Source organism: Schistocerca cancellata, chromosome 6, assembly GCF_023864275.1.
Source record: "Schistocerca cancellata isolate TAMUIC-IGC-003103 chromosome 6, iqSchCanc2.1, whole genome shotgun sequence".
Lineage (NCBI taxonomy): Eukaryota > Metazoa > Arthropoda > Insecta > Orthoptera > Acrididae > Schistocerca > Schistocerca cancellata.
The window spans coordinates 248,156,714-248,300,892 of NC_064631.1; positions in this window are offsets into that span (position 1 = coordinate 248,156,714).

Below are 144,179 nucleotides of genomic sequence, written 5' to 3' on the forward strand. Positions count from 1 at the left end.
AGGTGTGCGGGACCGTAGCCCAGCTTCATGGAGACGGTTGCGAATGGTCCTCGCCGATACCCCAGGAGCAACAGTGTCCCTAATTTGCTGGGAAGTGGCGGTGCGGTCCCCTACGGCACTGCGTAGGATCCTACGGTCTTGGCGTGCATCCGTGCGTCGCTGCGGTCCGGTCCCAGGTCGACGGGCACGTGCACCTTCCGCCGACCACTGGCGACAACATCGATGTACTGTGGAGATCTCACGCCCCACGTGTTGAGCAATTCGGCGGTACGTCCACCCGGCCTCCCGCATGCCCACTATACGCCCTCGCTCAAAGTCCGTCAACTGCACATACGGTTCACGTCCACGCTGTCGCGGCATGCTACCAGTGTTAAAGACTGCGATGGAGCTCCGTATGCCACGGCAAACTGGCTGACACTGACGGCGGCAGTGCACAAATGCTGCGCAGCTAGCGCCATTCGACGGCCAACACCGCGGTTCCTGGTGTGTCCGCTGTGCCGTGCGTGTGATCATTGCTTGTACAGCCCTCTCGCAGTGCCCGGAGCAAGTATGGTGGGTCTGACACACCGGTGTCAATGTGTTCTTTTTTCCATTTCCAGGAGAGTATAATCTTAAAGTTATAGAAACACGCCTACCAACTTTCGTTTATGTCGCAAAACTCCTTCTTGGTGTTCCAATTCTTTGCCGCCAGTGTGTTACACTCAACGCAGAATCGACACACTGCGATAGCCATAAATGTTGCAGAAGACACCACAAACCGATCTTGGAAGCAACTCAGCCCTGTGCATTCCAGAAAACTATCTGCAACCATTCGTGACAGCAATATTCTGTTATGGCGTCAGCGCTGCACAGAGCGACGGGTATATGTACGGATAATAATTCACCGATGGACCTAGACCCACTGAACAAGTTCGATTCAATTGGCTATAGGATGGAAGATATCGATAAGGCTTTAAGGCCTTTTTGGTTTACCGACATGATAGAAGAGAAGCTTCCTACCTTATGTGGGAGTGCTTACGCTAGAATCAGCCTAGGATTGACTTGCAATATCAATGTACAATATCAAGAGGGTTCATCCGATATCACAAGACTATATTTAGTGTTTGAATAAAGGTAGAAGTTTGAGACGAATCGAAACTAAAGTTTAATCTGTCGCCAGTTGTAAGTTGGAGGTTTGTGTTATTACCTGTAGGGGAGCTCTCTCGCTGGCTCATTCATTACCGAATTGCGTAAACGTGCCCTATATTTCTTAACAATGAGCAGTCGCAACGATGGTTCGCCCGTAAAGGGCTTGCGGTTCTCACATTGGCCATTTGCCTCCAAGGCAGCATGATCTAGCAGCATGGGTATTTTCTTGTTGGGGCTTGTGAGACACTCACTCCACGTACCTTCCCATCCGACAATTTTGGGTGCGCTGGTACACCGCATAGCAATAGCGAACATAGGAACTTCAGAGAAGATTTTGCGTTATTGGACGAGTCTAACTTTAGTCAGGATGTTGGTCATGGTCCAGTGGGGTGGGGGGTTGGAGGGGGGGGGGGGGAGGGACACATCTAACGTTTATGAAAGATAAAAGAAAACCTTGTTGTGAAATCGAATTTTAAAAAGTACCCCGATATACTCATATAAAACTGGATGGTTTTGAAAATGCGTGAGTTAAAATTTGCACCAAGTTCACATCTTGTGAAATGGTCTGAACCATTTCGAAGCACACCTTCCTTTCGTCTGCAAGAATAAGACACATTCTGGACAGCGTAAACGTTTAATTGGTGTTTCCTATCGTGTAACTAGAGCATGGTCGTAGCCAGAGGGGGAGGAGCTTCAAACACCTCTAGACAGAAATGTTGACGAAGCAAAAAAATTGTCCAAGTGCAAGAATTTCTCGCGCACTGAGGGTTCCGTAAAAACTGGAATATAAGTATAGACAATTCATCCCTATCGGGAATCGAGAATGCCGACCATTTTTATCTGTTATCGACACTGATGCTGTCAAGATATCGGCCCCAGGAAATACAAGATTTTGGAGAATGTTTTTAGTTTCAATAAGATAAATATGACACGAACTCTTTCAGGAGACAGGCGACCATTATTACGATAATCAGCAGTTCTCCATTCAGACTGACTGGGTCGCAATGGTAAAACTCAAACATCAGGCGAGGAATGATATCTAGGAGCGATTACTGCACGTAGATACGACGTGTCAAGTGAAACAAACATTCGCCGTCTACTAATTGTTTTAATTTCAAGTTTGACGTTGGATAACAAATGAAAAAAGAAATACTTTTTCGTATGAGATAGTAATAGAGCTGACGGTTTTCGGATAGTCTCCATCGGTTCTTCTGTGAAACATTGCTTCTTGCCATATTACACGACTCTAGGCCAACTGCAAGTACCTTATAGCTTATGATGATTGAGTTTGCGAATATCAAAATATACGACCTAAATGGACGTATCTTTTGATTGCAATGACTTAGAAGATCCAATTTTTTATACCACGGAAGTCATTCCCTCATGTCTTAGCAGATGTCCTATCATCCTGTCCCTTCTCCTTATCAGTGTTTTCCACATATTCCTTTCCTCTCCGATTCTGCGTAGAACCTCCTCATTCCTTACCTTATCAGTCCACCTAATTTTCGACATTCGTCTATAGCATCACATCTCAAATTCTTCGATTCTCTTCTGTTCCGGTTTTCCCACAGTCCATGTTTCACTACCATACAATGCTGTACTCCAGACTTACATCCTCAGAAATTTCTTCCTCAAATTAAGGCCGGTATTTGATATTAGTAGACTTCTTTTGGCCAGAAATGCCTTTTTTGCCATAGCGAGTCTGCTTTTGATGTCCTCCTTGCTCCGTCCGTCATTGGTTATTTTACTGCCTAGGTAGCAGAATTCCTTAACTTCATTGACTTCGTGACCATCAGTCCTGATGTTAAGTTTCTCGCTGTTCTCATTTCTACTACTTCTCATTGCCTTCGTCTTTCTCCGATTTACTCTCAAACCATACTGTGTACTCATTAGATTGTTCATCCCGTTCAGCAGATCATTTAATTCTTCTTCACTTTCACTCAGGATAGCAATGTCGTCAGCGAATCGTATCATTGATATCCTTTCACCTTGTAATTTAATTCCACTCCTGAACCTTTCTTTTATTTCCATCATTGCTTTCTCGATGTACAGATTGAAGAGTAGGGGCGAAAGGCTACAGCTTTGTCTTACACCCTTCTTAATACGAGCACTTCGTTCTTGATCGTCCACTCTTATTATTCCCTCTTGGTTGCTCTACATATTGTATACGACCCGTCTCTCCCTATAGCTTACCCCTACTTTTTCAGAATCTCGAACAGCTTGCACCATTTTATATTGTCGAACGCTTTTTCCAGGTCGACAAATCTCATGAAAGTGTCTTGATTTTTCTTTAGCCTTGCTTCCATTATTAGCCGTAACGTCAGAATTGCCTCTCTCGTCCCTTTACTTTTCCTAAAGCCAAACTGATCGTCACCTAGCGCATTCTCAATTTTCTTTTCCATTCTTCTGTATATTATTCTTGTAAGCAGCTTCGATGCATGAGCTGTTAAGCTGATTGTGCGATAATTCTCGCACTTGTCAACTCTTGCCGTCTTCGGAATTGTGTGGATGATGCTTTTCCGAAAGTCAGATGGTATATCGCCAGACTCATATATTCTACACACCAGCGTGAATGGTCGTTTTGTTGCCACTTCCCCCATTGATTTTAGAAATTCTGATGGAATATTATCTATCCCTTCTGCCTTATTTGACCGTAAGTCCTCCAAAGCTCTTCTAAATTCCGATTCTAATTCTGGATCCCCTATCTCTTCTAAATCGACTCCTGTTTCTTCTTCTATCACATCAGACAAATCTTCACCCTCATAGAGGCTTTCAATGTATTCTTTCCACCTATCTGCTCTCTCCTCTGCATTTAACATTGGAATTCCCGTTGCACTCTTAATGTTACCACCGTTGCTTTTAATGTCACCAAAGGTTGTTTTGACTTTCCTGTATGCTGAGTCTGTCCTTCCGACAATCATATCTTTTTCGATGTCTTCACATTTTTCCTGCAGCCATTTCGTCTTAGCTTCCCTGCACTTCCTATTCATTTCATTCCTCAGCGACTTGTATTTCTGTATTCCTGATTTTCCCGGAACATGTTTGTACTTCCTCTTTCCATCAATCAACTGAAGTATTTCTTCTGTTACCCATGGTTTCTTCGCAGCTACTTTCTTTGTACCAATGTTTTCCTTCCCAACTTCTGTGATGGCCCTTTTTAGAGATGTCCATTCCTCTTCAACTGTACTGCCTACTGCACTATTCCTTATTGCTGTATCTATAACGTTAGAGAACTTCAAACGTATCTCGTCATTCCTTAGTACTTCCGTATCCCACTTCTTTGCGTATTGATTCTTCCTGACTAATGTCTTGAACTTCAGCCTACTCTTATTGTGATCTTAATCTACATCTGCTCCTGGGTACGCCTTACAATTCAGTATCTGATTTCGGAATCTCTGTCTGGCCATGATGTAATCTAATTGAAATCTTCCCGTATCTCCCGGCCTTTTCCAAGTATACCTCCTCCTCTTGTGATTCTTGAACAGGGTATTCGCTATTACTAGCTGAAACTTGTTACAGAACTCAATTAGTCTTTCTCTTCTTTCATTCGTCGTCCCAAGCCCATATTCTCCTGTAACCTTTTCTTCTACACCTTCCCCTGCAACTGCATTCCAGTCGCCCATGACTATTAGATTTTCGTCCCCCTTTACATACTGCATTACCCTTTCAATATCCTCATACACTTTCTCTATCTGTTCATCTTCAGCTTGCGACGTCGGCATGTATACCTGAACTATCGTTGTCGGTGTTGGTCTGCTGTCGATTCTGATTAGAACAACCCGGTCACTGAACTGTTCACAGTAACACACCCTCTGCCCTACCTTCCTATTCATAACGAATCCTACACCTGTTATACCATTTTCTATTGCTGTTGATATTACCCGATACTCATCTGACGAGAAATCCTTGTCTTCCTTCCACTTCACTTCACTGACTCTTACTATATCTAGATTGAGCCTTTGCATTTCCCTTTTCAGATTTTCTAGTTTCCCTACCACGTTCAAGCTTCTGACATTCCACGCCCCGACTCGTAGAACGTTATCCTTTCGTTGATTATTCAATCTTTTTCTCATGGTAACCTCCCCCTTGGCAGTCCCCACCCGGAGATCCGAATGGGGGACTATTCCGGAATCTTTTGCCAATGGAGAGATCATCATGACACTTCTTCAAATACAGGCCACATGTCCTGTGGATACACGTTACGTGTCTTTAATGCAGTGGTTTTCATTGCCTTCTGCATCCTCATGTCGTTGATCATTGCTGATTCTTCCGCCTTTAGGGGCAATTTCCCAACCCTAGGACAAGAGAGTGCCCTGAACTTCTATCCGTTCCTCCGCCCTCTTTGACAAGGCCGATGGCAGAATGAGGCTGACTTTTTATGCCGGAAGTCTTCGGCCGCCAATGCTGCATTGACTTAGAAGCTTCAATGTTTTACATCGCCAAGGGGCCATAGAACCCAGTATGTGACATAAATTTCAACCGGTACCTGAGAAAAAATATTTTTAACTGGCGGACCGGCAGACAGATAGACAGAGACTATTTTAAAATCGAATGCAGTGTAGTCTTTACTTCAAAATCACCGGAGTTTTCAAACCGCTGCTCTTACCAGCCTGGCAGTGTGCACAAGAGCATTACGGTAGGGGTGATCCAGCGTTGGTAACAATATTGGCAAGAATGTTTGGACTGAGCGTGAAAGGAATGTGGTTTGTTTGGAGTCCTGGAAAGTCCAGACAGCGCTCTCCCTGTATGAGGGCTACCCTGATTGTCAAAGTTGCTGATGCTAGCCGCAGTGGGCAGACATCTGGTCACACGGCATCACCTTAGAACTACCGTCGACCTCACGCTTCCTGGAAACAGCTGAAATTGTTGTTATTATCGTGATGAGTATTTTTTAAATGCTTATTTTAAGTAATGTTATGTAGGAGAAAGCAGCAGCTAGCGACCAATATGATAATTTCTGCTTTTTTTACGTTCGATTTTCTACATTTACATTTGTATAGTTCTACTTCACAAATCACAATATGGTACGTACTGTTACTATGGTATCAGTATCACCTGCATCCTTGCGGTTCCATTCACGGACAGTATTTGAAAGAAAAGATTGCTTTTACGACTCAGTATTTCCCCTGATTTCACCAATCTGACTCGATAAATATATTGATGTATCACATATCCTTCCACTATTTGTATTCAGAACTCCTCTGTTCATATTCAGTGTGCTTACTGTTTATTAAACTGTTCATTGTTAACATTAAAAATTCTTGTACTCAAAATCCAGCACTCCTCCACACCCACAGTCCATTTCGGATGCGTCCTAGCTGTGTGATTAGAGAATCTTCTGGCATGACGTCCATTGCATCACAAAGTATGTATCTTATTTCCTTATGTTAACGCAAGAGCCAGTCCTGACAAAACTCTACCATATGGTGAGCAAGATGTATGAGACAGGTGAAATACCCTCAGATTTCAAGAAGAATATAATAATTCCAATCCCAAAGAAAGCAGGTGTGGACAGATGTGAAAATTACGGAACTATCAGTTTAATAAGTCACAGCTGCAAAATACCAACACGAATTCATTACAGACGAATGGAAAAACTGGTAGAAGCCGACCTCGGGGACGATCAGTTTGGATTCCGTAGAAATATTGGAACACGTGAGGCAATACTGACCTTACGACTTATCTTAGAAGAAAGATTAAGGAATGGCAAACCTACGTATCTAGCATTTGTAGACTTAGAGAAAGCTTTTGACAATGTTGACTGGAATACTCTCAAATTATGAAGTTGGCAGGGGTAAAATACAGGGAGCGAAAGGCTATTTGCAATTTGTACAGAGACTAGATGGCAATTATAAGAGTCGAGGGGCATGAAAGGGAAGCAGTGGTTGGGAAGGGAGTGAGACAGGGTTGTAGCCTCTCCCCGATGTTATTCAATCTGTATATTGACCAAGCAGTAAAGGAAACAAAAGAAAAATTTGGAGTAGGTATTAAAATCCATGGAGAAGAAATAAAAACTTTGAGGTTCACTGATGACATTGATATTCTGTCAGAGACAGAAAGGACTTGGAAGAGCAGTTGTACGGAATGGACAGTGTCTTGAAAGGAGGATGTAAGATGAACATCAACAACAAAAGCAAAACGAGGATAATGGAATGTAGTCGAATTAAGTCGTGTGATGCTGAGGGAATTAGATTAGGAACTGAGACACTTAAAGTAGTAAATGAGTTTTGCTATTTGGGGAGCAAAATAACTGATGATGGTCGAAGTAGAGAAGATATAAAACGTAGACTGGCAATGGCAAGGAAAGCGTTCCTGAAGAAGAGAAGTTTGTTAACATCGAGTGTAGATTTAATTGTCAGGAAGTCGTTTCTGAAAGTATTTGTATGGAATGTAGCCATGTATGGAAGTGAAACATGGACGATAAATAGTTTGGACAGTAAGAGAATAGAAGTTTTCGAAATGTGGTGCTACAGAAGAATGCTGAAGATTAGATCGATAGATCATATAACTAATGAGGAGGTATTGAATAGAATTGGGGAGAGGAGGAGTTTGTGGCACAACTTGACAAGAAGAAGGGACCGGTTGGTAGGACATGTTCTGAGGCATCAAGGGATCACAAATTTAGCATTGGAGGGTAAAAATCGTAGAGGGAGACCAAGAGATGAATACACTAAGCAGATTCAGAATGATGTAGGTTGCAGTAAGTATTGTGAGATGAAGAAGCTTGCACAGGATAGGGTAGCATGGAGAGCTGCAGCAAACCAGTCTCAGGACTGAAGACCATATAAACAACAACAACAACAACGCAAGTTTGAGGGAATCAGGTATGAAACTGTTTCACCCTCATTTTCCTTGTAAATTAGCACACTTATTTTTAGATACCATAGATTTTTAGTAGTTGCAAGCAGTAGAAAAATACTGCAAGTTCCATCTATAAGCTGCGATCAGAATTTGGGTACAAAGGGATAGAGAGAAATCGAAGAAACCATAACAGCGGCAGTCTGTTTCGGCAATAATCAACGACAAAAACAAATGAATTACGCTAAGGATATACTCTTGTATTTCGACTATAGTACCTTACTAATAAAAAAAGTAGTTATTGAACCTAATTTGGCTATCAAAATATTCACGAAGTATAGAGTGGTCATAAACTCTGAAAAGCTTGTAAGGATAATGCAGGGTTGACTGTGCTGAGAAATAACTGTAATGAAAAAAATCGATACTCTGCTCCGTTTTCGAGTTAATTAGCATTGAAGTTAGCCAATTGGATAGTTGCGTGCGCAAATTCAAGCTGCCCGCCATATACAATTAGTGTCATTTGTTCTCGTAGCGTAGATGATTACGCATGTGACTGCTCAGCTTTTAGCTCGGGTCCCAGGTTTTATTTTTGAATCTCTCTCTTGTTCAGTTATAGGAAACCGAACGAAGATCGCGTTTGGCTATCCCGCCTCTGGAGGGAGGGGGGGGTTGATTCAGTTTCTGAACTTCTGACTGTGGCGTGGTATCTACCTCGTCTGTGTCATGCAAAATTAAGACTAGTGTGTTGTTTTCTCCGATACGGTTTTTGCATACATAGCGATAATTAAATGGTAAAAATAGCAAAAACTGTTTTTTTTGTTCAGTGGGCATTCAGTTGTTCGTACTGCGTAACTAGTGATGATTTGTATCAGTTACCAAGAACTACCTCTCTGCTACGAAACCAATTTGTTCCTGGAAGCTTCTGAATGGTCGGTATCGATCTTCCTCTGAGGGCGAGAGGGTAACATGTTTTTAATTCAGGAAATGTGCCGCCGTGGCCGCTTGACAGTGTTTGTCGCTATTGATCTTGCGTCAGCAGTCCGTACGTCGCTTGTTACTCCTAGAGTCACCAAAACAGGTTTGGAGTATAAGTGCGTCCTTGCTGTCCACGAGCTCTTTGCTTCCTTTAGAGACTGAAGGTTGCAACTTAAATTTTCACTTTTAGTTCATAATTGCGTGCTGTTAGCCGAATTACAGACTCAGCCTAGTTTAAAGACTTCATTGCATTTTAGTGACTAATTTCTAAGGGGAAAAAAATTATATCGAAAATACTATCAAACACAAATATAAATGTAGGACTCTTATTGCTACCTCAGGTTCTCTACATGCGTTTTGAATCATTAATATACATATAAGAGATTGTAGTTAGAGTATTTTTTCCAGTTATGATGTTTTTGACAGAGACTTTTTATTCGTTTTAGCACATCACAAAATTAACAGGACTTAATGGCAATGAATTTGTGATATTTGATGTAATCGATGCAGTCTGAAAATGGACGGGTGTTACGCAAATCCGCTGGTGTCGTCTCAGCAATCTGAAAAGGCACTAAGTCTGAATGTGTTGCGATTTCTAGAAGTACGAAAATAGTTTAGCTTTGAGTAGCATGCAAAAGTTCTCTGGCAGCTTAATAATTCGCCTTTTGGAACAAGAAGAGTGGAAGGCAGGCGTTTGTGAGAAGCGAAACTAAATTCACATTTCACTCGCGAGTCTTCATTTTGCAGAATTCTCGCAACTTCGCTTTCTGAAGAAGCAAATTCAAGGGAAAAACAATTACGTCAGTCTACAGCTTTAGTCGTCTCTTGCTTGTAAACGTATTTTAAAATGTAGCATTAACTCGCATTTGAGCTACAAAATCTAACTGGCACGAGACGAAGAGAGCCAGCTGGGAGAAGCATTACGACTACGCACTTAAAGATTGTATTAATCGATGTATTTTTCAGCGAACCTTTCCCTAGATCTATATCTCCAATTTAGGCAGAGCGTTACAGCGAAGAATATAGACTCCTTAGCGAACAAAGTGCTATGCCCTGAACGAAAACAAGAAATGAACTGTGTTTGAAGTGAAGTATTGGAAAAAAATCCATTTCCATGTATTTGTGAAAATACCTCAAATTATGGAACAGTGGAACAAAGAAATATGCATAATGTACAAATGTATAAGTACAGTATCCAAATTAAGGAGCACGATCCCGGACAGTTTCTGTATGCTGGACGCATACAACGCGAATTTGAAAATCTACAACGTGAATTTGAAAATCTGTGGCAACGCCTCTTCATAGCTCTCTATAGATGCATACTGTTTTCGCCTACAGCCGTTTGCGCTTCGCAGTTCAAAGCTGTCAAAAGCGCTGCCAGGTGCTATGGAGTTCCTTAATCTGAGTCTACTGTACGCGTGTCTTAGTAGTAAATAATAAATGTATTAAAACTTCGTGCATGATGCCGCAATTTTTCACGTATCTCACTGTTTATGACCTCATATCTCTTGAACTATGTGCTATGTGTCGTACAATGATGTGTTCGTGTAGGTACATTCAGCGACAACATGGATACTGTCTGCGAAATGCAAATGGAGGTAGTAGCAAAGGAGTAATAAATTTAAACGTCAAGCATGATGCAGCAGTTTGTCACGTATCTCAGTGTTTATGACGTCGTATCTCCTGAACTATATGTGGTACCGTGATATACTTTTGTAGGTGCATTTAGCGGCATGTGTGGGTACTTCCTGCGAAATGTATTGCGAAGACAGTTAGTAGCACTGAAATAATACATTTAAACGTTGTGCATGATGGGGTCGTTTTCCAAATGTCTCAGTGTTTACAACGTCGTGTCTCCTGCAGTACACTACGTGATCAAAAGTATCCGGACACCTGGCTGAAAATGACTTACAAGTTCTTGGTGCCCTCCATCGGTAATTCTGGAATTCAATATGGTGTTGACCCACCCTTAGCCTAGAAGAAAGCTTCCACTCTCGTAGGTATACGTTCAATCAGGTACTGGAAGGTTTCTTGGGGAATGGCAGCCCATTCTCATGGAGTGCTGCACTGAGGAGAGTTATCGATGTCGGTCGGTGAGGCCTGGCACGAATTCGGAGTTCCAAAACATCCCAGAGGTATTCTATAGGATTCAGGTCAGGACTGTAAGCAGGCCAGTCCATTACAGGGATGTGATTGTCGTGTAACCACTCCGCCACAGGCAGTGCATTTTGAAAAGGTCCTCGATCGTGTTGAAAGATGCAATCGCCATCCCCGAAATGCTCTTCAACAGTGGGAAGCAAGAAGGTGCTTAAAACATCAGTGTAGGCCTGCGCTGTGATAATGTCACGCGAAACAAAAAGAGGTGCAGGCCCTCTCCATGAGAAACACGGCCACACTATAACACCACCGCCTCCGAATTTTACTGTTGGCACTAGACACGCTGGCAGATGACGTTCACGGGGAATTCGCCATTCCCACACCGTGTCATCGGATCGCCACACTGTGTACCGTGATTCGTTACTCCACATAACGTTTTTCCACTCTTCAGTCGTCCAATTTTTTACCTCCTTACACCAAGCGAGGCGTCGTTTAGCATTTATCGGCGTGATGTGTGGCTTATGAGCAGCCGCTCGACCATGAATTCCAAGTTTTCTCACCTGCCGCCTAACTGTCATAGTATTTGGAGTGGCTGCTGATGCAGTTTGGAATTCCTGTGTGATGATCTGGGTCGAAGTCTGCGAGTTACATATTACGACCCTCTTCGGCGGTCTCTGTCAGTCAACAGACGAGGTCGGCCTGTACACTTTTGTGCTGTACGTGTCCCTTCACGTTTCCACTTCACTATCACATCGAAAGCAGTGGACCTAGGGATGTTTAGGAGTGTAGAAATCTCGCGTACAGACGCATGACACAAGTGACACCCAATCACCTGACCATGTTCGAAGTCCGTGAGTTTCGCAGAGCGCCCCATTCTGCACTCTCACGATGTCTAATGAGTACTGAGATCGTTGATAAAGAGTACCTGGCAATAGATGGCAGCACAATACACCTAATATGAAAAATGTATGTTTTTGGGGGTGTCCGGACGCTTTTTATCACATAGTGTATGTTAGATAGGTGGGTTTTATCCCACAGCGATATGTGTGCCAAATCGCTCCGTTGAATTAGGAGCAGACGTGGAACACACACACAAACATACGTACATCCATTTCGCAATGTGTACGGATTTAAGAAATTTGATTCTCCGTTGTCTCAGCACTAGGACCCTAAAATATACGAAGAACGCAAGGCAATTTGCAGACTTCTTATGGATTTCAAAATTACACCTGCTGTCTATAGCAATTCTTTAGCCAACCTACGGACAGCGATATATATCTCAATTTACCTAAATAATATCTAAACCGCTAACGTTCTTCTTTCGCTGGTCAGAATAATCAAGGGGTCTCTAAAGCCAAGATTTTAATTGTCTTATGCCGTACCTAGGATGCCATTTATTTGATATAGTAGGCTATACTGATGTAGTTGCTCTGCCTCTACTCAACTCAAGCAACTAGAGGACAATTTCTATACCACCAAAATAGCTCAGGCGAAAAAAAAGGTTGCTGCCGTCCCCTTAACACAATGTGTGGTCACCGTCAACCGTCAAATGTGATTCGGGCCTGACTAGGATAGATTCAGTTAGATTATGGAAGAGCTCATTAGGGACACTGCAAAAGTTACCGACGTACGGTGACCTTTAATTACATTCCTTTGATTATATTTTTATCTTTGCGCCTTATTGCTAAGCTCTGTTAATGACAGGCATAGTACACACTGGGGACATGAAGACCCGCGTTCCCTCCAGCACAAGAACAGACAGTGAGAACCTGACGTCGCCCGAGAACGACATTCCGTGCTGGATGACGCTTGCCGATGGTGCATGCCGTAACGCAGCCCACACACATGACGTAATCCCACGGTGTGAAGGCCAGAATCGTGGAGAGTTCACGAAAGTGTGGCAGTACGCCACAAAAACTATGAGCTATCTGCAAAACAAATTTAGAAACTTTTCAGATGAAGTTTGACGCCAGCCCTTGCATCTGAATTGTCCAGCTGTAGATGAATAAATAATAATGAAAGTCAGCGGTAAACAGCCGGCAGTACGAGTGTTTAGAACGAGTAGGTGTGGTTGAAGCCAGATGTTAGCTAGCGATTGCAGAATATAGATCGCATTCGGGAGGACGACGGTTCAATCCCACGTCCGGCCATCCTGATTTAGGTTTTCCGTGATTTCCCTAAATCGCTCCAGGCAAAGGCCAGGATGGATCCTTTGAAAGGGCACGGCCGACTTCCTTCCCTAATCCGATGAGACCGATGACCTCCCTGTTTGGTCTCTTCCCCCAAACAATCCAATCCAATCCAAATCCAGAATATAGACCTGTCACGCTTGCTTGACAGTTGTCCGAGTCGGATTTGTGTTAGAACTGTGTCCTGCTTATGTCCGAAAAGGAGTAACTAAGTCACCGCAATATCATGTGTGAAAGGGTACTGTTTTGACTGGAAGTCAGTCAGTCAGAAAATGAACCCATTTTATGAACTCGCTATGCAGTACGACACTAAACTTGGATTAGGAGAACAAGATTAAGTTTTGATCAGAATTAGCAGGAGACAAGCTTTGCAACAACACTAAATCAGCTATCGACATGATTATTGCGATTCGCAGAACATAAAAATGATGCATTATACATGTATCTACACGGTATTTGTTATTGAAGGTTTCGTGTTATAAAGAGGGAGGAAAAGAAACGGAAAAAACTTATAGAACTTCTGCAAGAAACTTCTCCCTCATCTAAAATCGCTGAAATAGATATTCGTAAAGTAAACGAAAAGAAAAAAATATGCGTATAAGGGGTGATCAGAAAGTTTCCGTTTGTGGGCTTTCTTGCAGCGTATATACGATGTAGAGCTATTCCGATCGAGAATATAAGCACTGACATGTAGGCAAGGCGGAGGATTCAAATTTTGTATGTGCTCAACTCTTCAACTGTCATTCACTATCACTAGCTGTTATCTGGAGAACATCATCTTTCTATCTTGGTCGATATATTAAAAATTTTTCGAAGACGTATAGTTTATTATTGCCCCCCCCCCCCCCCCCCGTCCCCCAATCAACCATGGACCTTGCCGTTGGTGGAGAGACTTGCGTGCCGTACCGTAGGTGCAACCATAACGCAGGAATATCTGTTGAGAGGCAAAACAAACGTGTGGTCCGTGGATCCTGAAGAGGGGCAGCAGCCTATTCAGTAGTTGCAGGGGCAACAGTCTGGATAATTTACTGATCAGGCCTTGTAACATAAACCAAAACGGCTTTGCTGTGCTGGTACTGCGAACGGTTGAAAGCAAGGGGAAACTACAGCCGTAATTTTTCCCGAGGGCATGCAGCTTTACTGTATGGTTAAATGATGATGTCGTCCCCTTGGGTAAAATATTCCGGAGGTAAAATAGTCCCCCATTCGGATCTCTGGGCGGGGATCTCAGGAGGACGTCGTTATCAGGAGAAAGAAAATAGGCATGGATCGGAGTATGGAATGTCAGAGTCCTTAATCTTGCAGATAGGCTAGAAAATTTAAAAAGGGAAATGAATAGGTTAAAGTTAGATATAGTGGGAATTAGTGAAGTTTGGTGGCAGGAGGAACAAGACTTTTGGTCAGGTGAATACAGGGTTACAAATACCAAATCAAATATGGGTAATGCAGGAGTAGGTTTAATAATGAGTAAAAAAAGTAGGAGTGCGGGTAAGCTACTGCAGACAGCATAGTGACCGCATTATTGTGGCCAAGATAGACACGAAGCCCACGCCTACCACAGTAGTACAAGTTTATATGCCAACTAGCTCCGAAGATGACGAAGAGATTGATGAAATGTATGACGAGATCGGGCAGGTAGGTTAGAAAATTTAAAAAGGGAAATGGATAGGTTAAAGTTAGATATAGTGGGAATTAGTGAAGTTCGGTGGCAGGAGGAACAAGACTTTTGGTCAGGTGACTACAGGGTTATAAACACAAAGTCAAATAGGGGTAATGCAGGAGTAGGTTTAATAATGTATAGGAAAATAGGAATGCGGGTAAGCTACTACAAACAGCATAATGAACGCATTATTGTGGCCAAGATACAAACGAAGCCCACACCTACTACAGTAGTACAAGTTTATATGCCAACTAGCTCTGCAGATGACGAAGAAATTGAAGAAATGTATGATGAAATAAAAGAAATTATTCAGATAGTGAAGGGAGACGAAAATTTAATAGTCATGGGTGACTGGAATTCGAGTGTAGAAAAAGGGAGAGAAGGAAACGTAGTAAGTGAATATGGATTGGGGCTAAGAAATGAAAGAGGAAGCCGCCTGGTAGAATTTTGCACAGAGCACAACTTAATCATAGCTAACACTTGGTTTAAGAATCATGATAGAAGGTTGTATACATGGAAGAACCCTGGAGATACTAAAAGATATCAGATAGATTATATAATGGTAAGACAGAGATTTAGGAACCAGGTTTTAAATTGTAAGACATTTCCAGGGGCAGATGTGGACTCTGACCACAATCTATTGGTTGTGACCTGTAGATTAAAACTGAAGAAACTGCAAAAAGGTGGGATTTAAGGAGATGGGACCTGGATAAACTGAAAAAACCAGAGGTTGTACAGAGTTTCAGGGAGAGCATAAGGGAACAATTGACAGGAATGGGGGAAAGAAATACAATAGAAGAGGAATGGGTAGCTTTGAGGGATGAAGTAGTGAAGGCGACAGAGGATCAAGTAAGTAAAAAGACGAGGGCTAGTAGAAATCCTTGGGTAACAGAAGAAATATTGAATTTAATTGATGAAAGGAGAAAATACAAAAATGCAGTAAATGAAGCAGGCAAAAAGGAATACAAACGTCTCAAAAATGAGATCGACAGGAAGTGCAAAATGGCTAAGCAGGGGTGGCTAGAGGACAAATGTAAGGATGAAGAGGCTTATCTCACTAGGGGTAAGATGATTACTGCCTACAGGAAAATTAAAGAGACCTTTGGAGATAAGAGAACCACTTGTATGAACATCAAGAGCTCAGATGGAAACCCAGTTCTAAGCAAAGAAGGGAAAGCAGAAAGGTGGAAGGAGAATATAAAGGGCGATGTACTTGAGGACAATATTATGGAAATGGAAGAGGATGTAGATGAAGATGAAATGGGAATATGATACTGCGTGAAGAGTTTGGAAGGGCACTGAAAGACCTGAGTCGAAACAAGGCCCCCGGAGTAGACAACATTCCATTGGAACTACTGACGGCCTTGGGAGAGCCAGTCCTGACAAAACTCTACCATCTGATGAGCAAGATGTATGAAACAGGTGAAATACCCTCAGACCTGCAAAATACTAACACGAATTATTCACAGACGAATGGAAAAACTAGTAGAAGCCGACCTCGGGGAAGATCAGTTTGGATTCCGTAGAAATACTGGAACACGTGAGGCAATACTGACCTTACGACTTATCTTAGAAGAAAGATTAAGGAAAGGCAAACCTACGTTTCTAGCATTTGTAGACTTGCAGAAAGCTTTTGACAATGTAGACTGGAATACTGTCTTTCAAATTCTAAAGGTGGCAGGGGTAAAATACTGGGAGCGAAAGGCTATTTACAATTTGTACAGAAACCAGATGGCAGTTATAAGAGTCGAGGGACATGAAAGGGAAGCAGTGGTTGAGAAGGGAGTAAGACATGGTTGTAGCCTCTCCCCGATGTTATTCAATCTGTATATTGACCAAGCAGTAAAGGAAACAAAAGAAAAATTCGGAGTAGGTATTAAAATCCATGGGGAAGAAATAAAAACTTTGAGGTTCGCCGATGACATTGTAATTCTGTCAGAGACAGCAAAGGACGTGGAAGAGCAGTTGAGCGGAATGGATGGTGTCTTGCAGGAAGGATATAAGATGAACGTCAACAAAGCAAAACGAGGATAATGGAATGTAGTCGAATTAAGTCGGGTGATGTTGAGGATATTAGATTAGGAAATGAGATACTTAAAGTAGTAAAGGAGTTTTGCTATTTGGGGAGCAAAATAACTGATGATGGTCGAAGTAGAGAGGATATAAAATGTAGAATGGCAATGGCAAGGAAAGCGTTTCTGAAGAAGAGAAATTTGTTAACATCGAGTATAGATTTAAGTGTCAGGAAGTCATTTCTGAAAGTATTTGTATTGAGTGTAGCCATGTATGGAAGTGAGACATGGACGGTAAATAGTTTGGACAAGAAGAGAATAGAAGCTTTCGAAATGTGGTGCTACAGAAGAATGCTGAAGATTAGATTGGTAGATCACATAACTAATGAGGAAGTATTGAATAGAATTGGGGAGAAGAGAAGTTTGTGGCACAACTTGACCAGAAGAAGGGGTTGGATGGTAGGACATGTTCTGAAGCATCAAGGGATCACCAATTTAGCACTGGAGGGCAGCGTGGAGGGTAAAAATCGTAGGGGGAGACCAAGAGATGAATACACTAAGCAGATTCAGAAGGATGTAGGTTGCAGTAGGTACTGGGAGATGAAGAAGCTTGCACAGGATAGAGTAGCATGGAGAGCTGCATCAAACCAGTCTCAGGACTGAAGACCACAACAACAACAACATGATGAGATAAAAGAAATTATTCAAATAGTGAAGGGAGACAAAAATTTAATAGTCATGGGTGACTGTAGTTCGATAGTAGGAAAAGGAAGAGAAGGAAACATAGTAGGTGAATATGGAATGGGGGTAAGAAATGAAAGAGGAAACCGCCTGGTAGAATTTTGCACAGAGTATAACTTAATCATAGCCTGGAGATACTGGAAGGTTTCAGATAGATTATATAATGATAAGACAGAGATTTAGGAACCAGGTTTTTGAAAGACATAAGTCGAAAGAAGGCCCCGGTAGTAGACAACATTCCATTAGAGCTACTGACAGCCTTGGGAGAGCCAGTCCTGACAAAACTGTACCATCTGGTGAGCAAGATGTATGAGACAGGTGAAATACCCTCAGACTTCAAGAAGAATATAGTAATTCCAACCCCAAAGAAAGCAGGTGTTGACAGATGTGAATATTACCGAACTGTCAGTTTAAGCCACGGCTGCAAAATACTAACGCGAATTCCTTACAGACGAATGGAAAAACTGGTAGAAGCCGACTTCGGGAAAGATCAGTTTGGATTCCGTAGAAATATTGGAACACGTGAGGCAATACTGACCCTACCACTTATCTTAGAAGATAGATTATGAACAGGCAAACCTACGTTTCTAGCAGTTGTAGACTTAGAGAAAGCTTTTGACAATGTTTACTGGAATACCCTCTTTCAAATTCTGAAGGTGGCAGGGTAAAATACAGGGAGCGAAAGGCTATTTACAATTTGTAAAGAAACCAGATGGCAGTTATAAGAGCCGAGGGGCATGAAAGGGAAGCAGTGGTTGGGAAGGGAGTGAGACAGGGTAGTAGTCTCTCCCCGATGTTATTCAATCTATATATTGAGCAAGCAGTAAAGGAATATAAAAGAAAATTTGGAGTAGGAATTAAAATTCATGGAGAAGAAATAAAAACCTTGAGGTTGGCCTATGAAATTGTAATTCTATCAGAGATACCAAAGGACCTGGAAGAGCAGTTGAACGGAATGGACAGTGTCTTGAAAGGAGGATATAAGGTGAATATCAACAAAGACAAAACGAGGATAATGGAATGTAGTCAAATTAAGTCGGGTAATACTGCGGGAATTAGATAAGGAAATCAGACACTTAAAGTAGTAGATGAGTTTTGCTGTTTGGGGAGCAAAATAACTGATGATGGTCAATGCAGAGAGGATATGAAATGCAGACTAGCAATGGCAAGGAAAGCGTTTCTGAAGAAGAGAAATTTGTTAACATCGAGTATAGATTTAAGTGCCAGTAAGTCGTTTCTGAAAGTATTTGTATTGAGTGTAGCCATGTATGGAAGTGAAACATGGACGATAAATAGTTCAGACAAAAAGAGAATAGAAACTTTCGAAATGTGGAGCCACAGAAGAATGCTGAAGATTAGAGGGTAGATCACATAACTGATGAGGAGATATTGAATAGAATTGGGGAGAAAAGGAATTTCTGGCACAACTTGACTAGTATAAGGGATCGGTTGGTAGGACATGTTCTGAGGCATCAAGAGATCACCAATTTAGTATTGGAGAGCAGCGTGGAGGGTAAATATCGTAGAGGGAGACCATAGAGGAACACAGTAAGCAGATTCAGAAGGATGTAGGATGCAGTAGGTACTAAGAGATGTAAAAGCTTGCACAGGATAGAGTAGCATGGAGAGCTGCATCACACTAGTCTCTCGACTGAAGACCACAACAACAGCAACAACAACAACATAGTTTATACCAGCTCTCTGGCGAACTGATTCTGTCTCTTGTTATATGACTACGCACTCAGTGAATAAAAATTTTGAGGGTAGTGCAAGATTTTTTAAATTGTGTTCGTGGAGTGTTTTAACTTTCTTTGGCTTGTAATGTGACCAGTATCAAAATTTAATGTAGGTGGAGACAGAGAGTTTTTTTTTCGAAAGCATCTGTTGGTATTACGTTCTTCATGCGTTTATTACCCTCTGTGTTTATGAGAGCGATGTGGATTGATATTTCCATATACATCGAGGTGGCATAAGTCATGGGATAGCGATATGCACATATGCAGTTGGCGACAATATCATGTACACGAGACATAAAAGGTCAGTGCATGGCGGAGCTATCATACGTGTTCAGGTGATTCATGTGAAAAGTTTTCCGGCGTGATTGTGGTCGCACGACGAGAAGTAACAGACTTTGAACGCGGAATGGTAGCTGGAACTACAGGCATGGGACATTCCGTTTCGGAAATCGTTAGGGAACTCAGTATTTCGGGAGCCACAATGTCAAGAGTGTGCTGAGAACTCCAATTTCAGGCATTAGCTGTCATCACGAACAACGCAGTGGCCGACGGATTTCACTTAGCGACCGAGAGCAGCGGCGTCTGCGTAGTCCTCAGTGTTAGCAGACAAGTAACACTGCGCGAAGCAACGCGGGACGTATGACGAATGTATCCGTTAGGAGAGTGCGGCGAAATTTGGCTTAACGGTCTGCGGCAGCAGACGATCGACGCGAGTGCCTTTGCTAGAAGCACAACATCGCCTACAGTTGCTCTCCTGGGCTCGTGGCCATGTCGGTTGGGCCCCAGACGACTGGGAAACGCTGGCCTGCTCAGATGAGTCCCGGCTTCATTTAGTAAGATCTGATGGTAGGTTTCGAGTGCAATGCACACTCCACGAAGGCATGGATCCAAGCTGTCAACAAGGCACTGTCAGAGCTGATGGTGGCTCCTTAATGGTGCGGGCTGCGTTTACATGGAATGGGCTGCGTCCCCTGGTCCAACTGAACCGATCATTGACCGTAATTGGTTTTGTTCCACCAATTAAAGACAATAATAAATGAAAAGCACCAGTTTGCTTTTGTTCTACAATATTATTTTTATTGCTAACCGGTTTTCGGCTTACAAGGCCATCTTCAGGCATTTACTGAGTATTATCACCAAAGAGTAACACATCTAGAGTGAAGTAGAAACATACAGTGAGTAACATCTTTGCAATGAAATAGGAAAAACTGAACAGTACATAAATAAGAATGGAGTTGACAGGAAAACCTTTAGCACAAAATAAGAATAGCATGCCTACTTAACAGTTTCTATTGATAAACAAAACTATTGAAATAAGATAAAATTAGTACTAGGCAAGGCTGCATCAAGAGGTATGAAACATGGAGAGTGATACACAACCAATTAAAAAAGAAGAGACAGTTGTCAATGTAAATACAGAATACACGAGGAACTTAAGCAATATCAATACGATAAACAGAAATTAATAAATGCAGGAAAATTGAGGTGTTTGAGTGAACCTACAGTTTGAGAGTGCGGTGGTACTGCATTTTAACATTAACATTATAATCAAAGCAGTGGCTGTATACCAGTTTACATTAAATAAATGAGCAAAGTGAAATATGAACAGTATTTGATGAGACAACTACAAGGGGAGTTAAACATGGACAGTAATTCAAGTACAAGTTAAAAGCAAACCCTTAACTATTGAAACTACAGCATATGTGGAATACAAAGACAACTGCAACAAATAAAACAACTTAATGACTACAGGAAAACGGGAATATGTAGGAAGAGAGAGTGTGGGAAGTAATGAACAACAAAGATGATTATATGAAGTTTAGGAGAGGGGAAGTGTTGAGTTGTGTCTGGTCATTTAGGATGAGATCTGGACTGTGAGCAAGATGTTTGTTAATTTCCAGGGCTTCCAGCAGGTTGACTTTATGGCCTTTGTTTGCTAAGTGAAGTACATGGGACACTGGCTGGTAGTTGTGACCCTCACTCAGTACATGCTCAGCAAATGCAGAGTCTGAATTCTGCAACCTCCAGCTACGTTCATGTTCAGCCAGCCTAGTTGATATGTCTCTGCCTGACTGACCAATGTAAAATTTGTCACAATCAGAACAGGTGATTTTGTATACCCCACTGTTGGCTAATAACTGGATCTTATCTTTGCTATTGAAAACACACTGGGCTGTAGTGTTCCTGAAATAGTAGGAATCCCTATATTTGCAGGATTTCAGTGCTTTGGGTATAGTCTGTGATACCTGACCTAGAAATGGTAGAGTACACCATTTCTTGCAGACAGTGGATGGGGAAGCAGGTGGGGCATAGAGGAGAGGTATAATTTTCCGTTTTTGTTTCCTGTGCAAGATGTGGTCAATAAGAACTGGATTGTAGCCATTGGCTGAGGCAATAAATTTTATTGTATCTAACTCTGCTTTAAAATCATCTCTGGACATGGGGATGGATATGAGACGGTGTAACATTGAGTGGAAAGCTGCATGTTTGTGAGCTGTGGGGTTCCGAGGTTCCGAGAGGGTGCGTTTCTGGATGAGGTATGGAATATATTGCTTCCCCCTACTTATACCTCCCGAGGAGATCACGAATGTAAAATTAAAGAGATTCGAGCGCGCACGGAGGCTTTCCGGCAGTCGTTCTTCCCGCGAACCATACGCGACTGGAACAGGAAAGGGAGGTAATGATAGTGGCACGTAAAGTGCCCTCCGCCACACAGCGTTGGGTGGCTTGCGGAGTATAAATGTAGGTGTAGATGTACCAGGGTTGAATTAACTGCAATGGTCATTGATTTCTCTTATTTTATTGCACCGATCATTTCCCTCTGTGTCTGTGAGCGCTAACAAAATATTTTCGCTTTCGGAGGAGAAATATAGTGATTGTAATTTCGTGAAGATATCCTTCCGCAACGAAAAGCGCCTTTGTTTTAATCTGAATGTAAGATCTCAGTCGTGAAAGTAGGTGTTCCTCGCATCTGGACGTTAGGACCAATTGCGGCCTGCGTGCGAGTCGCCACGCCCGTGTTTCGAGAAACGTCGTTGCTAAGAGATGGCTTGCCGGTACTGAAGGGAATACTAGCAGCTTGCACTGACGATTCCTGGAACGGGGCCTCGCGCCGTTCCAGCCTTCTGAGCTGTGTACTGCGACCGGCGACGCGATTCCGCTTCGGCGCCCAGACGAGGGGCAGACGCAGCATCTACGGCGGCGTAGCCGCTGCCAGCCAGCCGTGTCGAGGCGCCTCACAGACGTTCATACGGGCACGCTCGCACAGGCACTTCAAAAGACCTCTGCCGGCGGCCGTTCGGAGATTCTGGAAGGACGGCTAGGACGCAAGAACACTTGCCGACTCTCACACGTGTCAGAGCTGAGCACCTCCAGAAATAGCTCGGATTCTTCGCTGTCTAAAAACTCGCCTGAAACGGAACGAATTTGACGTTCCTGGATTCTCTGAAAGAACTATCACAGATTCAGGAAAAGGCATCCGCGTCAAACACAGCTCTCTTTGTTCATTCACATCTTGCAGCCAAGAGAAGCACTGTATTATTGTTATTGTATTATTGTCTTTTCGACCTGCTGCACAGATCATCTTCAACTCAGAAGTTGTCGAAAAGGGTATTGCGCTATCCTCAGCACCTTAGACAATCTGTGCTTTGCAGCACTCTTTTTAATAAACGATTTATTGCAGCAAAATAGCTATTACAGTTATACATTAGATTACAATCATTTGAGAGTGAATTACAAGGATGTATTGAGTGTCTGCATAATTCTTAGTAGTAGATTACACTCAGTGCAGGTATTATAACAGATTATCATTTGAACCATTTATTGCATAGTCTCTAATTGATCTGGTCCTCTTGTTGCATATTTCTATATGGTATCTCTCACAAGACTGTCCACATGGTGTACACTTGCAAAGGTTGGACGGTTCGTGGTATGTTGTATTTGCACAAATTTCATGGTAGAATCCGTGTACTGCGAGTCTTGTAAGTACGTGTCTCATCTCAAAGTTTGCTGCTGTCCAAGTGCGGTCGATCATGGCCCCGGATCCATAGAATTCCGTTGGTACTTCCTGTCTTTTCTTGAGTAGTGATCTTAGTAGGTTCTCCGATGCTGATGTGTTGGGAAGTACGAACCTTGTCCTTAGATCCTCTATGAGGAAAGATTCTCGGGCGAGAAGGTAGACTAACCTTGATCTTGTGGTTTTTGCTACCCCTAATGCTCTTTTGATATAGATTGCTTTTACTCTTTCCATTGTTTCTAAGTTCTTTTCATTTAGGTGTATCCATATGATTTCTATCCCATAAGCCAGTATCGGTATGTAACCAGAATAAAGTAATATAGTGAGCGGCCCAGACGGTGTTTATTCGTTACACCAACAGTGCTCATGGTTTACCTAACGCTAGCATAGCGCTTGCTGCTTCGCACGCGTTGACTGTATGGTCTGCCCGGACTTTTTTGTTTTCCTTTAATCGAATTTTTGAGTTGTTCACAAACTGCAACATCTTATAAACATTGCACGCTACGTAAGGACATAGAAGCGTGGTCCTTTCCAAATTTACTTCTGACCAAAAAGCGATTCCGGCAGCTAGAGTCGGAAATCTTTGTTAAACCTGATTTTTGAGTTCTTGTAGTGACATTTCCATAGGAACTTTCATATATATTTATTTGGAAATCAAATACAAATTTTCATAGACTTAGCTTTAAAAATGTCGTAATATAACGAAATATTTTCATAAAAATTTTCATCTTTTATTTCATATCCTTAAGGGTTGAATTTCCAAAAACACTAAACACGCATTTTTCTCCTATTCAAGAAGCCAAATAGGAATTTTCTTAGATCTAGCTTCAAAAATTCTTTCATAATGAAATGTTTCCACAAAAATTTCCAACCCCTATTTCACCCCCTTAGGGGTATTTCCAAAAACAATAAGTCAAATAACAATTTTCGTAGAGATAGTTTTAAAAACCCCAAGTTTCATGCCATTATCTTTGTTTTTATGTTAGTACTCCAGTGTCATCATTAACACGGCAGTCCGTCCCCGGTAGCTGAATGGTCAGCGTGACGGATTGTCAATCCTCTAGGCCCGGGTTCGATTCCCGGCTGGGTCGGGGAATTTTCTCCGCCCACGGACTGGGTGTTGGTGCTGTCCTCAGCATCATCCTATCATCCTCAGCGACTGCAGGTCGCCGAAGTGGAGTTAAATTGAAAGACTGGTACCCGGCGAACGGCCTGCCCGACCAGGGCCCTTGCCATACGATTAAATAAATTAACACCGCTTCTTAATGTAGAATAGCATATTAGATTAACAAATTTCGTAGTAAGTAGTAGGAAATAACATTTGTTTTTCAAAATGGAATACCTACTATCTGAGGGACATAGAAAAGCACAGAGAAACCCTTTGCCTTCAAAATATTTTTTATCATGTTTCACGTTTTCCCTATAAAACGCTATGTGCATCATTCTTTTTCCAGTTTGTCCGAGTTTTCCATTTGAGACAGTAGGAACCTGGCTTCATCTTTTTACCTAGAATTTTGTCGATGATGTTGGGGTCAGATCCATTATTTCAGGCTATTATTTTTATTGTATTAAGTTCCTCGTCAAAGTCTTCTTGGACCACAGGGGTAGAAAGGAGACGATGGAGCATGTGATGGAATGCTGCATGTTTATAGGCTGTAGGATGTTGGGAAGAAGTCGGGATGAATCTGCCAGTTAATGAGCCTTTTCAAAATGGTTCAAATGGCTCTGAGAACTATGGGGCTCAACATCTTAGGTCATAAGTCCCCTAGAACTTAGAACTACTTAAACCTAACTAACCTAAGGACATCACACACACCCATGCCCGAGGCAGGATTCGAACCTGCGACCGTAGCAGTCCCGCGGTTCCGGACTGCAGCGCCAGAACCGCACGGCCACCACGGCCGGCTGAGCCTTATCGATGAAATTTAAATTTATGGTGGCTGATTTCTCTCTTTAAGCTAATGTCCAGGAAATTTATACTGTCCCCCTCCCCCTCCCCTCCTTCAACTCCATGCTGATCTTTATATTAGTGTGCCACTGGTTCAAATTTTCCACAAATTTGTGGAGTTGTCTGTTACAAACAATCCACATACAAAGAATATCAACATATCTGTATCAATACACAATATGTTTTGTCAATAGCTCCCTCTTAAGAAAATCAATCTCCCACTTGTCCGTGAACATTCATGCTAGTAAGGGGGATAAAAGTGAACCCATTGCCAGACCACCTGCTTGCTGATAATAGCTCCTTTGAAAACAGTAATAATTTTGATTTAAACAACATTTCACTGTACTAACAATGCTCACCTGTTCTTCTGGATTAATGTTGTTTGAATACAATGATTGTGACGCAATATCTACATAGTCTTTTACTGGAATACTTGTGAACAAGCTATGCACGTCGAAAGATTACTGTAATTTTGAAATGCGTTACTAAATTTTAAATGATGTTTTGTATACCTTTCGTGTTTGAGCTGGCAGTGGCTTGCGGTCATCCTATACAGCTTCTTTATTCTTTTGTCAGCACTGTGGATCTTCATTTGTACGTCGACTGAATATCAACGTTCCGTAAAGAACCAAGCTAGCTCCTTTCCGTAAAGAATCAAGGTAGCTCCTGCTTGATCCACTGATGTTGCCTCGCAGTCTTCGTGCGGTGCGCTCCGTAACAATGGTGGTTTAGGCAGCTCGCTACACTGTGGCCAACAATAGAGCTTCATTGCACAATATTGACTCAAAAAGGGCGAACATGATAAGGCAAAGGAAATACTTGGCAGATGCGCTTTACTGAAAAAGAAAATAAAGGCATCATTGATAAATAATGGCAAGAAATATGGGACAGAGCAGAAACAGGGACAAGAACCTACCATTAGCTTCCTAACAAAAGAAAGATTAAGAATGTCATACTTCCTTGCAATCAAGGGAGCTGTCCACTACCTGTCGGGAAATACACTACTGGCCATTAAAATTGCTACATCAAGAAGAAATGCAGATGATAAACGGGTATTCATTGGACAAATATATTATACTAGAACTGACATGCGATTACATTTTCACGCAATTTGGGTGCATAGATCCTAAGAAATCAGTACCCAGAACAACCACCTCTGGCCGTAATAACGGCCTTGATACGCCTGGGCTTTGAGTCAAACAGAAAGGCCCGTGCAGGACCTGCGACATGTGGTCGTGCACTATCCTGCTGAAATGTAGGGTTTCGCAGGGTTGAATGAAGGGTAGAGCCACGGGCCGTAACACATCTGAAATGTAACGTCCACTGTTCAAAGTGCCGTCAATGCGAACAAGAGTGAACGAGACCAATAGCACCCCATACCATCACGCCGGGTGATACGCCAGTATGGCGATGACGAATACACGCTTCCGATGTGCGTTCACCGCGATGCCGCCAAACACGGATGCGACCATCATGATGCTGTAAGATTCATCCGAAAAAATGACGTTTTGCCATTCGTGCGCCCAGGTTCGTCGTTGCGTACACCATCGCAGGCGCTCCTGTCTGTGATGCAGTGTCAAGGGTAACCGCAACCATGGTCTCCATAGTCCATGCGGCTGCAAACGAAGTCGAACTGTTCGTGCAGGTGGTTGTTGTCTTGCAAACGTCCCCATCTGTTGACTCAGGGATCGAGACGTGGCTGCACGATCCGTTACAGCCATGCGGATAAGGTGCCTGTCATCTAGGCTGCTAGTTATACGAGGCCGTTGGATTCCAGTACGGCGTTCCGTATTACCCTTCTGAACCCACCGATTCCATATTCTGCTAACAGTCATTGGATCTCGACCAACTCGATACGATAAACCGCAATAGCGATAGGCTACAATCCAACCTTTATCAAAGACGGAAAAGTGATGGTACGCATTTCTCCTCCTTACACGAGGCATGACAACAACGTTTCACCAGGCAACGCCGGTCAACTGCTGTTTGTGTATGAGAAATCGGTTGGAAACTTTCCTCATGTCAGCACGTTGTAGGTGTCGCCACCGGCGCCAACCTTGTGTGAATGTTCTGAAAAGTTAATCATTTGCATATCGCAGCATCTTCTTCCTGTCGGTTAAATTTCGCGTCTATAGCTCGTCATCTTCGTGGTGTAGCAATTTTAATGACCAATAGTGTAGTATATATATCCCAGTCACTTCCGAAAGTACGACAATGCACCGCAGACACTTCTGAACGTGCAGCAATCGACTCTCCAGAGCACGTCTCGGAATGTGCCATTAGACAGGATGTTAAAGACCAGAATAGGTAATACATCAGTCCATAACACACACAGAAGTTTTACGTCACTCTGATATAGACTGTAGGTGTTTTGCTATGGTGACTGCTCCAATAGAGATTGGAAGATCACACCTAACATTGTTTGTAAACATACACATACCTGCCATGAGCTCTACCTACGGGTAAAATGCAGCACTGGAATAGATTGCAACATCACAGTTGAAAGCAAAGCACCAGTAGGGACGCATTAGAGACGTCTGAGAACAGTAGAGTGAACATCCATTATCCCACGAAGGACAATTGCGATCAGAGGTCGGGTCTGCATCGTTACATTAGATTCAGAAGGCTTGTGAGCTAAGTAAAGTCGTGCAGACATGGAATCGATTCCTGTTGACAGGTAGTGTTGACGACTTACACCGCACAGGTCGTCCCTATTCGATAGCTGCACATGATGATCGAATATAGAACTATTGAGTCAAAGAAAATGTGGTCTGAGTGCTATAGAACTGAAAGCGGTGTTTGAACAGGCTATAGGACGTTGTCTACCGCCTCATATTGTTAGGAGACGATTGCATGATGCGTATCTCCACTCCCGATGACCTTGGCAAGCATCACGTCCTACAGAACAACACCACGCTCTTCGTTACAGATACATAAGAAATCATGCAGAATGGACGCCCCGGGATTGGCGTCGGGTGTTGTTTATGGGCGAAACTCGGATCTGTTTGTACCCTGACAATCACAGACAACGTGTCTGGGGACAGCACAGTAATATCACATGCTTCTTAGTCAGTACTCCACATGTGCAAGGAAGTGGGGGCGGAGTGATGTTCTGGGGTGGGTTACAAGGAGCCACCCTACACCACTCGTGGTTGTTGAGGGCAGTCTCATTGCTTTACAGTTACAAGAATGAAATTCCATAACAAATAGTGGGTCCGTATGGTCAACATTTTGATAGCAATTTCTTCTGGGATGTATGATAACATGCGTGCTCAAAGAGGAATTCTTGTGAACATGTTCCTTCAGCATGGTCGAATCACCAAAATGGTTGGCTCTGAGCACTAAGGTCATCAGTCCCCTAGAACTTAGAACTACTTAAACCTAAGTAACCTAAGGACATCACACACATCCATGCCCGAGGCAGGATTCGAACCTGCGACCGTAGTGGTCGCTCGGCTCCAGACTGTAGCGCCTAGAACCGCACGGCCACTCCGGCCGGCGATCGATTCAAAATGGCTCTGAGCACTATGGGACTTAACATCTATGGTCATCAGTCCCCTAGAACTTAGAACTACTTAAACCTAACTAACCTAAGGACAGCACTCAACACCCAGCCATCACGAGGCAGAGAAAATCCCTGACCCCGCCGGGAATCGAACCCGGGAACCCGGGCGTGGGAAGCGAGAACGCTACCGCACGACCACGAGATGCGGGCGGCGATCGATTAAAGCTAACTGTTTTTCGACGTCGAGAACGGCCACATACTCTGCGCGATTTACGGAGAATCACTGTTGAAGATCGGGATAAATTGCCCCAGGACTGGCATGGCCGTCTCATGGATGGTATGCAACCACGGCAAGCCTACGTCCGAGCAAGGTGTCGTTAACCATGTGCTGACATTACTCAGGAGTGCTGAGAAAAAAAAATACCAATGGAAACAGACGATTTTTTCGCTCCACAATTTATTTATTTATTAGGTGATCTGAACACCTTGCAAATGAATATGTGCAAGTTACTCAGAACCCATTTTTTCTGTGTCATAATATTCGAACTAAAAGGGTGATACAAAATTTTTATTGATGTTTGTATAATAAGGAATGGGGAGCTGTGGTACGAGATGAACTTGCTGGCAGCCAAAATATCAGCTTACGAACTGTCAGCCAACTTGGCCGAGAGACAAACAAGACGAGACCATAAATCATGACAAGACACACCATTGCAGAATATCTAATCACAAGAACCTTACTAAAGCAGGAAGCTGACGAGACTCTTGGAGGACCAAGAAGGATTTCCTGAGACTCTGACAACCATGTCCCAATCTTTTCACCTTGGGTGGCACAGCGGGGCAGCACAGCAGCTGTGAATCCTGAGTTGTGCGCCAGCCCACCGGGGTTAAGCTATCTAGACAATGTGGGGAAATCTAATTTGAAGTTGAGAAAATGTACAGCTAATAATCTGCTTATCGCAGATCAGACTACAAGGTGGTTATAATTAAACTTTCACTACTTGGGAACGCCTCTATGAAAAACGAGTGATCGTAGATCAATGAAACTTTGTTTAAGTATTTGTAAGGACACGTGGAAGAGAACATAATGCTCCAGAAATTATAGCACTACAGTTCTGGCTCCGAGATACGGGCAGTTATACTGCTGAAAGATGATATCGCCGTCGGGGAAGACATCAAACATGAAGGGACGCAGGTGGTTTTTATTTCCACATGAGAAGGTAAGATTTGTTAACTGCGTAGAATATCTTTCTCCCAGGTCAGAAACGCATGAATATATGGAGATGGTATCTGTTCTTTCGGACATGTCCGAAAGAACAAAGACCATCTTCATATAGTGAAGGTTAACCGGCCCTTCACCTTCTTCTTCTGTCCGGATGCACACGCATTGCCCGAACTCTTACGGGACTCGGTAAGATTGTCTGCGGCGAGTAATGAGTGTAATGGGCAGGGGCACTACGAATGTAGTGTGTGGACATTAAGTTGGGAATGTGGGTCTCACGGGGAGCGTGCAAGGGATAAGTGCCTGCAGTCGCATTCGCCTCTGTGCCCTCGGTGGCTCAGATGGATAGAGTCGAGTAGCAGGAGATCCCGGGTTCGAGTCCCGATCGTGGAAAAAAACTTATAGAACTTCTGCAAGAAACTTCTCCCTCATCTAAAATCGCTGAAATAGATATTCGTAAAGTAAACGAAAAGAAAAAATATGCGTATAAGGGGTGATCAGAAAGTTTCCGTTTGTGGGCTTTCTTGCAGCGTATATACGATGTAGAGCTATTCCGATCGAGAATACAAGCACCGACATGTAGGCAAGGCGGAGGATTCAAATTTTGTATGTGCTCAACTCTTCAACTGTCATTCACTATCACTAGCTGTTATCTGGAGAATATCATCTTTCTATCTTGGTCGATATTTTAAAAATTTTTCGAAGACGTATAGTTTATTATTGCCCCCCCCCCCCAACCAACCATGGACCTTGCCGTTGGTGGAGAGACTTGCGTGCCGTACCGTAGGTGCAACCATAACGGAAGAATATCTGTTGAGAGGCAAAACAAACGTGTGGTTCGTGGATCCTGAAGAGGGGCAGCAGCCTATTCAGTAGTTGCAGGGGCAACAGTCTGGATAATTTACTGATCAGGCCTTGTAACATAAACCAAAACGGCTTTGCTGTGCTGGTACTGCGAACGATTGAAAGCAAGGGGAAACTACAGCTGTAATTTTTCCCGAGGGCATGCAGCTTTACTGTATGGTTAAATGATGATGTCGTCCCCTTGGGTAAAATATTCCGGAGGTAAAATAGTCCCCCATTCGGATCTCCGGGCGGGGATCTCAGGAGGACGTCGTTATCAGGAGAAAGAAAATAGGCATGGATCGGAGTATGGAATGTCAGAGTCCTTAATCTTGCAGATAGGCTAGAAAATTTAAAAAGGGAAATGAATAGGTTAAAGTTAGATATAGTGGGAATTAGTGAAGTTTGGTGGCAGGAGGAACAAGACTTTTGGTCAGGTGAATACAGGGTAACAAATACCAAATCAAATATAAAAAATAATGCAGGAGTAGGTTTAATAATGAGTAAAAAAGTAGGAGTGCGGGTAAGCTACTGCAAACAGCATAGTGACCGCATTATTGTGGCCAAGATAGACACGAAGCCCACGCCTACCACAGTAGTACAAGTTTATATGCCAACTAGCTCCGAAGATGACGAAGAGATTGATGAAATGTATGACGAGATCGGGCAGGTAGGTTAGAAAATTTAAAAAGGGAAATGGATAGGTTAAAGTTAGATATAGTGGGAATTAGTAAAGTTCGGTGGCAGGAGGAACAAGACTTTTGGTCAGGTGACTACAGGGTTATAAACACAAAGTCAAATAGGGGTAATGCAGGAGTAGGTTTAATAATGTATAGGAAAATAGGAATGCGGGTAAGCTACTACAAACAGCATAATGAACGCATTATTGTGGCCAAGATACATACGAAGCCCACACCTACTACAGTAGTACAAGTTTATATGCCAACTAGCTCTGCAGATGACGAAGAAATTGAAGAAATGTATGATGAAATAAAAGAAATTATTCAGATAGTGAAGGGAGACGAAAATTTAATAGTCATGGGTGACTGGAATTCGAGTGTAGGAAAAGGGAGAGAAGGAAACGTAGTAGGTGAATATGGATTGGGGCTAAGAAATGAAAGAGGAAGCCGCCTGGTAGAATTTTGCACAGAGCACAACTTAATCATAGCTAACACTTGGTTTAAGAATCATGATAGAAGGTTGTATACATGGAAGAACCCTGGAGATACTAAAAGGTATCAGATAGATTATATAATGGTAAGACAGAGATTTAGGAACCAGGTTTTAAATTGTAAGACATTTCCAGGTACTGATGTGGACTCTGACCACAATCTATTGGTTATGACCTGTAGATTAAAACTGAAGAAACTGCAAAAAGGTGGGATTTAAGGAGATGGGACCTGGATAAACTGAAAGAACCAGAGGTTGTACAGAGTTTCAGGGAGAGCATAAGGGAACAATTGACAGGAATGGGGGAAAGAAATACGGTAGAAGAGGAATGGGTAGCTTTGAGGGATGAAGTAGTGAAGGCGACAGAGGATCAAGTAGGTAAAAAGACGAGGGCTAGTAGAAATCCTTGGTTAACAGAAGAAATATTGAATTTAATTGAAAAAGGAGAAAATACAAAAATGCAGTAAATGAAGCAGGCAAAAAGGAATACAAACGTCTCAAAAATGAGATCGATAGGAAGTGCAAAATGGCTAAGCAGGGATGGCTAGAGGACAAATGTAAGGATGAAGAGGCTTATCTCACTAGGGGTAAGATGATTACTGCCTGCAGGAAAATTAAAGAGACCTTTGGAGATAAGAGAACCACTTGTATGAACATCAAGAGCTCAGATGGAAACCCAGTTCTAAGCAAAGAAGGGAAAGCAGAAAGGTGGAAGGAGAATATAGAGGGTCTATACAAGGGCGATGTACTTGAGGACAATATTATGGAAATGGAAGAGGATGTAGATGAAGATGAAATGGGAGATATGATACTGCGTGAAGAGTTTGAAAGGGCACTGAAAGACCTGAGTCGAAACAAGGCCCCCGGAGTAGACAACATTCCATTGGAACTACTGACGGCCTTGGGAGAGCCAGTCCTGACAAAACTCTACCATCTGATGAGCAAGATGTATGAAACAGGTAAAACACCCTCAGACTTCAAGAAGAATATAATAATTCCAATCCCAAAGAAAGCAGATGTTGACAGATGTGGAAATTACCGAACAATCAGTTTAATAAGCCACAGCTGCAACATACTAACACGAATTATTCACAGACGAATGGAAAAACTAGTAGAAGCCGACCTCGGGGAAGATCAGTTTGGATTCCGTAGAAATACTGGAACACGTGAGGCAATACTGACCTTACGACTTATCTTAGAAGAAAGATTAAGGAAAGGCAAACCTACGTTTCTAGCATTTGTAGACTTACAGAAAGCTTTTGACAATGTAGACTGGAATACTCTCTTTCAAATTCTAAAGGTGGCAGGGGTAAAATACAGGGAGCGAAAGGCTATTTACAATTTGTACAGAAACCAGATGGCAGTTATAAGAGTCGAGGGACATGAAAGGGAAGCAGTGGTTGGGAAGGGAGTAAGACAGGGTTGGAGCCTCTCCCCGATGTTATTCAATCTGTATATTGACCAAGCAGTAAAGGAAACAAAAGAAAAATTCGGAGTAGGTATTAAAATCCATGGGGAAGAAATAAAAACTTTGAGGTTCGCCGATGACATTGTAATTCTGTCAGAGACAGCAAAGGGCTTGGAAGAGCAGTTGAGCGGAATGGATGGTGTCTTGCAGGAAGGATATAAGATGAACATCAACAAAGCAAAACGAGGATAATGGAATGTAGTCGAATTAAGTCGGGTGATGTTGAGGATATTAGATTAGGAAATGAGACAGTTAAAGTAGTAAAGGAGTTTTGCTATTTGGGGAGCAAAATAACTGATGATGGTCGAAGTAGAGAGGATATAAAATGTAGACTGGCAATGGCAAGGAAAGCGTTTCTGAAGAAGAGAAATTTGTTAACGTCGAGTATAGATTTAAGTGTCAGGAAGTCATTTCTGAAAGTATTTGTATGGAGTGTAGCCATGTATGGAAGTGAAACATGGACGGTAAATAGTTTGGACAAGAAGAGAATAGAAGCTTTCGAAATGTGGTGCTACAGAAGAATGCTGAAGATTAGATGGGTAGATCACATAACTAATGAGGAAGTATTGAATAGGATTGGGGAGAAGAGAAGTTTGTGGCACAACTTGACCAGAAGAAGGGATCGGTTGGTAGGACATGTTCTGAAGCATCAAGGGATCACCAATTTAGTACTGGAGGGCAGCGTGGAGGGTAAAAATCGTAGAGGGAGACCAAGAGATGAATACACTAAGCAGATTCAGAAGGATGTAGGTTGCATTAGGTACTGGGAGATGAAGCAGCTTGCACAGCATAGAGTAGCATGGAGAGCTGCATCAAACCAGTCTCAGGACTGAAGACCACAACAACAACAACATGATGAGATACAAGAAATTGAATGACGAAGAAATTGAAGAAATGTATGATGAAATAAAAGAAATTATTCAGATAGTGAAGGGAGACAAAAATTTAATAGTCATGGGTGACTGAAGTTCGATAGTAGGAAAAGGAAGAGAAGGAAACATAGTAGGTGAATATGGAATGGGGGTAAGAAATGAAAGAGGAAACCGCCTGGTAGAATTTTGCACAGAGTATAACTTAATCATAGCCTGGAGATACTGGAAGGTTTCAGATAGATTATGTAATGGTAAGACAGAGATTTAGGAACCAGGTTTTTGAAAGACATAAGTCGAAAGAAGGCCCCGGTAGTAGACAACATTCCATTAGAGCTACTGACAGCCTTTGGAGAGCCAGTCCTGACAAAACTGTACCATCTGGTGAGCAAGATGTATGAGACAGGCGAAATACCCTGAGACTTCAAGAAGAATATAATAATTCCAACCCCAAAGAAAGCAGGTGTTGACAGATGTGAAAATTACCGAACTGTCAGTTTAAGCCACGGCTGCAAAATACTAACGCGAATTCCTTACAGACGAATGGAAAAACTGGTAGAAGCCGACTTTAGGAAAGATCAGTTTGGATTCCGTAGAAATATTGGAACACGTGAGGCAATACTGACCCTACCACTTATCTTAGAAGATAGATTATGAACAGGCAAACCTACGTTTCTAGCAGTTGTAGACTTAGAGAAAGCTTTTGACAATGTTTACTGGAATACCCTCTTTCAAATTCTGAAGGTGGCAGGGTAAAATACAGGGAGCGAAAGGCTATTTACAATTTGTACAGAAACCAGATGGCAGTTATAAGAGTCGAGGGGCATGAAAGGGAAGCAGTGGTTGGGAAGGGAGTGAGACAGGGTAGTAGCCTCTCCCCGATGTTATTCAATCTATATATTGAGCAAGCAGTAAAGGAAATAAAAGAAAAATTTGGAGTAGGAATTAAAATTCATGGAGAAGAAATAAAAACCTTGAGGTTGGCCTATGAAATTGTAATTCTATCAGAGATACCAAAGGACCTGGAAGAGCAGTTGAACGGAATGGACAGTGTCTTGAAAGGTGGATATAAGGTGAATATCAACAAAGACAAAACGAGGATAATGGAATGTAGTCAAATTAAGTCGGGTAATTCTGCGGGAATTAGATAAGGAAATCAGACACTTAAAGTAGTAGATGAGTTTTGCTGTTTGGGGAGCAAAATAACTGATGATGGTCAATGCAGAGAGGATATGAAATGCAGACTAGCAATGGCAAGGAAAGCGTTTCTGAAGAAGAGAAATTTGTTAACATCGAGTATAGATTTAAGTGCCAGTAAGTCGTTTCTGAAAGTATTTGTATTGAGTGTAGCCATGTATGGAAGTGAAACATGGACGATAAATAGTTCAGACAAAAAGAGAATAGAAACTTTCGAAATGTGGAGCCACAGAAGAATGCTGAAGATTAGAGGGTAGATCACATAACTGATGAGGAGATATTGAATAGAATTGGGGAGAAAAGGAATTTCTGGCACAACTTGACTGGTTTAAGGGATCGGTTGGTAGGACATGTTCTGAGGTATCAAGAGATCACCAATTTAGTATTGGAGAGCAGCGTGGAGGGTAAATATAGTAGAGGGAGACCATAGAGGAACACAGTAAGCAGATTCAGAAGGATGTAGGATGCAGTAGGTACTAAGAGATGCAAAAGCTTGCACAGGATAGAGTAGCGTGGAGAGCTGCATCACACTAGTCTCTCGACTGAAGACCACAACAACAGCAACAACAACAACATAGTTTATACCAGCTCTCTGGCGAACTGATTCTGTCTCTTGTTATATGACTACGTACTCAGTGAATAAAAATTTTGAGGGTAGTGCAAGATTTTTTAAATTGTGTTCGTGGAGTGTTTTAACTTCCCTTGGCTTGTAATGTGACCAGTATCAAAATTTAATGTAGGTGGAGACAGAGAGCTTTTTTTTTTTCGAAAGCATCTGTTGGTATTACGTTCTTCATGCGTTTATTACCCTCTGTGTTTATGAGAGCGATGTGGATTGATATTTCCATATACATCGAGGTGGCATAAGTCATGGGATAGCGATATGCACATATGCAGTTTGCGAAAATATCGTGTACACGAGACATAAAAGGTCAGTGCATGGCGGAGCTATCATACGTGCTCAGGTGATTCATGTGAAAAGTTTTCCGGCGTGATTATGGTCGCACGACGAGAAGTAACAGACTTTGAACGCGGAATGGTAGCTGGAACTACAGGCATGGGACATTCCGTTTCGGAAATCGTTAGGGAACTCAGTATTTCGGGAGCCACAATGTCAAGAGTGTGCTGAGAACTCCAATTTCAGGCATTAGCTGTCATCACGAACAACGCAGTGGCCGACGGATTTCACTTAGCGACCGAGAGCAGCGGCGTCTGCGTAGTCCTCAGTGTTAACAGACAAGTAACACTGCGCGAAGCAACGCGGGACGTATGACGAATGTATCCGTTAGGAGAGTGCGGCGAAATTTGGCTTAACGGTCTGCGGCAGCAGACGACCGACGCGAGTGCCTTTGCTAGAAGCACAACATCGCCTACAGTTGCTCTCCTGGGCTCGTGGCCATGTCGGTTGGGCCCCAGACGACTGGGAAACGCTGGCCTGCTCAGATGAGTCCCGCCTTCATTTAGTAAGATCTGATGGTAGGTTTCGAGTGCAGTGCACACTCCACGAAGGCATGGATCCAAGCTGTCAACAAGGCACTGTCCGAGCTGATGGTGGCTCCTTAATGGTGCGGGCTGCGTTTACATGGAATAGCCCATTCCCCTGGTCCAACTGAACCGGAATTGGTTTTGTTCCACCAATTAAAGACAATAATAAATGAAAAGCACCAGTTTGCTTTTGTTCTACAATATTATTTTTATTGCTAAATAAATTTTATTGTATCTAACTCTGCTTTAAAATCATCTCTGGACATGCGGATGGATATGAGACGGTGTACCATTGAGTGGAAAGCTGCATGTTTGTGAGCTGTGGGATGTTGTGAGCAAGAAGGTATTACTGTGTCTCTAGTTGTTGGTTTTCTGTAAATTTTGAAACAATGTGTGTGTGTAGTGATGTCAATGGTGAGATCTAAGAAGTTTATGGATTTGTTGCCAATTTCCATAGTGAACTGGATATTTTTATGTTGACCGTTTAGGTATTTCAAGAATGTGTTGGGTTGTCTTGTAGTACCAGTCCACATACACAGGACATCATCTACATATCTAAACCAGTATTTGATGTTTGCACTCAAAGGTTCTGTTTTTAGAAAATTTTATTCAAAATGGTCCATAAATATTTCAGCCAACAGTGGACTAAGAGGGGAACCCATAGCTAAGCCATCTAATTGTTTATAAAGAGTGCCTTGGAACTGGAAATAGTTCTGTGCAAGGCAGGTCTGTGTGGCCAGTCTCAAGTCATTCAATTCCACAGGATTGACATTAGACTTGTGCATCAGCTCTGTCAGAATGTCAATACATTCTACTACTGGTATGTTAGAAAACAAACTGCTGACATCAAAGGATACTAATTTATCACTGTGTGAGACAGATATACCTTTTAATTTGTTTACTAGGTCCACAGAGTTTGAAATACCATGCTTTGGTTTAAATTTAGTCTTGCTCTTAATTAGGACATCAAGTTTACTGGCTAGTTTGTAAGATGGAGCAGTGAATGATGATACAACTGGACGAATAGGAATATCTTGTTTATGCAGTTTAGGAAGGCCGTGCATTCTAGGAGGCAATGGGTTCATATTAGTTAACGGTTTTATTTCAAATTCAGAGAATATGCTTTTGCATGAAATGATTGCATATTTAACATCCTCTTTGAACAATTTAGTAGGGTCTTTAGGAAGGACTTGGAAGCCTGTGGTATTCAGAAAATCATTAACTTTATCCACATAATCACATTTATTCAAAAGCACAATACTGTTGCCTTTATCAGATTTTGTGGCAACGATACCTTGGTGTTGTAATTTCTGTTTTAAGGACTTGAGGGTGTGAAAGTCAATAGACCGTGGGATGCTACACACGAATTTGGTTTCGTTCTTTAGTGCATTGGCAACTATATATTTTGCAGTGGTGTCTTTCGTTAAGGCATATTCAATATCAACTTTCATAACATCCAGTTGTTTTTCTGATGGAGGGTGGGGAGGAGCATATTTAAAACCTTTTTCAAGCACTTTTTGTTCCTTTGGCGACAGAACCAAGTTCGATAAGTTAATTACACGTTGCGAAAAATTTTGTTTACAGTTTGAGGTTAGAGGTTCAATCACCTTCCTAATCATAGATAATTTCTTGTTCTGACGCAAAAATACGTCGTGAATAAGATCACTTACACTTTGACGAACTTCTCGATCGAAAACATCGAACTCACACGGGTGTAACTTAGATGTGATTGCCATATGTACCACTTTTAGATGTGTACTCACGTTGTCACGAACACGATACCATTTCTTCATTTCTTCCTTTATCCACGTGTATCTTGCGACGTCAACGGCTTTGTTTGCTGCGGCGGATGTTCCTCTTGACTTTATGGAGACGTATTTTGGCGTAATTTTGCGTTGCAAACACTGTTTGTTAAACCAAATGTGTTGTGTTGATTTAGCTCTTTGTCTCAGTAATCTACTGTAAAAGACGGATAATTGTGCTGTTGTGGCACATTTGATCATATTAACAGAATCTTCCGTCGGTTCTTGGTAGAACAACATTATAATAATAAATGAAAAGCACCAGTTTGCTTTTGTTCTACAATATTATTTTTATTGCTAACCGGTTTTCGGCTTACAAGGCCATCTTCAGGCATTTACTGAGTATTATCACCAAAGAAGTAACTCATCTAGAGTGAAGTAGAAACATACAGTGAGTAACATCTTTGCAATGAAATAGTAAAAACTGAACAGTACATAAATAACAATGGAGTTGACAGGAAAACCTTTAGCACAAAATAAGAATAGCATGCCTACATAACAGTTTCTATTGATAAACAAAACTATTGAAATAAGATAAAATTAGTACTTGGCAAGGCTGCATCAAGAGGTATGAAACATGGAGAGTGATACACAACCAATTAAAAAAGAAGAGACAGTTGTCAATGTAAATACAGAATACATGAGGAACTTAAGCAATATCAATACAATAAACAGAAATTAATAAATGCAGGAAAATTGAGGTGTTTGAGGGAACCTACAGCTTGAGAGTGTGGTGGTACTGAATTTTAACATTAACATTATAATCAAAGCAGTGGATGTATACCAGTTTACATTAAATAAATGAGCAAAGTAAAATATGAACAGCATTTGATGAGACAACTACAAGGGGAGTTAAACATGGAGAGTAATTCAAGTACAAGTTAAAAGCAAACCCTTAACTATTGAAACTACAGCATATGTGGAATACAAAGACAACTGCAACAAATAAAACAACTTAATGACTACAGGAAAACGGGAATATGTAGGAAGAGAGAGTGTGGGAAGTAATGAACAACAAAGATGATTATATGAAATTTAGGAGAGGGGAAGTGTTGAGTTGTGTCTGGTCATTTAGGATGAGATCTGGACTGTGAGCAAGATGTTTGTTAATTTCCAGGGCTTCCAGCAGGTTGAGTTTATGGCCTTTGTTTGCTAAGTGAAGTACATGGGACACTGGCTGGTAGTTGTGACCCTCACTCAGTACATGCTCAGCAAATGCAGAGTCTGAATTCTGCAACCTCCAGCTACGTTCATGTTCAGCCAGCCTAGTTGATATGTCTCTGCCTGACTGACCAATGTAAAATTTGTCACAATCAGAACAGGTGATTTTGTATACCCCACTGTTGGCTAATAACTGGATCTTATCTTTGCTATTAAAAACACACTGGGCTGTAGTGTTCCTGACATAGTAGGAAACCCTATACTTGCAGGATTTCAGTGCTTTGGGTATAGTCTGTGATACCTGACCTAGAAATGGTAGAGTACACCATTTCTTGCAGACAGTGGATGGGGAAGCAGGTGGGGCATAGAGGAGGGGTATAATTTTCCGTTTTTGTTTCCTGTCGAAGATGTGGTCAATAAGAACTGGATTGTAGCCATTGGCTGAGGCAATAAATTTTATTGTATCTAACTCTGCTTTAAAATCATCTCTGGACATGGGGATGGATATGAGACGGTGTACCATTGAGTGGAAAGCTGCATGTTTGTGAGCTGTGGGATGTTGTGAGCAAGAAGGTATTACTGTGTCTCTAGTTGTTGGTTTTCTGTAAATTTTGAAACAATGTGTGTGTGTAGTGATGTCAATGGTGAGATCTAAGAAGTTTATGGATTTGTTGCCAATTTCCATAGTGAACTGGATATTTTTATGTTGACCGTTTAGGTGTTTCAAGAATGTGTTGAGTTGTCTTGTAGTACCAGTCCACATACACAGGACATCATCTACATATCTAAACCAGTATTTGATGTTTGCACTCAAAGGTTCTGTTTTTAGAAAATTTTATTCAAAATGGTCCATAAATATTTCAGCCAACAGTGGACTAAGAGGGGAACCCATAGCTAAGCCATCTAATTGTTTATAAAGAGTGCCTTGGAACTGGAAATAGTTCTGTGCAAGGCAGGTCTGTGTGGCCAGTCTCAAGTCATTCAATTCCACAGGATTGACATTAGACTTGTGCATCAGCTCTGTCAGAATGTCAATACATTCTACTACTGGTATGTTAGAAAACAAACTGCTGACATCAAAGGATACTAATTTATCACTGTGTGAGACAGATATACCTTTTAATTTGTTTACTAGGTCCACAGAGTTTGAAATACCATGCTTTGGTTTAAATTTAGTCTTGCTCTTAATTAGGACATCAAGTTTACTGGCTAGTTTGTAAGATGGAGCAGTGAATGATGATACAACTGGACGAATAGGAATATCTTGTTTATGCAGTTTAGGAAGGCCGTGCATTCTAGGAGGCAATGGGTTCATATTAGTTAACGGTTTTATTTCAAATTCAGAGAATATGCTTTTGCATGAAATGATTGCATATTTAACATCCTCTTTGAACAATTTAGTAGGGTCTTTAGGAAGGACTTGGAAGCCTGTGGTATTCAGAAAATCATTAACTTTATCCACATAATCACATTTATTCAAAAGCACAATACTGTTGCCTTTATCAGATTTTGTGGCAACGATACCTTGGTGTTGTAATTTCTGTTTTAAGGACTTGAGGGTGTGAAAGTCAATAGACCGTGGGATGCTACACACGAATTTGGTTTCGTTCTTTAGTGCATTGGCAACTATATATTTTGCAGTGGTGTCTTTCGTTAAGGCATATTCAATATCAACTTTCATAACATCCAGTTGTTTTTCTGATGGAGGGTGGGGAGGAGCATATTTAAAACCTTTTTCAAGCACTTTTTGTTCCTTTGGCGACAGAACCAAGTTCGATAAGTTAATTACACGTTGCGAAAAATTTTGTTTACAGTTTGAGGTTAGAGGTTCAATCACCTTCCTAATCATAGATAATTTCTTGTTCTGACGCAAAAATACGTCGTGAATAAGATCACTTACACTTTGACGAACTTCTCGATCGAAAACATCGAACTCACACGGGTGTAACTTAGATGTGATTGCCATATGTACCACTTTTAGATGTGTACTCACGTTGTCACGAACACGATACCATTTCTTCATTTCTTCCTTTATCCACGTGTATCTTGCGACGTCAACGGCTTTGTTTGCTGCGGCGGATGTTCCTCTTGACTTTATGGAGACGTATTTTGGCGTAATTTTGCGTTGCAAACACTGTTTGTTAAACCAAATGTGTTGTGTTGATTTAGCTTTTTGTCTCAGTAATCTACTGTAAAAGACGGATAATTGTGCTGTTGTGGCACATTTGATCATATTAACAGAATCTTCCGTCGGTTCTTGGTAGAACAACATTATAATAATAAATAAAAAGCACCAGTTTGCTTTTGTTCTACAATATTATTTTTATTGCTAACCGGTTTTCGGCTTACAAGGCCATCTTCAGGCATTTACTGAGTATTATCACCAAAGAAGTAACTCATCTAGAGTGAAGTAGAAACATACAGTGAGTAACATCTTTGCAATGAAATAGTAAAAACTGAACAGTACATAAATAACAATGGAGTTGACAGGAAAACCTTTAGCACAAAATAAGAATAGCATGCCTACATAACAGTTTCTATTGATAAACAAAACTATTGAAATAAGATAAAATTAGTACTAGGCAAGGCTGCATCAAGAGGTATGAAACATGGAGAGTGATACACAACCAATTAAATAAGAAGAGACAGTTGTCAATGTAAATACAGAATACATGAGGAACTTAAGCAATATCAATACGATAAACAGAAATTAATAAATGCAGGAAAATTGAGGTGTTTGAGGGAACCTACACTTTGAGAGTGCGGTAGTACTGAATTTTAACATTAACATTATAATCAAAGCAGTGGATGTATACCAGTTTACATTAAATAAATGAGCAAAATAAAATATGAACAGCATTTGATGTGACAACTACAAGGGGAGTTAAACATGGACAGTAATTCAAGTACAAGTTAGAAGCAAACCCTTAACTATTGAAACTACAGCATATGTGGAATACAAAGACAACTGCAACAAATAAAACAACTTAATGACTACAGGAAAACGGGAATATGTAGGAAGAGAGAGTGTGGGAAGTAATGAACAACAAAGACGATTATATGAAGTTTAGGAGAGGGGAAGTGTTGAGTTGTGTCTGGTCATTTAGGATGAGATCTGGAGTGTGAGCAAGATGTTTGTTAATTTCCAGGGCTTCCAGCAGGTTGAGTTTATGGCCTTTGTTTGCTAAGTGAAGTACATGGGACACTGGCTGGTAGTTGTGACCCTCACTCAGTACACGCTCAGCAAATGCAGAGTCTGAATTCTGCAACCTCCAGCTACGTTCATGTTCAGCCAGCCTAGTTGATATGTCTCTGCCTGACTGACCAATGTAAAATTTGTCACAATCAGAACAGGTGATTTTGTATACCCCACTGTTGGCTAATAACTGGATCTTATCTTTGCTATTAAAAACACACTGGGCTGTAGTGTTCCTGACATAGTAGGAAACCCTATACTTGCAGGATTTCAGTGCTTTGGGTATAGTCTGTGATACCTGACCTAGAAATGGTAGAGTACACCATTTCTTGCAGACAGTGGATGGGGAAGCAGGTGGGGCATAGAGGAGGGGTATAATTTTCCGTTTTTGTTTCCTGTCGAAGATGTGGTCAATAAGAACTGGATTGTAGCCATTGGCTGAGGCAATAAATTTTATTGTATCTAACTCTGCTTTAAAATCATCTCTGGACATGGGGATGGATATGAGACGGTGTACCATTGAGTGGAAAGCTGCATGTTTGTGAGCTGTGGGGTGTTGTGAGCAAGAAGGTATTACTGTGTCAGTAGTTGTTGTTTTTCTGTAAATTTTGAAACAATGTGTGTGTGTAGTGATGTCAATGGTGAGATCTAAGAAGTTTATGGATTTGTTGCCAATTTCCATAGTGAACTGGATATTTTTATGTTGACCGTTTAGGTTTTTCAAGAATGTGTTGAGTTGTCTTGTAGTACCAGTCCACATACACAGGACATCGTCTACATATCTAAACCAGTATTTGATGTTTGCACTCAATGGTTCTGTTTTTAGAAAATTTTGTTCCAAATGGTCCACAAATATTTCAACCAACAATGGACTAAGAGGGGAACTCAAAGCGAAGCCATCTAATTGTTTATAAAGAGTGCCTTGGAACTGGAAATAGTTCTGTGCAAGGCAGGTCTGTGTGGCCAGTCTCAGCAAACAAAGCCGTTGACGTCGCAAGATACACGTGGATAAAGGAAGAAATGAAGAAATGGTATCGTGTTCGTGACAACGTGTGTACACATCTAAAAGTGGTACATATGGCAATCACATCTAAGTTACAGGCAAGTCCAGTTCCAAGGCACTCTTTATAAACAATTAGATGGCTTAGCTATGGGTTCCCCTCTTAATCCACTGTTGGCTGAAATATGTATGGACCATTTTGAATAAAATTTTCTAAAAACAGAACCTTTGAGTGCAAACATCAAATACTGGTTTAGATATGTAGATGATGTCCTGTGTATGTGGACTGGTACTACAAGACAACTCAACACATTCTTGAAAAACCTAAACGGTCAACATAAAAATATCCAGTTCACTATGGAAATTGGCAACAAATCCATAAACTTCTTAGATCTCACCATTGACATCAGTATACACACACATTGTTTCAAAATTTACAGAAAAACAACAACTACTGACACAGTAATACCTTCTTGCTCACAACACCCCACAGCTCACAAACATGCCGCTTTCCACTCAATGGTACACCGTCTCATATCCATCCCCATGTCCAGAGATGATTTTAAAGCAGAGTTAGATACAATAAAATTTATTGCCTCAGCCAATGGCTACAATCCAGTTCTTATTGACCACATCTTCGACAGGAAACAAAAACGGAAAATTATACCCCTCCTCTATGCCCCACCTGCTTCCCCATCCACTGTCTGCAAGAAATGGTGTTCTCTACCATTTCTAGGTCAGGTATCACAGACTATACCCAAAGCACTGAAATCCTGCAAGTATAGGGATTCCTACTATGTCAGGAACACTACAGCCCAGTGTGTTTTTAATAGCAAAGATAAGATCCAGTTATTAGCCAACAGTGGGGTATACAAAATCACCTGTTCTGATTGTGACAAATTTTACATTGGTCAGTCAGGCAGAGACATATCAACTAGGCTGGCTGAACATGAACGTAGCTGGAGGTTGCAGAATTCAGACTCTGCATTTGCTGAGCATGTACTGAGTGAGGGTCACAACTACCAGCCAGTGTCCCATGTACTTCACTTAGCAAACAAAGGCCATAAACTCAACCTGCTGGAAGCCCTGGAAATTAACAAACATCTTGCTCACAGTCCAGATCTCATCCTAAATGACCAGACACAACTCAACACTTCCCCTCTCCTAAACTTCATATAATCATCTTTGTTGTTCATTACTTCCCACACTCTCTCTTCCTACATATTCCCGTTTTCCTGTAGTCATTAAGTTGTTTTATTTGTTGCAGTTGTCTTTGTATTCCACATATGCTGTAGTTTCAATAGTTAAGGGTTTGCTTTTAACTTGTACTTGTATTACTGTCCATGTTTAACTCCCCTTGTAGTTGTCTCATCAAATACTGTTCATATTTTACTTTGCTCATTTATTTAATGTAAAATGGTATACAGCCACTGCTTTGATTATAATGTTAATGTTAAAATGCAGTACCACCTCACTCTCAAGCTGTAGGTTCCCTCAAACACCTCAATTTTCCTGCATTTATTAACTTCTGTTTATCGTATTGATATTGCTTAAGTTCCTCTTGTATTCTGTATTTACATTGACAACTGTCTCTTCTTTTTTAATTGGTTGTGTATCACTCTCCATGTTTCATACCTCTTGATGCAGCCTTGCCTAGTACTAATTTTATCTTATTTCAATAGTTTTGTTTATAAATAGAAACTGTTATGTAGGCATGCTATTCTTATTTTGTGCTAAAGGTTTTCCTGTCAGCTCCATTGTTATTTATGTACTGTTCAGTTTTTACTATTTCATTGCAAAGATGTTACTCACTGTATGTTTCTACTTCACTCTAGATGTGTTACTTCTTTGGTGATAATACTCAGTAAATGCCTGAAGATGGCCTTGTAAGCCGAAAACCGGTTAGCAATAAAAATAATATTGTAGAACAAAAGCAAACTGGTGCTTTTCATTTATTATTATAATATTGTTCTACCAATAACCGACGGAAGATTCTGTTAATATGAATTAAAGACAATTTGCAGCCACTCATAGTCTTCATGTTCCTAATCAACAATGTCATGTCACTGGGACACAACTGTTCAAGATTGGTTGAAGAACATTCTGGACAGTTCGAGCGAATGATTTAGCCACCCAGATTACCCGACATCAGTTCCATCGAACATTTATGGGAGATAATCTAGAGGTCAGTTCGTGCAAAAAACCATGCCCGACAGCACTTTCGCAGTTATGAATTGCTACAGAGGCAGCACGGCTCAATATTTCTGCAGCGGACTTCCAACGAAAGAGTGCATGCCACGTCTAGTTGCTGCATTACTCCTAGCAAAAGAAGTTTCAAAACGGTATTAGGCGATATCTCACGACTTTTGTCACCTGTGTGTAGTTTCTATTTGCAACGCAGCTGCTTTTTAGTACGTACTATGACGAGATGAGAGCAGCCAGTTACCACGGCGTATCATCTCATTTCTGGAAACCCAGCATCTACTCTGTAGGAAGCAACATGGATTCCGGAAACAGCGATCGTGTGAGACCCAGTTCGCTTTATTTGTTCATGAGACCCAGAAAATATTAGATACAGGCTCCCAGGTAGGTTGCCATTTTCGTTGACTTACGGAAGGCGTTCGATACAGTTCCGCACTGTCGCCTGATAAACAAAGTAAGAGCCTACGGAATCAGACCAGCTATGTGGCTGGACTGAAGAGTTTTTAGCAAACAGAACACAGCGTGTTGTTCTCAATGAAGAGACGTCTACAGACGTTAAAGTAACCTCTGGCGTGCCACGGGGGAGCGTTATGCGACCATTACTTTTCACAATATATATAAATGACCTAGTAGATAGTGTCGGAAGTTCCATGCGGCTTTTCGCGGATGATGCTGTAGTATACAGAGAAGTTGCAGCATTAGAAAATTGCAGCGAAATGCAGGAAGATTTGCAGCGGATAGGCACTTGGTGCAGGGAATGGCAACTGAACCTTAACATAGACGAATGTAATGTATTGCAAATACATAGAAAGAAGGATCCTTTATTGTGTGATTATATGATAGCGGAACAAACACTGGTAGGAGTTACTTCTGTAAAATATCTGGGAGTATGCGTACGGGATTATTTGAAGTGGAATGATCATATAAAATTAATTGTTGGTAAGGCGGGTGCCAGGTTGAGATTCATTGGGAGAGTCCTTAGAAAATGTAGTCCATCAACAAAGGAAGTGGCTTACGAAACACTGGTTCGACCTATACTTGAGTATTGCTCATCAGTGTGGAATCCGTACCAGGTCGGGTTGACGGAGGAGATAGAGAAGATCCAAAGAAGAGCGGCGCGTTTCGTCACAGGGTTATTTGGTAAGCGTGATAGCGTTACGGAGATGTTTAGCAAACTCAAGTGGCAGACTCTGCAAGAGAGGCGCTCTGCATCGCGGTGTAGCTTGCTGTCGAGGTTCCGAGAGGGTGCGTTTCTGGATGAGGTATGGAATATATTGCTTCCCCCTACTTATACCTCCCGAGGAGATCACGAATGTAAAATTAAAGAGATTCGAGCGCGCACGGAGGCTTTCCGGCAGTCGTTCTTCCCGCGAACCATACGCGACTGGAACAGGAAAGGGAGGTAATGATAGTGGCACGTAAAGTGCCCTCCGCCACACACCGTTGGGTGGCTTGCGGAGTATAAATGTAGGTGTAGATGTACCAGGGTTGAATTAACTGCAATGGTCATTGATGTCTCTTATTTTATTGCACCGATCATTTCCCTCTGTGTCTGTGAGCGCTAACAAAATATTTTCGCTTTCGGAGGAGAAATATAGTGATTGTAATTTCGTGAAGATATCCTTCCGCAACGAAAAGCGCCTTTGTTTTAATCTGAATGTAAGATCTCAGTCGTGAAAGTAGGTGTTCCTCGCATCTGGACGTTAGGACCAATTGCGGCCTGCGTGCGAGTCTCCACGCCCGTGTTTCGAGAAACGTCGTTGCTAAGAGATGGCATGCCGGTACTGAAGAGAATACTAGCAGCTTGCACTGACGATTCCTGGAACGGGGCCTCGCGCCGTTCCAGCCTTCTGAGCTGTATACTGCGACCGGCGACGCGATTCCGCTTCGGCGCCCAGACGAGGGGCAGACGCAGCATCTGCGGCGGCGTAGCCGCTGCCAGCCAGCCGTGTCGAGGCGTCTCACAGACGTTCATACGGGCACGCTCGCACAGGCACTTCAAAAGACCTCTGGCGGCGGCCGTTCGGAGATTTCTGGAAGGACGGCTAGGACGCAAGAACACTTGCCGACTCTCACACGTGTCAGAGCTGAGCACCTCCAGAAACAGCTCGGATTCTTCGCTGTCTAAAAACTCGCCTGAAACGGAACGAATTTGACGTTCCTGGATTCTCTGAAAGAACTATCACAGATTCAGGAAAAGGCATCCGCGTCAAACACAGCTCTCTTTGTTCATTCACATCTTGCAGCCAAGAGAAGCACTGTATTATTGTTATTGTGTTATTGTCTTTTCGACCTGCTGCACAGATCATCTTCAACTCAGAAGTTGTCGAAAAGGGTATTGCGCTATCCTCAGCACCTTAGACAATCTTTTTTAATAAACGATTTATTGCAGCAAAATAGCTATTGCAGTTCTACATTAGATTACAATCATTTGCGAGTGAATTACAAGGATGTATTGAGTGTCTGCATAATTCTTAGTAGTAGATTACACTCAGTGCAGGTATTATAACAGATTATCATTTGAACCATTTATTGCATAGTCTCTAATTGATCTGGTCCTCTCGTTGTATATTTCTATATGGTATCTCTTACAAGACTGTCCACATAGTGTACACTTGCAAAGGTTTGACGGTTCGTTGTATTTGCACAAATTTCATGGTGGAATCCGTGTACTGCGAGTCTTGTAAGTACGTGTCTCATCTCAAAGTTTGCTGCTGTCCAAGTGCGGTCGATCATGGCCCCGGATCCATAGAATTCCGTTGGTACTTCCTGTCTTTTCTTGAGTAGTGATCTTAGTAGGTTCTCCGATGCTGATGTGTTGGGAAGTACGAACCTTGTCCTTAGATCCTCTATGAGGAAAGATTCTCGGGCGAGAAGGTAGACTAACCTTGATCTTGTGGTTTTTGCTACCCCTAATGCTCTTTTGATATAGATTGCTTTTACTCTTTCCATTGTTTCTAAGTTCTTTTCATTTAGGTGTATCCATATGATTTTTATCCCATAAGCCAGTATCGGTATGTAACCAGAATAAAGTAATATAGTGAGCGGCCCAGACGGTGTTTATTCGTTACACCAACAGTGCTCATGGTTTACCTAACGCTAGCATAGCGCTTGCTGCTTCGCACGCGTTGACTGTATGGTCTGCCCGGACTTTTTTGTTTTCCTTTAATCGAATTTTTGAGTTGTTCACAAACTGCAACATCTTATAAACATTGCACGCTACGTAAGGACATAGAAGCGTGGTCCTTTCCAAATTTACTTCTGACCAAAAAGCGATTCCGGCAGCTAGAGTCGGAAATCTTTGTTAAACCTGATTTTTGAGTTCTTGTAGTGACATTTCCATAGGAACTTTCATATATATTTATTTGGAAATCAAATACAAATTTTCATAGACTTAGCTTTAAAAATGTCGTAATATAACGAAATATTTTCATAAAAATTTTCATCTTTTATTTCATATCCTTAAGGGTTGAATTTCCAAAAACACTAAACACGCATTTTTCTCCTATTCAAGAAGCCAAATAGGAATTTTCTTAGATCTAGCTTCAAAAATTCTTTCATAATGAAATGTTTCCACAAAAATTTCCAACCCCTATTTCACCCCCTTAGGGGTATTTCCAAAAACAATAAGTCAAATAACAATTTTCGTAGAGATAGTTTTAAAAACCCCAAGTTTCATGCCATTATCTTTGTTTTTATGTTAGTACTCCAGTGTCATCATTAACACGGCAGTCCGTCCCCGGTAGCTGAATGGTCAGCGTGACGGATTGTCAATCCTCTAGGCCCGGGTTCGATTCCCGGCTGGGTCGGGGAATTTTCTCCGCCCACGGACTGGGTGTTGGTGCTGTCCTCAGCATCATCCTATCATCCTCAGCGACTGCAGGTCGCCGAAGTGGAGTTAAATTGAAAGACTGGTACCCGGCGAACGGCCTGCCCGACCAGGGCCCTTGCCATACGATTAAATAAATTAACACCGCTTCTTAATGTAGAATAGCATATTAGATTAACAAATTTCGTAGTAAGTAGTAGGAAATAACATTTGTTTTTCAAAATGGAATACCTACTATCTGAGGGACATAGAAAAGCACAGAGAAACCCTTTGCCTTCAAAATATTTTTTATCATGTTTCACGTTTTCCCTATAAAACGCTATGTGCATCATTCTTTTTCCAGTTTGTCCGAGTTTTCCATTTGAGACAGTAGGAACCTGGCTTCATCTTTTTACCTAGAATTTTGTCGATGATGTTGGGGTCAGATCCATTATTTCAGGCTATTATTTTTATTGTATTAAGTTCCTCGTCAAAGTCTTCTTGGACCACAGGGGTAGAAAGGAGACGATGGAGCATGTGATGGAATGCTGCATGTTTATAGGCTGTAGGATGTTGGGAAGAAGTCGGGATGAATCTGCCAGTTAATGAGCCTTTTCAAAATGGTTCAAATGGCTCTGAGAACTATGGGGCTCAACATCTTAGGTCATAAGTCCCCTAGAACTTAGAACTACTTAAACCTAACTAACCTAAGGACATCACACACACCCATGCCCGAGGCAGGATTCGAACCTGCGACCGTAGCAGTCCCGCGGTTCCGGACTGCAGCGCCAGAACCGCACGGCCACCACGGCCGGCTGAGCCTTATCGATGAAATTTAAATTTATGGTGGCTGATTTCTCTCTTTAAGCTAATGTCCAGGAAATTTATACTGTCCCCCTCCCCCTCCCCTCCTTCAACTCCATGCTGATCTTTATATTAGTGTGCCACTGGTTCAAATTTTCCACAAATTTGTGGAGTTGTCTGTTACAAACAATCCACATACAAAGAATATCAACATATCTGTATCAATACACAATATGTTTTGTCAATAGCTCCCTCTTAAGAAAATCAATCTCCCACTTGTCCGTGAACATTCATGCTAGTAAGGGGGATAAAAGTGAACCCATTGCCAGACCACCTGCTTGCTGATAATAGCTCCTTTGAAAACAGTAATAATTTTGATTTAAACAACATTTCACTGTACTAACAATGCTCACCTGTTCTTCTGGATTAATGTTGTTTGAATACAATGATTGTGACGCAATATCTACATAGTCTTTTACTGGAATACTTGTGAACAAGCTATGCACGTCGAAAGATTACTGTAATTTTGAAATGCGTTACTAAATTTTAAATGATGTTTTGTATACCTTTCGTGTTTGAGCTGGCAGTGGCTTGCGGTCATCCTATACAGCTTCTTTATTCTTTTGTCAGCACTGTGGATCTTCATTTGTACGTCGACTGAATATCAACGTTCCGTAAAGAACCAAGCTAGCTCCTTTCCGTAAAGAATCAAGGTAGCTCCTGCTTGATCCACTGATGTTGCCTCGCAGTCTTCGTGCGGTGCGCTCCGTAACAATGGTGGTTTAGGCAGCTCGCTACACTGTGGCCAACAATAGAGCTTCATTGCACAATATTGACTCAAAAAGGGCGAACATGATAAGGCAAAGGAAATACTTGGCAGATGCGCTTTACTGAAAAAGAAAATAAAGGCATCATTGATAAATAATGGCAAGAAATATGGGACAGAGCAGAAACAGGGACAAGAACCTACCATTAGCTTCCTAACAAAAGAAAGATTAAGAATGTCATACTTCCTTGCAATCAAGGGAGCTGTCCACTACCTGTCGGGAAATACACTACTGGCCATTAAAATTGCTACATCAAGAAGAAATGCAGATGATAAACGGGTATTCATTGGACAAATATATTATACTAGAACTGACATGCGATTACATTTTCACGCAATTTGGGTGCATAGATCCTAAGAAATCAGTACCCAGAACAACCACCTCTGGCCGTAATAACGGCCTTGATACGCCTGGGCTTTGAGTCAAACAGAAAGGCCCGTGCAGGACCTGCGACATGTGGTCGTGCACTATCCTGCTGAAATGTAGGGTTTCGCAGGGTTGAATGAAGGGTAGAGCCACGGGCCGTAACACATCTGAAATGTAACGTCCACTGTTCAAAGTGCCGTCAATGCGAACAAGAGTGAACGAGACCAATAGCACCCCATACCATCACGCCGGGTGATACGCCAGTATGGCGATGACGAATACACGCTTCCGATGTGCGTTCACCGCGATGCCGCCAAACACGGATGCGACCATCATGATGCTGTAAGATTCATCCGAAAAAATGACGTTTTGCCATTCGTGCGCCCAGGTTCGTCGTTGCGTACACCATCGCAGGCGCTCCTGTCTGTGATGCAGTGTCAAGGGTAACCGCAACCATGGTCTCCATAGTCCATGCGGCTGCAAACGAAGTCGAACTGTTCGTGCAGGTGGTTGTTGTCTTGCAAACGTCCCCATCTGTTGACTCAGGGATCGAGACGTGGCTGCACGATCCGTTACAGCCATGCGGATAAGGTGCCTGTCATCTAGGCTGCTAGTTATACGAGGCCGTTGGATTCCAGTACGGCGTTCCGTATTACCCTTCTGAACCCACCGATTCCATATTCTGCTAACAGTCATTGGATCTCGACCAACTCGATACGATAAACCGCAATAGCGATAGGCTACAATCCAACCTTTATCAAAGACGGAAAAGTGATGGTACGCATTTCTCCTCCTTACACGAGGCATGACAACAACGTTTCACCAGGCAACGCCGGTCAACTGCTGTTTGTGTATGAGAAATCGGTTGGAAACTTTCCTCATGTCAGCACGTTGTAGGTGTCGCCACCGGCGCCAACCTTGTGTGAATGTTCTGAAAAGTTAATCATTTGCATATCGCAGCATCTTCTTCCTGTCGGTTAAATTTCGCGTCTATAGCTCGTCATCTTCGTGGTGTAGCAATTTTAATGACCAATAGTGTAGTATATATATCCCAGTCACTTCCGAAAGTACGACAATGCACCGCAGACACTTCTGAACGTGCAGCAATCGACTCTCCAGAGCACGTCTCGGAATGTGCCATTAGACAGGATGTTAAAGACCAGAATAGGTAATACATCAGTCCATAACACACACAGAAGTTTTACGTCACTCTGATATAGACTGTAGGTGTTTTGCTATGGTGACTGCTCCAATAGAGATTGGAAGATCACACCTAACATTGTTTGTAAACATACACATACCTGCCATGAGCTCTACCTACGGGTAAAATGCAGCACTGGAATAGATTGCAACATCACAGTTGAAAGCAAAGCACCAGTAGGGACGCATTAGAGACGTCTGAGAACAGTAGAGTGAACATCCATTATCCCACGAAGGACAATTGCGATCAGAGGTCGGGTCTGCATCGTTACATTAGATTCAGAAGGCTTGTGAGCTAAGTAAAGTCGTGCAGACATGGAATCGATTCCTGTTGACAGGTAGTGTTGACGACTTACACCGCACAGGTCGTCCCTATTCGATAGCTGCACATGATGATCGAATATAGAACTATTGAGTCAAAGAAAATGTGGTCTGAGTGCTATAGAACTGAAAGCGGTGTTTGAACAGGCTATAGGACGTTGTCTACCGCCTCATATTGTTAGGAGACGATTGCATGATGCGTATCTCCACTCCCGATGACCTTGGCAAGCATCACGTCCTACAGAACAACACCACGCTCTTCGTTACAGATACATAAGAAATCATGCAGAATGGACGCCCCGGGATTGGCGTCGGGTGTTGTTTATGGGCGAAACTCGGATCTGTTTGTACCCTGACAATCACAGACAACGTGTCTGGGGACAGCACAGTAATATCACATGCTTCTTAGTCAGTACTCCACATGTGCAAGGAAGTGGGGGCGGAGTGATGTTCTGGGGTGGGTTACAAGGAGCCACCCTACACCACTCGTGGTTGTTGAGGGCAGTCTCATTGCTTTACAGTTACAAGAATGAAATTCCATAACAAATAGTGGGTCCGTATGGTCAACATTTTGATAGCAATTTCTTCTGGGATGTATGATAACATGCGTGCTCAAAGAGGAATTCTTGTGAACATGTTCCTTCAGCATGGTCGAATCACCAAAATGGTTGGCTCTGAGCACTAAGGTCATCAGTCCCCTAGAACTTAGAACTACTTAAACCTAAGTAACCTAAGGACATCACACACATCCATGCCCGAGGCAGGATTCGAACCTGCGACCGTAGTGGTCGCTCGGCTCCAGACTGTAGCGCCTAGAACCGCACGGCCACTCCGGCCGGCGATCGATTCAAAATGGCTCTGAGCACTATGGGACTTAACATCTATGGTCATCAGTCCCCTAGAACTTAGAACTACTTAAACCTAACTAACCTAAGGACAGCACTCAACACCCAGCCATCACGAGGCAGAGAAAATCCCTGACCCCGCCGGGAATCGAACCCGGGAACCCGGGCGTGGGAAGCGAGAACGCTACCGCACGACCACGAGATGCGGGCGGCGATCGATTAAAGCTAACTGTTTTTCGACGTCGAGAACGGCCACATACTCTGCGCGATTTACGGAGAATCACTGTTGAAGATCGGGATAAATTGCCCCAGGACTGGCATGGCCGTCTCATGGATGGTATGCAACCACGGCAAGCCTACGTCCGAGCAAGGTGTCGTTAACCATGTGCTGACATTACTCAGGAGTGCTGAGAAAAAAAAATACCAATGGAAACAGACGATTTTTTCGCTCCACAATTTATTTATTTATTAGGTGATCTGAACACCTTGCAAATGAATATGTGCAAGTTACTCAGAACCCATTTTTTCTGTGTCATAATATTCGAACTAAAAGGGTGATACAAAATTTTTATTGATGTTTGTATAATAAGGAATGGGGAGCTGTGGTACGAGATGAACTTGCTGGCAGCCAAAATATCAGCTTACGAACTGTCAGCCAACTTGGCCGAGAGACAAACAAGACGAGACCATAAATCATGACAAGACACACCATTGCAGAATATCTAATCACAAGAACCTTACTAAAGCAGGAAGCTGACGAGACTCTTGGAGGACCAAGAAGGATTTCCTGAGACTCTGACAACCATGTCCCAATCTTTTCACCTTGGGTGGCACAGCGGGGCAGCACAGCAGCTGTGAATCCTGAGTTGTGCGCCAGCCCACCGGGGTTAAGCTATCTAGACAATGTGGGGAAATCTAATTTGAAGTTGAGAAAATGTACAGCTAATAATCTGCTTATCGCAGATCAGACTACAAGGTGGTTATAATTAAACTTTCACTACTTGGGAACGCCTCTATGAAAAACGAGTGATCGTAGATCAATGAAACTTTGTTTAAGTATTTGTAAGGACACGTGGAAGAGAACATAATGCTCCAGAAATTATAGCACTACAGTTCTGGCTCCGAGATACGGGCAGTTATACTGCTGAAAGATGATATCGCCGTCGGGGAAGACATCAAACATGAAGGGACGCAGGTGGTTTTTATTTCCACATGAGAAGGTAAGATTTGTTAACTGCGTAGAATATCTTTCTCCCAGGTCAGAAACGCATGAATATATGGAGATGGTATCTGTTCTTTCGGACATGTCCGAAAGAACAAAGACCATCTTCATATAGTGAAGGTTAACCGGCCCTTCACCTTCTTCTTCTGTCCGGATGCACACGCATTGCCCGAACTCTTACGGGACTCGGTAAGATTGTCTGCGGCGAGTAATGAGTGTAATGGGCAGGGGCACTACGAATGTAGTGTGTGGACATTAAGTTGGGAATGTGGGTCTCACGGGGAGCGTGCAAGGGATAAGTGCCTGCAGTCGCATTCGCCTCTGTGCCCTCGGTGGCTCAGATGGATAGAGTCGAGTAGCAGGAGATCCCGGGTTCGAGTCCCGATCGGGGCACACATTTCAATTGTCCACATTGATATTTATCAACGCCTGTCGACAGCTTAAGATCTTGATTTAATTATCATTTCAGGTTAGAAACGTGACACCCCATATGAAGTCGGTGTGCGTCAACGACAGCCTGGAACCGCACTAGAGATACCGTTCCACAATTGTTCAAAAATGGTTCAAATGGCTCTGAGCACTATGGGACTTAACATCTGAGGTCATCAGTCCCCTAGAACTCAAAACTACCTAAACCAAACTAACCTAAGGACATCACACACATCCATGCCCGAGGCAGGATTCGAACCTGCGACTGTAGCGGTCACTCGGTTCCAGACTGAAGCGCCTAGAGCCGCTCGGCCACTCAAGCCGGCGCACAATTGTTCGCAGAACTTTTACAACGGTGGACCATGAAACATTCAGCTGTCGTGACACAGCTCGTCCACTCACTGGACATAGCACATTGTGTCCAACATTCTCAGCCGTGACAACACTAATTTCTCAAAAAATTTGTAACACCATCGGCCGTCGGCCTATTGCAGGAGCAATTCCCAAATCGCCAGGTAATCTGAACTTTCGAATCATGTTCTCCACACCGGTGCGGAAAGAGAACTTCTCCGTATTTCTTTAATGCGCCGATGCTCGTGAAGAGTAGCAGCGCTAATGCTGTTGTTTTGATAAAACAGCTGTACAAGTAACGCCCTAATCACCTTGTCCTGGCCCATGTTGACTGTCTGTAACTGTAATGCACATTCATGCTTGTGTTTGAACACTATGTCGCGGTTCCAGATCCGAGTCTAATAGGAAGTCATGACACTAACAACGCAAATCCTGCAGCGCTCAGTCTGAACATCATTCCTACGAAGTTGGGTATCCACACGGTGAATAGTTTTCCCGTCTACACTGGCTCAAGTAGCGAAAGTTTAATTATAACCACCCTGCATATGTAGATACATCTGTCTCGTGAATAGACTTAGTAATAAAGAAGTAATTAATAAAAGCGACCTGCCTGATGCTGAAATTTTATTGCCCAGCATATCTCCTGAACTATATGTCGTACAATGATGTAATTTTCCAGTTACGTTCAATGGTATCTGTGGATAAAATATACAAACTGTGTTGCGAATAGTATTCATAGTCAAGAAATATTAAACTAAAACGTCGTGTCTGATGCCGAAATTTTACTACATGAACAGCGAAAATGTAGTAAGCGATAAATTTATTCCTTTCATCATTTTGTGTGTGTGTGAGAGGGAGGGATTGGGGGGGGGGAAGGGGAGGAAGTCTGAAGTTTGTTAGAAGTCACTAAGTGCTCTCATTCTCAAATATTGGATGATAAAGTCCGGGTATTTGCGCACCATCAGTTGCACTGCCTCAAGAGTGTAATACTTGTCTCTTATATTAAACTTTGAACTTAGGGTTATACCACTTAAATACTCTTTAAATTTTTAAATTCGGTCAATAGTTATGCGAAATACATAACAAATTTTTGGTGCCCCTGCAAGCTGCAAGGCAACTTGCAACTGGTAGCGATTCTGGTCTCTAAAATAATCGCTTTATGAGCCGAAACATTATGATCACCTATTTAATAGCTTGTTTGTCCGTCTCTGGAACCAAATATATCACTGACTCTGCATATCAGGGATGCGATAGCTTTGTGGAGCTATGTAATATTAGATGTCTCTGCACAGATCATGTAATTCGCATAAATAACAGTCCGCTGATTTGTGTATACGGTGATGGCGCCCGATAGCGACCCAGATTTACATCAGGCGAATTTGGTCGCCCAGACATCAACGCGAGTTCACCATAATGCTCCAGAAACTATAGCACTACAGTTCTGGCTCCGAGATACGGACAGTTATACTGCTGAAAGATGATCGCCGTCGGGGAAGACATCAAACATGAAGGGACGCAGGTGGTTACCAACTGTAAGCGCGTCCTCGATTACTACTGACTACTGCTGTGTCGGCTGCTGTGGGAGTCAGCACGGCCACAGACAGGGAAGGCTCTGAGCACTATGGCTCTGAGCATCTATGGTCATCAGTCTCCTAGAACTTAGAACTACTTAAACCTAACTAACCTAAGGACATCACACAACCATTGTGGTCTAGCGGTTCTGGCGCTGCAGTCCGGAACCGCGGGACTGCTACGGTCGCAGGTTCGAATCCTGCCTCGGGCATTGGTGTGTGTGATGTCCTTAGGTTAGTTAGGTTTAAGTAGTTCTAAGTTCTAGGGGACTTATGACCTAAGATGTTGAGTCCCATAGTGCTCAGAGCCATTTGAGCCATCACACAACACCCAGTCATCACGAGGCAGAGAAAATCCCTGACCCCGCCGGGAATCGAACCCGGGAACCCGGGCGCGGGAAGCGAGAACGCTACCGCACGACCACGAGCTGCGGACAGACAAGGAAGGAGAGAAGTTGCTATAGCCGCTGGCAGACGTCCAAAATGATATGTACATAACACATCGAGATTAATTTCTGCTTGATTTCTAAAGAGAAATTAAACATAACTTGCGTTTCCATCGCTGTACAACTTCTACTGGTTCCAAGCAAGCGCAGGAGAATGTCTCCCATAGCACAATTCTGCTCCCATCAGTCTGCGTCCATGGCGCGCTGCACATATAGAGCCGCCGTTCACCTCAATGACGGTGTGGGTAGCAAAGAGCCGACACGTTTTCATCGATCGACGGTCGAATCTCGATGGTCCCGTATCCACTGCAACCCTAATTGACGATGTCGTTGGGCTCAAATGGCTCTAAGCACTATGGGACTTAACATCTGAGGTCATCAGTCCTCTAGACTTAGAACTACTTAAACCTAACTAATCTAAGGACATCACACACGTCCGTGCCCGAGGCGGGATTCGAACCTGCGACCGTAGCAGCCGCGTGGTTCCGGGCTGGAGCGCCTAGAACCACTCGAGGTGAATACGTAGGGATGGTCTGCTGCAGAGCTCCATATTCAACAATTTACCATGAACGGTGTGCTCCGGAACACTTGTGCTGCCGCAAGCATAGTGCTCTTTCGTCAGAGACGCCACAGGCTACCATCTGTCCTAACTTACAGAGCAGGCAAGCTTCCGAGTCCCACATTGTATGAATAGAAGTGGATATCCAATTATTTAGCGCCTAGTAGTATTTTCACCGCCCTCCTACCTCTTTCTGTAGATGCTCACGACAGTAGCACGTGAACACTCGACGAGTTTCGCCTTTTTCGAGATACTCGTTCACAGACTCTGCGTGATAAGAATAATCAGCCTTTTGTCAAAGTCGCTTATCTCAGTGGATTTCCCCATTTGCGACCCATATCTTAGCTAGGGCGATCTCCATCCGTGTATGTTACTGCGTCACGCGCCCGCAACGTCACCTGGCGGCATCCAACGTGGCAATGGTCAGTGGTTATAACGTTTAGGCTTATCGGTGCAGATGTGTCACATACAGGAAGATGAATAGAAACTGTCCCTTTAAACTGACATTCACAGAACTTTTGTCAGCATTCAAAGCTGAAAGACGCGTCAAAGATACAATCGCGACGTGTTTTAACAGCAGACATTCGACTTCATCGGAGCAGATGAGTACAACGAGAGGCAAAGCGCGGCGGCAGTGGTGCCGGAAGGCAAATTAATTGCGCGTCTGCGGTAGTCTGATGACTCCATTATGCCGAGGCCTGCCTCTGACAGCGTATAATTTGCTGTCTGGCGCCCAACTCGCGGTCACACGACTCGACTGTTCACTCCTCTGCAGTGGCGTCACAAACTAAATCCCGCCATCATGCTGCACTTCGTCTGGAATAACCAAATCCATACCAGTCGCCACCTCGGCGGGTAAAAAGGAACACCGCAACGAAAAAAAAAAAAGCAAGCGAATAAATTCGTAATACAAGTAAAACAAACTTCTGCTTTAGGTGTCAATGTTTTGACGCCTAGTGTATGGGTGTTGGTGGAGTCGTCAGTACTAAGTAAACAAATACGGATAGCCGGCCTGTGTGGCCACGCGGTTAAAGGCGCTACAGTCTGGAACCGCGCGACCGCTCCGGTCGCAGGTTCGAATCCTGCCTCGGGCATGGATGTGTGTGATGTCCTTAGGTTAGTTAGGTTTAAGTAGTTCTAAGTTCTAGGGGACTGATGACCACAGATGTTAAGTCCCATAGTGCTCAGAGCCATTTTTGAAACAGACGGTTTATTCATTAAAAAGTATCTTTGACTCAGTTATCAATTCTTTATTACGAAATACAACGAAAATCTTGTGATTTCACACCTTTCACATTATTCTCAATTGCGGCCTTTTGTCAGTAAATTAAAAATGAGAAGTGATGTACACATGGGCTCTTTGAAACTCGTTTTTAAGAAAAATTTTAAAATACTTCACCGGGTGACGAGAAATAGTTATTCAAAACGCTACACGTAAATGCCAGTGGGTAACATTAACGTTAAATTCATACTAACGTTAGTTTCCACCAGTCTCCACTGCCTTTTAAGCGGTGTATTCGTCCATAATAAAAGCATGACAACTACCTCCTATGTGCACGACCATTTTAACAAAGAGTTGGATTACACCTAAAATATAATCGAAATAGTATTGTTAATGATTTATTATTCGATAAGCCGAAAGCATAAATCGTTGCAAATGCACAAAACTGAGACCGATATTTTCTCCTTATAACTTAACAGCCCTAGATCATCGCTTCGTCCTTGGTCCGTTGTTTTTCTCGTTGTGCTTCACTGATATTTCATCTGTGTGTCACTCTTGTAACCACCATTTATATGCTGATGATATCCCATGCTATGCAAGTGCCAACCCTAAGAACATTCCTGCTACTGCCGTATTAGGTGCCGGCCGGGGTGGCCGAGTGGTTCTAGGCGCTACAGTCTGGAACCGCGCGACCGCTACGGTCGCATGTTCGAATCCTGCCTCGGGCATGGATGTGTGTGATGTCCTTAGGTTAGTTAGGTTTAAGTAGTTCTAAGTTCTAGGGGACTGATGACCTCAGCAATTAAGTCCTATAATGCTCAGAGCCATTTCTGAACCGCAAGCCACTGCCAGCACAAACACGAAAGGTACACAAAACATCATTAAAATTTAGTAACACATTTCAAATTCTCATTAATTGTATTACAGTTATCTTTTGACGTGCATAGCTTTTTCACAAGTATTCCACTGAAAGACTGTGGATACTGTGTCACAATCATTGTATTCACAAAACATTTGAACCGTAGTAGGTGTGAATAGCGATCTTTGTGCAGCATCACAGTACGGACGAAACCTCGGCCCCAAACTAAACAATGAGAACTCACAGGTCATCCTCATCTCTCACCGAAAATAGATAATCGGTCATTTTCGTGAAACAGTCCCTCCAATACTTCTCAATTGTATCCAATTATCGTTTCAAAAAAGAGTAAAAGACTTTGGCATTATCTTGGATGAGCGTCTAAATTAGACAGACCAAACTGTAGCAGCTTGCAGGAAACCTCTCTCCTGCCTACATGCAATCCAAAAATGTAGAAGAACATTTTCCACCACAAATTAAACACAATTTAGACCAGTATTTAGTTCGTCAAAACTTTACTGCCGCGATGTTGTTCAACACGCACAAATAGTGAACACTTTAGATGACTCGAGCTAGCGTTGACCGTTTGCCTAAGGTATGTGTGCAACATCCATATCAGTCCTTCCTATACTCAGGTGGATCGGATGCGAGTAGACACGCGGCGTGATTTTCACACGCTCTCTGTCACTGCTGTGCTCAACACCTTTCCTCATATATGAGCTACCTGTCATTATTCCACAACTGCAACACGAGATCGGCTACGTCCAGCATCCAGTCTGTACCTAACACTAAATCCTTCTCCATCCAACTTATTCTCCACATTAATTCGTTCTGGAATGCTGTCATACGTTTCTGTCAGATGTGCTACTAATATTTAATAAGAACTTAATGAGGAAATTTCGTAAACAGATTAAGATGTTTTGAATTGCCTACCTTCATTACTATGCACATTGTCATTGTTATTACACTTAAGAGCCAAAGAAACTGGTACACGTGCCTAATATTGTAGGACACGATGTGACATGGACTCGAGTAATGTCTAAAGTGGTGCTGGAGGAAACTGGCACCTGAATCCTGCAGGACTGTCCCTGAAATCTGTAAGAGTACAACAGGGTGGAGATCTCTTCTCAACAGCACGTTGCAGGGCATCCCAGATATGCTCAATAGTGCTCGTGTCTGGGGAGTTTGGTGGCCAGTGGAAGTGTTTAAACTCAGAAGAGTGTTCCTGGAGCCACTCTGCAGCAATTCTGGAATTGCCCAAGTCCGTCGGAAAGCACAAAGGACACGAATGGATGCAAGTGATCAGACGGGATGCTGACGTACGTGTCACCTGTCAGAGTCACATCTAGGCGTATCATGGATCCCGTACCCCTCCAACTGCACACGCCCCACACCATTACAGAGCCTCCCACCAGCTTGAACAGTCCCCTGCTGACATGCAGGGTCCACGGATTCATGAGGTTTTCTCCATAGCCGTACACGTCCATCCTATCGATACAATTTTAAATCAAACTCGTCCGACTAGGCAACATGTTTTCAGTCATCAACAGTCCAATGTCGGTGTTGACGGCCCAGCCGATGCGTAAAGCTTTGTGTCGTGCAGTCATCAAGGGTACACGAGTGGGCCTTCGGATCCGAAAGCCCATATCGATGATGTTTCGTTGAATGGTTCGCACGCTGACACTTGTTGACGGCCAAGCATTGAAATCTGCTGCAATCTGCGGAAGGGCTGCACTGCTGTCACTGCTCTCGTCGTTGGTCCCGTTCTTACAGGATATTTTTCCGGCCTCAGCCATGTCGGAGATTTGATGTTTTACTGGGTTCCTGATATTCACGGTAAGCTCGTGAAATGTTGTTACGGGAAAATCCCCACTTCATTGCTACCTCGGAGATGCTGTGTTCCCTCGCTCGCGCGCCTACTATAACACTACGTTCAAATTCACTTAAATATTGATAACCTGCCATTGTAGCAGCAGTAACCCATCTAACAACTCCGACAGATACTTGTTTTCTTATATAGGCGTTGCCGACTGCAGCACCGTATTCTGCCTGTTTACATATCTCTGTATTTGAATACACACGCCTATATCAGTTTCTTTGGCGCTTCAGTGTATTATTATTATTATTATTATTATTATTATTATTATTATTATTATTATTGTAATTATTCACTGCAAGAAAAATTGCAGTACTCTAAAGGACAAGATCATTTTATTGATAAGTGAGGTGACATGTAGGTCATCACAGTAGAAGTATGTAATAACATATCCAGACCAAATCACAGTAAAGGGTGCCTAAACAGTTGCATCAGTACACAGAGAACCCCTCGGGCTGCAAAGCAGACATGTATTTGCACATGCAAACGATCATAAACGTACCGAGTGGCATTCTGCGATGGACTATCTGAAGCGTCTTGCGCCTTTTGTTGCAATTCTGCTATGGTTCTTACAGGCCCTGGGGAACGTGTAAGTTCCCGCTTCATCGTATCCGGTAAGTGTTTAGTTGGCGGGAGATATGCTGATGTTGACGCCCAAGACAGTTGTTGTATACCTAGAAGAGCATATTACGTCGCAACAGCAGTATGTGGACGTGCATCGTTCTCCTCAAAAGCACGCCACCTTTATGTAGAACAAATGGCACTAGCACGGTGATACAGACTGTAAAATGTAGCGAGCATTGGTTACTTTACGCTGAAGAAACATTAAATGTGAGCGCGGGTGTAACTAATGATCCCCCACTCCATGAAACCTGGGATGGGACCTGCTTGTTGCCGGCGAATGCACTCTGAAACAGGCTGCTCACCAGGTCTGCGCCATGCACCGTATACGGCCATCATTCGTACTCCGACAGAACCTGCTCTCATCACTAAAAGACAACAGAGCACCATTCCACTCACCAGTCAACTGTTTCACGACAGCAGCGTTGCCGTGCTTGGTTGTCTTGGTGTCCGTTGTAACCCGGCCAGCGGTACACATGATCTTCATCCTGCTGCTAGCAGACGGTTCCCAATGGTCTTTGATGACACAGGAGGTGCAACATAGCACGGATTTCGTCCCTGGATGATGTTTGGTCGGCCACCACTTCTCGCACAATGCACTGACCTTGACGTGCGTCTGTACTACGCGGGGCTCTAGAACATGGACACGTGTGGAAATGTCCCACAGACCACTGTTGAAAGCAGCAGCACACCACCGATACAATGAGCCAACATTTGCTACAGTCCATCGACACTTCCATTCAGCTTACCGCAGGTCCGCAAAGCGACCTCGTTAAAATGGCTGAAACTGGCCGACAGGAGTATGTACTCGTCAGTGGGACATGGTTGTACCCTAGAATAAATGTCGAAAACACTGTACATCTACAAACTTAGCACAGTCACAGAATGCAGAGTCAAAACAAAGGGTGCCAGACAGGCCTCCTGAGTGTCATCTGATAGCCGAGGACCGTGACGAATGATTCACGAACACTACAACCCCTCAGTATGCACGTATTATGCCTTGGTGTCACTGAACACAGTCATTGAGGGTGGGGCACTTCTTTCTGTTAATGTGCATTGCTCATGTAGCATACAAATTGTAAAGTTTACTCACTGAAGGAGTGTGATTAGATGTAAGAGAGGGCCTAAAGGCCCTAATGTTGTGAGGTAAAATAAATGCATACCGCTACGTAAATAAATGTATTTGATATGCTATATCCATCTTCATTGCATGTGTGATCTATTGATGTCGGTAATCATCTATTCTTTGTCTTGGGTGTCTAGCCATTTTTCGGAGCAGCCGTTTATTGCAAGTTAAGCCTCTCTTCCTGCTCCTTGTATCTGGGTTTCTTCTCTGTTTTAATATCAATATCTCACTTTGACAACAGAGCTGCGACAGCCATTTTATTAAAGTTACGTTTCCTTTTTGCAGTGTGTTTTATGTCTGCTACGTATTGTGGCATACCTTTAACATAATGCCAGTCCTTTCCCTTCAGTGTCCCGATCATCGCTAAGTAATGCCACAGCCGAAATGTTTAAAGTGTACATGTGGTTCTACAATAATGACAACAGTTCACGTTTATAACCGAATGGCTTCTTTGTCGTGGATGCCATGATACTGGCTCTTGTTGTCGACTTTTACAATTATATATCTTAGAAAATCTATGTATTAAGTGAACAGATATCTGTAGGCCTTTATAAGAAGAGCCCAAAACTGAAGGGAAGGTTTAGAGCGCAATGCTCCCACCGTAAGTCGGAGCACGAACTCAAGGTGGATAGGAGGAAGGATAGGAAGCAGACTTACCCTTCCGAAAGAACGATCCTTGCATTCGCCTGAGGTGAATTTATGAAAACCACACAAAAAATATATCAAGAGGGTAGAACGGCCCACTCCTCCTAATAACGAGTTCGTTATGTTATCTATGTGAATACACTGTAAGTAGGCTGTTTAGGTTTTTTTATTGGTAACGCCACGTAGCGCTCTATATGAAAATCACTGACTGTGCTGTGTGCAGTCTGAGGCTGGTCGGCATTGTTGCAATAGTCGCTATTGTAGTGTTGGGCAGTTGGCTGTTAACAGCGCGTAGCGTTGCGCAGTTGGAGGTGAGCCGCCAGCAGTGGTGGATGTGGGGAGAGAGATGGCGGAATTTTGAGAGCGGACGATCTGGACGTGTGTCCATCAGAAAGAGTAAATTTGTAATATTGGATATCATGGACTGATATACATATATACACATATATATATATATATATATATATATATATATATATATATATATATATATATATATATATATATATTATGACTTTTGAACACTCTTAAGATAAATACATTGATTGTTCTCTATCAAAATCTTTCTTTTGCTAACTATGCCTATCAGTAGTTAGTGCCTTCAGTAGTTTGAATCTTTTATTTAGCTGGCAGTAGTGACGCTCGTTGTATTGCAGTAGTTCGAGTAACGAAGATTTTTGTGAGGTAAGTGATTTGTGAAAGGTATAGGTTAATGTTAGTCAGGGCCATTGTTTTGTAGGGATTATTGAAAGTCAGATTGCGTTGCGCTAAAAAAATATTGTGTGTCAGTTTAAGCACAGTCATGTATAATTTTTCTAAGGGGACGTTTCAGCACACTATTTCACTCTATTCCAAGCGATAGTGCTGGTCTCGGAATTGATTTCCGGAGATTTAGCGCTATTTCTATTGGGGTCTCCGACATTATTCTGTATTACAGGAACCGTAGGTAGTGGAAACAAGTGGATCGAGTCAACTGCCTCCTGTTTTCATTAGAAACTTTTGGTGCATCTGAATGCAAAAATCTTCGGAAATAATCGTAGCTGTGTGTGCTTCAGGGCGATTTGAAATGCAGGGAGGAAGAAAATTACTTAAAGTCTACTGCTGTTTTTTGAATGCAATAAAACGTCTAAATTCATAATAGTGATTTATACATAAAAATTGTTTCTTTTTATTTAGCAGGATATGAATAGCTTTCGTTTCTTAAGAGGATGGAAATGTTAGAAGGATATGGAAACGTTTGAATTTAAACTACTAGGAATATTATTAATTTTAATTTGCAGTGACTCATGGATAATCGTCATTTCCAGAGACGAAGGGAAAAATCTTTTTGCCTCTGTACTTCTTAAAATTAGTGCTTCGCATCTGATATTCGTTTTGATGTATAAAAAGTAAAGCTGTTCTGGTCTCAAAGGTTGGTTCGAACAGTGCAGTACTTTTCTAGGCATGATCCTGTTTCCTCTGGCACACCCTTGCCTTCATCTCACCTTAGAACTGACTTGCCCTGTTCGTCATGGAGTCTGCATCACGGAGCAGATTGAAATTTTACATATTAAAAATTCTGTGACAGAGATGAAAGAAGCGATTAGCGACAGAAATAAAATCCCGGAATTACACTGCGGTCGATTTCTAGTTTTTGCACCTATCCACTGAATCACCAAACCACAACGCTTAATTCGATATAAACATTCTTCTTGAGGGTATTTTTTGTCTGTCGTTGCAACTACAAAAATCACACATTTTTGTAGTTGCAACGACAGACCAAAAATACCTTCAAGAATTATAAAGCAACTACGGACACTACGGACACACAAATGAAGAAATTAAACATAATATGTTTCCAATTACAGACTCAATAATATACATTTTTCCAAAGAAAGTACCGCACTGGCTGTACCAATGATTTTATTAAAACTGCGACCGGTTTCACACGACTTATCGGTGCATCCTCAGACAATATACGCTATTTATAGCGTTACCATGTTACAAATAGCGTATATTGCCTGAGGATGCACCGATAAGTGGTGAGAAACCGGTCGCAGATTTAATAAAAATCATTGGTACAGCCAGTGCGGTATTTTCCTTGGAAAAATGTCGAAGTTTGGCTGTGGTTCCCCGCCCTACAAAACAACATCAATAATATACTCACAGAAAATTCATTTCTATATTGAACTTTTATACGTGTGTCAGTCAGTTTGGCTTTAGGAAAGATAAAGGCACCAGAGAGGCATCTTTCTCGTTGTACTTAATAATGGAAGCAAGACTTAAGAAAATTAGTAGAATTTGTCGATCGAGAAAAAGAGTTCGTCATAGTAAAATGGCACAAGATGTTCTAAAATCTGACAAAAAAAAGGAGCAAGCTACAGGGAAAGACTATAATATGCGATATGTACAAGAGAACCAAGAGGGAACAATAAGAATGGAAGACCAAGAACGAAGTGCTTGGATTAAAAATGTAGTAACACAGGGGTGTAGTCTTTCTATACTGCTCAGTCTGTAAATCGAAGAAGCAATGGGAAATAAAAGAAATGTTCAGGAGAGGGATTAAAATTCAGGGCGAAAGAATGCCAATGATACACTACTGCCCATTAAAGTTGCTACACCAAGAAGAAATGCAGACGATAAACGGGTATTCATTGGACAAATATATTATACTAAAAGTGACATATGATTACATTTTCACGCAATTTGGGTGCACAGATCCTGAGAAACCAGTATCCAGAACAACCACCTCTGGCCGTAATAACGGTCATGATACGACTCGGCATTGAGTCACACAGATGGCGTGTACAGGTACAGCTGCCCATGCAGCTTCAACACGATACCACAGTTCATCAAGAGTAGTGACTGGCGTATTGTGACGAGACAGTTGCTCGGCCACTATTGACCAGACGTTTTCAATTTTTGAGAGATATGGAGAATGTGCTGGCCAGGGCAGCAGTCTAACATTTTCTGTATCCAGAAAGGCCAGTACAGGACCTGCAACATGCGGTCGTGCATTATCCTGCTAAAATGTAAGGTTTCGCAGGGATCGAAGGAAATGTAACGTCCACTGTTCAAAGTGCCGTGAATGCGAACTAGAGGTGACCGAGTCGTGTAACCAATGGCACCCCATACCATCACGCCGAGTGTTACGCCACACGCCACACGCCACACGCTTCCAATGTGCGTTCACCGCGATGTCGCCAACCACGGATGCGACCATTATCATGCAGTAAACAGAACCACGATTCATCCGCACGCAGGTTCGTCGTTGAGTACACCATGGCAGGCGCTCCTGTCTGTGATGCAGCGTCAAGGGTAACCGCAGCCATGGTCTCCGAGCTGATAGTCCATGCTGCTGCAAACGTCGTCGAATTGTTCGTGCAGATGGTTGTTGTCTTGCAAAGGTCCCCATCTGTTGACTCACGGATCAAGACGTGGCTGCACGACCCGTTATAGCCATGCGGATAAGATGCCTGTCATCTCGACTGCTAGTGATACGAGGCCGTTGGGATCCATCACGGCGTTCCGTTTTACTCTCCTGAATCCACCGATTCCATATTCTGCTAACGCGCGCAGCAATGTCGCAATACGATAAACCGCAATCGCAACAGGCTACAATCCGACCTTTATCAAAGTCGGAAACGTCATGGTACGCATTTCTCCTCCTTATGCGAGGCATCACAACAACGTTTCACCAGGCAACGCCGGTCAACTGCTTTTTGTGTGTGAGAAATCGGTTGGAAACTTTCCTCATGTCAGCACGTTGTAGGTGTCACCACCGGCGTCAACCTTGTGTGAATGCTCTGAAAAGATAATCATTTGGATATCACAGAATCTTCTTCCTGTTGGTTAAATTTCGCGTCTGTAGCAAGTCATCTTCGTGATGTAGCTTTTTAATGGCCAGTGGTGTATATTATTGTCTATAATACAACATATACTGTATCAGTTTGGGAGGATTCGGTCCTGTTACCTGCTTACCAACCTCGTTTCGAGAGGATTCGTGGCTGCGGCCTTTATACCGCAAGAAGGAAAGCGGGGAAACGTCATCCGCTCAGCCACAACGCGGAGGGAAGTATGTGTTGAATGATTGTAAAAGAAGGTCATTGAAGAGGATTTTGACGCAAACTAAGGTGATGACAGCTGCATAAGTCACCGCAGACCTGAATGTCGCACTCGCTAAACCTGTCAGCACCAAAACAACGCGAAGGCAGCTCCGCAAGTAGGGAATTGCCAAACCCACTCATCAGTGGAGCAAATGCCCGTAAGAGGAAAACGTGCTGTCGAAACTGTAAAACCTAGACTATGGAGCAATGGAAAGAAGTCATTAGTCAGATGAGCACTGTTTCCAACTTTTGACCAAGTTTTCCTCACAAGAGTGAAACATGGCGGGGGTTCGGTAGTAATCTGGGCAGTCATATCGTGATGTTCCATGGGCCCCGTAGTTATTCTGCCAGGTCACATTGCTGCCAAAGATTATGTGATCATTTTGGCTGATCAGGTCCGTGCCATGGTACACCGTTTGTTCCCTAGTGGTGTGTCTTAAGATGACAGGGCCCCTGTTGCACAGCTCACATCATCCAGAAGCTAGTTTCATGAGCACGAGGATGAACAGTCGCATCTCCATCACAGTCAACAGTTCTCAATATTATTGAGCCTTTGTGGTCTCCTTTGGGGAGAAGGGTGCTTGCTCGCTAGCCACCTCCATTGTCGTTGCCTGAACTTGCCACTGTTTTATAGATATGATATAAGATCCCCTTGATAACGATGCAGGACCTGTACTCTGAGGTGACAAAAGTCAAGGGAAATTTCCTAATATCGGGTCGTACCTCCTATTGCCCGCTGTGGTGCAACAACTCGACGTGGCACGGACTTGACACGTCGTTGTAAGCGCCCTGCAGAAATTCTGAGCCCTGATGCGGCTAAGGCCGTCCATAATTGCGAAAGTGTTGCCTGTGCTGTTTTGTTCACGAATTACCTGTCGGTAATGTCCCAGAAATGTTCGATGGGATACATATGTGTCGGGTGATCTCGATGGCGACATCGTTTGCTTTGACTGCCCAGAATGTTCTTCATTCCAATCTTGAACAATTGTGGCCTGGTGACATGGAGCCTTGTCATCCATAAAAATATCATCGATTTTTGGGATCATGAAGTCGATCAATGGCTGAAAATGACCTGCAGGTAGCCGAACATAACCATTTCCAGTCAATGATCGATTCAGTTGGAGCAGAGGACCCAGTTCCTTCCATGTAAACACGGCCCACACCATTATGGAGCCACCAGCAGTTTGCACAGTGCCTTGCTGACAATTTGGATCCATGGCTTCTTGAGATGCCAGACCCGAACCCTACAATCGGCTCATACCAACTGAAATCGGTACTCATCTGACCAGGCCACAGATTTCCAGTCATCTAGGATCCAGTCGATAGTCATGAGCCCAGGAGAGCCGCTGCAGGCGATGTTGTGCTGCTACCAAATCCACTCACGACCGCTGTCTGCTACCGTAGCCCATTAACGCCAAATTTCCGGCAGTGTCCAAACGAATGCGTTCGTCGTAGGTTGCTTGTCTGTTAACACTGACGAATCTACGAAACGCCGCTGTTCTCGGTCGTTAAATGAAGACCGTCGACTACTGCGTTGTCCGTGGCACGTTCTTGCCACTGTGGATCTCGGAATATTGAAAACCCTAATGATTTCCGAAATGGAATGTCCCGTGCGTCCATTTCCAAATCCCATGTAGCGTTCAAAGTCTGTTAATTCCCGTCCTGCGGCCACAATCACAACGCAAACCTTTTCACGTCAGTCGTCTGAGCACGAATGGCAGTTCCACCACCATACTGCCCTTTTATACGTTGTGTACTAGATACTACTGCCATCTGTATATCTGCATATCGCTATCCCATGCCTTTTGTCACTTCAATGTATTTAGCCATTCCGAGACGACTGGAAGCTCTTTTGAATGCCAACGTGTTTCCTACATCGTGTTAGGCATGGTAATGTGTTGTAATAAATGAAAAGCACCAGTTTACTTTTGTTGTACAGTATTACTTTTATTGTGTTTACTGGTTTTCGGCTTACAAAGCCATCTTCAGACATTTACTGAGTATTGTCGCCAAAGAAGTTACAATGTTTTTAAACAACACTGGAAGTGTAGTTACACGTCTAGATTGAAGCAGAAACATACAGAATGTAACATCTTTGACAATGTGGTGGTAATGCAATGAAAAAGTAAAAAAAATTGAATAGTAAATAAATAAAAATGGAGTATACAGGAAAAGCAATAATACAAAATAGGAACAGCATGTCTACATAACAGTTTCTGTTAATAAACAAAACTAATACAATATAATTAAATTAAAATTAGTACTCGACAAGGCTACTTCAGGAGGTATAAAACATGGAGAGTGATACACAAACCAATTAAAAGAGGATACAATTATCAATGTAACAACAGAATACATATGGAACTTAAGCAATGTCAATAAGATAAACAGAAATAAATAAATGCAGGACAATGGAGAAGTTTGAGGGATCAGACAGTAAATGCAATCTTTGTGGAACTGCATTTTAAAAGGTAAAAAGGCTGAACAATACACAAATACAAAAGGAGCAATTAAGAAAACCTTTAACATTATATTCAAATCTGTGGCTATGTAACAGTTTGCATTAAATAAATGAACCACGTAAAATACTAACTGTTTTTGATCAGACAACTACAAGAGGTATTAAACATTGACAGTAATACAAGTACCAGTTAAAGGAAAGCCTTAACAACTGGAACTACAGTCTATATGGAATACATAGACAGCTTCAATAAAATGAAAGAACTTCATGAATACAGGAAAATGGGAATATGCAGGAACAGACAGTGTGGGAAGTAATGGACAACAGAGATGATTACATGAAGTTTAGGAGAGGGGAAGTGCTGAGTTGTGTCTGGTCATTTAGGATGAGATCTGGACTGTGAGCAAGATGTTTGTTAATTTCCAGGGCTTCCAGCAGGTTGAGTTTATGGCCTTTGTTTGCTAAGTGAAGTACATGGGACACTGGCTGGTAGTTGTGACCCTCACTCAGTACATGCTCAGCAAATGCAGAGTCTGAATTCTGCAACCTCCAGCTACGTTCATGTTCAGCCAGCCTAGTTGCTATGTCTCTGCCTGACTGACCAATGTAAAACTTGTCGCAATCAGAACAGGTGATTTTGTATATGCCACTGCTGGCTAATAACTGGATCTTATATTTGCTATTGAAAGTACACTGGACTGTTGTGTTCTTAACATAGTAGGAAAGCCTATACTTGCAGACTTTCAGTGCTTTGGCTACAATCTGTGATACCTCTCCTAGGGATGGTAGTGTACACCATCTCTTACAGACAGTGGATGGCGAAGGAGATGAGGCGTAGAGGAGGGGTATAATTTTCTGTTTTTGTTTCCTATGCAGGATGTGGTCAATAAGAACTGGACTGTAGCTACTTGCTGTGGCAGTAGACAGTTAACGCAATAAAAGTAATACTGTAGAATAAAAGCAAACTGGTGCTTTTCATTTATTATAATGTTGTTCTACCAAGAACCGGCAGAAGATTCAGTTAACGTAATGTGTTGTGTTTGTGGTGTTCCCATATTATGTCCATCACCTGCACACGCCTGCAGTCCTCGTACACTTTGATGATGATGATGATGATGATGATGTTTGGTTTGTGGGGCGCTCGACTTAGCAGTTATCAGCGCCCGTAAAAATTCCCAACCTTTGCTCAGGCCAATCTCGCCACTTCCATGAATGATGATGAAATGATAAGGACAACACAAACATCCAGTCATCTCGAGGCAGTTGAAAATCCTGACCCCGCCGGGAATCGAACCCGTGACTCGGTGCTCACGAAGCGAGGACGCGACCGCGAGACCATGAGCTGCGGATATTACACTTTGAAGTCCCTGAGTTACAGTTTCGTAGTACATCAGTGATTCAGGCAATACCAAATGTCGCTGCCTATTGTCGGAGTGAGGTATTGTGCGGAAATTCGATTCGTGGGTGTTAATTCGATATTGAGGTAATAGGGGATTTCTCGGGTGAGCACTCCCGCGCCAGTGTGTATTTATGTTGTTAAGGGAACAGTCCGAGTGCTGTTCCTGACCGAATATGAGACGGTTATGGTTCTGGAGCTATTTCTCTACGCAATAATATTTTTCCAGAAACTCAGCGAAAGTTTCCGCGGTTTCTGTAAATCAATGAAGGCCTTCAAATAACGGGCTGGGACTATATTGTAATTTTAAAAATTTTCATTTCACTATTCGTTTTCATTTGAAGGGAAACAACGCTGCAGCAACGCGTTGTAGATGGGTGGAAGTGTACACAACAATGAACCATCACATTGCATAGTGGTTATGTGGCCAAGTCACTCCCAGTGTCTTCAGACAGGTGTGAATGAGGAAGAACGAAATGGCAGGCCATCTCTTCGTGGAATCACTGGTAGTCTGACCTGGTATCTCAGTCAAGATGATAGTGGAAATAAGCAAAAACAATCACGAGTAGTGTTCAAAATCTTGGGCGCCATTTTCAACATGTCGAATGTCGCTGCCCTCAGCGTTTCGCGACTGTTCACATCCACACAAAAAAAAAAAAAAAAAAAAAAAAATGGAGGCAGCCGCTGTGTTAAGCAATACAGTTATGATTTCTTTTGCCGCCTTAGACGAGATCTGGGTGAATTACTAAGACCCAAAAACAAAGGAGCAAGAAAACAGTGGAAACGTATGCATTTTCCACCGCCGAAAACGAGGAGATTAAATCATCATCGGACAAGCGGGTTTTCTCACTTTCGTGTAGTGATGGTAACAAATAATGCTCTTAACACGACGCATTGAGGAAAGCTCTCTAAAGGCCAGTTCCCACTAGGGCTGCCGTGCGGTAAAATCGCGAAGCAGGGCCTTGATTGCTGTGAAAATGTCGTCAGCAGCGTCCATGTCGCTGCCGCGCGCTGCGCTGCAGGTCCGCGCCGCCAATCACAGAGCGCGCTGAGCATGACGTCAGATACAGACCCACCGCTGCACGAACTTTTCGTCGAAACGCTGGCGCAAGCGCGGCAGCAGCTATGAAATATTTATCATCCGATTTCAAGGAAACTATTTGGTAAAATAATTTGATTCTTCTACATCTTACAGTCTGATCTCTTCGCCCGATAAAGGACTGAATTTGTTTTCACTATTCGTCATGGTTATTTGCTGTATCACTTTTATGTAAAACACTACACGAAAATTTATTGAGTGTGCAGAGTTAAAAACGCATTGCGTAGACTTAAAGCGTATAGTTCATTTTAGGTAATACATTATTGCCTATGAAATTTAATCAACATACCGAAACTGTTTTTAAAGTTGTGAGCAGAACGATAGCTATCACAGTTCTCGAGATATTGAAATGACGGGCCGCGCGATGGTCCCGTTCTGGTCGCTCGGGATGCGACCAACAGTTCGCCCTGTTCGTCGTAAATCACGTTGTTGTATCAGCCCCAAAATTCGTAAACGGTTCAAGAAATCGGGAAGTAGCTTTTATCCAATGACAGCTCGTAGAATGTCTCGTATTTTATCGCATGATATGTATGCAAAATCTATTTATCTGTTCAGATGTGAATGTAACTATAGTTTTTCACAATGGATCGATGTACTTTTTTAAACAGCCTTTAATAGCATGTGAAATAAGTGTTACACTGAGATGTAAAACACTAATATTTACAGTATTCTATATAGACCTAGAAGCTAAACCGAACTAATTTGCTGATACGTCGTGTCATTTGCTAAATATCTACGACTATTGATTATTTCGTATTGTAACTAACAAGTATTTTATTTGTTCAAGACGCGTTTCGCCTTTCACTTTAAGGCACTTTCAGTAGAGTCTAGGATGAGTCATTTTAGTCTTTTACAGGCGATATTTGTAGATTATAAAACAGTTCACACTTTTTTACGTAGGCAAGTGATTACTCATAGTTAATCGAATTTTTGGCTGACAACTACCTTTCCTATCATCAAGTCAGATGCTGGAGGTCGCACTAAAACTTAACTTACGGAACATAAACACATTTTTCACGTTCTCACTTTTTTCTTCACAATTTTCAGGTCCTTAATGTGGAGCACTATTATTCTTCTGTCATTAGGTGTAGACGTTTTTACCGAAAACTGTGATTTAAAGTTGTAACTACTATATGTTCACTTATGTCACTTCCTGATTGATTTCATTATGTACATGTTGCCAACTCAACGAATTATATGCTGAAAACTAACGTCTCTTCATTTCTGTTCTCCTTATATCAGTATTTGGGTGTGGCTTGCCAGTGTGAGCTACAGAAAGTTGAATGTGAATGCAATAGCTGCCAGAGAGTGGTTGAAAGTTTTGATTTTCAGCTGATATGAGTTTTGGTTTAAATGTTTTATGGAGGGGTTCACGTAAGAGTAAACTTACTGCTTACATTAACAGATAAAATAGTAGAATAACATTTCAACAGATGATTACTATCAGAATATGAGCACCCAACCCCTTTGTAGTCACTCTTTCATGAACCCCTCCACAAAACTTTTAAACCAAAACTCGGATCAGCGAACATGAAGACTTTCAACGACTCTCTGAAAGCTATTACATTTACGTTCAGCTTAACACGCGAACAGATATAAAGAGAAAATAAGTGAACAGACTTTAGTTTTCAGAATATACTTCGTTAGGTTAGCAACATGTACATAAACAAACCAAATAAGAAGGGGCATAATCTGAAAACATAGCAGTTACAACTTTAAATCAGTTTTTGGTAAAATATCCGCTGTTAGTGACAGCAGAATACTTATACTCCACTCCCATTAGCGCAAAGGACATGAAAACTGTGAAGAAAAATGTTTGTAACGTGAAAATGAGCGTCTCGCAAGTGAAGTTATCGTGCGACCTACAGCCTGCGACCATATGAGAGGAAACACAGATGCCAGCTAAACACTCGATTAACTTATTCAAATAAAAAAAAAGACTTGAACTGTTTCATAATCTACAAACATCGCAAAGAATCTACTGGAAATGCCTTAAAGTAAAACGCGAAACGCGTCTGGAAAAAATAAAATACATCACAGCAAGAAAGAGGCATTTGTTATTTACAAAACGAATATTTCTGTGCTTGCTTGGGGTAATGGCCACGTAAACAAACTTATTATTAATTATTTTGTTTTATCTTAAGACATTTTGTTTATTTATAGCGTTTAAAATACTGTATTACACCAGATTGCCAGTTACTGTTTCCAGCATCGCTAAAATAATTTTTACAGGCAAGTTATACAAGTTGATTCCTTTTACCTGATCGAATCTTTGTATGAAACACCTTTGCATAAAGTACGAAATATAATATTCTGTGCATTGTTTTCAGTATCCATTAAGTCTCACTGATCCCAGTCTTGCAAGTAGCTATGGAGGACCAGTCATATAAAAATTGATTTCACTGTTATCACTTTAAGTGCTATGATCCAATGTCCGATTCGAATTTCGTTGACTAAACGCCGTAATTATTTTTTGATTAACCTACTTTCCCGCCACAAACGGTAATTAAAAATAGTTTCATCCGACGTTAGTGCATCCTTTGCTGCGCCTGAGAATGGTCACGTAGTATTTGAAGTCAGTGGAAAAGCCTACACTGCATAAAAAACGTATGCCGGCATATGTAGATCTGCATTACGAAACATTTGCCATCGATGACTTCTACACAATCTGAGAACTGCCAGTGCATTCGAAACTCATGGATAATACGTAACCAGTCATTGGTTGATGGTTCATTAAGGAATACGTGTCTTGTGGAAAAAAAGTGCCACAAATGGCAGAGAAGTCAAAACAGTAACTCAGCTTTATAATTTGCTGACAGTCGCCATAGAGGAAGACTGCATTCAAGTTGTAACTTTTCCCTAACGTAAGGCTGTTGGCGGTGAGCACTAGAGATGCACATAGAGATGTACAAATACATCACAGGTGGTATGTAATAGAGGCTGTACGAGTATTAAACTAATAATCTGGAAATAAATATGCAACTGACCTACCTAGTGAAAGGCGATGTTATTTGCTGCTGAGTTGCATTAGCAATAAATACAATTCGTCTCACTATTTGCTAGGGTCTTCAGCCTGAAGACTGTGTTGATACAGTGTTCCACGGTAGTGTGTCCTGTGTAGGCCTCTTCATCTCTAAGTAACTACTGGATCCTACACCCATTCGAATCTGCTTACCATTGGCAGGCCCTGGTCTCTCTCTACAATTTAGCCTCCATTTCCGAACTAACGATTCCTTGATGCCTAATAACATATCCTGTCAACTAAACCCCTCTTTTAGAGAAATTGTGCTATAATTCCTGTTTCCTCCTCAGTTTAATTCAGTACCTCTTTTTTAGTTATACGATCTACATATCTAATCTTAAGCATTCTTCTTTATTACCAAGTTTTGAAGGCGTTCATTGTCTTCTTGACAGAACTGTTCACTGTCCACGTTTCACTTACATAGAAGGCTACACTCCACACATATACCTTTATAAAATACTAGCCATCCATTTAAATTTAAATTTCTTTTTCAGAAACGTTTTTCTTACATTGATGGTCTGCATTTTATTTCCTCTCTACGCCTGCCTTCTCAACTACCGCTTCCCTTTCAAGTTATTGAGGTATTACAACTGCAGTTTGGTTTCTGTACAATTTATAGATAATCCTGTGTCCCTGTGTTGTATGACAGATACTTCATAGATTCAAGGAGTGTCTTTCATTTAAGATTGTCAAAACCTTTCTCTAAATATACAGATGCTGTAAAGAAAGGTTTGCGTTTCTTCAGTCTGTCTGCCAAGCTATGTAGTAAGATCAGTATTGCTGTGTGTTCAGACATTTCACAAGATGGTAACACTGTGCTCATGTCAGTCTGTATAACCCCTCCCACTCTCCTCTCTACATATTCCTTCCACCTTCTAGCCTTCTCTTCTTTGGTTAGTTTTGGCTTGCCAAATGAGCTTTTGACAGTTGCTTCGCTTTTGAGCAATGTTTTCTTTCCTCTTCTTCTTACTTAATTTCGGCATCTATGTTTTCCAAGTGCAAAGCAGTTGCGATTTTGATTCAACGTCATTTTGTAGACATCTCTTTTCCCTATGGCCTACTTTATTCACTGCATTTGACATATTATGTTTTATTCAAGGATTTATACGTACCTTTTCCCAATATACACCCCGTGCTGGCTTCAACATTTCTTCTCTCAAAGATATCCATTCGTATTGTAGTGGATTCCTCCCTCTTTTTCAGCCAGTCGTTGCCTAACAGTCCATTTAAGATTATCGAAAAACTCTGAATCTTTACTTATTCAGGTTCCATCTTCTTAATTTGCTCTAGTTGTAAACTGCATTTTGTAACCAATAAATTACCGTCGGTCTGCGGCTGTACCGGGAAATGTCTTACTAATTAAAACCCAGTTTCGAAAAACTCGTTGCGAATATGCATCTTTGATTCATGATTCTTAAGCAAAGTGATGGCAATGATTAAATTGCGTTCTGTGCAAAATTGTATCAGGTGGTCCTTAATTCCTTCCTCCAAGCCTATGTTTTCCTACTGTTGTCTCTTCCTATACCTGCTACCGAATTGTAGTCCTTCATCACATTTTAAATTTTTATCTAGTTGAACTACCTGAATAATCTCTTTTATCGCACATTATTTCAATCTGTTTATCATCTGTGGTGCATGTAGGCATGCAAACTTGTATCAGTGTGGTGTGAGTGTTAGGTTTATGCCTATCTTGGTGATGATAATGTTAATGGCAGTTTAGAGATGGAGCTGAGTTTTGTGATACTACAACCATTGGTAGTTTCAGTAGCTAACACCCACAGAATGGTTAAAATACATGATCTTAACATAGCAAATACTGAGGATCAACTGTCAGATATTTTCGATTATAAGTAAATGACTACCACGTCATAGGTAATGTACTATCATTGTAGTAAACTGCGTTTAGGTACTGCAAGTTACAATATTAAAAGCTGTTACGAAAGTAACAATAAGTTTCCGCTCTGGGGCGATCGGTTTTCAAAATAAGATAGTGAACAGTGATGAACGGTAATCATCAAATCTGTTTATGGTGAAATACAGAAACATGAAGGCTGCTGAAATATGTAAAGAAAATAAAAAATATCGTGTGTATTCATCCAACTTCGTCTTTGTCATGTAGGGTCACGGTATAGTTAACCAAAGGTACAGAGCGTTTCAATGTGTCCCGGCTCATACCTCAATGGCAGTCCCTCATTGGCTACCTCTTCAGTCTGCCGCTTACTGCCAATTCCGCGAACCGCCGCGTCACTGCGGAAAACACCTGCCGCTACCATTGTCGGGCGCCGCGCTACCGCGCTGTAATGGGAATTGACCTTAAGGTGGTTTTCTGTTCAACCACAATGCTGTCCGACACAGTCTCACATGTTGTTTCTGTGTGCTTTAAAATTATTCTTCATCTCCGTATTCTTCTCCATCTTTTACTTTACATTCGCAAGCCGCCTTGCAGTATGTGGCGGAGAATATTTTGTGTAGCGCTGTCACTTTCCTATTTTTCCTGTTCCATTTGTGCATCTCTCAAACTGCGTGCCTATGAATACCGCCTCAGTTGTGCGACTGCATTCGTGATTTTGTGTCAGAAAGGTCACATTTGGTAGTAAGAGACGGAAAGCCATCGAGTAAAACAGAAGTAATGTCCGACGTTCCCCAAGGAAGTGTTATAGGCCCTCTATTGTTCCTGATCTATATTAACCACATAGGAGACAATCTGAGTAGTCCTCTTAGATTATTTGCATTTACCATCTTGTAAAGTCACCAGATGAACAAAACGAATTGCAAAATGGAACGATCACGTATATAATGTTGTGGGTAGAACAAATCAAAGACTCGATTCATTCTCAGAACACTTAGATCTACTAAAGAGACTGCTTACACTACACTTGTGCGCCCTATTCTGGAGTATTGCTGTGTGGTGTGGGATCTGCATCAGGTGGAACTGACGGATGACATCGAAAAAGTTCAAAGAAGGGCAGCTCGTTTTGTATTATCGCGAAATAAGGGAGATAGTGCCACAGACATAATACGTGAGTTGCAGTGGCAATCATTAAAACAAAGGCGTTTTGCGTTGCGACGGGATCTCCTCATGAAATTTCAATCACCAGTTTTCTCCTCCGATTGCGAAAACATTCTGTTGGCACCCACCCATATAGGGAGAAATGATCATCACGATGAAATAAGATAAATAAGGACTCACACGGAAAAATTTAAGTGCTCGTTTTTCCCGCGCGCCATTCGAGAGTGGAACGGTAGAGAGTCACCTCGAAAGTGGTTCATTGAACCCTTTGCCAGGCACTTAATTGTGAATAGCAGAGTAATCACGTATATGTAGATGTTTTCTGTGTCACGTGGACGTAAAGAGCTAGGAAGAGATCACTGCGATGTGATTTTCAAGGTGGCACATTTCTATTACTTCCAAAAGGTGGACTAAGGTTGGTTCAAATGGCTCTGAGCACTATGGGACTCAACTATTGTGGTCATAAGTCCCCTAGAACGTAGAACTGCTTAAACCTAACTAACCTAAGGACATCACACACATCCATGCCCGAGGGGTGGACTAAGGTTTCCGCCAAGACATTCATAGCTGGGAGAAAAGGATCTCATTGAAGGGTGAGTATACATCTACATCTACATCTACATGGTTACTCTGCAGTTCACACTTCAGTGCCTAACAGAGGGTTCATCGAATCATTTTCACACTACTTCTCTACCATTCCACTTTCGAATGGCGCGTGGGAAACAGGAACACCTAAATCTTTCCATTCGAGCTCTGATTTCTCTTATTTTATTATGGTGATCATTTCTCCCTACATAGGTGGGTGCCAACAAAATATTTTTTTTTTTCGCATTCGGAAGAGAAAGTTGGTGATTGAAATTTCGTAAAGAGATCTCACCACAAAGAAAACCTCCTTTGTTTCAGTGACTGCGACACCAACTCGCGTATCAAGTCTACATCTACATCTACATTTATACTCCACAAGCCACCCAACGGTGTGTGGCGGAGGGCACTTCACGTGCCACTGTCATTACCTCCTTCTCCTGTTCCAGTCGCGTATGGTTCGCGGGAAGAACGACTGCCGGAAAGCCGCCGTGCGCGCTCCAATCCCTCTAATTTTACATTCGTGATCTCCTCGGGAGGTATAAGTAGGGGGAAGCAATATATTCGATACCTCATCCAGAAACGCACCCTCTCGAAACCTGGACAGCAAGCTACACCGCGATGCAGAGCGCCTCTCTTGTAGAATCTGCCACTTGAGTTTGTTAAACATCTCCGTAACGCTATCACGGTTACCAAATAACCCTGTGACGAAACGCGCCGCTCTTCTTTGGATCTTCTCTATCTCCTCTGTCAACACGATCTGGTACGGATCCCACACTGATGAGCAATACTCAAGTATAGGTCGAACGAGTGTTTTGTAAGCCACCTCCTTTGTTGATGGACTACATTTTCTAAGGACTCTCCCAATGAATCTCAACCTGGTACCCGCCTTACCAACAATTAATTTTATATGATAATTACACTTCAAATCGTTCCGCACGCATACTCCCAGATATTTTACAGAAGTAACTGCTACCAGTGTTTGTTCCGCTATCATATAATCATACAATAAAGGATCCTTCTTTCTATGTATTCGCAATACATTACATTTGTCTATGTTAAGGGTCAGTTGCCACTCCCTGCACCAAGTGCCTATCCGCTGCAGATCTTCCTGCATTTCGCTACAATTTTCTAATGCTGCAACTTCTCTGTATACTACAGCATCATCCGCGAAAAGCCGCATGGAACTTCCGACACTATCAACTAGGTCTTTTATATATATTGTGAAAAGCAATGGTCCCATAACACTCCCCTGTGGCACGCCAGAGGTTACTTTAACGTCTGTAGACGTCTCTCCATTGATAACAACATGCTGTGTTCTGTTTGCTAAAAACTCTTCAATCCAGCCACACAGCTGGTCTGATATTCCGTAGGCTCTTACTTTGTTTTTCAGACGACAGTGCGGAACTGTATCGAACGCCTTCCGGAAGTCAAGAAAAATAGCATCTACCTGGGAGCCTGTATCTAATATTTTCTGGGTCTCACGAACAAATAAAGCGAGTTGAGTCTCACACGATCGCTGTTTCCGGAATCCATGTTGATTCCTACATAGTAGGTTCTGGGTTTCCAAAAACGACATGATACTCGAGCAGTTACACTCTCACCCCTATTGCGCGGTAACACGAAACGAGCTGCCCTTCTTTGCGCTTTTTCGATGTCCTCCATCAATACTATCTGATAAGGATCCTATACCGCGCAGAAATATTCAAGCAGAGGACGGACAAGTGTAATGTAGGCTGTCTCTTCAGTGGATTTGTCGCATCTTCTAAGTATTCTGCTAACAAAGCGCAGTCTTTGTTTCGCCTTCCCCACAATATTATCTGTGTGGTCTTTCCAATTTAAGTTGCTCGTAATTGTAATTCCTAGGTATTTAGTCGAATTGACAGCCCCTAGATTTGTGCGATTTATCGTATACCCAAAATTTATCGGATTTCTTTTAGTACCCATGTGGAAGACTTCGCATTTTTCTTTGTTTAGTGCCAATTGCAACTTTTCGCACAGTGCTGAAATTCTCTCTAGATCATTTTGTAATTGGAATTGATCGTCTGATGATTTTAGTAGACGGTAAATTACAGCGTCATCTGCAAACAATCTAAGGGGGCTACTCAGAGTATCACCTAGATCATTTATGTAAATCAGAAACAGCAGAGGGCCTATGATACTACCTTGCGGAACGCCAGATATCATTTCTGTTCTACTCGATGATTTGCCGTCTACCACTTCGAACTGTGACCTCTCTGAGAGGAAATCACGAATCCAGTCACACAACCGAGACGATAGGCCATATGCACGCAATTTTATTAATAGTCACTTTTTAGGAACGCTGTCAAAAGCCTTCTGGAAATCTAGGAATATGGAATCGATCTGAGATCCCTTGTCGACAGCACTCATTACTTCATGGGAATAACGAACTAGCTGTGTTGCACAAGAACGATATTTTCTGAATGGTTTAAATGGCGCTAAACACTATGGCACTTAATACCGGAGATCATCAGTCCCCTAGACTTAGAACTACTTAAGCCTAACTAACCTAAGGACATCGCACACATACATGCCCGGGGCAGGATTCGAACCTGCGACCGCAGCAGCAGCGCGGTTCCGGACTGAAGCGCGTAGAACCGCTTGACCACAGCGGCCGGCGGTTATGTATCAATGTCATTTTCTTCAAGGTGATTCATAATATTCGAGTACTCTATATGTTCCAAAATACTACTGCAAATTGGTCAGTGATATGGGTCTGTAATTCAATGGGTTACTCCTATTACCTTTTTTATTGTATACTTGTGTGACCTCTGCTACTTTCCAGTCTTTAGTAACAGACCTTTCATCAAGTAGCGGTTGTATATGATTACTAAGAAAGGCGCTATTGTGTCTGCATGAGGAAGGACTAACATAGCGCAGGTCACGTATTTCGCTTCCTGTGAGCGTGAGCGTGGGACCGTGTTGGAGCCACGAGGCTTTCGCAGCCTGATGCGCGTCGGCAGCAGGGTCTACCGGAAGCCGCTTCGGTGCGGCACAGACCGTTGCGTAAAGCGCTGACCAGTCGCCGAGCAGAGAGGAGCAGAGAGAGGCCCGCGATAAGTGAGCCGAAGCAGGTGGCGGCTGGGTGGGCGCGAGTTATCTGTGGCGCAGGGGCGGCCGCAGCTGCTGACCGCGCGCGCCGGGATTACGCCTGGCCGAGGGGAATCCAGGCGTAAGGCAGCGGCGGACAAAAGCGCCTCTGTCCGTGGGACCGCGCTGGCGTCTGCATTCCGGTCACAGTTATCAAGCGCTGCTCATAAGGAGACCGCACCTACTCGTCATCTACGACTTCGCCTAAATTCGTGGTATACGCAGGGCTTCGCCAGAAATCAAAGCGACAGAAATGGGAGCTCAAGATGACGGAGCGTTTAGAAAAAATAGCATTTTTGGCGCGAGCCGATCTAAGCATGACCCATTTACGTTAGCGTGGTTCCCAGCCAGCGGCTGGCGTAATCTAAACAGTTCAGAACCATAATCGAAGGATCGTGGAGGCGACTTCGTATGCGGAAACGCTCTTAATTTTCTTATTTTCAGTTTTTGCGTTGCTTACACTACAAATAAACCGAAATATTCCTCTAGATATTGAATTTATTAATATTTTCATAAAAGCCGTGGGAAGGAAAGGTAATGGCAAATCTGCGATTGCAAATAAATTTCCAAGAAAGCATTGTACTTACGGCATCCACAAGGGCTCTGCAAACAACTTTTCAAGTACGGACTGTAATTAAAGCGTGCAGGACATCGTATTTCGTTACTTTCGTTTTGACCTTCGAGCAGTACTGGGCAGCTGCACGCGAACAGTAAGTTCCCGGTGAAGGTAAAAACGGTCCATCGGCCATTGGGGACAACGCTAGCTGCGACTACGGAGCTTATTCGCTTGCTAGCTCCCGACTCATTTTGGATTTGGAGTGATGAGCTACGCAATGCCACGTGGGGAAATCTGATGTAAGGGTCTTTATTCGGCTAATGCCTGAAGAATGTTACCTGCCATTGTGAAGTACGGAGGAATTGGTGTTAAAGTAAGGGGTGTTTCTCTAGTCGGTGTGTGGTCTCCTTTTTCCACTTATGAGAACGCTAAATGCGGAATGTGACCACGTTTTACAACATTATGATGATAGTATCCGTATAACAACGCATCCTGTCACAAAACAGCATCCGAGACACAATGCTTTGAGGACAACAAAATTCGGTGCAGAATCCCGAAATGAACCCCATTGGAACATTTTTGGTATGCCTCTCTAGAACCCAGCGTCCAACATCACTGCCTTCACTGGTTTCGGCTCTTGAGGAAGAATGGACTCTCATTACTTCACCGAAATTCAGGCAAGTGTCCCCAGCAGAGCTCAAGCGTCGTAAAGACGAAGGGTCGTCCACACCCCATATTAATGTCCGTAATAGGTGTGCGGATAGTTTATATCAGATAATGCGTAAGAAACGGAATAGCACACGCGAAGAGAGCTTTCCTTGCTAAAATAATTCTGCTGGTATCAAACATAGGCCTTAATCTGAGGAAGAAATTATCGTGTTCGTCTGGAGCATTGCGTGGAAGTTAAAGCGAAAAAGAGGAACACTGAATCATCGGAGATGTGTTGCTAAATAAGCGGACTGATAAGACAAGAGGTGATGACGTCCTCCTCAGAATCACCTGGAGACGAAACACGTGGAAATCCTCACTAAGAAAATAGGACGATGTCACATATTTTAAGATAACAGGGAACAGCTTCTACCGTAGTGGAGGGACGGTAGAGCATGAAAACTATAGCAGAAGACAGGGCATGGAATATATCAAACAAATAATCGAGGGCGATGGGTGTAAGTGCTACTTCGTGATGTAGAATTTGGCGTAGAAGAGGATGTCGTAGCGGACTGTCAGAGCACTTAGCACCGTCCCGTTCACAAAAAATAAATAATAAAATGGTTACAGTAGGGATTACAGTTTAACTTGAATTCCGAACCAAGATATAACTTGACATTTTTCATAGTTGCCATTGGTGGGAAAGGATCTCCATCCATTCCTTCGCATTTTAAATCTACTCCTACAAACTTCCATCCGGAAGTTTTCAGTACTTAAAAGGCTTCCGACGTGGTTATGGCAGCACGACGAGAATTAAGAGAATCTGAACGCGGAATGGCGTTTGGAGCTAGACGCATGGGACATTCCGTTTCGGAAATCGTTAGGGAATTCAATATTTCGAGACACGCAATGTCAAGGGTGTGTTGAGGATACCAATTACAAGCATTACTTCTCATCGCGGACAATGCAGTGGCCGATGGCCTTTACTCAAAGACGAGAACAGCGACGTTTGCGTGGAGTTGTCAGTGCTAAGGGACAAGCAGCACTGCGTGAAATAACCGAAAAAGTCAATGTGGGACGTACAACGAACGTATCCGTTAGGATACTGTGGTGAAATCTGGCGTTAAAGGCAGACTACTACACACTACCAATAAATGAGAACGGTCCTACAGGTATTGTCAGATTCCATTAAGGCCAGATATCGTCTCTATTATCCGCCTCCATAACCCATTTCGTTAACGAACGCCTGTATGGTGTGGTACTCGACCCTGGGGTAGTTGATTACAGTCGAGGTAGGAAAGTGAACTTTCGCCGTCAGTATTTGGCCGCAAGAAGAGGGGAGGTGGTGGCGTAAGGCTCCTGATCACCAGGCTTCGCTTCAATACCCTGGCTCCGGCATGTCTCTTGATGACACAGTTGATGGTGATCAATCCGTCAGACGCAGATGCCCCTCGGTGGTCTTCCCAGCAATCTACTCCCTTTCTGCTATCTTTACTTTTGTGTATTTACTTCATGTACTCGCTAGCAACAAATACAGGGTGCTAAAAAAAGTATTCCGTATTTGGGAGGTGTTAGGATGGATCAAGACGAGACAAAAAAAAGTACCAAAACATGGGATCTATCTAAAATGCGTACCTCAAGAGCTACGAACACTTGTTCACTTCACTTCTGTGTAACTTATCTATTCTACTAAAGGCTCTTTGCTGCTACGAACGACCTACAGAATGCAGTAAATAAATGAGAACACATTATTCTGTTACTATGAAACAGCAGAACTTCTAATAAAATCTCCTTGTTAATACGTATGATCTGCACTTATGAGCCCTATCTAGAGGAGGTGCTCAATATGTTGTCCATTCGCAGTGAGGCATGCTTCCGTCTGCAGTCTCTCAAAAACTCTACGTTGGTCACGGATGTGGTGCCAGATATTGATGACGAATTCCTGTAGTATTCGTTCATCGTTAAAGAAGCTTACATGCACCCAAGATCTCAAGTGTCCTGAATGGAATAATGGGGTTCCATTATGCTGATAAGTGCAAAAATATAGCTGCAATGTAAAAGCATTTCGCAGACTTATTACAACACTACCAGATTCCATTAGGACAATGAATACACTGCAGTTACCAAGAACTGTGAATAAGGATTACACTAACACCACTAACATATGAAACTTCCTGGCAGATTAAAATTGTGTGCCGGACCGAGACTCGAACTCGAGACCTTTGCCTTTCAGGGACAAGTGCTCTACCAACTTTTTTTTATTATTTTTTTTATTACAGAGGGCAGCTTCCCCTCTGACCGAACACGCTGAGCTACCGTGCCGGCATTAACTGAGCTACCCAAGCACGACTCACAGTCCGTCTTCACAGCTTCAATTCTGCCAGTATCTCGTCTCCAACCTTCCAAACTTCACAAAAGCTCTCCTGCGAGCACTTGCCCGCGAAAGGCAAAGGTCCCGAGTTCGAGTCTCGGTCCGACACACAGTTTTAATCTGCCAGGAAGTTTCGTATCAGCGCACACTCTGCTGCAGAGTGAAAAATCTCATTCTGGAAACATCCCTTAGACTGTGGCTAAGCCATGTCTCCACAATATCCTTTGTTTCAGGAGTGCTAGTTCTGCAGGGTTCGCAGGAGAGCTTCTGTAAAGTTTGGAAGGTAGGAGACGAGGTACTGGCAGAAAGCTGTGAAGACGGGTCGTGAGTCGTGCTTGGGTAGCTCAGATGGTAGAGCACTTGCCCGCGAAAGGCACAGGTCCCGAGTTCGAGTCTTGGTCCGGCACGCAGTTTTAATTTGCCAGGAAGTTTCATATCAGCGCACATTCCGCTGCAGAGTGAAAATCTCATTCTACAGTATTTGGCTGTTAAATTAAAGAAACCTGTCAATAAAACATACTGAGTGCGACTTGTGGCTGTCCTGAAAAACTTGATTTCAAAAGTCGTTGTTTCCCCTTGCAGGCAATGCCTGCTCTCCCTAAGGCATTACATTTATTGTGCTTAAAAATGCTGGAGTATACACTGGAATATGGACAGAGCATTAAAGCTGATAGATTTTTATTGTGTACGGGAATGTTTATGGGCCCCTATGAGCTGCGATTACAAAAACAAACCAAATAAAATTAGGCATTTGGAGGGAAATAGCTCATCTATATGCACTATGTGAAAAAGTAAATGGTATCTTTATTGACATCTTTTCGCCGTGAACGGCAAAGAGAACCAAACAAAACTGGAAGTGACAATTAACTTTCTGCTGCAGAGTGAAGATTTCATTCTGAAGCACTACCATATGTTACCGCACGTTGTATCCATGGACAATAAGAGAGAAATTTGTTCTCAATTTTTACTGCATTCTGTAGCTCGCTCGTATTAGCAAAGAGCTTGCAGTAGACGTGTTTCAACTTAGCGAAGATGAACAAGTGCTCATGGCTCTTTTTGGGCCCACGTTCACCGGACATTTTTGTTTCATTTTGGTCCATACTTCAACCGCTCAAAATATGGATTTTTTTTCTTTGACACACTGTACTTTTCTGATACTGAAACCGCCGCCACATGCTTGAAATGACAGTCTGTGTTGCTGAGACCATGAACTGTGTCGTCAACTGGTTCAAAGCATTAGAAGATAGTATCTTGCAAAATGACGGCCAAATTAGGTCTTTGTGGCATTTCAGTTGTAATATTTAGAGGAATACATGTTGCTTCTTCTTTTTCCTTAGCGTTTGTCCAGCTGATGGCACATCCGCTGAGTGGATTCGCTGTCTTCATTTTGTGCGATCGTGGGTATGTCTGGATGAAGATTTACAACCTTCAGGTCGTTGTGCAATGTTGGTCCATAGCTGTATAGATAGTCTCTTAGGCCTATTTCCCACTACTCCCAGTGTGTACGCTGTCTTTGCAGATGTATCGCCCTCTGCGCACCGCAGATATCCAAACTGTCGTAGACGGCTTTCTCACATTTTCTTCTGGATCGGTGCAACAACGAAACGTTTCCTGACAGTGTCAGTCGAAACGTGATCCAGCCGAGCGATGACACCTGTCCATCTAAGCATCTAAGTCTCCATGAAACCCAATCGTAGTTCTGCCTCTTTTGTAGCTGGCCAACACTCGGCCCCCTAGAGAGCAACAGAACGAATAACAGTCCGGTAGACCTTTGACTTCAGATGATCCTTAATCCAACGATCGCGAGCGACGCCTGTTGTCGTTCACCACTTCATCCAGGTTATTTGCGCTCATGGATTGACCTCGTCTGTAAGTTGGCCTTCGCTATTTAGAATTGAGATACTTAAATTTGGATACTCTTGGTGGATTTTCTCCATCAATGTTGATGGTCCCAGGTTCTCGCGGATCTGATGTCACGTACTTAGTTTTCTTTTTGTTGAACCGCAGGCCATATCGCGCTAGTCGGTCCTTCCTCTCTTGTGTTAGTGTTGAGATTAAACTTGCTCTCCGCGGTCAATATGACATTATCAGCATAGAGAAGTGTCCATGGCAGTGGCTATAAAAAAACAACAACGCCATAAACAATGTAACATGTTGAGTCTAAATCGCTGTATTTAGTTATCTTTGAACCATGCGCCAGTTCTGTGCAGACAGTACTGCTTCTTTTGAACAGTCGCAGAATTTAGGGTTGTACAGACAAATTTATGGCCATTTATAGTAATTTCTTAGTTTCTGTTTCGACTTTTTCCCTTTACTGATTATAACTGCTTTTTGACAGTCTAGTGAACTCTTAACTCCAAAGTTGTTTCGCTGTATGAATTCGCTCGACCATTCGTTCTTTTTTCCGTCGTACGGACACAGAAATTACAGACACAGGTACATCTGTGTAGCAGTTTAAGAGTAATCGAAGTCGTTCTGTAGACTGATGTCGATGCTAGACTCCTTATGGAATTCACGAAAAAACAGTATTATACACCAGCGTTTTAAATTATTCAAGAGAACAGAAAAAATGAAGTGTGAAGAATAATTATGCAGTATTTTATTTGCATTTAGTTATTAAAAAACTAAAAACCTGCCTCAATTGCGAAAAAAGCACCTAGTGTTAATTGTTAACCCAGGTTTCGGTGTAGATAACTACACCTTCTTCAGAACAACAATAAAATCCACAAGCGCCTAAGAAGACCTTTGTCGATGATTAAAAGAACACCATAGCTATACAGTTAGAAACGAAAAAGAAAGGAAAGCACAAACAGTACATATGTACAAAGTCAAAACCACTTAACTTAATGGTGTACGCTCCACCTCACGCCGGTCTATGTTCGATAGGCCGTGACCCGCCATAAACTGCAGCTACAAACGGTCGCTCACTTACACAGCTGCAGTTTATGGCGGGTCATGGCCCATGGAACATAGGCCGGCGTGAGGTGGAGCAGCCGGTGTGAGGTGGAGCGTACACCATTAAGTTAAGAACTGGTTTTGACTTTGTACATATGTACTGCTTGTGCTTTCCTTTCTTTTTCGTTTATAACTGTATATCTATGGTGTTCTTTTAATCATTGACAACGGTCTTCTTAGGCATTTGCGGGTTTTATTGTTGTCCTGAAGAAGGTGTAGTTATCTACACCGAAACCTGGGTTAACACTTAACACTAAGTGCTTTTTTCGCAATCGAGGCGGGTTTTTAGTTTTTTAATATATTAACCAACGATTGCTGACGTGCTGCGATGTTGAAGGTTCTTAAATTTCACAAATTTAGTCAATTTAGTTTTCTGCGTACAAAAGTGACTCAGATACTGGCTTGACAGCATTTTTTGTGTTGTAAATGACATTAGATTTTCTCATGCAGCCGTGGTGCAAAGGGAAATGTTGAGGGAGGGCGATGGCATTTGGCAGAAAGTGAAAACCATTCCCGGTGCGGCCACGGCAGTTTGCTAAATACTCGAGGCGAATGCAGAAGAGGTTCCCTAATGAACGGCGTCCCCGATTTCTGGCCCTGAGTCAGTGCTCTCTAATAATCTGCCTTTTGACGGGATGTTGAACTCTAATGAGGACCGAGGAAGAGATCAACGAGGCGAAGGGCCAAGGGATGGCGAGTGGAGGGGTGGTGGGGGAAGGCCGCAGGAGGGGAACTCCGGCTGACTGGAGAAAGTGTGAGGCGGAATCTCCGGCCGTTCCTTAGCTTCGTTTTGCTGATAGTGTACAGACTTCACTGATAAGGAAGGTTAAAATCACACGAGTGCTGGTTGCTCCGAAAAAAATTTTAAAATTTAGAGCTACTGGACTGATATCATAGGAAACCTCCATTCTGTAGCACATTTTGTGTATGAATGACTTTTGTTAAGCTTTGGTCTAGATGTCTCTAAGGACGTGACATAGATAAAAAAATTGCATGGGGATTGATAGAAATCAAAAGAGGGATGTTTCAAAGTGGCAGGCTGCAAGCACATAGGTAACGTCTTTTTAAACTATTTTTATTTTGGGACGGATTTGATGAACTCCAAGCTGACTTCCGCCCCTGTGGCGACCTCTTCATCGCAGAATGGCTTACAGCCAACGTCCTCAATTATTTATTTTCTTTCTGTCTAACAGTGAACTAACATCTCCGTTACATTGTAAACTAATCTACGTTTTTGTCATCCCTTTGATGATGATGTTTGGTTTCTGGAGCGTTCAACTGCGCAGTCATCAGCGTCCGTACGAAGTCCCAATTGTCACACAGTCCAATTTTTTCACAATACAATCTAGCAACTGTCACAAATGATGATGAAATGATGAGTACAACACAAACACCCAAACCCCTGGCAGAGAAAAGTACCCAATCCGGTCGGGAATCGACCCTGGGACCCTGCGATCCAGAGGCAGCAACGCTAGCCACTAGACTACGAGCTGCGGACTCTCATCTCTTTGTCTTTCTGTTTTCTTCATTCGATCTCATCTGCTAGTCTTATACTATTGTTTCTCGCTCTTTCCGTGGACAGTCAACTTCTTCTTCTCATTGATTCCTTCTGTACTGTCGCCATGCGCTTCTATTAGATCTCACTACTCACATTCGACAAGAACATAATGAGGACATTCCTTCATAATACTGACATTTCTAAAATTACACATATTCGTTACTATACAAATAATAATGATAATAATTATTATTACTGCCATTATAATTATTATTTATATTGTACTGCTCATGTGCTATAAAGACTGAAATGTCTACTCAGATGTAAGAGATAACGTGACGGCCATGACCTCAGCAAATGAAATACCGACATTAATAAATAAATAAATAAATTATTATTTGTGTATTCCCTACACATTTTCTCCCTACAGCTTCCTCTGTACTGTACCATGGAAGTTATTATTATACAAATTGTATAAACCCATCCATTCTTACAGTCAGAATTTTCCAATATTCCTTTCAAGGTCCAATTTGCGGGGAATCTCATGATCTGTTACCGTTCTGAGCCTGAAAACCCTGAAGCCACACAAGTACCGGCATACTGGATCTGTTGCGAAACCACTTTGTTGTTTGAAGAACAATGTGGTATTAATATGCTGCTAGACTGCTAGGAGCAGCATCAACAAGAACAGTTGGTGCAATGAACTCAGTTTAAGTGATGTTATATGCTAGTATTTCGTTTCCAAAATCTGTGACGAGGCCTGTATCTTCCCTCCTCTCTTTGAAATGTAGGAAAGTAAATATTCAGATTATTAGCAAATTCTCGCATAGATGCGTTAATGGATGTTATATCCCTTAGTGTCAAGCAATGTAGTGAAAAAATACTTATTAGCTATTCCCAAACTTTAATGTGCAAATGAAACGCTATTGTTGTACATTGCAATAACTTCTAGTTAGTTCCTAAATTGTTCCCTGCTTCTCCTTTTATATCACGGCACATTTATTTAATAGCAATTTTGGAAAGTTGTGCGGTATAGCTGATTTGTAAGTCTTGGTGCTAGAAACAAAGCGCCCATGGCTATAGGAATAACAAGTTTGCCGACAGTCTCTCGCCAGGGGGTACGGGGCACAGAACACAGGGCGTACACTGTGTGGCCGCATCTTGCCAACTATGTGAGGCGCTTGCCCACGGTTTGTGTGAAGCCTATTTTACACGAGCGACTTACAGGTCAAAATCGGCAATTCGAAATGCGTGCGCATTTCGTGCCTGCACGCAAATCAGCAGCTAGTCACATCGCGATTGTGTCAATGATGTCAGTGATTTGTAGATGGCACAGTGTGAAGTTCTGATTTTTAGAGAACGCTGCACACTGCGCATGTGCAGAAACTCGGGATTGTGACTGCGTCTGCTAACATCGGAAGTAACCCTACTCTGAAGCCCGCCCGGTTAGCCGTGCAGTCTAACGTACTGCTTTCCGGCGGGAAGGCGTGCGGGTCCCCGGCACGAATCCGCCCGGCGGACTTGCGTCAACGTCCCGTGAGCCGGCCAGTCTGTGGGTGGTTTTTAGGCGCTTTTCCATTTGCCTAGGCGAATGGTGAATGCGGGCTGGTTCTCCTTATTCCGGCTCAGTTACACTATGCCGGCAATTGCTGCGCAAACACTTTCTCCTCGTAGGCGTACACCACCATTACTCTACCACGTAAACATTGGCGTTACACTCGTCTAGTGTGCGACGATCTCGGGGGGAGGGAGGGGGGCACTGGAGACCGAACCGCACAATAAGCCTGGGTTCGGTGTGGGGCGGCGGTGGGGTGAACGGACTGCTGTAGCCTGTTGTGGGGTTGTGAACCACTGAGGGCTATGGCAGGGACAAAACCTCTCCGTCGTTTCTAAGTACCAAGTTCCATACAATACCAAACCCTTTTCTGGCCAAGTTCACTCGTGTTACAGAAATGGAGTTCATGCTTTCGTGCCTTCTTAATTTTTGTTGTGTTGTTTGCTTTGTTTTCGTGACGCATTGAAAAGGTTGCACGAAGTTCTGGCATTTTTCCTGCTAGTGTTCTCCTACAAGAGACCAGCCGTGCACACATTACGCTGCGCTGTCCACGCTTACCCGTCAGCCAGGCTGGCAAGGTGCCGCTTGTTATCACGAGAATGGGCAGATTGCTTTACTCCCATTCCAGCCAAGCTGTGCCCAACCCAAGCAGGCTAAAGGAATATTGGTTCCCTGCCCGTCTCCCCGCGGTGCTAGGCTGTTTATTCTGTACTCTTTCATCCTGGTGTTATGAGTAGTATTCGGAACTACTGATGAAAACTCTTTTTTACCCAAGTATAATAAAACAAGTCTTAATGAAATATATATTCATTTTGGGTCACTGTAGATCAGAGAATGGTGGATTTTATTCGTCCTTTTTTCCTTTACGGCGTATTCCGGGCTTGTTTATTTATTTAGATATGAAAAGTTTTCTCTGCAACTTCACCTACTTTCGACTAGCAATGGCTATTCCCAATTCGAACCATCATCAGGTTACCTCTAGTACATGTTTTCTGTACTAAGCAGAACTCTCTCTGAAAGTCGAGATTCTTTGCACCTAAGAATCCGATGATGTCTAGTACACTGCAACGAAAACTGAAGTAAGGATTTGTAAGTCAAGTTTCTGAAACCTTAGTGTGTTCCAGCCAAATATAATCCAAGTTTTACCAGTTTTAGTTTCTTTTTCCGTGATGTGTATTGCGGGATCGCTGTATTCATTCTAACTGACCAAAGCAGTTCATTCTAAATTATCCAAATGCATTTTAGCAAACAAATCCAAACAGTACATGTCTGAGAGAAGAAGATTTTCTTTCATACTAAGGTTTCTTCGCACTACGCTGCATACCACCAGAATGTGGTTTTCAACTTCTACTCAGCCATATTTTTTTCCTGTGTCAGTGTTTGCTCTGTTTAAAAAGCCTGTTTATTGCTAAATGGCCTCAACTGCTTAGCACACATACTCCTGATCAACTTTACAAAGATGTTGTTACATACCCAAGATTACAGAATGAGTGTTAAGTAACTTTTTAGACAGTTTGCATTGCGAGACACATACCTATTTATATGAAGTTGCCTCATAAACACACGACAGCTTTTCCCCTGCTGGACATGGACTCTGTTTTGTGGCTGGTATGTATTCCCCAATTCTTAATTTCTCCTCAGTCTCCTTCTGTTATGACAAATGAGCTGAGCTGCAATGAAAGAACCTACGCAAACTTACACCTAGGCACGTTGGATTGGTAGCACAACCTGTTGGCAGGTGCAGCAGGCTGAACAGGTCCCGTGAAGCTCCGTGAAGCTTCTCAGGTTTGTGGAAACCCAAACTGTCCTGGTTTAACCACTGTGCTTCAGTACACATGTACTCTCGTGTCTCCGTTGCGGCAGGTTGAGCTTCTTTAATGGTTGCGGCGCAGACAGGGGCAGGCACACTGGAAATAGAATCCGTACACCTCTGAAGGAGACACTGTTGTTGTTATTGTGGTCTTCAGTCCTGAGACTGGTTTGATGCAGCTCTCCATGCTACTCTATCCTGTGCAAGCTTCTTCATCTCCCAGTACCTATTGCAACCTACATCCTTCTGAGTCTCTTTAGTGTATTCATCTCCTGGTCTCCCTCTACGATTTTTACCCTCCGCGCTGCCCTCCAGCACTAAATTGGTGATCCCTTGATGCCTCAGAACATGTCCTGCCAACCGATCCCTTCTTCTTGTAGTCAAGTTGTGCCACAAACTCCTCTTCTCCCCAATTCTATTCAATACCTCATCATTAGCTATGTGGTCTACCCATCTCATCTTCAGCATTCTTCTGTAGCACCACATTTCGAAAGCTTCTATTCTATTCTTGTCTAAACTATTTATCGTACATGTTTCACTTCCATACATGGCTACACTCCATACCAATACTTTCAGAAACGACTTCCTGACACTTAAATCAATACTCGATGTTAACAAATTTCTCTTCTTCAGAAACGCTTTCCTTGCCATTGCCAGTCTAACTTTTATATCCTCCCTACTTCGACCATCATCAGTTACTTTGCTCCCCAAATAGCAAAACTCCTTTACTACTTTAAGTGTCTCATTTCCTAATCTAATGCCCTCAGCATCACCCGACTTAATTCGACTGCATTCCATTATCCTCGTTTTGCTTTTGTTGATGTTCATCTTATACCCTCCTTTCAAGGCACTGTCCATTCCGTTCAACTGCTCTTCCAAGTCCTTTGCTGTCTCTGACAGAATTACAATGTCATCGGCGAACCTCAAGGTTTTTATTTCTTCTCCATGGATTTTAATACCTACTCCGAACTTTTCTTTTGTTTCCTTTATTGCTTGCTCAATATACAGATTGAATAGCATCGGGGAGAGGCTACAACCCTGTCTCACTCCTTGCCCAACTACTGCTTCCCTTTCATGTCCCTCGACTCTTATAACTGCTATCTGATTTCTGTACAAATTGTAAATCGCCTTTCGCTCCCAGTATTCTACCCCTGCCACCTTTAGAATTTGAAAGAGAGTATTTCAGTCAACATTGTCAAAAGCTTTCTCTAAGTCTACAAATGCTAAAAACGTAGGTTTGCCTTTCCTTAATCTATTTTCTAAGATAAGTCGTAGGGTCAGTATTGCCTCACCTGTTCCAACATTTCTACGGAATCCAAACTGATCTTCCCCGAGGTCGGCTTCTACCAGTTTTTCCATTCGTCTGTAAAGAATTCGCGTCAGTATTTTGCAGCTGTGACTTATTAAACTGATAGTTCGGTAACTTTCACATCTGTCAAAACCTGCATTCTTTGGGATTGGAATTATCATATTCTTCTTGAAGTCTGAGGGAATTTCGCCTGTCTCATACATTTTGCTCACCAGATGGTAGAGTTTTGTCAGGACTGGCTCTCCCAAGGCTGTCAGTAGTTCTAATGGAATGTTGTCTACTCCAGGGGCCTTGTTTCGATTTAGGTCTTTCAGTGCTCTGTCAAACTCTTTACACAGTATCGTATCTCCCATTTCATCTTCATCTACCTTCTCTTCCATTTCCATAATATTGTCCCCAAAACATCGCCCCTGTATAGACCCTCTATATATTCCTTCTACCTTTCTGCTTTCCCTTCTTTGCTTAGAACTGAGATTCCATCTGAGCTCTTGATATTCATGCAAGTGGTTCTCTTTTCTCCAAAGGTCTCTTTAATTTTCCTGTAGGCAGTATCTATCTTACCCCTAGTGAGATAAGTCTCTACATCCTTACATTTGTCCTCTAGCCATCCCTGCTTAGCCATTTTGCACTTCCTGTCGATCTCATTTTTGAGACGTTTGTATTCCTTTTTGCCTGCTTCTTTTACTGCATTTTTGTATTTTCTCCTTTTATCAATTAAATTCAGTATCTCTTCTGTTACCCAAGTATTTCTACTAGACCTCGTCTTTTTACTTACTTGATCCTCTGCTGCCTTCGCTATTTCATTCCTCAAAGCTACCCATTCTTCTTCTACTGCATTTCTTTCCCACATTCCTGTCAATTGTTTCCTTATGCTCTCCTTGAGACTCAGTACAGCCTCTGGTTCTTTCAGTTTATCCAGGCCCCATCTCGATAAATTCCCACCTTTTTGCAATTTCTTCAGTTTTAATCTACAGTTCATAACCAATAGGTTGTGGTCAGAGTCCACATCTGCCCCTGGAAATGTCTTAGAATTTCAAATCTGGTTCCTAAATCTCTATCTTACCATTATATATTATATCTGAAACCTTTTAGTATCTCCAGGGTTCTTCCATGTATACAACCTTCTTTCATGATTCTTGAACCAAGTGTTAACTATGCTTAAGTTATGCTCTGTGCAAAATTCTACCAGGCGGCTTCCTCTTTCATTTCTTAGCCCCAATTCATATTCACCTACTACGTTTCCTTCTCTTCCTTTTCCTACTGTCGAAGTCCAGTCACCCATGACTATTAAATTTTGGTCTCCCTTCACTACCTGAATAATTTCTTTTATCTCATCATACATTTCATCAATTTCTTCATCATCTGCAGAGCTAGTTGGCATATAAACTTGTACTACAGTAGTATGTTTGGGCTTCGTGTCTATCTTGGCCACAATAATGCGTTCACTATACTGTTTGTAGTAGCTTACCTGCACTCCTATTTTTATTCATTATTAAACCTACTCCTGCATTACCCCTATTTGATTTTGTATTTATAACCCTGTATTCACCTGACCAAAAGTCTTGTTCCTCCTGCCACCGAACTTCACTAATTCCCAATATATCTAACTTTAACCTATCCATTTCCCTTTTTAAATTTTCTAACCTACCTGCCCGATTAAGGGATCTGACATTCCACGCTCCGACCCGTAGAACGCCAGTTTTCTTTCTCCTGATAACGACATCCTCTTGAGTAGTCCCCGCTCGGAGATCCGAATGGGGGACTATTTTACCTCCGGAATATTTTACCCAAGAGGACACCATCATCATTTAATCGTACAGTAAAGTTGCATGCCCTCGGGAAAAATTACGGCTGTAGTTTCCCCTTGCTTTCAGCCGTTCGCAGTACCACAACAGCAAGGCTGTTTTGGTTAGTGTTACAGGACCAGATCAGTCAATCACCCAGACTGTTGCCCCTGCAACTACTGAAAAGGCTGCTGCCCCTCGTCAGGAACCACACGTTTGTCTGGCCTCTCAACAGACAACCCTCCGTTGTGGTTGCACGGCTATCTGTTCGTTGAGGCAGGCAAGCCTCCCCACCAACGGCAAGGTCCATGGTTCATGGGGAGGGGGGGGGGGAAGAGACACTAAGTAGCTGAAAACAAAAATGTGTTCGCATTTTAACCCTCCGACAGTCGCGCATGTGTCTGTGAGATACATGACCTACTTTTTCTCTAATATTATCGCAATGAACAGTGGTAACGGTTTGCTTGTCCACGACATCTTGTGTCATACCTTTCTTATTGCTGCACAGGAATTTCAGTCTTATCCCGATACTGACAAGGTCATAAATGAGTCAGGTGTGGGAACGTGTACTGCCTGTATCTCTCAGATACAGCGCGCCTACTCGGGTAACGCTTTGTCGCCACTAATGACTGCAGCTGTTGCATTGTTTGCAGCGTACGCAAGTCGGCAGTTGCGTTGTTGTCTTCTAAATGAAGCAACGTTTCGTTGTAGCTATATGTACTCTCTTTCAAAATGAGTAAATGATATGATCTAGAAAATCCTAAGGATTTGGAAGAAGTACATCGCCTTCTTCTCGACGACGAGGTATCCATTGAAGATGAAGATGATCTTGCAGAAACTGATTCAGAAACCGAAGATATACTCGAAACACGACACAGATCATGAATTTGATGAAGAGGAAAACAATGAAGCGCAGGAAACTGATGAACATTACTATTTCGGTGAGTAGAAAACACAATAAATATGCTTTCAGATGTAATAATAACAATATCTAATAGTAGTGTAATGTACTTACTTTTTTATTTTAGGTAAGGATGGAACTAAATGGAGGAAAGTGCCTTGGAAAGCAACACGGACACTGCCTCATAATATACTAACCAATCTGCCTGGGGTAGCTGGAGACGCAAAAAAAAAAAAATGGTAACTGAAATTGACTGCTGGAGCCTATTCATTGGTAATGATATCCTAGATCTAATTGTGGTCAACACTAACAGGCGTATAGCTGATCTAAAAGGAAACTTTGCTTGCGAGAGTGACTGCAAGGACACATAAGCAATCGAAATAAAATCCTTTCTTGGCTTGTTATACCTTGCTGGTGTGTTCCGTGGTGGGCGACAGAATGTTCACGACTTCTGGACAGCAGATGACCTTGGTCTGAATATTTTTAGAATGACCATGTCCGAAAAACGTTTCCTGTTCCTAATAAGATGTGTTCGTTTTGATGATGGAGCCACAAGACAAGAACGGCGCAAGACAGACAAATTAGCAGCCGTGAGGGAAATGTTCACCATGTGTTTGAATAACTGCAAGACACATTACTCCCTCGGTCAGAACGTCACAGTTGATGAGCAGCTACCAGCATTTCGAGGCCGGTGTGGATTTCGGCAGTTCATACCATCCAAACCATCTAAATATGGCATCAAAATTTTCTGCCTATGTGATGCCAAGCTTTATTATGCTTACAACACGGAAATGTATTGTGGATTACAACCAGAAGGATCCTTTCAGAATAACAACTCCGCTAAAGAAGTAGTTCTGAGACTTGCCGAACCAATATATGGGACGGGTAGAAACATTACAGCAGATAACTGGTTCACTACTTTGGAGTTAGTAAGAGAACTGTATAAAAGGAGACTGTCGTTTGTAGGCACAATTAGAAAAAACAAGAAGGAACTGCCATCGAATTTCGTAGCACCAAAAAGTAGACAGCAATATGATAGCGTATTTGGCTACAGCAAGAATGAAACCCTTGTGTCGTCCTATGTCCCGAAAAAAGGGAAAACTGTAGTCCTCCTTTCGAGTATGCATGTTTCGTCAAGTGAGGTTTCAGAAGGTTTAGAGAAAAAACCAGCAATTATTCTACTCTATAATGACACCAAATCTGGAGTTGATGTAGTTCACAAACTCTGTGCAACCTACAATGTAGCTAGGTCAACAAGAAGATGGCCAATGGTGATTTTTTTTCCACCTGTTGAACATTGCAGGCATCAACTCAAGAGTAATTTTCTTGGGCAACAAGAATAAATACTCAAATCGGCGCGAGTACCTCAAAACTTTGGCTCTGACTCTACTGCAAGATCATCTCAAAAGAAGAGCTCTTATTATGACTCTACCTAATGATATAAAGTCAATGTTAGTAAAGTACAAACCTAAAGGAAAAGAGCAAGAAAACGCTGAACAATCCTTGGAATCAGAAAACAAGAAAAGAAAAAGATGCCAGTCATGCTACAGGGAGACAAGAAAGACTTGTCTCAGCAAGTTTACATGTGAAAAATGCGGCACACATCTTTGTTTGCAAAAGCACGCAAAAATAATTTGTGAACAATGTCTTTCTGTAGAGGGCAATCAGTAAAAAGAGACATGCTTTGATTAGTTCAATAATTTATTTGTATCTATAATAAATTAAATTTTTAAAAGAATTTCATGTACTTCTCCACTACAAAATGTCAAATATTTCTGTTAATTTGAAAGTGTAATGAGCCTGATGTTCACTTCTGTATTTGTAAAATCTGTAACAATAAAGGTAACTCCAATTTAAAACAAAAAGAATAGAAAAAGAACCTGTAAACAAACAAAAAAACCACAAAAATCGTCGCATCTATCCACGAGATACATCGCGACTAGTGGCGTCATGAAAGTTGACGCGCCTGCTGGAGGGTAAAGAGAAAAAGCCTACACTATGCATAAAAAAGAACGTAAATAGAGAAGCAAGTTTTAATGAACATTACTTCAACAGTGAAAATCTCTGATGTATTTGATGGGTGAAATAATTGCCAATTTTATTTGGTGCTTAGCAAGGAAATAATGTAGAAGGGTTAAAGAGAAAAGGTGCTGTTTACTGCGTCGTAGGTATTGTTTCAAGTGTTTGGAAGTATATACTTTCTCGAGAAAATAGATGTATATGTTCTGAAATGTTTGGTCGACACTTATCCTATTCTTACAGTTCTCATGAATGCACAGAATTTACCACCTGACCTAGGCGAAGAACAAGTACCATGAATTTTGTTTCGGTCATTAATAAATTCTATTATCTTTTCTTGTTCGTACATATCGTTACTACATTTATATTTCTTCTTAGAAGGGATAGTGTGGTGTTTGTGTAGGTGCGCGGGTGTGCTCACGTGCGTGTGTGTGTCTGTTCCCATGTACTGTTGCATTTAATTTAAAGGAATCTTTCTGGCATAGCTACATTCTCTCATTAATATAAATTACACTATTCTAGTGAGCCAAACTGGATTGTGCTCTTGCAAGTAAAGGAGCTAAAAATTCATTTTCACTCATAAATATGTATTGAGTAACGGCCGAAAGAAGGTGATAGACTATCTCTTGTACGCCATGGTCAATATAAATGCCGTTGTCATCAAAGTACAGGACACCAATCTGTTCTGCATGCACATGAAAAGATCTCGTTTGCTTATGCGCGAGAGAGACTACAGTTATTCTCTTCACGTGTGTATTAATTTCACCCTCAAAGGAACAACTCCCAACAGGCAAAATTATCTATTACTCTATTCTATATTACAGCAATACGTGGGTTAAGGCAACAGATTCGAGTGAAAGACGGGATTATGACCGTGATGAAAATGAAATGGAGGACATGTGGTAAGATGACTACACGCTAGGTAGATAAGGGAAGATGTTTGTTCGATTGTAAGAGATAGACATAAACCGATATGACGTAAGAGGGGAGGGAAATGACATTAGAAAAATGCAGGAGCAACGTAGATTTTCATAACTGATGCCTGGAGTCCATGGAAAAGTCTGGAGGACGTCTCTATCCAGCAGGACATGCAAATTTGCTGTAGATCATAATTGAAATTACGAATACTTGGATGTTCCTTCAGAGGAACTGCCCAGTAAGATGGATTCTGTCTGCTACGAAACGGTGTTGGTACTGGTGGTCTAAAGGAGACGATCATGCTTGTCGTCCTGGTTCCGAACATCAGCGGCGTACTATGACAGCCTCCTCGGAAAAGTAATTAATATTTGCCATACGGCGAGGGCACTAGAAATCAGGCGCATTCTGCAGCTGGAAGGCCGGCCTTGTGTGGCCGAGCGGTTCTAGGCGCTTCAGTCTGGAACCGCGCGACCGCTACGGTCGCAGGTTCGAATCCTGCCTCGGGCATGGATGTGTGTGATGTCCTTAGGTTAGTTAGGTTTAAGTAGTTCTATGTTCTAGGGGACTGATGACCTCAGAAGTTAAGCCCCATAGTGGTCAGAGCCATTTGAACCATTTTTGCAGCTGGAAGCTGGGTTATGAAAGGAGGCTCCGCCACTCAGGTTTCCCTTCGAAACTCACTGCGCAGTGCGTCTACGATGCTGTAGTGGGGGTAGCATCATGAGCGATATCTTTCTTTTTTTTTTTTTTTTTTTTTTTTTTTAGAGAAATTTGAGAAAGGTGCAGGCATAGCTGTTTTTAGAATGATACTCGGTAATACGTAGTCCACCTGCCTCCAAGTATGAGAATAATTTAGACTCGGAATGCTGTTGGAGTTTAAGGTTGGATTTTAAGCCTCGTGCAAATCCACCCTGAAGAAACTAGGACAAGAGAGAGCCTTATGAAAGACATGTACCCTCCTGTTTAGTTTCATTTAATGATTGTTGACCTATCAGAGCACTTGTAGCAGTTTTTTCACAACACCACTTGGATCTTTGAACATCCTCAACATTTTGGCTACGAGAGATATATGTACCTTCTTGTGTGCGTTAGTAATGTCGGTGAGTACAGCTGCAGAGTTTCTATATGCACCGTCTCACAGTAGGATACGCTATTAGAATCCCACCTCTGTCACAGTGAAGACGTGGATTGTCCCAGTAATAAACTGAAAACAAAACAATTCTCTGACTCAGACGAAGGTTTTCGGAAGATACGTATTGTTATTAGAAGAATGCCGAAGCCGGAAATGCCCTCCCAAATATTCTCATTTGGGAACCACCTTTCACTACTTTCCAACTCTCCGGTATTTGAACGAAAAGGAAAAAAAAAAAAAAAAAACAGTTCTGCAACAGCACTGCGTAACATGTTGAGCGAGGCCTCTTTGTCACAGGCATTAACGAACATACAGGGTGATCAGCCAGAACATTCTGAACACTTGCATAATGCCGTATTTCCAGCTTTGGCACGTATGACAAAGGCGACGCATCGTGGCATGGAAGCAATGAGGCCTGGTAGGTCGCTGGAGCGAGTTGGCACCGCACCTACACACACACACACACACACACACACACACACACACATACAGGTCACCTAACTCCCGTAAATTCTGGGGAGGGCGGCGATGAGCTCTGACGCCACGTGCAGTCACATCCCAGATGTGTTCGATCGGGTTCAGGTCTGCCGAGTTGAGGGTGGGGGGCAGCACATCAATTGGAACTTGCCCCCGTGTTCCTCGAACCACTCCATCACTCTCCTGGCCTTGTGACATGCGCGTTATTCTGCTGAAAAATGCCACTGCGTCAGGAAACATGATCTGCATGAGGGAGTGTACGTGGTCTGCAACCAGTGTACGACACTCTTTGGCTGTAAAGGTGCCTTGTTCGAGCTCCACTGGACCCTTGGTCGCCCACGTCAATGTTCCCCAGAACATAACGGAGTCGCCGCCAGCCTGTCTCCGTCCCACATTACAAACGTCAAGGAGCTGTTCCCGTGGAAGACGGATTCGCTCCCTCCCATCGGCATGATGAAGGATCGGGATTTCATCAAACCGTGAAACGCTCTACCACTGCGCCAAAGTCTAGTGCCGATGGTCACATGCGCTTTTCAGTCGCAGTTGCCGATCTCGTGGTGTTATCATTGTCCCCAGCGTGGGTCATCGGCTGCGGAGGCCCGTCGGTAGGAGCGTTCGGAACACTGTGTGTTCAGAAACGCTTGTACTCTGCCCAGCATTAATGTCTGATGTTGGTTCCGCCACAGTTCTACACTCCTGGAAATGGAAAAAAGAACACATTGACACCGGTGTGTCAGACCCACCATACTTGCTCCGGACACTGCCAGAGGGCTGTACAAGCAATGATCACACGCACGGCACAGCGGACACACCAGGAACCGCGGTGTTGGCCGTCGAATGGCGCTAGCTGCGCAGCATTTGTGCACCGCCGCCGTCAGTGTCAGCCAGTTTGCCGTGGCATACGGAGCTCCATCGCAGTCTTTAACACTGGTAGCATGCCGCGACAGCGTGGACGTGAACCGTATGTGCAGTTGACGGACTTTGAGCGAGGGCGTATAGTGGGCATGCGGGAGGCCGGGTGGACGTACCGCCGAATTGCTCAACACGTGGGGCGTGAGGTCTCCACAGTACATCGATGTTGTCGCCAGTGGTCGGCGGAAGGTGCACGTGCCCGTCGACCTGGGACCGGACCGCAGCGACGCACGGATGCACGCCAAGACCGTAGGATCCTACGCAGTGCCGTAGGGGACCGCACCGCCACTTCCCAGCAAATTAGGGACACTGTTGCTCCTGGGGTATCGGCGAGGACCATTCGCAACCGTCTCCATGAAGCTGGGCTACGGTCCCGCACACCGTTAGGCCGTCTTCCGCTCACGCCCCAACATCGTGCAGCCCGCCTCCAGTGGTGTCGCGACAGGCGTGAATGGAGGGACGAATGGAGACGTGTCGTCTTCAGCGATGAGAGTCGCTTCTGCCTTGGTGCCAATGATGGTCGTATGCGTGTTTGGCGCCGTGCAGGTGAGCGCCACAATCAGGACTGCATACGACCGAGGCACACAGGGCCAACACCCGGCATCATGGTGTGGGGAGCGATCTCCTACACTGGCCGTACACCACTGGTGATCGTCGAGGGGACACTGAATAGTGCACGGTACATCCAAACCGTCATCGAACCCATCGTTCTACCATTCCTAGACCGGCAAGGGAACTTGCTGTTCCAACAGGACAATGCGCGTCCGCATGTATCCCGTGCCACCCAACGTGCTCTAGAAGGTGTAAGTCAACTACCCTGGCCAGCAAGATCTCCGGATCTGTCCCCCATTGAGCATGTTTGGGACTGGATGAAGCGTCGTCTCACGTGGTCTGCACGTCCAGCACGAACGCTGGTCCAACTGAGGCGCCAGGTGGAAATGGCATGGCAAGCCGTTCCACAGGACTACATCCAGCATCTCTACGATCGTCTCCATGGGAGAATAGCCGCCTGCATTGCTGCGAAAGGTGGATATACACTGTACTAGTGCCGACATTGTGCATGCTCTGTTGCCTGTGTCTATGTGCCTGTGGTTCTGTCAGTGTGATCATGTGATGTATCTGACCCCAGGAATGTGTCAATAAAGTGTCCCCTTCCTGGGACAATGAATTCACGGTGTTCTTATTTCAATTTCCAGGAGTGTATTTTACCAGTCTACCGAGCCTACGACGTCTAACATAATGAGGGGTGGCCGCTCAGACCCACGACGTCTGAACGTGGTTTACCCTTGGTTTTGCGACGTGTTGAAGACACTCGCCACAGCACTCCTCGAACAATCGACAAGTCGTGGTTTCCGAAATGCTCGTGCCGGCTCTAAGGGCCATCACAATCTGTCCTCTGTCGAACTCAGATTGATCGCGCACCTTCCTGATTCTATAAAGGGGCAGTTCGTCCACTGATACTATACGCACCGTGCGTGTGTCTAACAGTCATTCGTCGCCAGGTACCGCTGCTGTCACCTCGACGGGTTTATACTGATGGTAGGTCGGTGGTCATTATGTTCTGGCTGATCAGTTTACACCAGGTCTAATGTATTTCCTGCGACATAATGTTTCAGAAACAATATAACCTCAGGCACCACCATTAAGACCATTGTTCTCGAGAAGGTTCCATAGGTTGTGTGACGTATGTCGAAAATAACGATTTCGTCCGCTGTATTCTCTTTTGAGAACCCCTTTGTCCCAGTCCTAATACACTAGTATTTAGATTTAAAAACCGAATTATAAAGTGGAGGGAGAATGAAATGTAAAAGAAGAAAAAAAGACGTATAGAGACGAATCAAACACACACACACACACACACACACACACACACAACACACATACGCACGCACTATCAAAATTTACGTAATTCCATGACATAGATTGGATATTCATCCTTTGTGAAATCAAAAAGTGTTCCGGAGAAGTAGTTCGTGGTGTATGGACCAAGACTGCCATATGTGCAGTATTATTATTTCCAGGACCTCAGGCATGGTATGTATTCAGCATTGAAGTTTCCGGTATTTTTATGATGAGAACAAGTCATCTCGTCTTCTGGTTCGAAATGTGAAAGTTGCTCATGTTTTATGAAAGAGGTTGCGAATCATTTTCAGTCCTTGCCTTGCCAGATGTAACGAGAGATAATGCCTGTTATTGTCCCATGGGACTGTGCAGTACTGGGATAAGCTTTTTCGGCCGTGAATGGCCCGTTTAAATGACCATGTCTTTTATCTGTGCCTTTTATGTATTGAAGCACTGGTCGGGGACTAACTATGGAAGCAAACAGTATAAGGAATAGTAGCTGGCAGTGCGGGTGTAGTGGTGCTGTCACCAAAATGTCTGGTGCTTTATTTTTATCTTAAGCCATCTGGTCGTCCGAGGTGCTTCCTGACGTAACAACGGGTAACAAGGCATTCATGCCTACTTCCATTACTGATACAGCAGTTCCTTAGTTTTCTCCTGCACCTTCTGCAGTTTAGTCCGTTTGACTCGACAGGCACGTGCCTTTAGTTCCTTTCAGACAGTCGCACTGTTAGAGCTGCAGTTTTTGTTTCGAATTATCTGATTTAATGACCTGAGGTCAATGCAGCTTTTTTAATACAGGCGATGAAGTTTACGCTCTGTGAATAAACCCCTTCTTCTCAGATATACGGGGTGTTCAAAACGTCTCTCCGCTGTGCCGTATGATTGTTAGCCGCACGTGCCGTATGCCGCAGTGAATATACCGAAATGAAACTCAGTGAAATACAAGTTATTAATTTATCGAATATTCATTTTTACTTACAAATTTTCATATTATATGTTGAAAGTGTCCCCCCTGTTGTTGAATACACAATTCAATTCGTCTAATCATGTTTTCAAATACAAGCTGTAACATAAAAAAAAGGTTCAAATGGCTCTGAACACTATCGGACTTAACATCTGAGGTCATCAGTCCCCTAAAACCTAGAACTACTTAAACCTAACTAATCTAAGGCCAGCACACACATACATGCCCGAGGCAGGATTCGAACCTGCGACCGTAGCGGTCACGCGGTTCCACACTGTAGCGCCTAGAATCGCTCGGCCATTCCGGCCGGCTTGTAACATTTCTTCTGTAACAGAAGCAGTGAAAGTGGATACTGCAGTTTTCAATTCATCGATGGTTCAAATAAATGGTTCAAATGGCTCTGAGCACTATGGGACTTAACTTCTGAGGTCATCAGTCCCCTAGAACTTAGAACTACTTAAACCTAACTAACCTAAGGATATCACACACATCAATGCCCGAGACAGGATTCGAACCTGCGACCGTAGCGGTTGCGCGGTTCCAGACTGTAGCGCCTAGAACCGCTCGGCCACCCCGGCCGGCAATTCATCGATGGATTTTGGACGGTTTTTATGGACAGTTCCTTTCGCTGCACCCCAGAAGAAAAAGTCAGATGGTGTTAGGTCGGCCGATCGCGGATGCCAAAGTGCCTGTGAAATGATTTATCAACGAAAACATCAGCAAGCAGTGACATTGAAACGCGAGCTGTATGCGCGGTTGCACCCTGTTGTTGAATATAACCGTTCAGTATTTCACTTAACACAAGTTCTCCTATGAATTGGCACAGAATATCACTGCAGTATCGTTGTGCGTTTATTGTTTCGTTGAAAAACATGGGACCCACAATTCGACGTCTAGAAATTGCAATCCAAGCTCCTATTTTCACAGAATGAAGTGGTTCCTCATGAATACATAATGGATTTGCAGTACTCCACATACGAGTTCATGTATCTGGATAAATGAAACCATGCCTCATCAGTGAAAATCGTTTCATTAAGAATATCCCTTCCATTTTGTTGAACGTAATTTTTGAACCATTGACAATAATGCAGTCTCTTGCCATGATCAGTATTTTTCAGTTCTTGCACGACTGTCACTTTGTTTGGGAAAAGTTCTAATTTTTTCCTTACAGCTGTGTGGGCCGTTCCGACACTAACATTGATTTCGTGGGCGAGTTTTCTTACTGACTTGTTCGGAATCATGGACATTTTATAGTAAATATCGATTAATTTATCCTCAGACAAAACGCTAGGACGACTACTCGGTGCATCTGTCACTGAACCTGTACTTCGAAATTTGTTAATCATATCGCGCACAGTATTGCGATGTGGGAGTGTTGTCTCCGGGAAAACTGAATTAAATGTTTGACGAACTTAAACTGTGTATTTACGGCCAGCTTTGAACACTTGTTCGACTAAAAACACACGTTCTTCAATGGTTAGCATTTTAACAGTTACAAAAACGAAACAAAAGAACAAAGGAACTAAACTTAAACGTTCACGTCAACACGTAACGAAACACACCAACGATACTACTGACGCTGGCTGAGATTAACGAAACAGTGGAATGTTGGGAGAGTCCACTTGAAGGGAAGTAACCCAGGCAGGCTAACAATCATACGGCACGCGCGGCTAACAATCATACGGCACTGTGGAGAGACGTTTTGAACACCTCGTATTTACTCTGTCAACAGTTACCTCACACTTATCCTGAACTCGACTGAAGCTACGAGGTACGGAAAAGCATAACCTAAAATGTTCGCATTTAAAGCTTATCCTGAGCTACATTTCTAATATTTCATGTGTCAACGAAAGCAGTGACATTCGATACTGGCCTTTATTGAAATTGATAATGGAAAAAGGAAAATATAGTGGTAGGGAAGACAAAACGAAGCTCAAATTCAAGGCGAATGTTGACTGATCAGACGTGGCTATTCGAGTAATATCGTTAATCAGAACTGGAACCTCTTCATTAGGAAATAATCTGTGAAAAGCGAGCAGCGTCCATATTTAGGGGTAAAGAAAATGGCTTTCTGCCGTTCACATTCGTCTAAATCACAGTTGCTCAGATGTCTATCCTCTGTTTTAATATGATGCACCTTGCAAACTTGTAGGGCCTTGGAAGACCCGGCTACAATTTTCGACATTTAGCTTTCGAAGACTGGTTTGGCGGAGCTCGAAGAGGAGGTAAGAAAGTTCAAACGGAATGTTGTGGGTTTATCAGAAGTGTGATAAAAATGAATAGCGAATAGTACAAAAAATCAGGTTTTATGTTCTACTACAGATGAACAGAGGAGAAAATGAACTACTGTATTGTCTTTCTTGTAGAGAAGAAAATTATAACGATTTTACGCATATTGTAGGAGTCTCAGACAGAATAGAAGATTTTTTTCATTTGTTACAGCATGATGTTCCGGCATGCCTTTACAACCAGCCAGGGGTATGTGGGTTTCGAAGATCCCTACTTCTGAATGATTATTAATTGAAATGTCTCTTTCAAATACCTATGAGCATTAATCAATTTTAACTGTAACTATACCTATATCTGACTTCAGTAGATTATCGCTCTGCTGGAAATCGCTGATAACTAACGGAGTTACTAGGCTACCTACATTTAAATCCTAGCCAAGCCTTTGAATCAGTTAAAGATCTCAATGAACACTAAATACATTTAGAGCTCTGGAAAATAACTTTCATGTTGTTTCAATAGAACATATGACTGGTCATAAATATTCTCATTACAAATATTGAGTAAAAGTTTCTCTAGTAATTCGTACAGAGTGGAATGTTCATTCCACACACAATGATGCTCAGTGGTAGTTGCTTTCTTAGTGTGCCTGTACGACACGATGCTGAAGGACTCGTACCGCTACAAATAAATAATTCGGTAGCTTTAACCCGTTGAAGCTGCACCTAAAGTCTTCTTGAGCAATCTAAAATTAGAAACAGATTCAGCAAAAAGGTGAAGGCCAACGGGGGACTACGGGTGTGCTGTGTAGCTCGTTCCTTATTGGGCTGATTATTGACGTAGGAAAAAATAAAGTTAATCTCGAAAATAACGACCATGCCGGTGGAACATTTCCCAGCCTGCAAAGCCGGACCGCGTGCGGGCTTACGTCGGTAATCAGACAGGTTGGAATTCACCTGTCCAGGCAGAAAAGGCGTCCATACCCGGGGGAAGGGGGGGTGCCGCGTTCTCAGAGAAAGAAAAAAAAAGTTCAGTCAAGTGTTTTTCTTTTAAGAAAATGATTTAAAACTCGGTATCACGCAGATCTTTAAGGGTTGGAAGTGGAGCTTTTTATGGCTACTTACAAGTCGCCACTCTTCTTACAAAAATATTAAAAAGGTCTTCATACCCCCCCCCCCCCTTGGGCACCCTTGCCAAGGTGTATCCAATTCTGTCTTAAATATAGCAGAATGAGAAAGTTTCACAAGTACCTTTTTATTTATTGTACAATACTCAACGAATAAACAGTATACACTTCCTACACTTGATGACGCCCTAGCACTTAAGAAAACTCTGGATGAACCCTAAATTAAATCTGGCTGGATAACAAGACGAATCTATTAATTGCCTAGCTAATACATTTCTCTCTTTGATCAACGTCAGAAGCAAAAATAATTATTGCTGCCCTTTTTTTTATTATTAGGGTGAAAGAGTGTTTTTTCTGTTCAAAGTATAGCACGGAATGCCATGGAGCTTTACGGTCTCTCGCAGCTACTTGGTTCACTGCGATTATTGGGTGGCTGCCGTTAATGGCCGGATTTCTAACAGCCCGCAAAATGTTGTGGTACGTCAGGTGCTGTAATTCCGTGTAATATTAAATTTCTTGCTTGAGTTCTAACTCAAATTTCCCCTTTTTAGAAGAATTACGTATCTTATTTACAAAATTGTGCCTCATTTCACTGGCGTGACAAGTCCTGAGCTGGGAGCTACGTAGTGCTGGCTCAGCATCCTGACACGTGGCGCTCCGCCGTCAGCAGTGGATTAGATTGCAGCGTTTCCACATACGGCGGCATAACAAGGAGCTACCTCTTGTCACAACACACCTAGCCAGAACGATCATAAATGCTCTCAGCTCAGCTGGTAGCATCATTTGTTCGGCACTGTGCAATCGCCTGGCACAACCTCCACGCAAGTCAGTGGTCGAATGTGCGTGAAGCTGCTACAGTCTCACTGAGCAGCGTCGCCAACTAAACAAAGCTGCTTATCTACGAGCTGTCACCCAGCGCTGATGGTTCCGGGCTTTGAGCTGGGTCTGCCGAAGCGAAGCCGCTCTGTGAGTGCCATCGCCTGATAATACAACCAGCTTACGGGGGTCCCGGGTTCAATTCGGGGTGATTGCACATCGAGAGGCTTCGCTGCGCCACGGCGCTGATAATGACTTACGTCAACAGAGACTCCAAAGCCACTGCTGAGTGGCTACAGTTTGCATCATTCACGACTCAGCACTCGCCGCGGTACTGGAGATTCCCTCCTGCGGCTCTCCGCACACGACACTCGGAGGTCAGAACTGGCCACCCTGCAACACTGGCATCGGCCAGCTGTAAGACACGTTTTAAGCTTAGGTTATGCAAGTGGTATCATTAATGGTTTTCACTTATTATCGTGTCATCATGAGATTATTTGAATACTGTAAACCGGGTAAATTTTGACCGATTTTCAGTTTCAGTTATGATGCGTATTACTGTTTTTTAACTTATGTGATATTTGTGTGACTCAACATAGGGCATGTATGAAATCATGGCATACTAATTAGTACAATACATTTTATAAAACTGAGACGATGTAATGAAAAAAAATTGTATGAGGTCAAAGTTAGCATGGATTTGGGGACACAATGACCGGCCTAAACTCCCGCCACAACTGTCAACTATCATTCCATTTGTTGTCAGTACTGTGCGACAGGTCCCGGCGGAGGTTCGAGTCCTCCCTAGGGCATGGGTGTGTGTGTTTGTCCTTAGGATAATTTAGGTTAAGTAGTGTGAGCTTAGAGACTGATGACCTTAGCAGTCAAGTCCCATAAGGTTTCACACACATTTGAACATTTGTTGTCAGTATTTCAAATACACAACGAAACTTCGACCATCCAGAAGTAAATACACTGATGTAAAGTTTTCTTATGTGCTTTATTAAGCTTCACAAAAAAACCAAGTATGGTACATAAATAATGTGAGCCATAATCGGTGTTATAAATTCAATGAAAGGTTCTTCGATGGAGTAGCACACACACACAGCTTCAATTTCATCCATCTCAAACCTAAATCCTCTTTTCAAAACGTTAGTTGCAGTTAGAACTAAGGTTATCTGCTATTCATGTTTTGAGGCAATATCTGGCACTTGTGCCCAGACAAACTTCATTCTTAGTTTCCGGATATATTTGACGTTGTATGCTATACCTGAATCACTGCCTGAACCACAACAGCTTTCAATTTGAGCAACATGTGACTGACATTTGTTTTTCTTAGTTGTAAATGGCTCTGAGCACTATGGGAGGTCATCAGTCCCCTAGAACTTAGAACTACTTAAACCTAACTAAACTAAGGACATCACACACATCCATGCCCGAGGCAGGATTCGAACCTGCGACCGTAGCAGTCTCGCGGTTCCGGACTACAACGCCTAGAACCGCATGGCCACTGCGGCCGGCTTTCTTAGATGTAGACATATTAACAATTGCAAACGAGCCTTAGACTACATAACGGTGGTTCCACACTGTCATTGGCATCAAAACTTTTAATAAATTGTTTGTCTGTAATCCTGGGGCAACAATGACCAGTTATCTAAGTAGCCCTAAATGAGAGAAATCACGCACATCACCTCAGGAATCGTAATATACTGGCGCATACACTATATATGTGTTATGGGCCAAACCCGATTTTAGGATGAACTAGTTTCGCCTAGGTCAAACTCGTTCGTCCTGTTACCAATAGGATAAAACAGTTTAGCCTAGGTCGAATCGGTTTATCCTAGTTAGAATTTACATTCTTTAGGATAAACTGATACGTCCTAGTCTGAACTAATTTACCTAGTTTGTATCTTCTATAAGCTTTTCAAAGCAAACTGAATAAAGGAATAGAAATAAAATAGTCAATATGATTCATTAAAGTTATTTATTAACTAATCAGTAATTTCACATCTATCACTAGATCAACTTACATATATCTATTCACAGAAATCACCTTATCTGCAATTTGCTTTTTTACTTATTTTTGCAAGGTTTACTTTGGCGGAAGTTAGAATTGCAGAGTACATTTTTCTTACAATTACATCTGTTTCTTGTACAGTTTTTCATGCAACTGCATTTCACGAAGTCTTGCCCTGATCCAACAGAATGTTTTGTTGCTGCAGTCCTTAAAGATATTTTAATATCCTGGTTAATATCTCCCACATCCAGAAACTTCTGAATGCAGACGTCGAAATCAGTTCTAAAAAATATAAAGGAAGTCAAAACAAATATTTTTTAATATTTTATTACAAAAAATTATGGAAAATGTTAATAAAATTATACCTGCAATAATGTTTTTGAAGTTCGCCATGTTTGGTGCCAGTTTTGTAGAGACCCTCATCAGTCTTTCGAAATATTACTCAAATTATGTTTCGAAGGTCACCTCTGCCATTATCTACATCTGGAATAGGTATGGTTACGTTGTCTCCAATGTCAGCTGGTGGATGGGATTTGTCATAGGAAGCTTTCATTCTTTTAGCTTGTTTTTTCTTTTTTTTAAAATTTTCTGTAGCAATTTTTCTAGCATTTGGATGTTGTTTTGTGTCAATTTTCACAATGTTATCATCATCACTGTCTTCGTAGTGTTCAGTGTCGCTGTCATCTTCGATTACCTTCTTTAGGTGATCTTCATCCTGAATATCATTTATGATTTCCTGAGGCAACGAGGAAGTGGAAAGTCCTACTCTAGGTTCGATTTCGAATGATGCTTTGTAAGGTGATTATTTTGTGCCAGAGTGGTTCAAAAATGGTTCAAATGGCTCTGAGCACTATGGGACTTAACTTCTGAGGTCATCAGTCCCCTAGACTTAGAACTACTTAAACCTAACTAACCTAAGGACATCACACACATCCATGCCCGAGGCAGGATTCGAACCTGCGACCGTAGGGGTTCCAGACTGTAGCGCCTAGAACCGCTCGGCCACCTCGGCCGGCTCCAGAGTGGTAAGCTTGATTTTTTCATGGATTGGACATATCTTAATCCTTCCGACCACTTCGTCGAATTGTTGTCCTTTAACCAAGAACTTATCATATTTTGTAATGTCTTGGTTGGCACGTTCAACAGAATCCTGAGTTTGGCTGTGCAATGGTTTTCCATGCATGATTTTCAGTTCTGACCAAAGATTTGCGAGTTCACTTATAACATTATTGACAAATTCTCTCCCATTATGAGACTGAAGAATGCGCGGTCCCCCTACAGTTAGGAATATGTCATTTAAATGATAAGCCACTTCTTCAGCGCTCTTTGATGTTAACGGACGGAAAAGAATAAATTTTGTGAGATGGTCTTGGTAAAATAGAATGAATTTTAAATTCCCATCTGTTTGTGTTTGGAAATCAGTCAAATCGTCTTAGCATCTGCTGTTCATTTCCGTATGGAGGATTGGCTTTGAAACTAGTCCTCTTTTCTTTTTTTTCTTCTTTTGTTGACAAACATCACACTTTGATAAATAGAGGCATATCGTTTCCTTTGTGATATTGGCATACTTTATTGATGTCTCGGCTAACATCCTATCACGACCACCATGACCCACACTTACATGAGCTGCGTCAATCACATCATAAAGTTCATCATCTGGAACAAAGAAATTTATATTCCCTTCACACCGTGCAAAGAGTTTTTTCACATCACCAATTTTCAAAACAGCAAATCATTTCAGTCTTCTTTTTTGTAATGATGTTCTTTATTCGATCTTTTCCGAGTCTTATACTTGTTTAACCAAATCCGCATATTCGTCTACTGATAACACATTAGAAAGAGAAGACTTTTTGTTTTCACACTGCAAAATTTCCTTCAGAAACTTTTTTCTCCACAGTTTTTGATTGGCTTGTCTACTACACGAAAGCTCATCCATGATGAAACGCCTCACAATAACTATATTAGGATTATAATAAAATCTTTTAAACGCAACCATCAACTTAACACGCGCACTCGTCGATGCAAAATACCGTTCAAAACAAAGAACAGTGCGAGCAAAGAGCGGTTAAGAGGCGCGAGGGGCGAGCCAGAGATGATTCGGGGGTTCCCCGTTCGTACTGGCAGCGACATGCGTTCCGACTAGGCAAAATTAGTTCAGACTAGGACGTACCAGTTTATCCTAAAGCATGTAAATTCTAACTAGGATAAACCGATTCGACCTAGGGTAAACTGTTTTTTACTGTCGGTAACGGGATGAACGAGTTTAACCTAGCAAAACTAGTTGATCCTAAAATCTGGTTTGGCCGGTAACATATGCATGTGAACAAAAATCTAATCAGTTGCTGTTTTGAGCATTAATAGAGTAACATGCATGGTGAGTTGAAAACACTCATGGATTTGCAGTTAAATGATATCAGTGGATTTTGCATAATTAGATTTTAATACAATTCTTCGTATGCTCGCAACAGGTTCACCAACTGCTTCGCAAGAAAATAGGCACTACATGGTGCCATCTGCTACATATTGGTGGAACTTAACCCATTAAATGTAAGTTTGGCTTCTCAATTAGAAATAAAAAAATAGGTGTTTAACTGTTTTTGGAAATTCAACCCCTATGGGGGTGAAATGGGGATGAAAGTTTTTATGGAAATGTTTCATTGTGTCTGTGAAAATTTGTATTTGGCTTCTCTGTTAGAAATAAAAGATACTCATGTCACTGTTTTTTGGAAATTCAGCCAGTCAGGGGGTGAAATAGGGGGTGGAACGTTTATGAAAATGTATCATTGCGGAGGCATTTTTAAAGGTAAATCTTTGAAAACCGGTGTTTGGTTTCTCGTTTAGAGATGGGAACATACATGTTTCACTGTTTTTAGAAATTAAACCTCTAAGGGGGTGAAATAGGATCAGACTGATTTACTGAGTCACCATCGCCCAGCCCAAACCGCTGAGGATAGAGGCTTGAAGTAGTTCTTATACTGTAGGCATCGTTTAAGAAGGGGTTGCCCAAAATTCTTCTCCTAGTAGGGAGAAATAGAGAATGAAAGGCTTTTTTAAAATAAATAATTACTTAAGAACTACTAAAGGATTTTTAAGTTACATCTATGGCAACCGGTATTTCACTTCTCGTTTATAAAAAAAAAAAAAAAAAAAAAAAATAAAAAAAAGTGCTTCAGTGTTTGGAAATTCAACCCCTAATGGAGTGTAATAGGGGATGAAAACTTTTAAGAAAATATTTCACTGCATTACAAAAATTTTAAATCTAAATTTATGAAAACTGTTATTTCACTTCTCGGTTAGTCATAAAGAAATTTTTGTTAGGGGATGAAAGTGGCCGGCCGGTGTCGCCGAGAGGTTATAGGCGCGTCAGTCTGGAACCGCGCGACCGTTACGGTCGCAGGTAGTACTTCTAAGATCTAGGGGACTGATGACCTCAGATATTAAGTCCCAAAGTGCTCAGAGCCATTTGAAGCATTTGATGAAAGTGGCCATGGAAATACCTACACAAGAACGCAAAAGGTACGATTAACAAAAACTTTGGACACCAGCTACCAGAAACGCTTTTTGGTCAGAAGTACATTCCGAAAAGACCATGCTTGTATGGTCGTAATTAGCGTGAAAATCTTAGAAGTTGTTACAATTTGTGAACAATATATAAATTTGATGAAATAAAAACAAAGAAAATTCTCTGCGGACCGTACAGTTTACGCGAGCGAGCAGCGGGTGCTAAACTAGTCGCGTATAAAATGAGCTGTAGTGAGAGAGGGAGAGAGAGAGAGAGAGAGAGAGAGAGAGAGAGAGAGAGAGAGAGAACAGGACATGATGATTGTGTCAGAAAAGGCGCTGATAGTGAAGTTAAACTATCAGAATGGAGAATCCGCTACTGCAGCTTTACGGTCCTATCGCCATAAGAAGGGCATCAGAACGGGTAAACGTCCTGTGACAAGTGTTGCTATGAAGAAAATGATCACGAAGTTCGAAGTCACGGGTTGTTTACAAGATAGGCTCCGTAGTGTTACTGCTGCTCGGACATTTCAGGAAGAAATGAAGACTTCAGCAGGCTCATATCCTCAAGGTGAAGTCAGCACTCTTCTAGTTGTAGGACGCACTGTCATTCCACGCACTACGGTTTGGAGAGCATTAAGGCGTTCCCTCCAATGCTCTCCGTACAACATCCAGCGTCATCATGAACTGTTAGCCACCGATTCTGTGATGCATAGAGCATTTGCGGTGTGGGCACTTCAGAAAATGGGGGAAGATGGCGACTGGTTGTCTAACGTGTTGTGGACCGACGAAGCCCATTTCACGCTCCGAGGGTCCGTCAACACATACAACGGCAGATTTTGGACCACCGAAAATCCTAGAATTGTCACGAAAACCCCACTGTATGATGAGAAAGTCACGGTGTGATGTGGATTTGCCGCATCAGTCATGATCAGACCCTTTTTCTTTGAGGAAAACGTGACGTGGTGCGACGTACGCCGATATGTTAAGAATCGCATCATCCCCAGCCTGGCTGATAAACACCCGCTGGAAGGTACGACATTTATGTAGCATGGGGCTCCATGCCATATTCCTACAGTGTCAAAGATCTCTTGCACACTTCGTTTGGTGAGCGTAGCGTCAGGCTTGGCCTCCCAGCTCCCCAGACGTCAATCCGTGTGATTATTGGTTGTGGGTTTACCTGAAATCGCAAATCTACTGAGATCGCCCGTCCTCATTAGGAATGTTGAAAGACAACTTCCGACGTCAGTTTCTCACTATACCTGCTGATATGCTGTACAGTGCTGTTCACAACATTGTCCTTCGACTGCAGATATTGTTGATGAATCACTGCCGACGTGTTGAGCATTTGTTACAAAGAACTTTTTCGTTGCTATTAATCAAGTTATGATAACTGAAGAAAACTACAGAAATCCTGGGGACAGCATAGATCTGTAAAAACCAGTCGTGCAACGAAATGATTTTTTAGTGATCTTGGCATGCCAAGTTTACTTCAATTACCGTACGCTGTAGATCGCCCCCAGACAGACCATGTCAAGAATATATATATATATATATATATATATATATATATATATATATATATATATATATATATATATATATATAAATCAATTGTTGTGCGAATTATTGCTTTTGTAACATTTGAAGGGCCATCTGTTGGTCATTTTGTGCAAACTTTTTTTTTGTTTCAATAAAACTTCATGTCACATCGAACATGGGATTCATCTCAACCTCTCTACTTACATTTTCAGTGATGTATTGAATTTTCAAATTTTTATGGGCTTTTGGGTCACACTGAATGTGGCAAGCATTTTGCATGACAGTTTCATCAAATTAAAATGTCTTTATCATTCTGTGGCTGACAACACGGAAAATTGGTAAAAAAGAAATGTAATTGATACTATACAACACGGCCCTGGCAGTTGTGTCCATGTGTAATTTTCATGTCTCTATTTGTTAACCCAGTGTCAGTTTTTAATGGATTATGAATGATTCTGGGGTGCGTGCGTTATGTCCAGACCAGTGGACCTGAGACAGAGCAACAGGAAACGCTTCGGCCAAGCGGTGGACGGGAACGCGGCCTGGCTGGCGTAAAATTCTTGGAAGTGAGGTCGGCCAGGAACCCACAGAGGGCGGCAAGCAGTGCCTCCTCCCACACGACTGCTCGCGGCTAAGATCAAACCAAGGGCGGTGCGGCTCTGTGCGCGAGAGTCGGTGGCGCCTTTGATGTTTTCTGAATGCTTTTGAAGCTTAGCATCCGCCCGTTCCAGAAAGCACGGGCCACAGGAAACGAAATCCGGCCACATAGAGGTCCTCTCTGAATTTCTCGATCCCACCTGCGAGGCTGTGAACAGTGCTGGAAGAACGTGCGTCTGGCATAAAGATGCGTGATGTCAGGTCGCAGCGTGGAAATGTATGCTTTTAGTTGTAGGAGGGAGTTTCGTGTTGTCATTGGAGGCTGGAAACGACCCGATATTTTTGACGAGACTCTTCGTTGTGGGTGGGGGGGAGGGGGGAGGGAAAGGGGGAGGGGGGTAATCTTCCTGATTCTGCCGCGGTGGCTCGTAATTTTGTGACTGGTTACTGGCAACTTTTGGCAGCAAGGAATATGCACGGCGTAAATGAGGGCCGCAAGAGAAGCACTCGGTGATAGGTCGCTGCTGCCCCAAATCGATCGGGACGCCCTCGCCTCCAACCAGAACGTCGAACTGGACATTCTGGCGCTTCCAGTTCGGCATTCTGATAGCAGGCGAGGGCTTCCTGATCGACTTGATGCAGCAGCGCGCTACACGCTGCCACATTTTGCAATCCCGCAAAGCTGCTGCGGCCTCCGTCTTCGTGAAGCAACCAGCACGTCTGCTACGCACAGCTCGACACAGCGCAAGCATGCTTATTGTGAGCATAATTCGCAGCACTAGCAGACAAAAAAATGGTTCAAATGGCTCTGAGCACTATGGGACTTAACATCTTAGGTCATCAGTCCCCTAGAACTTAGAACTACTTAAACCTAACTAACCTAAGGACATCGCACAACACCCAGCCATCACGAGGCAGAGAAAATCCCTGACCCCGCCGGGAATCGAACCCGGGAACCCGGGCGTGGGAAGCGAGAACGCTACCGCACGACCACGAGATGCGGGCACTAGCAGAGAAGTTCAATTTAATTTCACACTTGTGGAATCCAGGACGATCGCCTGTCTCACTTCCTTTTGCACTGCTAATCGATGTGTGGACTTGCAGGTTTTAGTAACCAACCTCCAGTCACTATTCCGATGGAGAATTACAGGATTAAATAGCTCTCAGTGATTGTGAACACCGGGAGAGAATACTCTGATAAGAGATGAGGAAATAATTTGTCTGATAGGAGACTGATGCTGCTTTTCATTTAATTTTCATGCAAATGTGGATACATATAACTATCATAGGTTTCTGATTACTCATTTTCTATGTTGATCCCGTAGTTATGTTTATGAATAAATGGGAGTACTGAATTTCGTCATTGCTACTGAAAAATGTGAGTGAAATCTTATGGGACTCAACTGCTAAGGTCACCAGTCCCTAAGCTTACACACTACTTAACCTAAATTATCCTAAGAACAAACACACACACCCATGCCCGAGGGAGGACTCGAACCTCCGCCGGGACCAGCCGCACAGTCCACGATTGCAGCGCCTAAGTCCGCTCGGCTAATCCCGCGCGGCAGTCATTGCTACTGTTCGACTCCTTCACTTACTTGAAGTTGTAGACAGCCAGCTCAAAATCATAAACAATATATTAGTCTAGTGACATAGCGCTAGTGGTAGTGGGATGTGGGATGTTTGTTTCGCAATTTCCTCACTTTAAGAGATATGACCAGATCCACAGTTTTCGCGCTGTTTGTGCAACGTTGGATACAAACATTTACAGGTTAGTTCTTAAAGAGGTGGGCTGGTCACAGTTAGTTTTGGAAGGTTAAGGGAAATTCTAGAAAGGGGTTTTTCAACCCTCCATATCAGAATTGTTTCAAGACTGTCGCTGCGTTTCCCTAGGGCGGTATGGCTACTCTGTGAAAACAGCACGACTTTTTTTAAAAAAATTAAAAAAAGATATCCCCTGGTAATCATTCACGACCACACACCACTGGGCTTACGTGTTGATGAAGATGCTGAGGACATCTGAAAAATAACATCAAAATAAATTTAAAAAGAAGTTTTTTGGTTTCTCTATTTATTAATTTTTTCAGAGACTGGTATTTCGTTCTTCAAATATGAATCAATAATTTAGCTGTTTTTACATTTCGTGATGTTACCAAAACTACAGAAATTAGCGACTCCCAGGGTTGATACTGCATACTAATTACTTGTCTTCCCAATCTTTTTAGCATCATTGGATACGTGTTCCGAAGATAAAAATGTGTCATGAAGTATGAAAAGTCTGAAAATACTGGAGTATTTTGTGGAAAAATAAGAGAAGTTACACATTTCCACAGAATTAGTAAAAATGCTATATTATATTGGTCAAAAATCACTTTGCATCGAAACATAGCGTTACAACAGGGAATTATAAACATCATCTCAAATTCGGAAGTTTCGTAGTAAACGTTTATTAAAGACCCGACCATTACGGCCACCTGATTAATGGGGTGTTGGTCCACCTATGGAATCAAATACAGCAATTTCCTACGTGGCACGAATTCGAAAAGTCCTTGGTAAACATCTTGTGGTACGAGGCCCCAGACACCTACACGCATGTAAGTTAAGGGCTGCTGGTTCGTGGACACGGAGCTGGCGCGCGGTGGACCTCCACACGTGACCCATCGGGTTCATGGTTCATATCTGGCGAATTTGTTGGCCAAGACATCAATGTGAGTTCACTATCGCGCTCCTCAAAACCACTGTAGCACGACTATGGCCTTATGACGTGGACAGTTATCCTGCTGAAAGGTGCCATCGCTTCCAGGGAAACAATGGACGGGTATATGAACTCCAGTAATTTTCATGTAGATCTGAGCCGTCATCGAGACTTCGATTACTACCGCAAGTACCATGGAAGCCCATGTGGATGTCCCCCATAACGCGATACTGCTCCAGTCGGTCTCTGTCAGTGGCTCGGTGCGTGTTTCGTCTGGATGATGGCGTATCCAGCGTTTCCCACCGATCTGGTGTGTGAACAAGCGTCATTCGTCTGAACAGGTGACACGTCTCCATCGACTCATGGTCCAGTCTCGGATGCCCTGTGCCAACGACAATCGCAGACAATCGCAGATGTCGTTTGATCAACAACGGAAGATATAGGAGTCGCCTACTGCAGAGCCCCATGTTCAGAAATGTGGGCCGCACACTGTGCTCCGAAACACTTGCGCCTGCGCGGGATTGTACTCTCTCGTTAGCTCTGCGACAGATCTTCGCCGTATCCTACCTTATAGAGCGGAAACCACGCGACTTCCACGTTCTGTGATGAAGCGCAGACGTCCATCTTTTTACCTACTTGCCGTACGCCTGTCCGAAGCTCGTGATCTCGCGGTGGCGTTCTCGCTTCCCGAGCACGGGCTCCCGGGCTCGATTCCCGGCTGGGTCAGGGATTTTCACTTGCCTAGAGATGACTGGGTGTTTGTGTTGTTTTCATCATCGTTCATGAAAGTGGCGAGTTTGGACTGAGCAAATGTTGGGAAGTTGTGCGAGCGCTGATAAACGCGCAGTTGAGCGCCCCACAACCCAAACCACATCATCGCCGTACGCCTGCGCCCTTGGCAGAACTGTCAAAGATGCGCTCCTTCGCCTCCTTTCCAAAACTACTTTTCTGCATTTATTTTTTACGCGTGGTTAGGAAATTTTGTAATTTATGCAGCAGGATGAATAAAAATAAAGCGTTGTTGAAAAACATTACGTAAATGAGCTGTGTAAGTTAAAGAATTACACACAACGAATGTATCGTTGTAGCAAAGAAATTACACATTGCTTAATCTTTCTAATAGAATTGCAAATGAAACAAAATCTGTCTTATTGTTTATAGCAGCTACTGTGTTTTAGTATGATGTATAATAAACATGTTTTATTTGCTCCTCATAAATTGTTAATGACTGAGTTTTTAATATAAGTTTACTTTCCATTTCCTTGCTTTGAGCAAAGTAAACTCACTGATTACACCACTGAAGTCGAACTTAGCGGCTGTGTCTTATTCTATCGATAAGATAACTGAATTTCGCAATCTACCTCTCCTATACTCGACTTTAAGTGCTTAATTTGCTGAAACTACGTTGAAAAAATGCTGCAGTCACTGGAAATGCCATAAATATCCTTAAAGCTATTTCGATGTTTGGATAATCACCTCTTAACCTATACTTTTAAAAAAATAATTCAAAATGTTCGAAAGGGATGCTATGTCTGCTCTTCATGAACTCTTTCTACTAGAATCTGAAACCATCTATTTCGTTACCGAGCTCACATGTATCGATATTTCTGCTATATTAATCACAAAAGTCTATCGGATAATTTGCAAACTAAGACACATAACTCTCCTTTGAGGAGTCCCCGACAGTGAAATAAAGTGAGATGAAATGATGTGTTACACGTCAGACCTGATTCGTATTTGACTTACTAATAAATACTGTGAAAAACTTCAGTCCTCAGTTAGCAGGAATCTGAAAACATCGGAAGCCTCCTTCCTTGCTTCAGCTCCCGCTCGCCAAACTTCCATACATCCTACAGAACTTAACGAAGTAGCAGCAAATACTCCATTGCTGAACATAAGCTAACTGTACAGGGAACACAAGGTCAACCAAGACCACTGTTGCCACGTCATCCACATGACGCCTGTTCGGCGATGGTCATTTCTTTATGATCATACTTGGGCAAGATGACAGTGTGACAACAGCGTGCGTTTACAGTCTCGGATCGAGAGAAAGGGTTCTTCTCGCAGGCAGATGGTAGGGGTAGGAGAACTCACGCATATCTCCCACGTACTCCGTAAATCGTCTTTCTCCTTTTTTCTGTCAGTTTTGCGTCCCCACTCAGCCTGCGCCATTGGTGGAGACCTATCTCGCCATGGATCCCATACAGCCCTGCCTACTCGTGGTTTCATCGTTTTCGACCACTTCCCGTAGATGCACCCGACAGTATAACGCGAACGGTCGACCAGCTTCCCCGTGTCCGAAATGCTCCTTGCCAGTCGCAGGGCCATAACAGTCAGCCTTTTGTCAAAGACAATTACGTGGGTGTCGTCACTGGAACGATCCAGCCGGCCGGGGTGGCCGAGCGGTTCTAGGTGCTACAGTCTGGAACCGCGCGACTCGCTACGGTCGCAGGTTCGAATCCTGCCTCGGGCATGGATGTGTGTGATGTCCTTAGGTTAGGTAGGTTTAAGTAGTTCTAAGTTCTAGGGGACTGATGACCTTAGAAGTTAAGTCCCATAGTGCTCAGAGCCATTTTTTTTTTTTTTTGTACGATCCCCCATTCGTCTCTGCTCTGCTTATATACTTCCCTTGCGGCGTCATTCAGTCTGGTGGTGGACGGCAGCCACACTGTTTTGTTACAGAAATTCTTTGCTCGGTTTAGAACAGTCATGATAGTCACGGAATTTTAAGAATAGTAAAAGCTGTCACGAGTTCTCACGGTGTTAACTCATCTCACACATGCAGATGTGGGTTTGAGTATGAGGAAGATGACAATGAAAATGGTTGCCAGTCGTTAAACGAAGCCGCCGGTAGCGTAAAGGCTTTAAAGAGGGAGATAGAAGGAAAACAGAATATAAAGATAGGACACGCTCATAAACACAGAAAAGAAAATGACGAAAAGATATAACAGAGCTACTGTTGTAGCTGTCTTGGCATTAGCGTACTCATTGTTCCCGAGAAACGCCAAATGAAATTTCAGAGTGTTCAAATAACTACGGGAATTCAGCTGGATCGCGTCGTCGACAACCGCCGATACTTCGACGGGTGACCACCCCGTCATTTTCGAGGAAAATTGCAAGTAAGCGATGAGCGATTGAATTTAAAAATATTTTTAAATTCACTTGTATAGCTATTATTTGCTGCAGTTTTGCCTTGAAAAAGACAGGATAGTCACCTGTCTAAATTTCGGCGGTTGTCAATTACCGTAAATTACTTGAACGTTTTTAACGCTGGGAGAAAATCAGATTTCAAATTTTAGATTATTTAGCTTTATCACACCAACAAATTCCAACACATCTTGAAGCCGTAGAACAGCTGTCTCCCGAAACTGCACGATATGAGAAACACCATATGATTAGTAAACTGTAAACAACGTGAACTTGTAGTAATCATTAAACGAAAATGACGTACCACGGAGGAATTGTCCTAGTGGGACGGAAATCGGTAGATGTGACGTACGTGGTTACAAAGAAATGGTTACAATTTCGGAAAAAGTGGGTGATTTATCCAGGAGGAAGAGTTTCACAAATTGAGCAAGTCAATGACGCGTTGGGAAGAAGAAAGCAGTATAGAGTCTCGCCGTGTGCAGGAGGGCATATTTTGCTGAAATGAAAGGCCAGGATGGCTTGCCATGAAGGGCAACAAAACGGGGCTTAGAATATCGTCGACGTACCGCTGTGTTGTAAGTGTGCCGCGGGTGGCAACTGAAGGGGTCCTGCTACGAAAAGAAATGAAGGGCTTATTTCAATAGCGGTACAAGTCCACTTTTGTTCATTCTGAGATACAGAGTCCTAAAGTTAAATGAGCACTGGAAAATCCGCAGTTGAGATACCAGAAATATTCAAGAATATAGCTTCTTCCTCAAGATGAACCTTTCTTTCTGTTTGTTTGGACTATTAATGTCAGAAGCATTATAGTCAGAAAAGTGGAGGTAATGGACTTGTACCACTATTGAAATAAGCCCTTCAAATGGCACCCCAGACCATCGCTTCTGTGTGTCAGGATGTATGGCGGGCGACAATCAAGTTGGTATCCACGGACCGTCCGGGGCATCTCCTGACAAGTCTTCGACCTGGAATCTCATTGACTGAAGTAGAATTGTCTTCATTGAAGAGCCCTGCTTCGAACAGAGCCCCTATGACCAACGAAGACGTGTCGGGAGATGCCCCGAACAGTGGTCGGATACCAACCTGACAGTCGCCCGCCATACTGACCAACAACCAGGAGTGGTGTCATTCCATTTCATAGCAGGATGCCTTTGATTGTCTCCGAGACACCCTTACAGCACAGCGATACGTCAACTATATTCTGTGTCCCGTTCTGTTGCACTTCATGGCAAACCATCCTGGGCTTACATTTCAGCAGGATAATGCCCGTCTGCACACAGCGAGAGTTTCTTCTGCTTGTCTTCGCTCTTGACAAACCCTACTTTGGCCAGCAAAGTTTCCTGATCTCTCCACAGTTGAGAGCATTTGGAGCATTATGGGTAGGGCACTCCAACCATCTGGGGTTTTGCCGATCTAACGCGCCAATTGGACAGAATTTGGCACTACGTTCCTCTGGAGGACGTTCAACAACTCTATCAATAAAAACCAAGACGAATAACTGCTTGGAGAAGGGCCAGAGGTAGACCAAAGCATTATTGACTTACTCAATTTGTGAAACTATTTCTCTAGAATAAATCACCTAGTTTCCCTGAAATTGTCGTGGTTTGTTTTTCTGTATGTGTACGCCAAATCTACCGATTTCCATGGCGTTAGCATAATTTCTTTGAGGTGGGTGGTTTTTCCCTTTTGAGTGTGTCAAAATAAATGTTCGTATTGGCAATTATATACATGCTAACATTAGTGAAAGTTTTGAAACTCATGAAGAAAAGCTCGAAAGAAAACAAACTTGGAGGAAGGATTGAAAAAAGAACGAAAACAAGCATATCGAAAGAAAATCACCTATTCGGGATCACGCTGTCATACCCAGATGAAGCCACTCATTTACGTTTAGAGTCAGCAGTTTTCGTACAAGCAAAATGAAACGCAAATTAAAAGAGCCAGAAGATACACAATAGTACAAGCAATTATTCCCCGAAAATCTTCATTTATTTCGTTTTAAGGAAACAGAAGACAAATAAGATGGTTAATAAGGATGGGAGACACCCTTAGTTCATTTCCTAGTCATCTTTTAAAAAATAAAGTTTATTGAGTTCCGAAGTTGTGTGTATGTTGGAACAATTGTAGATTCGAATCATTATTATTTTTTTTGTGCAATCGGCATGAGTCATGCAGAAGAAATAGTGAATCTAAAGTAAAATCTGGCCAACATTACTAACTGTTGTATACTGTTATCGATGGCTGATATGAGATTATAACTTGATGCGTTGATTTCGTCTTTGAGCTTACTCGAGAGAAAAATGTTCAGTGACGACAAATCAGGCGGCAGTGCAGACCCGCATCCAGGAAAGAAATGGGATAGCTCTGAAACATTGACAATCAATTTATTGACGGAGTGTAACATGTTTGGTGGACAGAGTGTGGGCCCCGCTGGACTGTCTTATTCTACGACCCATGCCAGTCCGTCAGGTGCCAACACCTTTATCTCTGCAAAACTCACTGGACTCGCCTTCGGGAGGACGGTTCAAACCTGTCTCCGGCCATCTTGATTTAGGTTTTCCGTGAGTTCCCTAAATCGCTTCAGGCAAATGCCGGGATGGTTCCTTTGAAAGGGCACGGCTGATTTCCTTCCCCATACTTTCCTAATCTGAGCTTGTGCTCCGTCTGTAATCACCTCGATGTCGACGGGACGTTTAACACTAATCTCCTCCTCCCCCTCTCTGCACAACTAATGAAAGCCACATCCATTTGAATCCGCGTACAGCATTCAAGCCTTGGTCTATCTATAAAATTTTACCCCCATGACTTGCTGCCTTTACCAAATTCACAATTCTTTGATGCCTCAGGATGCGTCTTCTAAACCGACCGCTTCTTTTAATAAAGTTATACCATAAGTTTCTTTTTCACCCATTACATACCTCCTCACTTGTTATTCGATCTACCACTTCAATCTTCAGCATTTTTCTATAGCAGCAATTGAAGAGCTGCTATTGTGTTCTTGTTTGAACTGCTTATCGCCCAATTTTCAAGTCCGTACAGGGGTACACCCCAGACAAATATCTTCAGAAAAAGCTTGTAAGACGTGTATATTTCTATAGTCTATTGTCAAACCACAATTTATGAAAGATGTTTATGTTTTATTAATAGGATTAAGTAGGAATAATTAATATTTGTCGTGTTGGAAATAATTGTGGTAGCAGGGAATGTCTGCACCAAAGTATTGTTGGCAAGAGAGACCGCAAATTGATATAATTTTAAAAAGGGCGGGATAGACCGCGTATGGATACATTTTAAGAGAAGAGCGCGAAACACCGCCCATTGATACATTCTGTAATGGTAGCAGGGATTGTCTGCACCAGAAAGCATTGTTGGCAGGAGAGACCGCACTTTAGCGTTCGTAGGAAGTTAGTAGCAAGCGAGAAGTGAAGCGAGTCGGTAGCAGGTCTGAAGCGAGAGGTTGAGAGGAGCGGTGTGCCTGCCAGCCACTAGCTATGATTTACAAGAGATTATAAACGGATGTACAGAGACATCAGCTAACTATTATAATGAGAGGAACTAATATTATTGAATTATTTTTTTTGAGGAACTCAAGACTACGGAAGGTATGTTTGCGCATTGCTAGTTGTAAGATTATTGTAAAAGGTAAGTCCCATTTGAACGTTTGTAAAATCATTTCATTCAGAATATAATTAACTTTTGCCAGCAATATTGCATATCTAATTGTAATCCATCCCAAAAACCATCAACGTAAAACATTGCAAAATGTTACTGTTGTCAAGAAAAAGTTTAACTATGAATTACGTAATTTCAGTCAAATTAATTATAGAATAACGTCAGCTTTGCTATTAAAGAATAACGTCAGCTTTGGTAATAAATACAACCACTTATTATGAAAGCCCACCAGCAGCTAATAGAGTATAGTAAAACAGAGTAAGTATATTCATGTCGCAGTTCGATGTAGCAGTCAAATGGCGATACAGTAACAGTAAAAAAGGTAAGGAACAGTTTTGGGTTATTGCAGATAACGACTGAGAGCCACGACGACGACACATTCTATGTTTCGTCGAAATAATCAGAAAATCACTTTTAATAAGCAGCAATTAAATTTGTATGCGAAGATAGAGAAAGAGAATAAATTGCAAAGGGGAGATTTCATTTATTGTTATTAAGCAAAAGATAGAAATCCTAAGAAAAGGTTACATAGTTTGTTGTAAAAGGGAAGGTTATCATTAACACAAGAGGTATAGAGGAGACGGGAAGGTTTCAAGCTTCTTAACCTTTAAAATTATATTGATGTTAACAAAACTGTCTTTGCCAGAAACATTTTTCTTGCTATCTCCAGTTCGGATTTTATATCCTCTCTCCTTTGACCATGTTCCATTACTTTGCTGCACAAACAAAAAAACTCATCTACTACTTTTAGTGTATCATTTCCTAATCTAATTCTATCACCATCTCCTGATTTAATTCACCTACATTCCTTTTTTTACTTTTGCTAATGTTCAAATTGTAACCTTTTTCAATGCGCTATCAGTTCCGTTCTACTTTTTTCCACGTTCTTTACTGTCTCTGACAGAAATGCAATGTCATGGGCAAACCATAAGGTTTTAATTTCTTCACCATCAACTTTTAATCCCTTTTCCAAATTTTGTCACGGTTCGCCCAATACTGCTGTCAATATCTATTTTAATCGTCAAGCATACAACCAGGTTATCAGATTTTAATAACCATTTGCGCTGAGAGGCCAAGGAGGCTACAGATAGAGGAACATTTTTATCCTAATGTTTCGATGACTGTGTTCCAGAAGTTACAAAATGGTACCAGCCTCGCCGCATCTCGAAGTACCTGCTAACGAAATTGCCGATCAGCGACAGCAGGTCACACTCCCGGCGGTCAAATAGTCTCATAATTCCACTACTGAAAATGAAACAAAACGATAAAACTATTTTTACTAGTTTAGTTTACCACTGCGTTGTATTCGTGAACGACATCTACATCTACATCTACATGATTAGTCTGCAATTCACATTTAAGTGCTTGGCACATTTAAGCGCCGGGCAAAGCTACGCTGTTAATTACGTGGATTATAACTGAATTCGGCGGAAGTTAGGGATTATTACAGCGGCACAAACCAATTAATGACATTTAGCTACTAATATAGGTGCTAGTGGGCATTGATTTACATCAGTGGGGAAAGTTGAAAATTTGAGTCGGACTGTCATTCGAATCCGGATCCCCTGCTCACTAGGCAGATGTCCGACGGAACGGACGCCACACATATACACTCCTGGAAATTGAAATAAGAACACCGTGAATTCATTGTCCCAGGAAGGGGAAACTTTATTGACACATTCCTGGGGTCAGATACATCACATGATCACACTGACAGAACCACAAGCACATAGACACAGGCAACAGAGCATGCACAATGTCGGCACTAGTACAGTGTATATCCACCTTTCGCAGCAATGCAGGCTGCTATTCTCCCATGAGACCATCGTAGAGATGCTGGATGTAGTCCTGTGGAACGGCTTGCCATGCCATTTCCACCTGGCGCCTCAGTTGGACCAGCGTTCGTGCTGGACGTGCAGACCGCGTGAGACGACGCTTCATCCAGTCCCAAACATGCTCAATGGGGGACAGATCCGGAGATCTTGCTGGCCAGGGTAGTTGACTTACACCTTCTAGAGCACGTTGGGTGGCACGGGATACATGCGGACGTGCATTGTCCTGTTGGAACAGCAAGTTCCCTTGCCGGTCTAGGAATGGTAGAACGATGGGTTCGATGACGGTTTGGATGTACCGTGCACTATTCAGTGTCCCCTCGACGATCACCAGTGGTGTACGGCCAGTGTAGGAGATCGCTCCCCACACCATGATGCCGGGTGTTGGCCCTGTGTGCCTCGGTCGTATGCAGTCCTGATTGTGGCGCTCACCTGCACGGCGCCAAACACGCATACGACCATCATTGGCAACAAGGCAGAAGCGACTCTCATCGCTGAAGACGACACGTCTCCATTCGTCCCTCCATTCACGCCTGTCGCGACACCACTGGAGGCGGGCTGCACGACGTTGGGGCGTGAGCGGAAGACGGCCTAACGGTGTGCGGGACCGTAGCCCAGCTTCATGGAGACGGTTGCGAATGGTCCTCGCCGATACCCCAGGAGCAACAGTGTCCCTAATTTGCTGGGAAGTGGCGGTGCGGTCCCCTACGGCACTGCGTAGGATCCTACGGTCTTGGCGTGCATCCGTGCGTCGCTGCGGTCCGGTCCCAGGTCGACGGGCACGTGCACCTTCCGCCGACCACCGGCGACAACATCGATGTACTGTGGAGACCTCACGCCCCACGTGTTGAGCAATTCGGCGATACGTCCACCCGGCCTCCCGCATGCCCACTATACGACCTCGCTCAAAGTCCGTCAACTGCACATACGGTTCACGTCCACGCTGTCGCGGCATGCTACCAGTGTTAAAGACTGCGATGGAGCTCCGTATGCCACGGCAAACTGGCTGACACTGACGGCGGCGGTGCACAAATGCTGCGCAGCTAGCGCCATTCGACGGCCAACACCGCGGTTCCTGGTGTGTCCGCTGTGCCGTGCGTGTGATCATTGCTTGTACAGCCCTCTCGCAGTGTCCGGAGCAAGTATGGTGGGTCTGACACACCGGTGTCAATGTGTTCTTTTTTCCATTTCCAGGAGAGTATTTAAGGCGAGGCTAGCCAAAGATCCCTTCAGTGCAGATGCACGCTATATTCAAACTTACGGAAATCGGCGAAACGCCGCGAGTAATGAGAATAATGGGCAGGGGCAACACGTCAGTAAGAAGTTGAGAATTTGGGCAGACGGGAGGCGTGCTGGGGTAGTCCGTGCACATGCGACCACTACTGTGTCCGGATGGCTTAGTGGTCAGAGCATCTGCATCGAGAGTAGTAGGCCCGGATTCGAATCCCACTCCGGCACAAATTTTCAACTTTCCCCATTGATGCCCTCTAGCAGCTAAATGTCCTTTGTGTCTTGATTGATAATGGCTGCAGGATCAAAATGGCATCTGTTCTACGTATTATTACGGCGGTTTATGTGCAAATAATGTTCTTAGAATATATGAAGATTTCGTGACTGTATTTGCGTTCTTCGAAGTTGTAGTCCGATGTTTATCGAAGTGATTGCTTTTGCAGGGGTGATTTAATGAAGTTTAGTATTGAACAGTTTTACTTAAACCAACTAGTAATGATTTAAGGAAAATGACAAATAATTATTTCTTGAAAACACTAGAACATCCAGGAGGGTTCACATTTTATTAGCTGGGAGCAGCCACGATTTAAGAACATTTCTGTCACGGGATTTTATTTCAGTTCCCTTCAAGTGATGCTTGCACCTGGATCGGGTTTTAGAATCAGTGCACGTCCAGGTTGGGGAAGTTGTGAAAGTGAACTGACAGGTTCACAGGTTTTACAAGGGTGTGCTGAAAAATACTGCCTCCGAAGATTTTATATGAAAGCTCGGTATTAACATTCTAAATCTTTAGTCTTCGCCTCAACATACTTACATCTCGACATAGTCACCATGGCTACGAATGACAGACCAGCCTTTTTTTTACACCGTCACTGTAGAAAGTTTGCAGGGTGTATACGACCCGGGACAACCGGGAGATCCGAGAAAAATCCGGGAATTTTTTCATCCGGGAGAAATCCGGAAAAAACCGGGAATTTATTAGAATTCCGGGAATTTTTCATTGTTTTAGTTTTCAGTTAAATTTTCGTGATTTTGACTGGTAAGAACCAATACTCTAACAAAGAATATTAATGTATCCCACTTCTGCATAATAATACTGCAGCAACATAACATGAACGAGAGAAAAAAAAAAACGAAAATAAAACTTAATTCGCAAAGGAAATGCGCCATATACAAGAACAAAACACAGTGCTCATACAAGCGTCTGCCAACAGCAAAGTGTGTCAAAGGCTTTAGGAAGACTACGCAATGCCTCTTAACAAGAAAGTGCCTCCGATGAGCGTGACGTGACAGCTGTTTACATTAAATTCGTTTTAATGTAAGATCTTTCAATGTTTTACACACACGAAAATACGAGCTTCCGGCGTCATCGCAGCTGCACAAGTGCAGTGACGCCTGTTATCTGGCGCTCTCTGGCAAGTGCTGAAACGAACCTATGTCTGACAGGTCACGTGAAAATACTGCGAATGGTGGCTTGAAAAGCGTTACTTTCAAACTAAATTTCCTTTTATGCAAGATGGACTATGTGCGAGAATGTACGACGAATTTCTTAAATCACAGAGCGTTTGACTCTCATTTAAAAATCAACTATTTGGGGACGACCATCTAGAAGAATTTCGAACCCATAAGATCAGACATTTATGTCATTATTAAACGAGACCAATATTTTATGTGAAGGCTTTGCTTTTCTTGTAGCAACAATATGTATATTAATTCAAACCATTAACTTTTCTTATTTATGTGTTCGCGCTACTTAAGAATGATCTTGCTATTGGCTGACTACATGTCATGTCCTATGCTGTCATCGGCTGGCGAGATCACGTGACATGAGCTGTGACTGGCTTACAAAAGCGCGTCGTAATCTCGATTTTAATGTTTCGGAAAGTAACATGCGGTGTTTCCTGGTATTCGAATTTATACCTTCCTAACACGAAAATATGCAGCGTACATTTTGCTGCGCATCAAAGATTTTTCCGAAACGTGTTTTTTCCCCCTGAGTTTCATTTGCTAAAGTGCCGGGAAATTCTACGTAGAGTGTATAAAACCATAAACCATCAAAGGGTTGATAAGTTTTACAGTGCAGAGGAAAAGTATGCAGTCACTTAACACGGAAAAAGTGTGTTTTCACCATCCCTCACTTCTACTTGCACCACTTCATCACTATCAAAGCGAAGTCCTCGAAGTTGTTCTTAAAGTTTTGGAAACAAATGAATGTCGGATGGGGCCAAGTCGGGACTGTATGGAGGACAATTGATGACAGTGGACCCAAGGGCCGGATAGCTGCAGATGTCGCAGAGCTCGCGTGTGGTGTGGCTTTGTCATACTGAAGGAGAGGCGTTCCATGCGCGGACGAACTTGTTTTTGGTTAGAAAATCGATTAGAGCACGCTGTTTCTCAAGCACCGATATAGTTACGTTACACACGGCCTTGTTACACGCTGCAATTCGGAGCTGTCTGGCGGCAGAGGCCTGCAGATATGTAGACATGAAGGATAAATACTTAGAAGGTCAACAATGTCGTTTTATTTAGAAAAAGGCTTTAAGAGTTTTTACATAAAAAAATCGGAGGCATTACTTTTCATCACGCTCTCGTAATATTCGCCTCCAGTTAGACAGACCGCCGCAATATCACATTGGTTTCCCATACTGTTTGCCCAATGCACAGAATGAATAACGTCTCAGAGAGGTTATAACACCGCCTTACTCCTTTCTCAACAACTACTCCTCTTTTATGCACTCTTCTGGATATGCTGTCAGACATAAATTAACTTTGGAAGAAGTTTTAGCGATATATTGTGCACTCGATAGTGTACGTAATATTGTCACTATACAGTAATTGCTGAACACTCTCTGCTGTCAACATAGGCAGATTCCTTCGTTTAAAACTGAAATTGAGAATATACAGAAGAAAGATTAGCATTGTCATTCGGGACAGAGAACAAGATCGGATTGTGGACAGACGAGCAAGGAAACTGGCCGTGTGATTTTAAAGCAAAGCACCGCTGCATTGGCCCAAGAGACAACTTTTTCGATAAATCATGTACTGCATATACCACCTGTTAGTGTTTGAAATTGTCTATAGAAAAATAGCTGAGCACGATTTCAAGGTGCAGCTGCAAACCGAATTCCTCTGCTGTTGTGGAAATCGAAATGGGACTAATCTACGCAAACGCAGGGGCTATCTCGATTGCGGGGAAAATGGAGGAGAAGCGTAGGTCGCGGCGGGGGAGGGGGGGGGGGGACTTTGCTGCGCTGACAGCAAGCGAACGGCAGCCAGGACAGGCACATTTGGTTACCGCATTTGCTTTTTACCGCCGGACGAGTACGAAATTAATTTCCACACGTTCATTAACATGATATTTTTCGACGACTGCCGGTTCTAAAGGGCACGAGAAGTGACGTCGAAAACAAGCAGACGGCAGTTTAATAATAAAACCCTTGACATTGTGCACGCCTGTCCGCATTCTAGTTAACACTGCAGCTGTTAATTTAGAAAACTGAAAATATTGTATTTTCTACAGAGACAGGCCGTAAATTTAAATTAACAAGGACCCACAAAAATACTCGCTATCGGGATGAATTGTACGTGCGTCACCGTCTCTCGACAACTACAAGCCAAATGCTGATATAGAAGTTCGCCCCTCATCAATCTTTGAATCCAATACCACGCAGTCTGTCTCCCTCCACAGCTTTCACCCTCTACAGCTCCTTCTGCTTCCATGGAAGTTATTCCCTGATGTCTTAACAGATGTCCTTTCTACATGTCATGGTTTTCCATATTTTCCATTGCTGTCCTATTCTTCGGAGAACCTCCTCATTCCTTACCGTATCAGTCCACCTAATTTTCGTCTGTATCACCACGTCTCAAATGCTTAGATTCTCATCTGTTCTGATTTTCACACAGTCCATGTTTCCTACCATACAATGCTGTGCTCCAAACGTACATTCTCAGAAATTTCTTCCTCAAATTAGGGTGTATGTTTGAAAGGAGTAGACCTCTCTTGGATAGGAACGAGCACTTTGACCGCTTCGTCCTTCATGGGTTATTTTTCTTCCATGGTAGCAGAATTACTTAACTTCGTCCGCTCCGTGATCACAGGTTTAGATGTTAGGCTTCTCGCTATTCTTATTTATACTGCTCCTCATTACTTTTGCCTTTTTCCCGGTTTACTTTCAGTCCATATTGTACACACATTAACTGTTCATTCCGTTCAACACATCTTGTGATTATTTTTCACTTTCACTGAGGAGATCAATGTCATAAGCGAATCTTATCCCTGATATCCTTTCACCATCAATTTTAATCCCACTCTTGAATATTTCTTTTACTTCTGTCACTGCTTCTTTGAAGTGTAGACAAACAACCCTTCCCAGATGTGCGTTGTTGATCTTCCATTTTTATTATTTCCTCTTGGTTCTTGTAGATATTGTGTACTACCCTCTTTCTATATAGCTTATTCTTATTTTTCTCAGAATTTCGAACATGTGGCCGGATCCAAGACATTTTTATTATTAGTCTAAGACGCCACCCCTAGACCACGGGTCAGAATAGTTCTCTGGTTACTGAATTGTTTTTATGTAGTTCTTGTGACATTTGACTACCAAGTAGAACATTCTAATTGGTCTACAATGTTGATACAGTTTCTAGTCCCAATACGACTAAATTCTGACGATAACTAAAGGAGTGTTGTTAATGTACGAGTATTTTACATTATGTTTAATCCACGATTACAGTGATTCATTTAAAAAATAACGAGCAGAAACAAACATCATTAATTAAAGAATCCATAATTCGGTAGAAGGAAGTGTCAGGCCAATATGAATTTTGTCTGTTTTCTACAGTTATTCTTATTGTCTCGCAGAAATTTTAACTCATAGGTCAGGCTTTCATATGCTTTTACAGCTGTATAACTGGTTCTTTTCGGTACCGGTGTCAAGATTAATGTCAATTTCTTTTATGCCTTGTATTTGGCCGGTTCCTTAAGGTGAACTTTATAAGGGCGTAGAGGACTGTCGTCACATATTATAGATAACAGACTGTATGTGCGGAAGAGACCTGGTGACACCGGAAGGTACGAGGGTAAGTCAATTATTATCCGCAATTTAGTTATACTTTTGTTCATTTTGGTGGTACTGTCGTTTTACTTTGATGACACATGCTTTGTTTTATTTTTATTATATCTTTGCAATTCTCAAGCTGCTAGGATAGTTTCGTTATCGCTGACGTGCTGTTAATCATGGCCGCTCCGCTGCCTATTTGCACCAAATAAGAGCAATGTTCAGTGATCCGCTTTTTGTAGTCGGAAGACGTATCAGGGGCCGAAATTCACCGAAGACTTTCGGTACAGTACGGGAACAGTATTTTGCCACAACGGAGTGTCTACGAATGGATTGAAAAATTCCGAAATGGTCACACAAGTGTAAACGCACGATGAAGGAGCCGGACGACTGTTTACCGCCACAAATGAAGAAATCATTGAGCGTTCACGTGAAATGATTCTCTTAGACAGACGATTAACTATTGACGAAGTGGCACATCGTCTGCAAATTAGCTACGGTTCTGCCTACGAAATCATCCACAACAGACTTGGATTTCATAAAGTTTGTGCGAGATGGGTTCCAAAACAACTCACACGTTGCATAAACGAACGCGCTTGGACATCTGCAAAAAAACGTTTGGATCGCTATGGTAACGAGGGGGACAATTGCTTAGACAAGACCATTACTGGTGACGAAACATGGATACATCATTACGAGCCGGAGAGTAAACGACAGAGTATGGAACGGAAATATGCAAATTCGCGGTGGAAGGAAAAGTTCAAGACCCAACCGTCCGCAGGAAAACTGATGCTCACGGTTTTTTGGGACCCACAAGATCCAATACTGGAACATTATGGGGAAAGGGGCACAACAATAATCAGTGTACGTTACTGTGAGACGCTTACTGCCAGGCTAAAAAAGCCTGCATTTCGAAGCAAACGCCGAGGATTGCTGTCAAAAGGTGTTGTGTAGTTTGCACGACAATGCCCGTCCGCATACTGCTGCCCACACTGCTGAAACGCTCCAGAAACTCAAATTTTAAGTACTGGATCATCCTCCATATAGTTCCGATCTTGCCCCTTCTGAACTATCATTTGTTTGGTCCATTCAAACAGGCAATAAGGGGTTGTCGCTTTGCTTCGGACGAAGCAATGAAAGAAGCGGTGCATTCCTGGCTCGCAGTTCAACCGAGAACCTTGTTTTATTAGGGCATCCGGAAGCTTGTACAACGGTGGACCAAGTGCGTATAAATGCAAGGAGACTATGTCGAAAAATGATGTTCTTGTGAGTTTCCTATTTGATTACAATAGAATATTATAATTACTTTGCGGATAATAACTGGGTTACCCTCGTATATTTTGAAACCTGATTTGAAACTGACATTTTTAAAGACAGATGTGAACTTTGATCTTAATTTATTGGTTATGAACTGGAGATGAAAACTGAGCAAATTGACAAAAGCTAAGAATTTTAGAAAGTGAAACATGGATAAACTGAAGGAGCTAGAGGATGTCGAGAGATTTAGAGGGTACATCAGGAAACATTGGACTGAAACGGGAGATATGAATACAAAACGAATGGATAGCTTTGAGAGATGAAATAGGGAGGTAGCAGAGGATGATATAGGTGTATAAACAATGCTTCATAGAAATACCTGGATGACGCAGGACAGATTAAATTTAATTGACGAAATATAAAAAACTAGCAAATGAAACACGCGGAGGGGAACAAAAAAGTCTGAAAAATGAGACTGATAGAAAGTGCAAAATGGCTAAGCAGGAACGCCTAGAGGCAAATGCAAGACCACAAGCATGCGTAAGTAGGGAAAAGATGGATGCCGCCTATAGGAAAATTAAAGAGATCTTTTAAGAAAAGAGAAGCAGTCGTCTGAACATCAAGAGCTCCGATGGCAAGCCTGTACTAAGCAAAGAACGGAAGACTGGTAGGTGGAAGGAATTGTATAGCTGGTATGTAAAAGGCAAACGAACTTGAGGAAAATATTATAGAAATAGAAGAAGAAATACGTCTTGATGAGAGGGGACATAAGACACTGCAAAAAAATATGACAGATCAGAGTGGAATTATGGCCCATAGAGTAGACACAGTTTCCTCAGAAGTATTATGATCCTTGGGGGAAGCCAGCCATTACAAAATTATTCCACTAATGTGGAAGATACATGAAACAGACGAAATAGTCTCACAGTTAAGGAAGAATGCTATAATTCCTGTTCCTAAGAAGGCAAGTGCTGTCAGATGCGAATACTACCAAAATATTGATTTAATAAGTCATGGTTGCAAAATATCAATACGACTTTTTACACAAAGGTAGGCGTCAACCTAGGGAAGATCAGTTTGGGTGCTGGAGAAATATAGGGACATGCGAGGCAGTACTGATCTTCCACTTATCTCAGAAGATAGAATGTAGAAAGGCAAACTTCGGTTTCTAACATTTGTAGATTTAGAGGCAGCACTTAGTTTAACAACGTTGATTCGGCTATTTAAAATTTTGGAGGCAGTAAGGATAAAATACAGGAAGCGAAAGGCTGCTTACAATCTGTACAGAAACTAGACTACAATTATAAGAAATTATAAGGGTCAAACGGCATTAAAGGGAAGTCGTAGTTAGGAAGGGACTGAGACAAGATTGTAGCCTCTCCCCGATGTTGTTCAGTCCGTACTTTGATTAAGTTGTGAAGGAAATCTAGCACAGATTAGGAAAAAGAAAAGGAATTAAAGATCAGGGAGAAGAAATAAATTTCAAATTTGTCATGCCATTGTAACTGTGTCAGCGATATCGAAGGACGTGCAAAATCAGTTGAACGGAGTGGATAGGGTCTGAAAAAAGAGACTGCAAGGTGAAAATAAACAAAAATAAAACAAGGATGATGGAAAATAGCCAAATTAAAGCAAGTGATGCTGAGGAAATCAGATAAGGAAATGAGACACCAAAAGTAGTAGAAGGCTTTGCTATCGGAGCAGCCGGCCCAGGCGGTATCAGACAGGTGTGCGTATTTTTGATATTCAGCGCGCTTCGTGACTTTAGTGACTCCACTGTGAGAACTGTTCGTGACAGCGCAGAATGAATTCTAAAAACTACTCACTGTTCAGCTGACTTAAGTGTGACTAGAGTGACCAAATCTTGCTCTGAGGTTATGGAAAGGATGGAAAAAGATGCTAAGGAATGGGATTAAACACAACAACGAACAGCACATGCCTCTCTCTGGAGTTGTTATTCAAGCTAAAGCTAAGAACTTGTATTTAGAATTACCAAAAGAAGATGACAATACAACTCTCTCAGCCGGGTCAGATTTGTTTCATCACTTCAAGTTTTGGCTTTCACAACTTAAAATGACAGGAGAGGCAGCTGCGCTAGACGAAATTGGAGCCGAGGAATTTAAAAAGAACTTTAAAGAAATTTTGGCAGAAAAAGGCTATAGTGTGAAGCAGGGTATAAAACTTGATGAAACGGCTTATTTTGAAAACGAATGTCTAGCCGCTAGTTCATTTCTATTGAAGAAAAAAGAAAACCTGTGATTAAGGCCTGGCGCACTCTTCTTTTCAGAGGGAATTCTACAGATGACTGCAAATTAAAATCCCTTATGATCCACCAATCTCAAAATCCTAGAGTTCTGAAGGGTTGTAGCAAGAGCATGCTGGGAGTTCATTGGAGACGGAATAATGATTTTAGTGTATTGTTGTGCCTTGTCAGTTTTGCATCAAAATGCATTTCACAAAGATGGTAATGTAATATTTGCTAAAAATAATACGGATCTCTACTTTAAAGTTAATATGTGAGTAAATAAGACGCTAATTCCATGTTTTACATAAAAAATGACTCTAGATTTGTGCGATTTCGGTATGCGCGGTGATCAGCGTAATTAAACCATAGCGTATAACATTGTCTGAAGTGTGCTCTTGTAAGAAACTGAAATGTGTGCAATAATCAGTTCAGACAAGAAGAGAACAGAAACTTTTGAAATATTTCCATGCTGGTGGAACACGTAGATTAAAATTTCATCTTTTTGTTGCCTTAATTCCGAACAGAAAAAAAGTCCTCTGCATAAAATAGGAATTGTGTGAGTACATTATGGCTGTTTAGTGTGTCTGAAGGTACTACAACTTTTCAGATCGCAACAGAGTATGCCCGGAGAAAGTGTACGTGCCGCTTATTGCCAGCTTTCGAATTCTGAAAAAGGTCGAATCATTAGCACGAGGGACATAGGAGCATCGTACCGACAGATTGCACAAGGCTGTGGCTGCAGAAAGAGAGGTGACGACATGGACTCAGGACAATAGCGTGGCAAGTAGAGTGGCCACAAATCCTTCCAGAAGGGCTACGTCCCGAGAAGACTGTCGGGTTGTTCCACTGGCCTTGACGAACAGACGGATGACAACAGCTGAAGTCCGATCACAGGTTACAGGCAGTGTCACCACGAACGGTCGGGAACAGACTAATGGATGCCCAGTTGAGATCAGAGGTTGCACTATCAAATTGGTGTGACTAGCCAGGTATATGTATGTGAAGACAGTTTCACTGTAGCTCATTTATCATAACGGTGGGAGGAGCAAGATAAACAAACCAAACTTAAAGGAGATTGAGGAGAAATAAAGAATTGGGGATTATACACCACTCACGAAACAGAGTTAGCAGGGGAAAAGTTGTCGTGTGTTCGTGAGGCAACTTCAAACAAAACGGTAGGTGTCTCGCAATGCAAATTGTGTAAGAAGTAACCAAACACTCATTCGGAAACCTCGAATATGTTACGACGTGTTTGTAAATTTGACCAACAGTTTCATCATTCCATAAATATCTTGAAAAAAAGGCTTAATGACTGACAAGTGTGTGGAAATGTCTGCTAAGGATTTCAGACCATTTTACATTATTTAAGCCTTCTAAGTCTAGCGCAGACATTGATCGAAATGGAAAAAAAATATGGCTCAGTGAATATTAAAAGCCACATATTGGCGGTATGCAACGTAGGGTGAAGAAAGCTCTGTACGAAAGAAAAGGATTTGCTTTCAGACATGTAGCCTGTTGATTACCATAATACGAAAAACTAATTTCGTGTTTGCTAAAATGCATTTGGGGAATTTAGAATGAACTATTTTGGTTACTTAGAATGAATTCAGCGAACCTGCAATACACGTCTTCGACAAAGTAATTAAAATTGTTGTAATTCGGGTCATATTTGGTTAGAACGGACTAAGGTTACAGAAACTTGACTTCCAAACCGTTACTGTAGTTGGCGTTGCAGTATAATAGGTTTCCAAAAGATCTCGACTTCAGAAATGGTTCTCATTACTATAGAAAACATGTACTAGAGGTGATCTGATTATGGCACGAACTGAGAATAGGCACTACTAGTCGAAAGAGGGTGACGCTGCGGAGAAAACCGTTCATTTCGAAATAAATAAATGAGCGCGAAATTTTCTGGCCTACAATGACCCAAAAAATTTGTATTTCACTGAGTCGCGTCTTGTGATACTCCGGCAAAAACAGGAGATTCATCATTTTCCGAACCCTACTCAAAAACTTCATTGAAGGCGAACAGAATAAACTGCTACGGAGCGAAGAACAGCGGGAAGACGGACGGGCAACCAAGATCGTTTTAGCCTGCTGGTGTTGGGCCTAGCTTGGCTAGGATGGTAGTAAAGCAGCCCGCCCGTTCGGCTGTTAACGTGCGCCAGCTTGCCTGCCTGGCTACCGGGCAAGCAGGGGCAGGTTAAAATAGGAATGTGTACACCTCTGGCTGGGATAACTAATTGCCACACGTCGGTTACCGCTGACACCAAGCCATATACATCCGAAATTTGCACTGTGTGCAGACAGTCACCTGGTACATTTAGAGTCATTCTGTAGTGTTCAGCGACGGGTCTTGCTCTTGTTTATGGCGATAAAAATCGACGTGCCTGAAGATGTCACGTAGAGGTCACATGACACAGCGATTCTCGAGATTCATTCCGCTCTAAGCTCTGGAATCAAGGTGCAGAGAGCTATTCGATACGACAACACGAGAGGTTCGGTAGCGGTTGAAGGGTGGTTGAAGGCTCGTCAGAGTGTGGCAAGAATAGTAAACCCTGTCATCGCACCCTTCATGACGAGGGTACCAAACGACACGTTCTAGGAAGGGAAAGGCTTACAGCAACTAAAAATTTAGCACGAACTTCAGTGCGACATGCTTTTGATAATTTCCACAACGAACTTCTATCGCGAAATCTGGTAGAAAACACAAAGAGCCTCTGCTCGTATGTAAAGGTGCACCAGCATCAAAACGCAATGAATACCTTCATTGCGTGATAACAATGGTGACGTTACTGATGACAATCCCACTGAAGACGGTTTTCCGAAACTTGTTTCACCAAAGAAGACGAAATAAATATTCCAGAATTTGAGTGAAGACTAACTGCCAACATGCGTAACTTAGACGTAGACATTCTCAGTGTAGAGAAGGAGCTTAAATCACTTAATAAGGAGAAGATGGAGCAGATTAGTGTTTAACGTCCCGTCGACAAAGAGGTCATCATTGAAGATGGAACAGAATCTCGGATTAGAGAAGGATGGAGAAGGAAAGCGGTAGTGCCCTTTCCAAGAAACCATCCCGACATTTGCCTTAAGCAATTTATGGAAATCACGGAAAAGCCAAATGGGGGTGGCCGGACGCGGATTTGAACCGTCGTCGTCCCGAATGCGAGTCCAGTGTGCTAACCACTGCTCTACCGCGCTCGGCAAAATCACGTAATAAAGGCAAGGCCTCCGGTCTAGATTGTATACCAGTGAGGTTCCTCTCAGAGTATGCTGGTACAATAG